At 37.2% G+C, this 144,179-nt stretch overlaps 12 protein-coding genes across 12 annotated transcripts in view; 5 read left to right on the top strand and 7 right to left on the bottom strand.

Annotated features, from left to right (window-relative positions):
- The window catches only part of psme3ip1 (proteasome activator subunit 3 interacting protein 1), an 18,374-nt gene extending 5,469 nt beyond the window's left edge, over nt 1-12,905 (bottom strand). Inside the window, exons 1-5 of the mRNA XM_059336039.1 lie at nt 12,842-12,905; nt 8,667-8,803; nt 8,466-8,564; nt 6,093-6,214; nt 119-258 (exon numbers count right to left, since the gene is read on the bottom strand). Of these exons, the coding sequence (XP_059192022.1) occupies nt 119-258; nt 6,093-6,214; nt 8,466-8,564; nt 8,667-8,793 (488 nt within the window). The 5' untranslated portion in view covers nt 8,794-8,803; nt 12,842-12,905. The remainder of the gene's footprint in view (nt 1-118; nt 259-6,092; nt 6,215-8,465; nt 8,565-8,666; nt 8,804-12,841) is intronic.
- An 8,722-nt stretch (nt 12,906-21,627) lies between these two features.
- LOC131972765 (cytochrome P450 2F2-like) lies at nt 21,628-35,006 on the bottom strand. The gene is made up of 11 exons (XM_059334477.1): nt 34,792-35,006; nt 31,995-32,157; nt 29,651-29,803; nt 29,250-29,410; nt 28,806-28,874; nt 28,452-28,556; nt 27,351-27,486; nt 27,009-27,094; nt 26,118-26,219; nt 23,290-23,431; nt 21,628-23,182 (listed from the first exon to the last, which is right to left on the bottom strand). Exons 1-11 carry the CDS (start codon nt 34,951-34,953, stop codon nt 22,995-22,997), a joined length of 1,467 nt encoding a protein of 488 aa, XP_059190460.1. The 5' UTR covers nt 34,954-35,006; the 3' UTR covers nt 21,628-22,994.
- Nucleotides 35,007-39,731: 4,725 nt separating this feature from the next.
- On the top strand, nt 39,732-57,778 carry LOC131972764 (cytochrome P450 2F2-like). The gene is made up of 11 exons (XM_059334476.1): nt 39,732-40,107; nt 43,085-43,247; nt 45,043-45,195; nt 47,177-47,337; nt 48,668-48,736; nt 49,446-49,550; nt 49,704-49,842; nt 51,392-51,477; nt 53,754-53,855; nt 57,032-57,173; nt 57,281-57,778. The coding sequence occupies exons 1-11, from the start codon at nt 39,946-39,948 to the stop codon at nt 57,466-57,468; spliced, it is 1,470 nt and encodes a 489-aa protein (XP_059190459.1). The 5' UTR covers nt 39,732-39,945; the 3' UTR covers nt 57,469-57,778.
- A 6,599-nt stretch (nt 57,779-64,377) lies between these two features.
- Nucleotides 64,378-69,643, bottom strand: LOC131972979 (uncharacterized). Its single transcript, XM_059334813.1, has 5 exons — nt 69,277-69,643; nt 67,335-67,478; nt 67,038-67,169; nt 65,674-66,054; nt 64,378-64,842 (listed from the first exon to the last, which is right to left on the bottom strand). Exons 1-5 carry the CDS (start codon nt 69,581-69,583, stop codon nt 64,418-64,420), a joined length of 1,389 nt encoding a protein of 462 aa, XP_059190796.1. The 5' UTR covers nt 69,584-69,643; the 3' UTR covers nt 64,378-64,417.
- On the top strand, nt 65,554-66,145 carry LOC131972774 (histone H2A). The gene has a single exon (XM_059334491.1). The coding sequence runs from the start codon at nt 65,654-65,656 to the stop codon at nt 66,035-66,037; it is 384 nt and encodes a 127-aa protein (XP_059190474.1). The 5' UTR covers nt 65,554-65,653; the 3' UTR covers nt 66,038-66,145.
- On the top strand, nt 67,068-67,505 carry LOC131972775 (histone H2B 1/2-like). The gene has a single exon (XM_059334492.1). It carries the CDS (start codon nt 67,082-67,084, stop codon nt 67,454-67,456), a length of 375 nt encoding a protein of 124 aa, XP_059190475.1. The 5' UTR covers nt 67,068-67,081; the 3' UTR covers nt 67,457-67,505.
- Nucleotides 69,644-71,528: 1,885 nt separating the features above from the next.
- Nucleotides 71,529-72,113, bottom strand: LOC131972770 (histone H1-like). Its single transcript, XM_059334486.1, has one exon. It carries the CDS (start codon nt 72,111-72,113, stop codon nt 71,529-71,531), a length of 585 nt encoding a protein of 194 aa, XP_059190469.1.
- A 10,352-nt stretch (nt 72,114-82,465) lies between these two features.
- Nucleotides 82,466-82,864, bottom strand: LOC131972777 (histone H2B 1/2-like). The gene has a single exon (XM_059334494.1). The coding sequence runs from the start codon at nt 82,848-82,850 to the stop codon at nt 82,476-82,478; it is 375 nt and encodes a 124-aa protein (XP_059190477.1). The 5' UTR covers nt 82,851-82,864; the 3' UTR covers nt 82,466-82,475.
- A 1,043-nt stretch (nt 82,865-83,907) lies between these two features.
- Nucleotides 83,908-84,489, bottom strand: LOC131972773 (histone H2A). The gene has a single exon (XM_059334490.1). It carries the CDS (start codon nt 84,289-84,291, stop codon nt 83,908-83,910), a length of 384 nt encoding a protein of 127 aa, XP_059190473.1. The 5' UTR covers nt 84,292-84,489.
- Nucleotides 84,490-84,597: 108 nt separating this feature from the next.
- Nucleotides 84,598-85,050, top strand: LOC131972772 (histone H3). Its single transcript, XM_059334489.1, has one exon. The coding sequence runs from the start codon at nt 84,598-84,600 to the stop codon at nt 85,006-85,008; it is 411 nt and encodes a 136-aa protein (XP_059190472.1). The 3' UTR covers nt 85,009-85,050.
- A 5,445-nt stretch (nt 85,051-90,495) lies between these two features.
- On the bottom strand, nt 90,496-100,981 carry LOC131972978 (alpha-2,8-sialyltransferase 8F-like). Its single transcript, XM_059334812.1, has 10 exons — nt 100,922-100,981; nt 98,961-98,976; nt 97,822-97,894; nt 97,627-97,701; nt 96,174-96,318; nt 94,613-94,725; nt 94,434-94,526; nt 93,134-93,591; nt 92,432-92,440; nt 90,496-90,656 (listed from the first exon to the last, which is right to left on the bottom strand). Exons 1-10 carry the CDS (start codon nt 100,979-100,981, stop codon nt 90,496-90,498), a joined length of 1,203 nt encoding a protein of 400 aa, XP_059190795.1.
- Nucleotides 100,982-113,182: 12,201 nt separating this feature from the next.
- On the top strand, nt 113,183-126,338 carry LOC131972759 (probable E3 ubiquitin-protein ligase HERC3). The gene is made up of 23 exons (XM_059334469.1): nt 113,183-113,658; nt 114,872-114,992; nt 115,095-115,171; nt 116,620-116,841; nt 117,010-117,101; nt 117,304-117,434; nt 117,590-117,714; nt 117,803-117,879; nt 117,961-118,079; nt 118,240-118,299; nt 118,903-119,008; nt 119,157-119,355; nt 121,143-121,291; nt 121,424-121,537; nt 121,871-121,969; nt 122,155-122,319; nt 122,408-122,554; nt 122,713-122,879; nt 122,986-123,040; nt 123,129-123,199; nt 124,117-124,300; nt 125,588-125,696; nt 125,899-126,338. Exons 1-23 carry the CDS (start codon nt 113,433-113,435, stop codon nt 126,129-126,131), a joined length of 3,048 nt encoding a protein of 1,015 aa, XP_059190452.1. The 5' UTR covers nt 113,183-113,432; the 3' UTR covers nt 126,132-126,338.
- Nucleotides 126,339-144,179: the final 17,841 nt, after the last annotated feature.

The raw sequence follows: 144,179 nt of genomic DNA, 5'->3' as shown, positions 1-144,179 counted from the left end.
AGCAGTTGGTAAAGTTCAAAACTAAACCAAAGGACAGTGAACATTGGTCATAAATTTGTCAGATAAACAAAAACATTTTCAAACGAATGATAATGTTGATGTACATCTGTGAACCGACCTGCGTCTCTTGACAGCTCCAGCCAATAAATGGGCCTGAGACAGGTGGCTGGTCCTTTGCTCCGGCCCTGAATGTTTAGGTGCCACCTTTTTTTCAGGCTCTTTGCGGCTTTCAGTGGACGCTTGCTTCACTAGAGCGCTGTGCCGGTGTGGGGTTAAGGTGAATGAACCATAATGGAGCATTGGAAAGGGAATACAGAGTACGACCCAGGGGCAAGTTGAAATGCACGACCCATTCGGCAGCAGTCAACAAGTTACATTTAGACATTAAGTCGTCCCTTCAGGAGGAGCCATTACGTCTCTCCATCGGTGCGCTGGAAAAAGCGACACAGTTCCGAGAGGCTAAAACAAGCACTCATGCAGAGAGAGAGATGTGACACAGATATAAAGCCTAAAAGAAGAGCAGGAGATGGAGAGAGCTCAGGAGACGTGAAATCAGGTCGAGACGCAGAGACAGAGGGAAATGGACTAAGAGACACAGAGAGACAAAGCACAGAGAGAGAGAAAGACAAACGGGACAGATGGACGAGGGACAGCAGACAGAGAGGGACATTAGATCAGTAGTTCTCAACCTTTTTGAGTCGTGACCCCCAATTTAACATGCATGTTGTCCGCGACCCCCGCTCACTGAACACAATCTCACACGCACAGTTCAGATCACCCAAAAAAGAACACAAAAAGACACAAAATGACCAAAAAAAGGAAATAAAATGACCAAAAAAGACAGAAAATGACCAAGAAAAGACACAAAATGACCAAAAAAAAGGAAACAAAATGACCACAAAAAGACAGAAAATGACTAAAAAGACACAAAATGACCAAAAAAAGGAAACAAAATGACCAAAAAAGACAGAAAATGACGCAGAAAAGAAACAAAATGACCAAAAATAAAGACACAAAATGACCAAAAGACACAAAATGACCAAAAGACACAAGATGACAAAAGAAGACACAAAATGACTAAGAAAAGACACAAAAAGACCAAAAAAGGAAACAAAATGACCAAAAAAAGACACAAATTGACCACAAAATGATCAAAAAAGACACAAAATGACCAAAAAAATACACAAAATGACACGGAAAAGAAACACAATGACTAAAAAAAGACACAAAATGACTAAGAAAAGACACAAAATGACCAAGAAAGGAAACAAAATGATCAAAAAAGACACAAAATGACCAAACCCCCCCGAAATGACCAAAAAAAGACACAAAATGACCAAAAAGACTAAAACACATTAACACATGAACACTTTAACACAGTGGAGACAGAGCTGACTTCCAAAATGATTTGGCGACCCCCAGAAATCATCTCGCGAGCCCAATTGGGGTCCCGACCCCAAGGTTGAGAATAGCTGCATTAGATAGACGTGAGGTACATACAAGCAGTTATGAGTTTTCACTGCATTACCTAAGGTCTGCACCTTTGTGTGTGCGTGTACTTTGTTTCGCAGCAACTGCTTTAAATGGTCACCGTAGTTACCAGCCTATGATACAGTTTCCACGACAACCCATTCCTCTTCTTCATCTGCAGACAAACCTGTCTGTCAGAAACCGGTCTGTCCGCAAAGACAAAGAGAGTGACAGATGAAAAGCACAGCAACAAATAAAACAAAAACTATTGGATATGTATTTAAATATGCAAAATTTCCAAATGGTTTCATATCTGCACTGTGATGTATAGTACAAATTAAGTGCTCCGTCCTTAATACATGACATGTAAACAATATTATTATGCTTCTATAATGGGCTAAAATTTGAGGTTATGTAAAGCTGCAAAATGATGCAGATGGAACTTGGCAAACAAAATCGGCTGGTTCCAGACCTCTGACCTGCTGCCCACATCTAAGATTTGTTCAGCGACTGCACCCACTCATGGCTGCTTCATCCAGTTGGAGAAACAGTAAGCCAATAAGCGCTTAGTAGGCAGGATTAAGAATGGAAATGCCATCTTCCTACATAGCTAGCGAATACAGTTGGACCTAAACAAACTAACAGAAAGAGGTGGGGGTATTAGACCAGTTACTCTTGTGTTCTGAGAGGTAAAATTGCTGTTTTTGTCAATGGAGTATGGTTCCTTTGGAGCAGGGGTGGGCAATTAATTTCCCCAAGGGGCCTCATGACCAATACCACGAAGGTTGCAGGGGCCGGACCAAAACTCTGAACTAAATTCTGCTCAATATTAATGTAATCGCTTTATAAAAATACAGTAAATTATCTGGTTTTGAGCTGCTACTGATAGGAACACATGTTATGATGAGACTGTTAATGTGGAGTAAATCAAGTATAGCAGTAAAAAGTAGTAAATACTCCAATCACTATATCACTATTCCATTTATTTTAAACACAACTGTAAATGACCTTTAGCAAGGTTCCTATTTATGTTTTTGTATTATAGCTTGTTTTTTCATGTTTGTACATTTTCAAGGTGCTTTACGATGTTGTGATGCTTTTATTTTGAAAAGGTGTCGTCCAGTGTAAAACGGGTGCTTTAATTTTGAAAGGTAGTGACAGGAAATAACAGGTAGAACGGTTAAATGAAAAAACGAACGGCAAATAATAACGAGTGCGTAGTAATTCATATAAAGTTGATATAAAGTATCAAAAGGCTTCTATAGTGGACGACTGACAGGACACAAGGTTTGTTAGAGTTTATTTTATTCTGTCATATATATTAGTGGCTATATTTGTTGTCTTAACTATAGTAAAAGTGCTTGTTAGCTCTAGTGCTAATGATAATGTTTGCTATTTTTTTCAAAATAAAAGCACTGCGGTTATATTGATTTCTTAAAATATGAATTGTTTTGCTCAAAACAATTTTGATTTGATTTTATGTTGATTTTATGATTTTTTGTTGTTATTGTATTCATGCATATTTTATTTTGTGCGGGCAGTACATTTTACATTTTATTTATTTTTATCCCATTTTTAATTTATTTTATCTTATTGCATCTTACTGTTCTATTGTTTACTACATCTCTTTGTATTGTGTTATGTATTTATTGTTTGTGCAGCACTTTGGGAACCTAGTGTTTGCTAAAATTGTGCTTTATATAAATAAAGTGGATTGGATTGGATTGAAAACATGTTTTCCATGTCAAATGTGTTAAAGCCTCACAGATTGCTTTTTATTGTGTTTAAATGCAGGGTCAAGAGAGTTTCATAGGGATTCAGAAAGAAGTGTGAATAATAACACACATAACAAGGCTGGGGAGAATAGTGACTATTGCAGATTTATGTACTAAGGTTATATTTATATTATTTCAGTAGAATAGGTCGTGAGGCATGAAACTCCCGGGCTGAAAAAGGGGCCTGGAGTGTACTGGCTGCTGTTGTTAATACACAGGTCGATCGATAAGAATATATATATATATACACTACTGGTCAAAAGTTTTAGAACACCCCAATTTTTCCAGTTTTTTATTGAAATTCAAGCAGTTCAAGTCAAATGAACAGCTTGAAAGGGTACAAAGGTAAGTGGTGAACTGCCAGAGGTAAATAAAAAAAGGTAAGCTTAACCAAAACTGAAAGATAATGTACATTTCAGAATTATACAAGTAGGCCTTTTTCAGGGAACAAGAAATGGGTTAACAACTTAACTCTATGGAGTCTTGGGCTATTTTGTCCATTTTTTAATTCTTTTCATGTCTTTGTAAGTCATTTTGTGTCTTCTGTTGTCTTTTTTTGGTCATTTTGTGTCTTTTTTTTTTTTGTCATCTTGTGTCTTTTTCATTCGATTCAAAATCACATTTTTTGTTGGACTAAAGGACTAACCTTTAGTGTGTATATATATATATATATATATATATATATATACATACACTACACTACAGAATTTTATTGAAAATGATGCAGTTTAATGTCTCAGTGTACTCTGAAATTAATGCACATTTGCAACATTTAAAATTCTTTATTGAGCATGATAGTGTTTTGAAAGTTAAAAAAAGATTCAAAATCACATTTTATGTTGGACTAAAGGACTAAAAAAAGACACAAAATGACCCAAAAAAAAGGACACAAAATGACAAAAAAAGACACAAAATGACCAAAAAATGACACAAAATGACTAAAAAAAGACATGAAAAGATGGACAAAATAGCCCAAGACTCCATAGAGTTAAGTTGTTAACCCATTTCTTGTTCCCTGAAAAAGGCCTACTTGTATAATTCTGAAATGTACATTATTTTCCAGTTTTGGTTAAGCTTACCTTTTTTTATTTACCTCTGGCAGTTCACCACTTACCTTTGTACCCTTTCAAGCTGTTCATTTGACTTGAACTGCTTGAATTTCAATAAAAAACTGGAAAAATTGGGGTGTTCTAAAACTTTTGACCAGTAGCGTATGTATATTTTATCCAGAAACCTACGGCAGATCGAAGTGTGAATGTTTGGATTTGAATATAATTTGTGTAGAGCATAGTGCTGGTATTACTCATGAGGATGGATACGTGTAGAAGGTGTTTGTATGTAGAATGAGAGCATGATGGACCCGGCAGCAGCAGCTTGACTACGTTAGAGCGGTTTCTGTCTCTGCCAACACACGTAAAGCTGCTTATCATTTATGTCCCGAGAGTCTTCTTCTATATTAGCAACATGGATGTCCTTCAACTGTTGAAAACAGCTTCAGTGCCTCGCTCAGGGAGATACAGAAGCACATTGATGAATATAATTTACCTGATTGATATTCACCATTTATGGTTTTGTTAATTAATTATGTATAATAGCTGCCTGGTTATACACCAGCCTCATAAAATCCCAAGATTTACTTTCTTTCATCCGTTTAATTTTGCATCAAATTATAAAAGTGTGCTTGCACAAGACATTAAAGAGAACAGTGGTACAGAAGTGCATCTTATCTGCCCTTTGATTCAATATTTTGTGTATAAAGGCCCATAGTCGACCTCCAATACTCCCAAGTAAAAAAAAAATCTACCAGTAAGAAGTGGTAACTGCATCAACACTAACACTAACTGACTGGCCCAATGAAGCACACAGGAAAGTCTAAAGCAGTAGTTCTCAACCTTTTTGAGTCGCGACCCCCAATTTAACATGCATGTTGTCCGCGACCCCCGCTCACTGAACACAATCTCACACGCACAGTTCAGATCACCCAAAAAAGAAACAAAATGACCAAAAAAGACAGAAAATGACCAAAAAAAGGAAACAAAATGACCAAAAAAGACAGAAAATTACCATAAAAAGACAGAAAATGACCGAAAAAAGGACACAAAATGACCAGAAAAGACACAAAATGACCACAAAATGACAAAAAAAGACACAAAATGACCAAAAAAAGACAAAAAAGATACAAAATGACCAGAAAAGACAGAAAATGACCAGAAAATGACCAAAAAAGGGCACAAACTGACCAGAAAAGACACGAAATGCCCACAAAATGACAAAAAAAGACACAAAATGACCAAAAAAGACAAAAAAGTTACAAAATGACCAAAAAAGGAAACAAAATGACCAAAAAAGACAGAAAATGACCATAAAAAGACAGAAAATTACCAAAAAAAGGACACAAAATGACCAGAAAAGACACAAAATGACCACAAAATGACAAAAAAAAGACACAAAATGATCAAAAAAAGACAGAAAATGACCAAAAAGAAAGACAGAAAATGACCAAAAAAAGACATTAAATGACCCAAAAGACTAAAACACATGAACACTTTAACACAGTGGAGACAGAGCTGACTTCCAAAATGATTTGGCGACCCCCAGAAATCATCTCGCGACCCCAATTGGGGTCCCGACCCCAAGGTTGAGAACAGCTGGTCTAGAGAAGAGGTACTATACCACAAGATAAACTCAAATAATAAGAACACAGCTTTGCGGGGCTTAACGGACAATATAAAGTAGAAGCATGAAATGCAAATGCAGTGACTTCAACGACACGTTTGTGCTTATTTTAAACCTGCAAACTCTCACTTTGTTTTTCTTTTATAGAAAGCATCATGTGATAAAGGATATTCTGTATTCCAGCAGTTCCTGTTTCTCCTCGTCTCTGCGCTGCTTCTCCACCAGGCACTGTTGCCGGGAGACCTCGTCCAGGAAGCTGGACTCTTCCTCGTCCAATCCCCTCACCATGTTCCCTGTCGCCATGGAAACAAACACGCTCTCAACACATGGTTGTAAAGTGATGCATTTTTTTTAAGAAAACAAACCATACAAGTCTGTTTTTAAATCCACACACAAACGACCTTCATGTGAAAAAAAATCTAGCAAATCTTCATGATTAAAAACAATAAAGTGTGTGTACGTTTACCACATGTAGCAGATGAACTTACACCGTGACATTTTATGTGAGAAAATGTTTGAATTGAGAGATTCTTCCCAAGTTGTCTCTTTACTAAAAGCATCATCATGACACCGATGGCTTTGCATAGCTGCAAATCTGCCATCTGATCTTAAACTTATTAAGGCATTCATTACATTTCTGGGGTCAAAAAAACAAAAATATTGTGAACCACTACTGCCCTACAAAGTCTAACTGCAGTAACTACATTTTTGGTCAAAATTGAGTTATAACTAAAAATGAACTCCTTGATGTCTGTTTTATCTTGCGACAAAGTTTTAGATTTCAATTTTGTTTTATTTCAGAGAAATAATTATATAAAAACCACAAAATCCAACTCAAAACCAAGCAGTAATTGCACTTACCACAGTCTGCTTTGGATATATAAACTAATTTAAACATAAAAATAATAGAAATTATACGTTTATTTGAAAGGGAAATTATTATATAGATAGTGGTGAAGCAAAAAAAAAGTGAGATACAATTATATTACACACTTAAATACACTGATAACAAAATCAATTTGAAAATGTTTATTCACTGAAAACAAAATATAGAAGCTGAAAGAAGACGACAACATTGTAGTTACTGCACTCTGTTTCTATATTACTATTAGAACCTTTTACAGCGATGCAGTAACTACGTTTTGGGGTCAAAGGTCAAATAAATCATCATGATTTTGAGCATAAAAATTACATCAATACATGTGGAAATAAGTGTCATATCACTTATCTACCCATTGGCTGGCCAGTTAGAACACGTTTAAAATCTTTAAAGCAGTTTTTCTCAGTTTTACCTTTTGCGTAGTTACTGCAGTTAGACTTTGTAGGGCAGTCTAGTCCAGGGGTGTCAAACTCTGGCCCGCGGGTCAAATTTGGCCCGCAGTGTAATTTTATTTGGCCCGCGAGCCAATATCAAATTATTATATAATTATTGTACTATAAAAGCTGACCCGCTGGTATTATACGGCGCATTTACAGCTAATACTAGATTTATTATTGTTATTTTATTTTTAAATGTATTAACCTGTTGAAAAAGTTTATTTTGATATTTAAATCAGAAGGATGCAAATAGAAAAGAGGCATACGATTTTTATTTAATTTTTATTTAATAAATTAATGACATTGATGTGTTTTTTATATGAAATTTGATTTTGCCCGTCTGCACTATTTAGTTATATATTGTATGTTTATAAGCGTTTATAAGCGTATAAGGTTGTGCAACAACCCGTGACATATAAATGGGCACTGGAACCACCTTCATATCCTCCATTCATAATGTTGAAAGCCTCACTACACTTTTGCAAATTTAATTAATTCATTATTTTATTCATTAACTCATTTTTATCACAGACTTATGTAAAACTGGACACACAGTGCTGAACTGCATCTCAACTTAATCTTCAGGTATATATATATATATATATATATATATACACACACACATATATATATATATATATATATATATATATATGTGTGTATATATATATATATATATATATATATATATATATATATATATATATATACAGTACAGGCCAAAAGTTTGGACACACCTTCTCATTCAATGCGTTTTTCTTTATTTTCATGACTATTTACATTGTAGATTCTCACTGAAGGCATCAAAACTATGAATGAACACATGTGGAATTATGTACTTAACAAAAAAGTGTGAAATAACTGAAAACATGTCTTGTATTTTAGATTCCTCAAAGTAACCACCCTTTGCTTACTAGAATATAAGACATGTTTTCAGTTATTTCACACTTTTTTGTTAAGTACATAATTCCACACGTGTTCATTAATAGTTTTGATGAATCTACAATGTAAATAGTCATGAAAATAAAGGAAACGCATTGAATGAGAAGGTGTGTGTCCAAACTTTTGGCCTGTACTGTATATATAACTATTTAGCATTTAATATGACTTATGGTTCCTGCTGAAAACACATCATGACTGGTGATCTTTATAGCACATAGCCACTGGCTGTTTGATTCAACCTTGAGGAAAAATAGATTTAAAGTCTAAATAACAAAGAAGACTCACTGAATTTGAACTGCTCCTCAAATTCCTCTTGTTTCTTGTCTTTCTGCTCCTGCAATCGCTCAAAGAGGGAACGTGGGTCATATTTCTCCTCTGGGGCCTCTGTGGAATTCAACAAACAAACAAATATGTGGATGTATGCACAGCTGTATGTATTTTACAAGTTTGGGATCTGTGTGTAAATCCGTGTGCTGTTCTTCTCACCCTCTGGATCGTCTGGTTTCCTCACTTTCTCCCATTCCTCCTGTCTCTTTTTCCTCTTCTCATCGAGCTCAGTTTCCGACACAAACTTCCTGCTGAGGTCGACGCCTGCTGCCCCGCCCCCTTCCATTACAACTGACCTACGCACAAACCAAGGTTATTATAGTTAACGAAAACTAACGAAATAACGAAAACTAGAATTGAAAAAACATTTTTGTTAACTGAAATAAAAATAAAAACTAGAGTTTTTAAAAAAACGATAACTAACTGAAACTGTATTTTGTGGTTACAAAACGAACTAAAACTAACTAAAATTATACTGAAAATGTCCTTAGTTTTCGTTTTTGTCAACTTTTTTCATTCATAATTCAGTGTTTCTATTTGAACATGCAACACATGGTGAATATGTTTACTGAGACTGGGATGTTTACACTAGAACCAAAATCAAAACAGTTAATAACCTTATTGGGGCTGAGATGATAAACCAATGGAAATAAAGGCAAAATTTATTATGACCTCTTTGAATCTGGCACCCAACACATAGCCCATTACAAAAAAACTAACAATAAAACTAATAAAAACTAAACAAAAACTAAGCATTTTCAAAAAATAATAACTAAACTAAAACTAGAAAACTCACTCTTAAAACTAACTAAAACTAACTGAATTTGAAAACAAAAATTCACAACGAAATTAAAACTAAAACTAATGAAAAATCCAAAACTGTTATAACCTTGCCACAAACACAAAGCCTCAATTTGTCTATCATTCAAAAAAAAGTTTTTCTTCAAGTCTGTTTCTGAAGGGGACTTATAGACTTCTAAGTGAAGAAGTCAATAGCAGCGATGCTGAATGGTTTTCCTCCGGGGAGCCATACTGAGAATCTGTGGATTCAATTGATTTATTCTCTTCTACGTAGAATAAATAAATCGAATACATGAGTTAGGGGTGGGCGATATGGCCCTAAAAGAATATCACGATATTTCAGGCTATTTTTGCGACGACGATATTCTTGACGATATTAGGAAATACTTAAAAAGATATAGAAAATATGATTTTTTTTTTAGTCTGTATAAATAATTTAAGATCTAACATGTAGTTTGAAGTGCAAATCTCAGTTGCCAAATACAAAAAAAATTACTCTTGACTATCAGCAATAATAAAAATAACCATTTCAGCTTCTTCAATGTGAATATTTCTGGTTTCTTTGTTCCTTTATTACAATAAACTGAATATCTCTTTGGTTTGTGGACAAAACAAGAGATTTGAGGACGTCATCTTGTGGTTTGGGAAACACTGATTGATATTTTTCAACATTTTATTGACCAAACAACTAATCGATTAATCGTTTAAATAATCGATAATGAAAACGATCGTTAGTTGCAGCCCTAATTGAAGCATTAAACTTCATCTTTAAGCTAGACTTACATTCCTTACAAATTATTTGTGGTTAATAAGGTGAAAGAAGTGTCATTTAAAATTATTCATCGTTGTTTCCGGTGAGATGTTTTTTTTAATCAAATTCTAATATGTTGGTCTAGATCTAAATTGTCCCTTATGTGACTCCCATACTGAGACTATTATCCATCTGTTTTGGAAATGTAAATATACCTGTAAACTGTGGCAAGATATTTGCAGATTTATTTTAGATAATATCACCTGTGACTTCAAGCTCCTCTTGGAAGATGTACTTTTTGGCTTTAAAATGAGTAACATTTCAGTTGAAAAATAATGTTATCTAGTTAATATTACCGGAAGTTAATATTTCTTTTGTGTTTTTATGGAAGAACTCGAGATGTACTTCAAGTCAATATCTAATGCTAAAAACAAGAAAGCTATCAAAACTGTGAGATTATGTTCCCACTTCACTATTTTTGATTCAATTTAATTTGTCTTTGCTTGTGACCACTGGCAATATATATATATATATATATATATATATATATATATATATATATATATATATATATATAAGATTATCCATAATTATATCGCTGTAGATATATTTTTTTGCAGTGAGGAAAAATACCAGAAATGTAAAAAATGTATTTTTTTAAATGGGTGTTTCAATATATATATATATATATATATATATATATATATATATATATATATATATATATAAAATATATATAAATATATTATATATATATAATTTTTATTATTTAAAAAAAAAAAATATATATATATATGTTACTGCTATTGTTATTATTTTCATTTTTCTATTTATCTATTTATTTAGATGTTTCTCAAATATTATTAATGTATTGTTTACCCTGCTACTTCTATTACTGCTGCATATGTTCTATAAATGAATGTGAAATAAAGGTTGTATTAAAAAAAAAAAGGAGAGCTGTAGCCACATAAATGAATTAAGATTATCCATAATTATATCGCTGCAGATATATATTTTTTTTGCAGTGAGGGAAAAATACCAGAAATGTAAAAAAAAGTGTTTTTTTTAAATGGGTGTTTCAATGCCGTAATCTTATAATGGGACCAAAGTCAACTTGTGAGGTGTTGGCGCCCCCTTGTGGCCATCTTTAATCATCACAAGTACGTGAAATTATAGCAATTTAAAGAACTTTTAGTCACAGAAAGCAGCAATAAAACCACAGAGATGGCAGAGCGGAGGGCAGTGATGTGAAATGAAAAATGAAGGTGTGTTTGATAAACAGTGATGGAACGTAACTAAGTACATTTACTCAAGTACTGTACTTAAGTACAATTTTGAGGTACTTGTACTTTACTTGAGTATTTCCATTTTATGTAACTTTTACTTCTACTCCACTACATTTTTAGGCAAATATTGTACTTTTTACTCTAGGATTTAGCTGCCAGCTTTAGTTACTTTTCAGGTCGAGATTTAACATAATATGTATGATCAATGTAAAGTGATTAGACGTTTTTTTAATTAAATCTTTTAACAGTATATTAAGTAATTAAGTGAGCCCAATCTTTACAAAATTAAAACACTGCATACATTAAATCACCAATACAAATAATGTAATAATATATTTAGAATATATAAAACTATTATAGTGGGTCCATTCTGCATAACCCAAGTACTTTTACTTTTCATACTTTAAGTATATTTTAATGCTGATACTTTTCTACTTTTACTTCAGTAGGATTTGGATGCAGAACTTTTACTTGTAGTGGAGTAATTTACCAGGGTGGTATTAGTACTTTTACTTAAGTAAAGGATCTGAATACTTTTTCCACCACTGTTGATAAAGCGCTTCGTTAGCACATAGACCTGCTCAGTGGTGGAAAAAGTATTCAGATCCTTTACTTAAGTAAAAGTACTAATACCACCCTGGTAAATTACTCCACTACAAGTAAAAGTTCTGCATCCAAATCTTACTGAAGTAAAAGTAGAAAAGTATCAGCATTAAAATATACTTAAAGTATGAAAAGTAAAAGTACTTGGGTTATGCAGAATGGACCCACTATGATTGTTTTATATATTCTAAATATATTATTACATTATTTGTATTGGTGATTTAATGTATGCAGTGTTTTAATTTTGTAAAGATTGGGCTCACTTAATTACTTAATATACTGTTAAAAGATTTAATTAAAAAAACGTCTAATCACTTTACATTGATCATATATATTATGTTAAATCTCGACCTGAAAAGTAACTAAAGCTGGCAGCTAAATCCTAGAGTAAAAAGTACAATATTTGCCTAAAAATGTAGTGGAGTAGAAGTAAAAAGTTACATAAAATGGAAATACTCAAGTAAAGTACAAGTACCTCAAAATTGTACTTAAGTACAGTACTTGAGTAAATGTACTTAGTTACGTTCCATCACTGGACCTGCTGATTCACTAATGGAAAATAACGGCGACAGCTACATGCTAGCAACTAAAGGTAAGCCTTGAAAGAAACACTCGGCTAGAGATACAGCTGTTTATAATCAATGTATCGATCAATCTGCAGCACAGCAGCCTGGCTCAATAGTCACTGGACACGCAGGTGCCTTGTGTGCTGTAACCCCGGCTAGCATTAGCTTCGTTAGCATTCAGGTTAGCTGTTGTCGCCGCTGCCTGCAGCAGAACATCGTGTCATGGTGAAAAAACGAGACTTTCAGCTTCACCACCGAGCATACTTCACTATCACCTTATAAATATTTCATATTATGTTGAATAATTCCCGTGTCACTTGAACTTACCAAGCTCGGCTAGTCGATAATGCTCCTGCTCCAATTCAATGACGTATTGTGTTACAGCAAAAACACTCCGTCAACATTTTCTACGCGCGCCTTAGTTCCGACCTGTTTTTCTGCAGCACGGCTTCAAATAATTATTAAATTAAATTAAATTAAATTTCTGGTTTCTTTGTTCCTTAATGACAATAAACTGAATATCTCTTTGGTTTGTGCACAAAACAAGAGATTTGAGGACGTCATCTTGTGGTTTGGGAAACACTGATTGATATTTTTCAACATTTTATTGACCAAACAACTAATCGATTAATCGTTTAAATAATCGATAATGAAAACAATCGTTAGTTGCAGCCCTAATTGAAGCATTAAACTTCATCTTTAAGCTAGACTTACATTCCTTACAAATTATTTGTGGTTAATAAGGTGAAAGAAGTGTCATTTTAAATTATTCATCGTTGTTACCCGGTGAGATCTTTTTGTTTTTGTTTTAATTAAATTCAAATATGTTGGTCTAGATCTAAATTGTCCCTTATGTGACTCCCATACTGAGACTATTATCCATCTGTTCTGGAAATGTAAATATACCTGTAAACTGTGGCAAGATATTTGCAGATTTATTTTAGATAATATCACCTGTGACTTCAAGCTCCTCTTGGAAAATGTACTTTTTGGCTTTAAAATGAGTAACATTTCAGTTGGAAAAATAGTCAATTAAAATAGTATAGTATTTATAGTTTAGTATAGTAAATTAAATTAAATTAAATTAAATTAAATTAAATTAAATTGGCTTTATTGGCATGACGTAACAATGTATATATTGCCAAAGCAAGCATCAGAAAAAAAGATAACAAGATAAGGAAAGCAATATTTACAATAAATTATTATAATTCTGTTATTCATTTTAAAAGAAAAGAAAAACTAATAACAATGAAAGAAAGCAATATGTACAATCATTGAATTACAATCAACATATAATTTATACAATCTAACTGTATGTAATCTAATGAGAATAATATTTATTGCTGTAATTAGGTGCAATAAGAAGGTCCAGTGCCAGAGGATCAATGTCAGAGGATAAAAACAAAAATAAACAATTAGGGGGCGGGTTGGTAGGGCTGGGTCTGTATAACCAATTATTAGTATAAATATATGCACTAAATCTATGCACGACACTTTGCTATGTTATTAATATTATTATTATTATTATTATTATTATTATTATTATTATTATTATTATTATATATACTGTTGCTGCCATTACTATTATTACTATATACTGTAATATACTACTATTATTATTATACCGGCCTTACTGGCCTTATTTATTATTATTATTATTATTATTATATATTATATTATTTTACTTGTAATTACTTTATTTATATTTTTCATTTTATTTTTTATATTGTTTATTATCTATTGTTACATATTATATTATATTATATTATATATATTATATACTGTACTATTATTATTATTATTATTATTATTATTATTATTATTATTATTATTATATACCGTCTAGTCACTACAGCATTGTTACATCATGTCACCAGTTTAATTATTACCATCATCTTGCCAACCATCCTACCAAGTGATGTTCTTTTCTTAACTTCTTAAGTGTCCTTGTTCTATTCTGTGTTTTTTCTATTGTTGTTTTTATTTATGCTACCTCAGTATTTTATTCTATTGTGTTTTATTTTATTGTACTTGAATACCGGACTGCTGTGACAACCGAATTTCCCTTCGGAGATGAATAAAGTAATCTATCTATCTATCTATCTATCTATCTATCTATCTATCTATCTATCTATCTATCTATCTATCTATCTATCTATCTATCTATCTATCTATCTATCTATCTACGTATCTATCTATCTATCTATCTATCTATCTATCTATTGAGGGAAGCATTGAATGTAATAAGACAGATGAAATTCTGAAGTAACTTTGATGAACTTCTAAAAAATTGCTATTTTTTGTTGTTTTGATGTACTGACTGGTACCTAACTATGACGACCCACAGAAATTAAAAAAATGGAATAAAATAAAATAAAAAAAGAAGAAGGTCCAGTGCCATTGAATCATATATGTATTTAAAACTACATAGCAACAGCAACAATTTTGTTCTTATTTTGAGGGAATTAAGGTGATTGTATTGGGAGGGGGAGGAGAAGACTTTGGGTAAATACATATACAAAATATTTTATAATATCTGCTTTACAGCAATCACTTCCTGGAGATTCTCTTTGAATGCGTGTAGTTTAAATAATTGCCTATTCTAATTTGATACGAGGATCACATGGGTCATTTGTAAAGAGCTTAAATGACGATGGAGATTGCTGACTGAAATTGTTGTAGAAATAACAGTAAAAGTCAGTGGAGTATATTTTTTTCTTTATTTCATTATTTCTTTATTTCTGTAGCACCTTTCAAAACCAGGGTTACAAGGTGCTTTACAAAATACAGTATCATTGAGTCAATACAACAGTTAACCCTCTATGGTACGCATTAGGATGCCAGTTAGGAGTTTGGGGTTTTTGGGGTTTGTTGCTCATTGGCAACATTCTACCATAACATGAACAAGTGAAAAAGAAAGTTTTTGTTTCAATTTTAACATAATTTATGTAATAAACATGTGTAAAAGATTCAGTAGCTTCAACAGGGTACAATACATAACATTTTTAATTTAAAAACATTATGAAAGGAAGTTTTTTAACCGGTATCTTGTCTGAACGACACATTGAAATGAATGTCTTGAACAATCTTACTCACATATTAGTAGGAATATTTTTTTTTCCAGATGGAAAAGGGCCAGAAAATGACGACGTTTTGAGTGATTTTTTTGTGACGCAAAATGGCAAAGCTGTCTCCTTTGGAAAAGTCTTCAAAAAAGGTTTTCAATATGGCCTCCTGGAGGTCATGTGACAAATTAAAGCATTGCTATTGCTTCCCTATTCTTCCCTCTTTTTTAAAGTATCGCATCACTCAAAAACATATATTGTATAAATTTGACAGGCCAAAAATGGGTATGTTGCCTGAGGGCAACACCGTACCATAGAGAGTTAAAACAAAAATAAGAGAACATCATCAAAACAGTGAACAAGCATTAGATAAAATAATAGAAACAAAAATTAAGATATGTGTAAAAACATTAGAATTATTGCACAATGCCAGTCTGTACATGTGGGTTTTTAAAAGCTTTTTAAATGATTCAAAGACTCAGCTGTTGTGATACTGAGGGGGAGCTTGTTCCACAGCGTTGGAGCTAAAACAGTAAAGGTGTGATCTCCCTTTTATTTGTCTTGAGCCTCGACCGTGGGACGCTGAACAGCATGTGGTTTTCAGATCTGAGGGATCTCGGTGCAGAGTAGGGGGTTAAGAGTTCTGAAGTATAGAGTTAGAGCTGGACCATGGAGGGATTTATAGGTGAGTAAGAGGATTTTAAACTGAATATTGCTAATATCTCTGGGTCATTATGCTGCTTGTTTCTTTTCTGCTCATCTTTTTCTATAAGATCTGATTATAAAATATTTTTAGGCTTTAAATTTGCAGATTTCTTCCAGCTGAAGTTGAAGATCAGCTAGAATAACTTTGTCAGCTTTATAAAGACTATTTAGGCTTACAGGATAAACAAGTCACAACTGTATTTTCCTAAATAATTGGCAGTTTTAAACATCATAAATCTCCAGTGAGTAAGAGTTTTGTTCCAGTCACATTTGAATAATATGCACTACTGGTCAAAAGTTTTAGAACACACCAACTTTTCCAGAATTTAATCGAAAATGATGCAGTTTAATGTCTCAGTGTACTGAAAATATTCTTTATTGAGCATGATAGTGTTTTGAAAGTTAAAAAAAAGATTCAAAATCACATTTTATGTTGGACTAAAGGACTAAAAAAACAACACAAAATGACCAAAAAAAGACACTAAAAGACACAAAATGACTAAAAAAAGACACAAAATGACCAAAAAAAGACACAAAATGACTTACAAAGACATGAAAAGAATTCAAAAATGGACAAAATAGCCCAAGACTCCATAGAGTTAAGTTGTTAACCCATTTCTTGTTCCCTGAAAAAGGCCTACTTGTATAATTCTGAAATGTACATTATTTTTCAGTTTTGGTTAAGCTTACCTTTTTTTATTTACCTCTGGCAGTTCACCACTTACCTTTGTACCCTTTCAAGCTGTTCATTTGACTTGAACTGCTTGAATTTCAATAAAAAACTGGAAAAATTGGGGTGTTCTAAAACTTTTGACCGGTAGTGTATCTCTATTACCAATGGTGTCTGTGTGCTAAAGAATTGAACTATTGAGGTCTAGTATAGTACAGTAGGTATGTCTGGAAGAATTAACGGAAGATAATTGTGGTATACAAAATTACATTTACATTTACATTACAGCTGGGTCTTCAGGAGATTTTTAAAGGTAGAGAGGGACGCCCCTGCTCTGGTAGGAACTGGTAGTGTGTTCCACCAATGAGGAACAAGAAATTAATTTATAAGCAGTACACAGTGAAGGAATAGTTTGTTCTTTAAATCACTGGACATTAACCTGACTGACGGAGAGATTTCTCTTCGTTGGCACATATACCGAACAAGCCTTAATCCTCAGTTCTGTCTGATGTGGTCAGTCTTCTATGATAGATTTACCTTCTGAATTCATTGAACATGTTATGGCTGTGGGCTGTCTCTAAGCCTTTTTCTGGAGGACAGGTGTGTTCTCCTCTCTCTGTGTGTTTCAGGTCCTGCCACGCCCCTCTCTGCATACCTGTTCATTTACACCTGAGTGTGATCTGCTCGTCAGGAGAGCTGTTATCTACCTCCAGATCCACTGATCTTCTCTCTCTTGCCACTGATCTGCTCTGGTTGACTGCATATAGTTTGTGTTGTAGCTGCTCTGTGTTTTTGTCTCACAGCTACATATAGAGTCAACTTGTTAGTGTCTGGAAGCCTGGTAGGGGTTCTCTGCCATTTCTGTTAACCTGTTTTCTCCTGTTTTTGCTTATTTAGGGAGCTTAGCATTGTCTGTTTTGTTTGGTAGGTTTAGCTGAATCTTATTTTCCAGATAGTGATTGACTTTTGTTTCTTATTTTGGCCTTGGAGACCCTGAAGATTTAGCTGCTTCCTTTTTCTGTGCTATTTAGTTGGTTTATCTCTGTTTATTACATTTGCCTGTTAATAAATATTATAATTGTTCAACTTTGAGTCCATGCAGCTATTTTTCTGCATAGTTTTATGTTTACCAAATATGTTACTTCCTGTGACCCCTAGACCTCAAACTAAGGTCGTAACAGAACACAATGGAGGGATCTCATGACACAAATGTAACAACCACAGAGACACAAAAATACTAAAAGACACACAATGAGGCTATAAGGAGACACGAAACAACCACAATGAGACAAATGACGACCACAAGAGACACAAAAAGTCTACAAAGAGACAAAAAAATGACCACAAACAGCTATGTTCTACATGAAGATATACACATAAAGCAGTTTTCATGTTCAAAATCACATTAAAGGTTAAATCCATTACCCAATGATGTCCACTAGAGGGAGCCGTTAACTATTGTCTTGTTTTAGACCTCAGATTAAAGACACTGCTGAATTATAACTCAAAATATTTCCTTTAAAAAAGCAAGGACTTTCTGTCAACAATTAAAACTACTTCAGTCCACATGTATGTACCTTCCTTCATCCCAGACACAGAGAAATGCACATAGAAATATGACCATATTAGTTGGCTTGACACATGGTTGTTACTGCTGCTTTCTAGTAACACTTTGTCACTTTAACATCAACTCGATTACTTCTATCTTCAATACATACTGCTTACTTTGTGCAATTTGTGGTGAATCCAGAGTCATTTGAGTCTGTTTGACTGACTTATCAAGAAAAAAAGAAGAAAATATTTCACTTATTGGTGACCTTCTTGGTTGACATAAAAAGACAATACATACTGATGTTTTTACACATATTACACCAATACTTGTTTAAACTGTGCTGAATTACCCTTTAGAGATACACCAGAGCAGCATTATGAGGTTGATTAGCACAGCCTGATAGTTAAAATGCAGTGAAGTTTGTATTTTTTTCCTTTTTGTTCTTCATTCATTTGTAGAAATTAGCAAGTTTGTATAATATCTACACTACTGGTCAAAAGTTTTAGAACACACCAACTTTTCCAGAATTTAATTGAAAATGATACAGTTTAATGTCTCAGTGTACTCTGAAATTAATGCACATTTGCAACATTTAAAATTCTTTATTGAGCATGATAGTGTTTTGAAAGTAAAAAAAAGATTCAAAATCACATTTTATGTTGGACTAAAGGACTTAAAAAAAGACACAAAATGACCAAAAAAAAGACACAAAAAGAATTAAAAAATGGACAAAATAGCCCAAGACTCAACAAGTTAAGTTGTTAACCCATTTCTTGTTCCCTGAAAAAGGCCTACTTGTATAATTCTGAAATGTACATTATTTTCCAGTTTTGGTTAAGCTTACCTTTTTTTATTTACCTCTGGCAGTTCACCACTTACCTTTGTACCCTTTCAAGCTGTTCATTTGACTTGAACTGCTTGAATTTCAATAAAAAACTGGAAAAATTGGGGTGTTCTAAAACTTTTGACCGGTAGTGTATCTGTAAAAGCAAGAAACATGTGTGTGTGTGTGTGTGTGTGTGTGTGTCTAGGGCATATCTCTCTGTCCGTTAGTCAGACTGACCTCAGATTTCGTATGTGGCTTGCGCATGGCACGAAGGCGTGCATCCTTGATTTTGAAGATTTTTGAATCATTTTTGAAAATATAATTATTTACGTAGGACGTGTTGCAGCATTGCTCTGTTTCTGATCGGACACCTTTTAGTGTAGCTCCGCCCCATTGTGTGATAGGCCTACACCTGGTCAGTAACACAATTCACTCTGGATTTACACCCTGACTCATCTCATCTGGAAGTCTATTTAGCCTACCTATCTTTAGGAGTTTTAAAGTGCGCTACAAGGTTCGATTTTCCAATAATATTCTAATAGTTTCCAGCGAATATCAATGTTCAGTGTGTATGTGCTGGATGGTGTGCTACCTTATGAAAAGTAAGTGTTTTATGGAGTTGCAGACGTTGTAGTGGTCTGCATAGCCACAATACATGAAACACAATAGTTATCAATGAATCTACACATTCCACAACACACCGAATAACCCTTACTCACATTATTCACATCCATGTGTTTGTGCTGCATGTAAACTTCTTCCCTCCTATATCTGTGTCTGTATATATGTCTAACCAGGTTGAATGATTAAGTTTCTTTTTCTTAAAATAACTATTTCTGTGTCTCTTTCTATCTCAATGTACATCCATGTATTACCCAAAATACACTTTGTATATTAACACTAAGCATTAAGAGTATTACACCTCATTGTACATCCCACTTTCACATACAACCTCATTTGGCCAGAATAGAAAAATCTACTTAATCTCCCACTATATGGATATATACTTCCTACGGGCACTGCACTAGTATAATTAAATAAAAGACACTGTGACAAAGAAGTGTGATTCCACTTTATGGTCATTTTTAATGCATCGGTACTGCACTTATTATTTTTTATTTTAACTTTTTGCCATTTGCTGTTTAACCCTTTGATCCACAACATGGGTCTAAAGTGACCCGACAGAGTTTTTATGTTGTATATCTTTGCAATAAATTACTTTCATCATTCAGTATTCCAGGTTTTCCTCAATTAGTTTGTTATAATCATCATACATCCTAATTTTCACGTTTTCCTTTATTAATTTTTTAATAAAATCCCTTTTTGTGTCACTACCCTTCTAATGCACAAAATGGGTTAAAAATCCATTTTTTTTAGCTAAGTAGCTTGTTAAGCTAACTACTTAGCTAACTTCTTGGCTAAGTATTTAGCTAAGTAGATTGCTAAGCTAAATACTTAGCTAACTTCTTGGCTAAATAGCTAGCTACTTAGTCAAGTAGTTAGCTATGTAATAATACAAAAACTTTTTTTTCATAAAGTATGAGAAGCAAAATGGAAATAATGATCTGTTGTTATCAAAAACAAGATATTTAAAGAATGCTTGGAATATTCAATCATAAAATACGTTGATAACAAAAGATAGAGCACAGAAACACACAGCAGCATTAAATAACATGGGAAATGAATGAGGGTCATTTTTGACCCATGTTGTGCATTAGAAGGGGGTCAATATGTTGTGCATCAAAGGGTTAACGTACAGTCTAGCAGCAAAAACAGAGATACAAGACAAGACAGATACGATCTTTTTAAAAACTCATACACATCATTTTCATGCTGTTACAAGACACCTGACTAAAAGGATAGATTTGGCCATAATGGCCTCCATCATATCAGTCCGATATAAATCAATTACATGCTAAAGCATGTCATTTGAATAAATAGTTAAGTGCTAAGCACACATATCAAGTCCTCCAAATTAGACAACAACACACACTGTTTTTCCAAGCCGCCTTAAATGTCCCATAGAAGTGTTTATATTTGTTTATTTCTTCCAGAACTGTACCTGTCACAATGCTATGGTTGGATTTAGGTACAAAACAACTTAGTTCGGTTTTAGGGAAACTTAATGATTTGGGTTGAGATTAGGGATGGGTACCTTTCACATTTGAACCGATACCCGGTACCTGGGAATCGGTACCGGTACTCAACGGTACCAATTTTCGGTACTTTTGCGTTTGTTTATGTGGTAATAAATGTTAATTTGTTTAATAATAAAATCTATTTTTTTCAATTTATTTCTCAAAATATAAACTTTAAAAAATATATCAAAACAATATAAAATCCAGGATGAGCAGTGCTTTATTGTTGAGTGAACGTGCATTTTGTAACATGAAGGTTGCAGTGTTATCAAAGAATGCAGAGGAGCGCTCTGGTTGCAAGTGCACGGAGGAGAAAAAAAAAAAAAAGTTGCAAGTGCACGTGTGATTTGTTGTGATGACGTCGTAGCTGTGCTGCGCAGCACCGGTCAGACAGTATTGTGGCCATGGCGTGGTTGGAATAAACAAAGTTGAGTCGGGCTGCTCTGTGCACATATCGAGGATGACGCAGGAGTCCGAGGGATTTAATTTCAGCGAGGCAGTTTGGAGTAAAGTGGCAGGTAATATTCCTGAGTTGAAGAGCGGAGTATTAGTGGAGGACCGGAGATGCAGCAGCTAGCTGCTAGCTGTTAATGACTGGTCTACAGCAGAATGGAGAGAGCAAACGGAGTAAGGAAGGTCCAATCTGGAGGCAGACGAAGGCCAAGCCCGGGTAGAGACATTGGAGAGATAGCAGCTGGCGGCTAGCAGGCCTAGAGCCGGCTGTTGGTCTCTACGCCGGGGTGGAAGAGGGCAGCAGCTAGTGGCCGCGGTGAGCAGACAGGACCAGACGAGGAGGTAAATAAAAAAATAAAAAAATAGTGCGATCATCAGCGCGCTTGTTAATCAAAGACGTTAAATGAAAACAGGTTGAAATCAATGATCAGTTTAAAGGTAACGCCGTTTAGGTACCGAAACATGGTACCGTTTGATTTTACATGAATCGGTACTCGGTAGTACCGACGGAATTCGGTCGGTACCTATAAAAGTACCGAATTCGGTACCCATCCCTAGGTTTTAGGGAAACTTAATGATTTGGGTTGAGATGAGGAATAACACAAGGTTAGGGATTGGGATAAAGTGGTGCATCTTTAGAATAAAAAACACTTTGATTTGTTGGTTGGTATTGGAAAACAAACTGTGTTCTCTTGTGTGAAAGTCCAATGTTTTGTTGACCATCCATCCACTCCCACCGCCGCTCCATTCAGACCACATCACAACAAAATCCCATGGCTTCCTCCTTCAATCATTCATACTAGAGGGCGTTGTCATAGTGAACATTTGTTGATTTGGGGCTCTTGCTGAATGAGATCAATCCTCCTGAGAGGAGAGTAACGGGTCAGTCTACATCTACTTAATTAAATTCATAGTAAATTAATAGCCCATTACAGCCTGTAACCTAAGCAGACATAATAATTCACTATGTGTATTGTTAGCTGTCCTTGTAAGCATTCAGCTGGTGACTGCTGTGAACAGGAAGCTGACCAGGCAAAGACATAGTGACAGCTTGTGTGTCTGCAGACGGCCTTACTGCGTCTCCCTGAGTTGGATTTTCATGTGATAAGGTTTAGGAGTCAGAGTGACTCCGTAGACCGGAGTGTAGTCTGGTTCTCCTGCATCCTCAGGCCAGGTGAACTTAAACTTCCTCAGCATAGTCACAATGATGAGGAAGAGCTCCATGCGAGCCAGACCCTCTCCAAGACACATTCGAGGACCTGAGACATAAAAAGACCTCAAAGTTATCTGTAAAACTTTGATTAAACCCACCCTGCAGGTGTGATAGAATGAGACACATGCTGTTTGTTTTTTAATGCTCTCATACCTGCAGAGAAAGGCATGAAGGCCTCTGGCTTCACAAACTCTCCCTGGTCATTGAGGAAGTTCTCAGGGTTGAATTCATTGGGATATTTCCACTGTCCCTCCTCGCTCAGCACTGAGGTCAGGTTAGGGATGATCAGAGTACCCTGAGGAGAAAAAGAGGAAAGGGCATGAGGCACTTAACCATTTTTGAAAGTACAATAAAACCCAACTAGAAAATTTCCTCTGGGGAAATTCTGAAAGGGCCACGGGGGCTACTGCCGGTGTGTGTACACTATGATGAGATTCTACAGAGATTTCAAACTATGCCCTTGAACCTCAAATGTGTGTGTGTGTGTGTGTGTGTGTGTGTGTTCGTGTGTGTGTGTGTTTGAAGCATGTGTATGCATGTGTGAGGAGTGTGCGCGCTTACGCACATGTGTGTGTGTGTGTATCTGTAACTGTAATCACATCAAAGATCAAAGGCAATCAGATCAAAGCAATCAACAGAATTAACTGACATCTGTTAATGTTCCGAAAGAGTGACAGCAGCCAGAGGTGGACTGGAATTTCTGGCCTCGAACAGAAAGCATTTTTGGCAAAACCATAATACCTATTATTGATCCGACTTCACTTTGAGCGCCCTGAGTTCTCCCTGAACGTCTACATATGTTTTTTTCCCAGAAAAATGAAAAAATAGCTTTGTTAGAGCGATCTAAAAAAAACTGTTCCATCTCACTTTTTCAGAAATCTTCCTGCGTTTTTAATATGGGAGCCAATGAGGCTGTTGGTGGTGTTGGTGGAGCATCTCTGCGTCGTACGCCCAAACTATAACTCTGACAGCTTTACCAGAGGATTGTGAGGGAGAAGACTAATTTTCCTACGTTTCTATGTATAAATTATTTCTGTAGAGTGGAATTTGCAGCCTGGAGCACAGTTTTCAAATTTATTTTTTGACAGTTTTTTCTCTCCCTCTACACTCTGGTGATGATGTCACACACTGTGACACGAACATTCCGTGCAATACACACCCATTATAATCTCAGAATTTCTCCAAAAATGATCATGGTCATTGAACAGGGATTGATAAAAAACTATATGACCTATTGAAATGTGGATTAATACACCGATACACAAGACTTGTGTCTACTGTTTAAAGTTTAAATGGAGTCTCTAGGTGAAATTATGGCGGAGAAGTAGACGTTTAAAAATCTCCAATTATTGTTCTTTTTCGCTCATTTTTTGTCAGCTGTCCCATTCATTTCAATGCAAAATTTTGGGCAGTTTTTCACGACTTATGTCGCGAAAAATTCATATTCTGTGGAGCACTGGTCCCTACAGCTATTGGGACCAGTGCTCGGTGCGATTGCCCCTAATAATGTAATAATTCGACAATTAATGAATGTAATAAAATGTCCTGACTAATAGAGTACTAACAAATAATGTAATGCTTTCCAGGTGAGTAATTTTAAAAAATAATAAAAATGAAATATAAACTCACAAATGATACATTGTTGGCAGCAGGCTCAGCAAAGTTTTCCAGACATCCCTCTCCCTAATAAGGTTTACCAGCCCCCTCTGGGGGAGCCGGAGGCATTCCCAGGCCAGATGAGATTTATAATCTCTTTTGCTGTGTTTCAAGCCAACTCCCCAGCCTATTACCAGTTGAATGTGCCCAGAGCACTTCTAATGGGGGCATCCAGGAGGCCTACTTACCAGATGCCACCTCAAGTGGCTCCTTTCAATGCAAGAGCTGATGTCTAAGCTCCTCATCCTATCTCTAAGGCTGAGCCCAGCCACCCAACGAAGGAACATCTTATCAGCTCTTTGATATGCGGTCTCATTGTTCTGAACACTCCCCAAAGCTAATGACCATAAATGAGATTTGAAACTAGAAAAATGATGTGCTTTGCCTTCTGGCTCAGCTCCCTTTTCACCACAATGGCAAAGGTGCATTAGACTAAAAAGCTGTTGTGTGCAAGGCATGTCCATTAAACCAGAGTAGATATAAAAGTAAAAACGTTTTGACTTTTTCTTGATTGCACCCCCATAGATGATGATGGAGACATCCAATCACAGATTTTCTTGTTTTAACCCTTTGATGCACAACATATTGACCCCCCTTCATGCACAACATGGGTCAAAAATGACCCGCATTCATTCCCATGTTATTGAATACTGCTGTGTGTTTCTGTGCTCTATCTTTTGATATGAACTTATTTTATGATTGAATATTCCAAATAGTCTTTAAATATCTTGTATTTGATAACAACAGAGCATTATTTCCATTTTGTCTCTCATACTATGAAGAAAAAACCTTTTTGTATTATTACATAGCTAACTACTTGACTAAGTAGTTTGCTAAGCTAACTACATAGCCAAGAAGTTAGCTCAGTAGTTAGCTTAGCAAGCTACTTAGCCAAGAAGTTAGCTAAGTAGTTAGCTTAGCAAGCTACTTAGCTAAATACTTAGCCAAGAAGGTAGCTAAGTAGTTAGCCTATCAAGCTACTTAGCCAAGAAGTTAGCTAAGTTGTTAGTTTAGCAAGCTACTTAGCCAAGAAGTTAGCTAAGTAATTAGCTTAGCAAGCTACTGACCTAAAAATGGATATGGGTCATTTTTGACCCATGTTGTGCATTCAAAGAGTAGTGACACAAAAAGGAATTTTATTTAAAAAATAATAAAGGAAAACATGAAATTAGCATGAATGATGATCAAAAACAAACTAATTGAGGGAAACCTGGAATACTGAATGATGAAAATAATTTATTGCAAAGATATAGAACATAAAAACTCTGTCGGGTCACTTTAGACCCATGTTGTGCATCAAAGGGTTAAAACCAGTTTGTTTTTACCTTGGGAATGGAATATCCCATGAGCTCCGTGTCCTTGGTGGTACAGTGGGGGACGCTGAGGGGAACAGTGTTGGCGACTCTCTGCACTTCATGGGTCACAGCCTGGATGAGGAGACATTTAGACAACATGTCTTTTGGCTTTATTTGAGTTGAAGCCGATGCAGGCTGTAAAATGCTCAGCCACAAATGCACAGATCAATAAACTTGCAATATGCTGGTAACCTGGCAAAAGCATAAAACTGTGGTTGACATGCAGTGATTTCAGTTTATCTAAGGCAGCGGTTCTCAACCTTGGGGTCGGGGCCCCAATTGGGGTCGCGAGATGATTTCTGGGGGTCGCCAAATCATTTTGGAAGTCAGCTCTGTCTCCACTGTGTTAAAGTGTTCATGTGTTAATGTGTTTTAGTCTTTTTGGTCCCTTTTTTTTGGTCATTTTGTGTTTTTGTTTTTAGTAATTTTGTGTCTTTTTTGGTCATTTTGTGTCCTTTTTTTGGTCATTTTGTGTCTTTTTTTGATCATTTTGTGTCTTTTTTTTGGTCATTTTGTATATTTTTTGGTCATTTTGTATATTTTTTTGATCATTTTGTCTTTTTTTGATCATTTTGTGTCTTTTTTTGGTCATTTTGTATATTTTTTAGTCATTTTGTATCTTTTTTAGTCATTTTGTGTCTTTTTATGGTAATTTTGTTTCTTTTTGGGGTCAATTTGTGTCTCTTTTGGTCATTTTGTGTCTTTTCTGGGTGATCTGAACTGTGCGTGTGAGATTCTGTTCAGTGAGCGGGGGTCGCGGACAACATGCATGTTAAATTGGGGGTCGCGACTCGAAAAGGTTGAGAACTACTGATCTAAGGCACCCAATGTTATTCGTTTGAACACATTTGCATATCATACCTGCACATAAGGCATGTTGTGTCTGTCGTCAAAGCTGGCCTTATCCTTCCCTCCCAACACACTGTCTATCTCCTGCTGACAGCGCTCTGTGAGATACAGCAGAGAGAAAATAATCATTGTCTGTACAATTGAAATGTAAAGACAGTGACATGACTAAGAGTGGGTGAACGGGTGAACCTTTATTCAGGGATACAAGCAATAAATGACAGTTACTTTAATTACTGTACTGCAATCCCAATCACTGACAGGCCTTCGTCACAGCAGCATTTTGACATGCCTTCCACAAAATCAGTCCTTTTCAGTTTATGACTCGATGGAAGTGATTTACATGTGCAGACATACCTTGTATGTGTGGGTATGTGCTTAGGTAAAGGAAACCAGTAAGCAGGGTGTTGGAGGTAGTGTCAGTCCCAGCAAAGTGCAGATCCAGAACATAGATACTCAGTTGATCTTCTGAAAAGGAAGTACCATCGCCTCGCTGCAATGATGAGAATGATTGTTTTGTTTTAAAACACACGGACATTATAATTGCAAAAGATAAGATTGATATGCTCTATTCCGCTTATGGCAATTCTATATAAATGTAAAAATATCTTAACAACAAACTCATTAAAAATTTTGTATCAATCCCTAATAAAACCATATATAACCTATTGCATAGAAGTGTGGGGACACACATTTAAGTCAATCACCAAACCAATTTTACTACTTCAAAAAAAAGCAATGAGACTTATAAACAAAGTCAATTATAAGCATCCAACCAATCAATTATTTATTAATTTAAATTAACTCAAATTCAATGAACTGGTGGATTTCAAAACAGCACAGTTTATGTTCAAAATTAACAACAACTGTATTCAGAAAATGTTCAATCTAAGACAAAGCCATTATAATTTCAGAGGGGAGTGTATATTTACAAAGTTAAAAACCAGAACCAACACCAAATCACCATGCACCACGGTAACAGCTGTTAATTTATGGAACAAATTGGAGAAAGACTTGAAAACTTGCAATACCATTAACTTTTTCAAAAAATTACTTAAAAATAGGATGATTAATTTATACATGTTAAAGTAATGAGTAATAAGCTTCTTTCTTTTCTCTCTTTTGTGACTGCTTATTTCTTTTGTTGATAAATAACAGATTGTACATTTCTAATCTTTAAATTTACTTTAAACAGGGTAATAAGGCGTAATAAGCTGCTTCAGCCTTTTCGGTCCAAATGTCTATTATCAATTTTCTCTCTCTGTTTACATGTTGTTTACTTTGATCAATGTTTTTTTTTTCTGGTTTGTTTTGATGACATGTACTGACCGAAATAAACAGATACGAAACGAAACAAACTTCATTTGTATACACATATGTTACTAAAGATCGACGAACTCTTTTGACCCCCCCCCCCCTCCACACATACCCACACCCACACTCTCCACAAACATGCACCTTATCCAGTTCATCCAGATAGCAGTCAATAAAGTCTCGTGGCTCTCCAGGAACTCTAGTCTTTTTGTGTTCTTTCAACAAATCAGCTGAAAGATTACGACAAATCTGAAAAACAAACAACAGCAATTACAATTTATGTACATTTTTCACGGGAAAATGCATTCTTTGGCTTTCACCATATATGCTTGTAAGGCTATAGAAAAACAAATCTATTTTACCATTAATCTTCATATCATATATGATGAGTGGATAGAACTATAGTTGGGTGGGTGCTCAATTCCATCTTTTTTTTAAATCAGACTTTTTATGATTTATTATAAATATTCACGCTAAATATCTAAGTATCTACCATACCTCAGAATTCGAAAAGCCCTTTTGGAAAGGCAGCGGCAGCCAACGAATCATGGGGAAAGAGTCATACAGCTGTGGGGAAAAAAATAAATCATTGTTTTTTTTGCAACGTAGATTAGCAAACAATTTATCCTCATATATCTCACTTGAATGGAAAATAGGAGTGAAATAGGCAGCTAGGCTGTGTTTGGTCATTTGCGTTAACATGATGTTTTGCATTAGGTTTAAGAAAGACTCCATGACATTTTCAAATCTCATGCAGAGATGTCTCAGTTTTAGTTTGATGCCAGTTACCAAATGCTAGCATGCTATGTGCTAAACTAAGATGGTGCACATGGTAGATATATTACCTGCTAAACCTCATTATGTTAGCATGCTAAAGTTAGCATTTTGTTACAGTCTCAGAGGACAGTTTAGCTTTGAAAGCAGAAACAGGCTTTGACTCACCATAGCCCATGGTCCATTGGCCAGCTTGGCGTTCTCAGTAAAACATTGAACGATCACTTTGATGAACTCATCATCATACTCATAGCGTTTTCCAAACAGAACCTGGCAGATGATGTTGGAGGATGCATTGTGAAACATAAGCTCAGGACTGAAGGATTTACCTGTGAAAGACAAAATGTTCACCATAAAGGAATATCTTACCTTTGTGATTTTATGTTATCTTATGTTATATTATCTTATAGTACGACAAAGCATTGTACAACAAAGAACAGGAAAATAACAATATCACAATGCAAAAGTCAACCTGGCACTAATGTATGATCAAAATCCAACTGTAACATTTTAAATAATGTCATTCTTATTGTGCTGATTAAAGTTAACCAGACCCACAGAGGACATACCAACGCTCTTATCCAGTTTGTCAATGACATACTCCAACTCTCCATGAATCCTATCTTCCATTGAGTTCTTCCCCAGACCAAAGTTCCTCAAAGTCATCAGAGCAAAGCGGCGATGGTCCCTCCAACTAGAGCCGTAATCTGCCAGAATTAATCCTACAAAAGGTGTAGTGAGACAAAGAGCAGACAGTTTGAGCTTACAGTTACCTTACACGGCAGCAGGATTCTCTCTGTGTCACAAGATCTTGTGAGATTCGTGGGATCACAAGAATGCAAATCCATCTTTCGAGGGTTCAAGTAATATGTTTGAGTTGAACAACTGGAAGTTCTGACCAATCAGAATCCTGTGAGGAGCGACTAAATGTGTGGTTTCGGTATGTGTGGCGACACAGAGAGGCGACGTTCTAAACAACAATGGTGGCAGCTCCTGAAGAAGGTTAGCGTAGATCAGGGGTGGGCAATTAATTTCCCCAAGGGGCCACATGACCAATACCACGAAGGTTGCAGGGGCCGGACCAAAACTCTGAACTAAATTCTGCTTAATATTAATTTAATCGCTTTATAAAATACAGTAAATTATCTGGTTTTGAGCTGCTACTGATAGGAACACATGTTATGATGAGACTGTTAATGTGGAGTAAATCAAGTATAGCAGTAAAAAGTAGTAAATACTCCAATCACTATATCACTATTCCATTTATTTTAAACACAACTGTAAATGACCTTTAGCAAGGTTCCTATTTATGTTTTTGTATTATAGCTTGTTTTTTCATGTTTGTACATTTTCAAGGTGTTTTACAATGTTGTGATGCTTTTATTTTGAAAAGGTGTTTTCCAGTGTAAAACGGGTGCTTTCATTTTGAAAGGTAGTGACAGGAAATAACCTGTAGAACCCTTAAATGAAAAAACGAACGGTAAATAAAAACAAGTGCGTCGTAATTCATATAAAGTTGATATAAAGTATGAAAAAGGCTTCTATAGTGGCTGACTGACAGGACACAAGGTTTGTTAGAGTTTATTTTATTCTGTCATATATATTAGTGGCTATATTTGTTGTCTTAACTATAGTAAAAGTGCTTGTTAGCTCTAGTGCTAATGATAATGTTTGCTATTTTTTTCAAAATAAAAATACTGCGGTTATATTGATTTCTAATTTCTTGGTAACCTCATGCGGGTCGGACAAGGACAGCCAACGGGCCGGATGTGGCCCGCGGGCCGCCCAATGCCCAGGTCTAGCGTAGATGCTACAAATTCATCAGTTATATCAGAACTGGAGAGCAGAGAACAGAAGTGAAGGCTTGTGCTCCTCTCCCGAGTCATTTCAGCACAGGCGGTGTGTGAAGGAAGTATGTACCCTTTCCCAAACAGTTCCCAATGACTGCTTCTCAGATGGTTCTGTGTAACAAACGGTCTGGAAGCCTCAGGTTAAGCTTACAGGTAATCTACCGTCAAAATTAAAGACATTGCTGTCAAATGTGATTATTTCTGTTCTGTTCCAAAGCTCATCTGCATTCTTTCATTTTATTATTTACTCTTCACAGTACTTAAATATATTTTCAGGCATGGAAAACCAGTAACCTAATTTCTTACCTACCATGGCTGCTTGCTCAAAAGAGAAGACAGAAACCTTCTTCCTCTTCCGGACGCAATTTCGTCCCACTACTAGTCCTACAACTTGAAGAGTTGCAGGACAAATTATATATCAAAATGTGTGGTTTGATCGGGATCGGTGTGCTATTACTTTTCTCTACAGAATACAACATTTTCGTGACGTAAGTCACTTTTTCTGTAGAGAAAAGTAATAGCACACCGATCCCGATCAAACCGCATGTTTTGATATATAATTTGTCCTGCAACTCTTCAAGTTGTAGGACTAGTAGCGGGACGAAATTGTGTCCGGAAGAGGAAGAAGAAAAAATCCACACTGCTATTGCTGTATGGGACCAGTGCTCGGTGCGATTGCCCCGTGGCCCTAATTATATTTCCTCATTTGCAGACGACATCCTACTTTATATAAATAATATTACTTTATCTTTTTTCCGAAATTTCGAATGTCTTTTAACAATTTAGCTGCTTTTATGGCTTCAAAATCAAGTGGACAAAATCCCACCTGATGCTAAATTCCTCTTTTGAACCTTCCACAATATCATCTCATATCCAATAAATAAGATCTCGAGAAATCTTGGCATTTATAGTTACTCTTCATTACAGTCGGTGGTCTAAAATAATTTTGATAATATAAATAAACATTGCCAACTTGGCTTGAATGGTAGAATCTTCCGATACATAAGATTGGTCACTTTCATATACTGTATAACTACTGGAAGTGTTCTCCGATTGCATTTACCTTTCCGTCGGGTGGTGTCATTGACATACATGTCCTGGGGTCTTCCAGCAAAATCCACACCCTTGGTCAAAATAGCCTCCTTCATGGCCTTCATCCCATTGATGACTACAGCTGGTTTGGGGCCCAGGAACAGACTGTAGACATCTCCATAAGTCTTACTCAACTGGGAGAGAACAAAAACACATTATTTTCCCACTTAGCTCTGTCTTGATCGTCTCACATGGGAAATTTGGCGTGCAGCAGGATAAAAGTGACAACCTAAAATATAAACAAGCTCGGTGGCTCAGTCGGTAGAGTTGGTTGGCCCCTAACCGAAGGGTTGGTGGTTCAATCCCTGACCGTCGCAGCCTACATGTCGAGCTGAACCCCAAATTGCTCCCAATGTGTGAATGAATTCCCAATGGTGGCAGGTGGCACCATTTAGGGTAGCCTCTGGCACCAGTGTGAATGTCTGTAGTGTAAAGTGCTTTGAGTGGTCGCAAAAGCACTATATAAGTGCAGGTTCATTTACATTGGTGTGTCTGATAAGTGAGGAACATAAAAGGGACAGTGATAGAGCATGGATGAGAACACAAATCAATCCTTTTTGATCTTTCAGCAGATGTGGAGAATGGTGGGATTCAAAAAGATTCACAACCAGTTGTGAGTTGGCCTTCTTGCTGCTATTTAGGTATGTAATATGTCTGTTGTATTTAGGAAATAATTTACGAGGCATGGTGTTACATCAGAACATGAATTTACATTGGTGGCTAAAACCAGCTATTCTCAACCTTGGGGTCGCGAGATGATTTCTGGGGGTCGCCAAATCATTTTGGAAGTCAGCTCTGTCTCCACTGTGTTAAAGTGTTGATGTGTTAATGTGTATTAGTCTTTTTGATCATTTTGTGGTCAATTTGTGTGTTTTCTGGTCATTTTGTTTCCTTTTTTTGGTCATTTTGTTGTTTTTTTGTCATTTTGTGTCTTTTTTGGTCATTTTGTGTCTTTATTTTGTCATTTTGTGTCTTTTTTGGTCATTTTGTGTCTTTTTTGTGGTCATTTTGTGTCTTTTTTTGATCATTTTGTGTCTTTTTTGATCATTTTGTGGTCAATTTGTGTCTTTTTTGGTAATTTTGTTTCCTTTTCTGGTCATTTTGTGTCTTTTTTTGATCATTTTGTGTCTTTTTTTGATCATTTTGTTTCCTTTTTTGGTCATTTTGTTTCTTTTTTGGGTGATCTGAACTGTGCGTGTGAGATTCTGTTCAGAGACCGGGGGTCGCGGACAACATGCATGTTAAATTGGGGGTCGGGTCTCAAAAAGGTTGAGAACTACTGGCTAAAACAACATTAAATTTGTTTCACCATCATCATACTACAGTTATTAATCTTAAATAGATACATTACCTGTACATCTGGCAAAGAGCTGTGTGTAAATGAGTGTTGAGATAGTAACTACTTTTAAAAGACATTTCTGGACTTCTGGGATGAAATGTTTGGTAGTGCTTGAAGGATAGCAGGAAAACAGTGTCTCTTTTCAGTAACATTGCCATGATAGGCTGACTCATTGGATGTAGACTGTTAGGATAAGCTTGCCATTTCATATGGAATTTGTTAAAATAATTGATTATTTTCTATATTGGTAAAGGATTTTATGCTTGATTTCTGCTTCCCTGTTGTCTGTCTCTATGCATTTATATAAAATCAGGCAATATCATTTTGATACAATGATTATGTTTGTGTGTTAATGTTATAACATATATTTCATTGTCTGTTTCATATTTTTTAGACTTTTAGAATCTATGTTAGACAGTGAAAATCCTTTGGCTCTGTATGACATAATATCTTTGTTAGACATAACAAGGCAGGAGGTTTTTGTTGAATGTTCTGGAGAAGAAGCCAGGTCAGGATGGCCTTGTCCGGGGCAGCAAGATCGTATGCCCAGCTGGCATGAGATTGCCGTTTTGTATTGATTAAAACTGGCGAATCAAGCGGATCAAGAAGGCGGGACTTCCTGGAGGAAATCGACCAGCATGTTTTGTAAACAAATGTTAGTATTTTAATGGGTTCAGGGAGAGAGACGTGGTTCAGACTTCACCAACTGAAACACGTCTGTTTGTATTCAGGGACATGAGTTTTTGAACCCGGAGAATCTCTGTAAAATGCACATTTTTTGACGTATTGTAATAAAACTATGTTAAACTGAGAACTTGGACGTCTCCAGCTCTTCATTCCCATCAACGATCTGCGCAGAAAAATGGCGAGGTTTTTTCTGTTGGTGACAGATTATCAATTTTCAAGGTTTCCTCATGCAATTTTTCTAACAAATTCCCCTGCCTTATTTGCTGTCTCCTCCTCCTCCCACCCAAGATCATTGTGAGTGGTTTAAAGAAATACAAACAAGCTAATAATGACATGACATGACATGACAGTGAGGTTTGTAGATTAGGGAGGATCAAGAGATTTGTTTGATGGATTGAATGCCACAAAATGAACCCTTTCACCTCCATTTGATTTAATCTCTTAACATCTCTTCACAAATATTACCTCATCAAGTATTATGTGTATGCTAGACAACTCCCATTGTGGCCTATACCACTGGTTGATTACAGATCAAGTGCAAAGGTAGTCACCTCTGCACAGACAATACTGTTGTGTAATCACATGAAGGCAGTATTAGCCTGTAGTAACCTTTACACAGTGTGCACAAGTCCATGTGTTGGACTTTTAGGCACATTTTATGTACTAATATCAGTAATTACATCAATGTCAACACAATTTAAGGAATAGTAAGAGAAACACTGTCAGGAAGCAATTTCCTCACCCTCTCAAAGTCCTTCAGGGGGTTCTCTAGGCTCAGGTTCAGAATGCTCCCCACTATCGGCAGCACAGGGGGTCCTGGTGGAAAGTTCTTGGGTTTCCGAGTTTTGAATTGAAGGAAGATGAAGACAAGAAAGAGCCACAGCAGGATTATTGAAGCAAACATGTTGGAATTGACTGAACTGAACAGAAAAGCCACACTGGCTGAATTGCATTCAAAGTGCAGCTCCACTCTTTGCCCCGCCTCTTCTGGTTGTGTACTTTGCTCCTCTGTGATAAAGGTGATTGTGAACTGTAGGATAAATTCATAGGTGAATCCACATTGAAATGTTACCTAAGCACACAGGTGGAATATTAAAAGTCATGGGAAAGGAAAACTTCTTGGACGAAAGTCAGCATAGCGCATCCTGAGCGGATGCTCTGGTTGATACGATAACATTAGAATAAGAACAGAATCTCCCAAGTGTACTCACATATCAAATGATTGTCATAACAGGAAAGTACGGGACATTAAAACCTTAGTTACAAAGAAACAATGACGCACGAATTGAAGTGAAATGAGTTTGTGAGAGGCGTTGTCTCTCAGTGTTGTTCTGATCATTGGATGCAATGTTTCATATGTTTTTACTATCTGCCAATTAAATCCCGCACAAGGCTGTGATTCGATACTATCTGTTCGTAAAGATTTTCTACAACAGAACAAGCACAAACTTTTTTTTTTTTGCCAGAACATTTCATGTCCCTTGCTTTTCAGTTGTGTGGATTTTCTGCTTTTACTTATTTGAATCATTTTAATTTGCTCCATATAATTTTGAGGTTTGGACTATTGGTTGAACAAAAACAATAGATGCTCTTATATTTAATTAATGCATGCATAATAGTAATACAATTATAAACCCCCCTTATAAATACTTTTGGATTATCTTGTTTATACTTACTGTAGTGGCAAAGTCCTTTAGCCTGTTAGCTGCTAATGATGCTAATAGGTGCATTTTGTTTCATATGTGCACTCAACAATAATAATCAAACCAGTCTTTTCTAATTGATATTAACGGGTGTTTATTCTCACAATGTCCATATTCATTTATTTCACCCACCACTTCCCTATGAAAAGGCAAATAAAACAGCCACAGCAAGTAAGTAGTCAAGCACACTCAAAAACTACAACTAGCCTTGGCCTAGACCCCCCGGTGGCATGGATGACAAAATACATAAACTCAAATTAAATAAATGGCTCCTACACTTACACAGGCTACTTTTACTTGAGTAACAGTTGCAACAAATATCTTTATAGCTTTCTTAATGTTGTTTTTTGCAGCACATACATTTGCAGAGTGGATCAGAAGCCACAATGATGCTACAATAGCCGCTAATGCTAATGCTGTCCAGATAGTTTGGTAATTAAACAGTCGACTCCTTAGACCAGGGGTGTCAAACTCAAATACACAATGGGCCAAAATGTAAAACTTGAATAAAATCGCGGGCCAACATTGAACAAATAAACCTTTTAATATATACCAAACATGTTTTGCTTTAACATTAAATATGGAACCAGCAACGCTTATAAACATACAATATATAACTAAATAGTGCAGACATGCAAAATCAAATTTCAAATAAAAAACACATCAATGTCACTAATGTATTAAATAAAAATTAAATAAAAACTGTATGCCTCTTTTCTATTTGCATCCTTCTGATTTAAATATCAAAATAAACTTTTTCAACAGGTTAATAAATTCTGCCTTTCTTTTCTCCATTTTTGGGAAGGGGTAGCTGGGAGACAGCTCTAGCTTGAGGTTGCTATGACGACTGTCACAGAGGAGCGTTTCTGGGTCCTGTCCTGATTGACGCGCCAAAACAACAGCAGGGCATTGTGGGATTTGTAGTATTAGCGGTAAATGCGCCGTATAATACCGGCGGGTCAGCTTTTATAGTACAATAATAAGATAATAATTTGGTATTGCCTCGCAGGCATATAAAATTACACCAGAGTTTGACACCCCTGTGTATTGCAGTCAAAACCGATACACACTGAACAAGATATTTTTTAAGTGTCCAAAATGCTGCAGTTCCTAGTACAGCACAATGTGAAAAGGGTCAAGCTATAATAAGACAAAAACACACAATGCATCATGGTACTGAATGGACTTCTTTTTGCAGCCAGTGGATTCAACTTCTGGACTCTTCTGCATTGGCTTTCATACCACTTGGAAATGCAGAGTGGTCTTATTCTTATTAAGAAAAGAAATATCCTAATTTTAGCCATCTCCTTGGTAACCAAAAAAGCAACTGATGATTTATTACATTACATGTATGATTAAAGTTTATTTTGTGATTACCTATTCAGTTGCCTTGCATAAAATGTAATTATAAGATGTATTTCAGCTTTGGCAGATCTCTCCTTTTCTCTTGCTGTTCCTCTCCTCTCCTCTCCTCTCCTCTCCTCTCCTCTCCTCTCCTCTTTCTTTATAAATCATGACTAAATGTGCAGCTATTTACGCTGCAGTTTATGTGTGTATATTTTGAAATAAGGGGCTAATTCCCATCTTTCAAGTATAATATCCCTGATTTACAAAAAGCTTTTTTGCAGATAGCCTATTTGTGCAATGAGCTTTATGTATCTATTTTATTCTTAAAACTAAATTAAATATTAATTTAATAAAACATTGCAAGCAAAAACATTCTCTCCTGTTCCTCTGCTCTTCCTCTCCTCTCCTTAAATCTCTCTTTGACAAGAGACAATAATGGTTAATAGTCTAGACGGAATTGTCCAAAAAGTGAAAGTGAGGAGCATTTATGGGTACAAGTCGGTAACTGGCCTACTTTTCTTATTTCAAGGGTGCTGAATCAAAAAAAAAAAATGGTTCCAAGCGAAATTTTGAGTTTTTGACCTTCTCATTTGCATATCAAAATGGCCGCCGTTGGTCATTGGACCATTTTCCCCAAGTTTTTTTGTAAGTAGGCAATCAAAGATGAGGAAATTAAGTTTCTAGATCTATAGTCTAGAGTCAGAGCAAGAATATAGTGGAGGCTCAGTGTCTTTTTTATGTATATATATATATATATGCAAAATACCAACTTTAAGGTGAAATTAAGCATTATTTGTGTCATTTTTTTAAGGCCGACATAAATATTCAATCAATATCACTTTTTAATGTTCCAGTTGGTAATTTGCATATATATATATATATATATATATATATATATATATATGCATAAAAAAGACACTGAGCCTCTACTATATCCTTGCTCTGACTCTAGACTATAGATCTAGAAATTTAATTTCCTCCAATGACTGTGCAAAATGGGCAATTTGGCGGCCATTTGATACAAATGAGAAGGTCAAAAACTCAAAATTTCGCTTGGGAACCATTTTTTTGGACTCAGCGCCCTTGAGATATGTAAGGTAGGCCGGTTCCCGACTTGTACCCATAAATGCTCCTCACTTCTTATAGAAGGCCTTTATTCTGAAATCCGTCTAGACTATAAGATTAACAAACTACACATGCGCTGTTGCTAAATACTCTCTTCATATGTATTGGAATTCTGACACTAGCAGGAAAATAACTGACTAAATAAATAAACTATAAATGACTCACTCTCTCTCACTCTCTCTCTCTCTCTCTCTCCCTCTTTCTCTCTCTCTCTCTCTCTCTCTCACCGGTAGCCAGCCCCTCCTCTCCGGGGCAGCGGGCCCCTCCCTCCCGCATCACTCTCTCTGTCACCGGACAGCTGCTGGATCTCTCCTCTCTGTCTCATCCTCTCTGACGGAGCTACCAAACTTTGTTTCTGTCAAAGATAACGTGTTGTGTCAGGCTTTCATACAAGCTAATGGACGTTAACATTAGAGCGAGCTTGTTAGGTTACGTTACAAGGCTGTAAACATTGGCTGCGCTGTTTCTTACCTTGCTCTACGTTCACTTTACTAGTCCCAGCTTCACCGTCACCACCTTTTTAAAAAAATATTTGTTCATAAAATCTTTAAGGCCTCCATTTTCTTCTTCTCTTCTTCTCTTTTCTTTCCGTTTCTGAGCACCGGACTTGTGTTTACCGAAGATTTGGAATTTGCCAGCAAAATATATAGTCAACAATAAGATCAAAGAAATTTCTTTTAAAATAATTCACAGAATCTAACCCACTAAAATTTTTCTTCAACGTTTTAAAAAAGATTTAGATTTGAATTGCTTTTTTTGTGAAGGGCACCCTGAAAGTATTTTTCATTTATTTTGGTCTTGCCCTTTTTCGTCTAAGTTCTGGAAAGATATTTGTAACTTCCATTTTTTTTTCAATTGAACCTAATTTGTCCCTTTGTTTTGAAAATATACTGTTTGGTTTCACTGACTTCCCATACACAAAAAAAAAATCAATATTACATTATAAATCTAATTATACTATTGGCAAAATATCACATACATAAATCTCGATACACAAAAAAAAATCCCCTCTTTTCTATATTTATAAGAGAAACCAGGCAGTATATTAATTCTATTAAAGACTCTACTAATTTGAAAGCTGCTAAAACTCTGAATATTTGTAATTTTTATAATATTTTTGTATGACAACCTCTTTATGATTTATTGAAACCCCCTGGCGACGTTCTGATGTATTTTTTTGTATTACACCCCACCCAACTGCCTTAATAAAGTTTATTTAAAAAAAAAAAAAAAAAAACTTCAAATCAAACGGCAACATCAAAGTTTGATCAGTGGCCAAACCATTTTTGTGTTGGGGGTGGGGGGGTTCTTGACCACTAGTTCAAGGACAGTAAGGAAGAAAACAAATAAAAAGCTTTTAATTTATACAGTCTATGCTTTTAACTCAAATAAATATTACACATTTTTTTCCACAAATAGGCCTATTTCATTTTATTTTCCCAGTTCTGGCCCCCCCTACCCTGTGCCCGGGACAGCAGACCCGTTTGTCCCCCCCTATCGGCGGGCGTGGGTGAGGGGCTCCTCCTGGAGCTCAGCGCCTCCCAGAGCAGCGACCCCTCTATGACCCCCACCCGGAGCTCCGCTGCCTATTGTCCAAAAAGTCCGCCAAAAACCAGCGTGGGCCGCTTCAGGACCGCCCCATGCGCTCTGTGGTTATATAATGAAGGGGCCTGAGAAAAACAAGCCACTCATCCTGCCTTTTCAGTTCAGCCCATGACACCATGTTTGCTTCAGTAGTCCTGCTAGGGCTCCTTCTGGTCTTCATCTTCCTTAAACTCACATCCTGGAGACCCAAGAACTTCCCCCCAGGACCCCCTGCCCTGCCGATAGTGGGGAGCATTCTGCACCTGAACCTAGAGAACCCCCTGAAGGACTTCCAGAGGGTAAGAAAAATGACAAATTAATGATGTTGCTCTTCCTACACCTTAGATCAGGGGTGTCAAACTCTGGCCCGCGGGCCAAATTTGGCCCCCAGTGTAATTTTATTTGGCCCGCGAGGCAATATCAAAATATTATATTATTATTGTAAATGAATGACATTGATGTCATTGATGTGTTTTTTATTTGAAATTTGATTTTGCATGTCTGCACTATTTAGTTATATATTGTATGTTTATAAGCGTTGCTGGTTCCATATTTAATGTTAAAGCAAAACATGTTATACCAAATTATTTTATTATTATTGTACTATAAAAGCTGACCCGCCGGTATTATACGGCACATTTACCGCTAATACTAGATTTATTATTGTTATTTTATTTTTAAATGTATTAACCTGTTGAAAAACTTTATTTTGATATTGAAATCAGAAGGATGCAAATAGAAAAGATTTTTATTTAATAAATTAATGCCATTGATGTGTTGTTTTTATTTGAAATTTGATTTTGCATGTCTGCACTATTTAGTTATATATTGTATGTTTATAAGCGTTGCTGGTTCCATATTTAATGTTAAAGCAAAACATGTTTGGTAAATATTAAAAGGTTTATTTGTTCAATGTTGGCCCGCGATTTTATTCAAGTTTTAAATTTTGGCCCATTGTGTATTTGAGTTTGACACCCCTGCCTTAGATCATGGGTCTCAAACTCGCGGCCCGCGGGCCAGTTGCGGCCCTCGTGACGATATTTTGTGGCCCCCACCTTGATATGAAAGTTTAATGTGAGTTTTATATGAATGGCACTTTACCGTGCTGTGTATGGAAGGTCCCTTTAATTCCTTTTTTTTTTTTTTTGGTAATTTTGTGTCTTTTTAAAATAATTTTGTCTTTTTTAAATAATTGTGTGTCTTTTGGTAATTCTGTCTTTTTTTTTGGTGTAATTTTGTGTCTTTTTCGGTAATTATGTGTCTTTTTTAATACTTTTGTGTCTTTTTTTGGTAGTTCTGTGTATTTTTTGGTCATTTTGTGTCTTTTTTGTAATTTTGTGTCTCTTTTAAGTAATTTAGTGTTTTTTCTGTCATTTTGTGTCTTTTTTTAGTAATTTTGTGTCTTTTTTTTTATTATCATTTTGATCCTGCCTCCAGTGGCCCTCAGGTAATTTGAGTTTGAGACCCCTGCCTTAGATGTTTCTTATGTCTTGCCTTAAATTGTAATGACATTGATGTAATTACTAATAGTAGATAAAATGTGTCTAAAAATGGCAAGACTTGTGCACACTTTGCTCCTTTTTCTTACTTATTGGCTCTATGAGTAAAATAAAAACATGTTGAAAAGCCATTTGAATAAATTTGCACTTATATTTAATTTAATATTTACTATATTGAGCTTCTAAGGGTAAATGTTACAACAGGCTACTACTGCTTAAATGTGATTACACAACATTGTTGTTTGTACAGAGTTGACTGATTGTGCAGTTGTCGAGGCCACAATGGGCGTTGGCTAAGTTTGTGAGGAGATTTTGAGATATCAGACATGAGAAAAAATGTAGGTGAAAAGGGCTAGTTGGTGCTGCTATTTCAAACTAATCTGCATCCTCTGCACCAATAGTATTAATATTTTTTATTTTATTAAAAACATTGAGTTTGTTCGTTTCTCATTAAACAATTCTATTAACAATATTTTGTTTTCAGACACTCCTCTGTTAATTGCATAGGTTAATTGTGGTTTCATTTTCATTGTGATATGTTTGTAAGACATTGATTACCAAAGTTTTGAGAAGATATACACTTTATCTGTCAAAAATATACAACATCGTCACAATCATTTCATGGAAATATTTTATTCCAACTTTATGCGCGACTGTGTATAAAACCATTTTAAACCAGAATAAAACCATTTCATATATATTAAATATATATGTACATATACACACACACACACATATATATATATATATATATATAGTATGTGTATATGTACATATATATTTTATATACAGTACAGGCCAAAAGTTTGGACACACCTTCTCATTCAATGCGTTTTTCTTTATTTTCATGACTATTTACATTGTAGATTCTCACTGAAGGCATCAAAACTATGAATGAACACATATGGAATTATGTACTTAACAAAAAAGTGTGAAATAACTGAAAACATGTCTGTATTTTAGATTCCTCAAAGTAACCACCCTTTGCTTACTAGAATATAAGACATGTTTTCAGTTATTTCACACTTTTTTATTAAGTACATAATTCCACATGTGTTCATTAATAGTTTTGAGTCAATAGTCATGAAAATAAAGGAAACGCATTGAATGAGAAGGTGTGTCCAAACTTTTGGCCTGTACTGTATATATAATATATATACATATATACACTACCGGTCAAAAGTTTTAGAACACCCCAATTTTTCCAGCTTTTTATTGAAATTCAAGCAGTTCAAGTCAAATGAACAGCTTGAAAGGGTCCAAAGGTAAGTGGTGAACTGCCAGAGGTAAATAAAAAAAGGTAAGCTTAACCAAAACTGAAAAATAATGTACATTTCAGAATTATACAAGTAGGCCTTTTTCAGGGAACAAGAAATGGGTTAACAACTTAACTCTATGGAGTCTTGGGCTATTTTGTCCATTTTTGAATTATTTTCATGTCTTTGTAAGTCATTTTGTGTCTTTTTTTGGTCATTTTATGTCTTTTTTTAGTCATTTTGTGTCTTTTTTTGTCATTTTGTGTCTTTTTTTAGTCCTTTAGTCCAACATAAAATGTGATTTTGAATCTTTTTTTTACTTTCAAAACACTATCATGCTCAATAAAGAATTTTAAATGTTGCAAATGTGCATTAATTTCAGAGTACACTGAGACATTAAACTGCATCATTTTCAATTAAATTCTGGAAAAGTTGGTGTGTTCTAAAACTTTTGACCAGTAGTGTATATTAGTATGTGTTTTTGTGTGTTCATCTTTGTAAGTTTTCCTGTTTTCTACCAGCTGAGGAAGACTTATGGAGATGTCTACAGTCTGTTCTTCGGTCTCAGACCAGCTGTAGTCATCAATGGGATGAAGGCCATAAAGGAGGCTATGTTGACCAAGGGTGTGGATTTTGCTGGAAGACCCCAGGGCATGTATGTCAATGATGTCACTCAACAGAAAGGTAGAACAGACATGACATATGATTGGGCACTGAATGATTTATTAGTCTCATTTGATATTGTGTGAAGATTATCAAGAGTATGGCGTATTATAAAGTACATCTGGCTCAAAGAAAGTGTATCATAATACATTTTTCTTAACTTTATTTTAGGTTATCACAGAAAAATTACAGATTAGCAACAACACATAATTTTAAAGGAGGGACACAAGCTTGTGTTATGTAACATTATGTAACAGGTCATTACTGACTATTCTATTTATTAGTCTCATTTGATATTGTGTGAAGATTATCAAGAGTATGGTGTATTATAAAGTACATCTGGCTCAAAGAAAGTGTATCATAATACATTTTTCTTAACTTTATTTTAGTTTATCACAGAAAAATTACAGATTAGCAACAACGCACAATTTTAACCCATTGCCTAATCGCCTAAAACGCCTGTAAAACCTCTGGGTGATTTTAAAATAAGCCCCTAAAACCTGAAGTTTGTGTCAACACTTCCTACTAAATAATAGATTTTTCAGCCTCTGTAGCAGATAGAAATGAAATTAAAAACGTATTTGAGAGCTTATACAAATACTACAAAACGACGTATCCGCTTTCCAGGCTTCAGTGGGTTAAAGGGGGGACACAAGCATATGTTATGTAACATTATGTAACAGGTCATTACTGACTATTCATCACCTTCATTGAGCCATTACATCCATCCAGGCAGTTATTCAGTCTTCAAACTTGCCTGCACTCAGGAACCTCAGGAATTCTTTTGAAAAAGCAGCTGCCCATTCACAGGACATAGTTGTTATTCTAACCACAAGTCTTTTCAAAAACAGGCTGCTCCTATTTCCTGGTTACTGTGTCCTCATCCCTGTTGCCTAGTCCCAGGCTGCCTTCTTATTGATATTTTACACCAGACCTGGGCATTGGGCGGCCCGCGTGAGGTTACCAAGAAATTAGAAATCAATATAACCGCAGTGCTTTTATTTTGAAAAAAAAAAATAGCAAACATTATCAATAGCACTAGAGCTAACAAGCACTTTTACTATAGTTAAGACAACAAATATAGCCACTAATATATATGACAGAATAAAATAAACTCTAACAAACCTTGTGTCCTGTCAGTCAGCCACTATAGAAGCCTTTTGATACTTTATATCAACTTTATATGAATTACCGGTTATTTCCTGACACTACCTTTTAAAATTAAAGCACCCGTTTTACACTGGACGACACCTTTTCAAAATAAAAGCATCACAACATTGTAAAACACCTTGAAAATGTACAAACATGAAAAAACAAGCTATAATACAAAAACACAAATAGGAACCTTGCTAAAGGTCATTTACAGTTGTGTTTAAAATAAGTGTGTCTTTTTTTAGTCCTTTAGTCCAACATAAAATGTGATTTTGAATCTTTTTTTTTACTTTCAAAACACTATCATGCTCAATAAAGAATTTTAAATGTTGCAAATGTGCATTAATTTCAGAGTACACTGGGACATTAAACTGCATAATTTTCAATTAAATTCTGGAAAAGTTGGTGTGTTCTAAAACTTTTGACCAGTAGTGTATATACCACATACATACATACATAAAAAAATAAACAACATTTAATATAATAACACAGGGGGATGGGAGACATTACCACATAATATAGTTTGATGCGATTTAGAACAACATCTTACACAATGACAAGATGTGCGAGATCAGACACATAATTGTAATTGACCCAATATAAACCAACGCATCATGACAATGATATGACATGAAAACTGTTTGTCTCACTACACCTGTTGCAGGAATACTTCTGGCAGATTACGGCTCTGGTTGGAGGGAACAGCGTCGCTTTACTCTGATGACCTTGAGGAACTTTGGTCTGGGGAAGAACTCAATGGAGGAGAGGATTCATGCAGAGTTAGAGTACATCATGGACCAACTGGATGAGAGCGTTGGTATGTAGGCCTGGTCAACTTTAATCTGTGACTCTGAGCAGCACAAGTACAATGATATTATTTACCGTATTTTCCGCACTATAAGGCGCACCGGAGTATAAGCCGCAGCAGCTAAATTGAATGATGTGTACATATATAAGCCGCACTGGACTATAAGCCGCAGGTGTTTTAATGTTTAATCACCATATGTAAGGGTTGGTGCACAGAGGGGATTGTGGGGAAAGAGACGGCTGCTTGAGGAAGCTTCTTTTACAGCCAGATTGACTGTCTTTAACTTAAAAGCTGCATCATATGCATTTCTACCTTTGTTTTCCATAATGACGGTTTGTGCATGAAAACTTCCTTTGCACAAACTATCTCGCTCTCGTAATGTCGGTCTGTCTCTCGTTCTGTCTCTCGGTCTGTCTCTCGTTCTGTCTCTCGTTCTGTCTCTCGTTCTGTCTCTCGTACAGGCGGCAATCTCCGTGTCTGAGCATGGAGGCCACCAGGAAGTGCATAAAGCCTGCAATTCACAGAAAATTCCAGTAGAGGGTGCTAAGTTTGGCTGCAAAAGAAATCTGCCCATTCATTTCAGTGCTAAATTTGAAAACTTCTCACTTGATTTATTACCTCAGAAAAAATTTTCATTGACAACATTATGGTCTCAATCGCTAGTAAAAAATCTTCTTCAAGACAATTTGATGTCAATAGTTCTAATAATGGCCCCATTTAGAAGAAAATAGAAGATAAAGAATCGTATGATTTGGGGCGTTTCTAGCTTTGATTGACAGGTCACTGACAAGGCGAGCCGTCACCAGGAGAGAAGCAGAGCAATGCGTATCCATGGAAACGTGTCAGTAAAGTTACATATAACGTTATATAGATAGAAAAGAGGACGTTTAGCGGTTTGGTCTCATAACTTTGACCCTTTCACACTATATTTTCACTTAATGTTTATTTGAACGTTTTGTTCATTAAATGTCTTGTTCAGTGTTTGGTTGGACTAACAGACACTCCAAGGAGTCGCTGCTCAGTTTTCTGAGGTCAGAAAGATACATTTTGTTTTTGTTTTTTTGCTAGCTAAAACTAACATCCCAGTTAATGCTCCAGCTAATGCTAACATGAATTAGCAGCGACTTCTCTCAGTCAGGTTGAGGTGTAGAGAGGCTGTAGTCAGTGATCAGATCCCTCGCGCTCCGCCACAGTCCAATTATGGTCTGCTCCGCGTATCGGAAACAAGATGGCGACGCAAGATGGCGACTAGTATAACGCTGAACTCGAGGCTTCCAACGGGCAGTCCACAAACCAACGGGTGACGTCACGGTGACTACGTCCATTATTTATATACAGTCTATGCTCTCGTACCACTCTCGGTTTCACTTTTACTTTCGCGCGCTACCTGTTTCACTCTTTTCCGGCGCCCTGCCAGATTGGCTCGGGGTCCTTCGTCTGAGGCATAGAGCCCATAGAGTTAAAGTTGGTGGACTGTAACCTGTAAAATCCATAGATTTAGGAGGTAACCTAGTGGCCGTTAGCTGTAAAAATCCATAGATTAGCCGCACCGTTATATAAGCCGCAGAATCGAAAAATGGGGGAAAAGGCGCGGCTTATAGTCCGAAAATTACGGTAGATTGTTACAGTTGGATTTTGTCCATACATTAGTGTCAGGTTGACTTTTGCATTGTGCTATTGTTAGTTTCATTCATTCATTCATTATCCTTAACCGATTATCAGCACTCTGTCGCTAGGGGCTGGAGCTGATCCCAGCTGACATCCCAGGTGTCCAGACTATCACAGGGCTGACACATAGAGACAGACAATCACACTCTCATTCACTCCTACGGGCAATTTAGAGTCACCAATTAAACCTAAGTGCATGTTTTCGGACTGTGGGAGGAAGCCGGAGTACCCGGAGAGAACCCACGCTGTTAGTTTCATGTTCTTTTAAATTTTTGTTTGTAAAACGCTGTGTTACACTTTGTCAACATTTTGTCTTTCACAGGTAAATCCTTCAGTCCTCAGGTTATGTTCCACAATGCATCCTCCAACATCATCTGCCAGGTTCTGTTTGGAAAACGCTACGAGTATGATGATGATTTCATCAAAGTGATCGTTCAATGTTTTACTGAGAACGGCAAGCTGGCCAATGGACCATGGGCTATGGTGAGTCAAAGCCTGTTTCTGCTTTCAAAGCTGCTTCACTAATATGAATATGAAGGAATCCACAGCTAAGAGTGTAACTGAACTAGCAGGTATAGTGTTGACCATGTTCACAATCTTAGTTTACTAATGTACAATGTGTACTATTGAAGCTTGTGTAAAAATACATGTACTTTGTCATGCTAATGCAGAGCTGGGCATTGGGTTGTGGCATTTGGCAGTGCTTTTATTTTGAAAAAAATAGCAAATATTATCATTAGCACTAGAGCTAACAACACTTTTACTATAGTTAAGACAACAAATATAGCCACTAATATGTATGACAGAATAAAATAAACTCTAACAAACCTTGTGTCCTGTCAGCCACTATAGAAGCCTTTTCATACTTTATATCAACTTTATATGAATTACGACGCACTCGTTATTTTTTACCGTTCGTTTTTTCATTTATCCGTTCTACCGGTTATTTCCTGTCACTACCTTTCAAAATTAAAGCACCCGTTTTACACTGGACGACACCTTTTCAAAATAAAAGCATCACAACATTGTAAAACACCTTGAAAATGTACAAACATGAAAAAACAAGCTATAATACAAAAACATAAATAGGAACCTTGCTAAAGGTCATTTACAGTTGTGTTTAAAATAAATGGAATAGTGATATAGTGATTGGAGTATTTACTACTTTTTACTGCTATACTTGATTTACTCCACATTAACAGTCTCATCATAACATGTGTTCCTATCAGTAGCAGCTCAAAACCAGATAATTTACTGTATTTTATAAAGCGATTACATTAATATTGAGCAGAATTTAGTTCAGAGTTTTGGTCCGGCCCCTGCAACCTTCGTGGTATTGGTCATGTGGCCCCTTGGGAAAATTAATTGCCCACCCCTGTGCTAATGTCAAGGTATAGTGAAGATCAGGGTTTGGATGAGAGACTGTGGCCACACCATTCTTCAGAGCCTCTTAAAGTACAGCATTTTCACACCATCCATAGTCATTCAACACTTCTGAGGCAGTTGTTGGTGTATTGTTATCTCTTTCTTCAGCTTGAAGAACTTCTCCACCTTTCCTAAACACCATTTAGGTGTTGTTGTTAAACTAAATATAGAATTTTAGCTTGCAAATTAATTTGTTGAAGAAGTATTTCCAGCAGTTCATTTTTCTACTACTACTTTCCTACTTTCCATTCAAGTGAAAATCCCAAATTATCCCAAATAAAATTCCTCGATGTCACCATCGGACTCATGTTTGCTGGGATATGTTAAGATAAAATCATTTTGTCAGGAAGCAGATTCAAATTCCAATTGACTTTTCTTTTTCCTACAGCTGTACGACACTTTTCCCCTGATTCGTGGCCTGCCACTGCCCTTCAAAAAGGGATTTAAGAATCTTTACGTAGGTTGATTTTATATTTTTATCTACATGCTCAAACATTCACACACACACACACACACACACACACACACACACACACACAGGTTTTTGTGTTTCACGGGGACCAACATTTTATTCATCATGTGTGGGGACCACCCTTTCTGAATGTTGTACAGCTATGAAAAAAATCAAGTATAACCACCATGGCTTTGTTAGCTTATACACAACTTCAAATATCAGAAATAAAGAAGTAATTGCTACACCATGTCAGCTGGGGACTTGGGAAAAATCGATTTTACATAGTTTATGGGGACCACATTTGAATATTATGCTAATTTATTTGCATGATTCACACAAGGTCCCCACGAATGAAATGTGTTTAATGGCGTCCTTGCACCATGTGTATTATTAATGATAAATGGCAAGTATCTGTATTATCAAATGAGGGTCAATGAATTTGAATATTGATAGAACCCATCTAATTTTAGTTTTGTCTACTAAATGTAGTCTCAGCACATTGATATTGCACACTCACATAAATGGTATGAAAACACTTTTATTGAGTCCAGTTAAACAAATTGCCTCAGGTGAGGTTAAATGGCGCACACACACACACACACACACACACACACACACACACATGTATTTATAGTGACAACCACAACATATTCATTTTAGCAGTGAGAAAATGAATGATTGTGAATGTTTACTTGTGATGTATGTTATTCAGACTTGCCTGAATCTCGCAGCTGGTTTGGTGAAAGAACACAAGAAGACCAGAGATCCTGGAGAGCCTCGAGACCTTGTTGACTGCTATCTGGATGAACTGGATAAGGTGTGTGTGTTTGTTAAGAGTTAAGATTACTGATTGTTTGTGCGTATGTGGACCCTTTCATGCCCCATGGGTTAAATTTGTGGGTTTCGGTAAGGAGTTGTTGTATGTTATTAATATTGGTTTAGCTTAAAACAACCCCTCTCATCTTTTTAGACACGCAAGGATGGTTCTTTCCTTTCGGAAGACCGACTGTTGATGCATACTCTGGATCTGCACTTTGCTGGGACTGACACTACCTCCAACACCCTGCTGACTGGTTTCCTCTATCTATCCACCTTCTCACACATACAGGGTATGTCTGCACAAGTAAATTACTTTTCTGCCATTGGCTCCAGTACGGAAGCGCATTGCATTCACTGGATAAAAAAAAAATAGACACCTTATCTCGTAATTACGAGATCCTGATCTCATAATTACGAGATCTTTTCTTATAATTACGAGATCTTTTCTCGTAATTAAAAAAACGATTTATTGCCTTAATCTGACTATAACTGGACAACGGAAGTGCATGTAAACATGTTAGTCCGACTGATGTTGGAGTTCTCCAACTCCGACCCAGATAATGCGGTTGGAATAGGATTTTTGCCGGCATGTATGACAAGACAATGCTCCGCATGCTCCACCACCGCGCTGGCGTTTGACCCCGGAACAAAAACATCCAAGAAAGCCGGTCGCACATTAGCAGGTTGCATTAACTGGTCGCATTAACCGGTCGCATTAGCTAGTCACATTAGCCGGTTACATTAGCCGGTCACATTAGCCGGTCGCACATTAGCGGGTTGCATTAGCCGGTCGCACATTAGCGGGTTGCATTAACTGGTCGCATTAACTGGTCGCATTAGCTAGTCACATTAGCTGGTCACATTAACCGGTCGCATTAGCTAGTCACATTAGCCGGTCACATTAGCCGGTTACATTATCCGGTCATATTAGCCAGTCGCACATTAGCGGGTTGCATTAACTGGTCGCATTAACCGGTCGCATTAGCTAGTCACATTAGCCGGTTACATTATCCGGTCACATTAGCGGGTTGCATTAACTGGTCACATTAACAGGTCGCATTAGCTAGTCACATTAGCCGGTTACATTAGCCGGTCGCACATTAGCGGGTTGCATTAACTGGTTGCATTAACCAGTCGCATTAGCCAGTCACATTAGCTGGTCGCACATTAGCGGGTTGCATTAACTGGTCACATTAACCAGTCGCATTAGCTAGTCACATTAGCCGGTTACATGGTTAACTGGGTTAACTGGGCCGGTTAGCCGGTTAACTGGGACAAGGACAGAAGTCCGATTAGACGCCAATATGGATTTTTAAGCATAGCTCGATTAAACTGTGCGGTAACACTTTACAGTAACCCTCATTTATAAATGTTAAACAGATAGTTTATTAATGTTAAATCATCATTTATAAACCGTATATAGGCCATTTAGAATGGTAAATACATAATTTATTAATGTTTAACTTACTAAATCATATATAAATGACAAATAGATGGTTAATTAATGTAAGTTTATAGTTACTTTACCATTAACAAACAATTAAATTATAATTAATAGTTTATTAATAGTTTTAGTTGCACTCATTATAACATTTTTAACACCATATTAAGTATGTTAATGATTTTGAAACGATTCAAATTCCTTCAAGAAATTGGTTGAAAATATTTAATGATTAAATGTGTTTAGCATTTTGTAAATGGTTAATAATTGGTTTATAAACCATCTATAAACATCACTTAGATGGTTATTGTAAAGTGTTACCAACTGTGCATGTAAACAAACATTCTACATTTTATTTGTATTGACAATGATTATTTTCTCTCTGCTGTATCTCACAGAGCGCTGTCAGCAGGAGATAGACAGTGTGTTGGGAGGGAAGGATAAGGCCAGCTTTGACGACAGACACAACATGCCTTATGTGCAGGTATAGAGAGATTCCTCATAATATTTTCACTTTAAACTCACATTTATTTGTACACAAAAGTCTGAGAATATTTGTTAAAACAGGACAACAAGTTTTCTAAAGGTAGGGACCATTTACAAAAGTGTCTTCATGGTAGATGTAACAAACCACTTTTTGGTTTTGTGAAATGCTGTTTCTCGTTTTGTCCACCAGAGGGCAGCTTGTGTTTGTTTTGTGGATTAAATCTTAAAAAATCATTAAAAGGTGTGTTTAAAATACATTCTAACATGATTTGGGTATAAAAATATTATTCATGATTTAAGTTTATGGTAAAAATGTAATTCTTCTGTTTTTTTTTATGTGCCCATTTTTGAGCTAATGTTAGAAATGAGCTTTTGTTTTGAAGGATCGCTAAATCTCTTCCTACTTCCTGGCGGTATTGTGTCTTGCGGTAAAACGGTAAAACCAAGCAATTGCAACGGTACGAGCTGACGGTAAAGGCAGTAGAAGCTAAAGTAAATAAAGGTAACAAAAGGAAAATAAATCCGTGACGGTAACACAAGAACAAAACGGCGAAGGCTGACTATAATAGCAACCCCCCGAGGAGGCACAAGGTAGAGTGTTTAGTGTTTTAGTCTAGACGGATTTCAGAAAAAGGGCCTTCTATAAGAAGTGAGGAGCATTTATGGGTACAAGTCAAGACATATTTCAAGGCTGCTGAGTCCAAAAAAAAGGTTCCCAAGCGAAATTTTGAGTTTTTGACCTTCTCATTTGTATCAAATGGCCAATTGCCCATCTTGCACAGTCATTGGACCATTTCCCCTTAGTTTTTTTGTAAGTAGGCAATCAAGATGAGGAAATTAAGTTTCTGGATCTATAGTCTAGGGTCAGAGCAAGGATATAGTGGAGGCTCAGTGTCTTTTTTATGTATATATATATATATATATATGCAAAATACCAACTGGAACATTTAAAAGTGATATTGATTGAACATTTATGTCGGCTTTAAAAAAACCACACACATAATGCTTAATTTCAACTTAAAAGTTGGTATTTTGCATATATATATAAATATACATAAAAAAGACACTGAGCCTCCACTATATCCTTGCTCTGACCCTAGACTATAGATCTAGAAACTTAATTTCCTCATCTTGATTGCCTACTTACAAAAAAACTAAGGGGAAAATGGTCCAACAACTGAGCAAGATGGGCAATTTGGCCGCCATATTGATATGCAAATGAGAAGGTCAAAAACTCAAAATTTCGCTTGGGAACCAATTTTTTTGGATTCAGCACTGTAACTGTATTTTCTTTATTTTATGTACTACAGTTCTCACGTTGGTTTCACGTTGATTTATGGACTTAATAAGGAGCTTGTATGGAAATAAACATTGTGAAAACCATCAGTCGGGTCCACCATCTTTCGGAGGGTATGCTACAGTAGATTAAATGCAGTGTTTCCCACACATAGACCATTCTGTGGCGCACCCCCACATAATGGAGACCGACCGCCACAAAATGATTCTGTTATTTTTTTCTCCTCTCTAGGGGATGAAAAAAACTGTAACGTCCGTAACGTTAGCCTACGCACAGAAAACACCGCATTCACATCAATAAATAAATGTTTTACAATGAACCAGGCCGATCTCAGAGCTGTCAAGACTCTCCGGTCACGTTAAGGCATATTGAATGGTTGCCGTAAATGCCGTTAACGGGACGAGAGCAGTCCAAACGGCTGCTTCAAGCTAGCTACATCGAGGGTAGGTTCGCTTCCTGTTTTCAAAGTAAAAGCACAAATTCTATCGTTGTAAAGGGCAACGGGTGTTTTATTTTTGTAAATGTAACCGGAAGTGCGTTGCTCACGATGGCTAGCTTGAGTAGCGTAACAAAAGTAAGTAATATACATTGGTACGTCATGCCAATAAAGCCAATTGAATTGAATCAAAAGTGTAAACAGCTGGTATTTAGACAAATTACGACCCACTGGGGATCTAAGTGGCTACTTTCTCGTCTAAAAATGTTTGAAATGTCAATAAAGTGATATATTTAAAGAATTTAGGACTTTACCGGTGTCAGTGGAGCACCACAAATTGCTATCTGGTCTGTGGGAAACACTGAATTGTAACCACTGCTTATGAACAGCACTTTTCACAATCTTTTTTGCCTGCTTGTGAGCTTATTGATGACGGGGTCCCATATTCCAAGTTTATTTGTCTGTGTTTCTGTGTGAGCCTGCATCGGCTTCGAGTCAAATAAAGCCAAAGAACATGTTGTCTAAATCTCTCCTCCTCCAGGCTGTGATCCATGAAGTGCAGAGAGTAGCCAACACTGTTCCCCTCAGCATCCCCCACTGTACCACCAAGGACACGGAGCTCATGGGATATTCCATTCCCAAGGTAGGAAGCACCTGTATCAGCACACCACCTTGTGTAGTTTATTGTTTATTGTTTACTGTTAAAAAGATCCCCATTAGCTGTCACCAAAAGTGGGAGGAGCTAGTCTTCCTGGGGTCCACAAGACAAAACAAAAATCACTTAACAATTAAACATTGTAGACATTATTATATACGTCATCAGAAATCATTCCGAATAAGTTATTCCTTTCATATCTATTACATTAATTCTCACTTTCATACAGTAAATATGTTAATTCACTACTCACAAATTTAAATAGTGCATTCTCAAGTAATAATTAAAAGATACTTTACTATTCTGTTCACGTACGCTACTGGTCAAAAGTTTTAGAGCACACCAACTTTTCCAGAATTTAATTGAAAATGATGCAGTTTAATGTCTCAGTGTACTCTGAAATTAATGCACATTTGCAACATTTAAAATTCTTTATTGAGCATGATAGTGTTTTGAAAGTAAAAAAAAGATTCAAAATCACATTTTATGTTGGACTAAAGGACTAAAAAAGACAAAATGACAAAAAAGACACAAAATGACTAAAAAAAGACACAAAATGACCAAAAAAAGACACAAAATGACTTCAAAAATGGACAAAATAGCCCAAGACTCCATAGAGTTAAGTTGTTCACCCATTTCTTGTTCCCTGAAAAAAGGCCTACTTGTATAATTCTGAAATGTACATTATATTTTACCTTTTTTTATTTACCTCTGGCAGTTCACCACTTACCTTTGTAGCCTTTCAAGGTGTTGATTTGACTTGAACTGCTTGATTTTCAATAAAAAACTGGAAAAATTGCGGTGTTCTAAAACTTTTGACCGGTAGTGTATATTCAGTGGGCAATTATTCCAATAACTGATAGCATGATAAATAACTGTTCTCTTTAATAATTTGATTTTGGACATGGTAACATCATCTGACCACCATTAGCTGACCTTGTCACATAAGTAGTAAGGTGATGTTTACTATGGAACAAAAATGAATTTTCTGCTTATTCTAATTCACATTTGATTTGACTGATCAGCAGTTCAGTGTCTTTCAATGTGGGTTTTTCAAACAGATTACCAGACTGTTTGTACAATACTTAAATAATGCTAGGAATTTTTAACCTTTTACAAATATCTTTCCTCGATCCTCTGTATCAGAATCAGAATCAGAAATACTTTATTGATACCCGGGGGGGAAGTTGCTTTGTTACAGTTGCTGCTGTAGAAGATGATAATATCAGAAATTTTATTGAGTAGGATAAACCCCTTGAGAGGAATCCTCTCGTTTTCGAGGGGGTCCTAAAGTACATTACAAAACAAAACACTCAACAATTTACAGACATACAACAACAAAGACAACAGGCATCAACACAAACATAACAAACAAAAAATGAACACAAGAATAATCACAACCTCTCAATGGCCACAAGTTGGCCATAACATTAGCATAGTAAAACTGAAAGAAGTAACATAATATTATTGGAAATTGAAATTGCATTTTTAAAAATTAAAAAAATAAAATAAATATGACATAATATTATCTGAAACATGTGCAGTTTAACTCAAAATAAGAAGACAGGGCATATTTAAAACTATGAAAAGACGTCAATGATCGTTTGTTTAAAGGAAGATTATTCCTCCGATGGCGCTTTGAACTTAAATGCTTTTTTACCAATTGTTTTGTTCACTGTAAGAATGAAAAAGAAGTACTGAGATGAGTGAATATAAAGTAATTCTGTAAATTAAATTAAATTAAAAAAGCATTCTACACTTAAAGACAATGTAATTGAATTATTGCACATGATTTCTATAGAAGGTCCTTATTGTACAGATAATTATTATAAATAAAGTTATGTAGCTACCTGTCCAGTAGTACCTGACCAATAATGTTATGAACTTTATTGGTCAGGACCCCCTTTAAAACTACGGGATCTGTATTAGGATTTCCTCATCTGAATCCTTTAGTGTTCAACTGATTGAAAGTCAAAAATCAGCATGTGTTTCCAGTTGATTGGGATTTTACTGTAATACGTTATTGCCCGATAAAAATGTACCATTTGCAATCAGTTTTAACTACCTAAACTACCTCTACCTAAAACCTAGAGTTTACATTTCCAAACAAGAAATATGTGTCAAATTGTACTGTTTTTAATAGGATAAAATGGCACCAAGAGTATTATACAATTTGTGTACTTTTACAAAAAAACACTTTTTATTATTATTTTCTTTTTACATGATTTGCTAGTTAGTGGTATTTACACTATGAGAGAGGACATTGTATTCCTTTATAGGGGCTGTATTACATTTTGATCAGGTTAAATGCAAATTTTTATCACATTTTCAGGCATTACATTTTAAGAAAATTGTTACATTATCATAGCCTGGCTAACACCAGACCAAATCTCATTTGAGATTAGGTCTGGAAACCAGCCGTTCATTTCTCCGTAGAGGAGGTGTGGTTTACGATCCTCCGGAGCCGTTTATTGGACGCTTAGAATGTCTATCAAAGCGTCTGTAGGTAGCTCTTAGCCAATCAGATCAGTTATACCAGATGACGTAGTAGAGCAAACAGAGATGGATGTTTGTTGTGTGTGTGTCTGTGAGAGAGTGTTGCTTGCTGCTTTGCTTCTCCAGTTCTCGCTTTCTGCAAGATTATTTATTTTCACGCTTTATTCCCCCTCATGTCATTCTGCCACACACATCCACTGATTTTATGGGCAATAAACAAGCTGCTGCGGGCCTCTCGGCGGCTCCGCTGTCCGCGGTAGCGGGGCTATTAGCCGCTAGTGGCTATTAGCTATTAGCCGCTAGCGGCACTAATAGCCGCTAGCGACGCTAATAGCCCCGCTACCATAACGCCGGTGATCTCAGCGGAGCCGCCGAGAGACCTTTCGCCTTTCAACTTTCACTCTAAACTATTTAAAACACCATCTACAGCTAAAGAGAGTTTCGCGTCTGCAGCAGCCATGTTGGATCCGTAAAGCTTCCAAGTGCCGAGTAGTACGCGTCATCGTCTCACCGTCCCTCCCCGCTCTGTGATTGGATCCCTAAAACAGGGCTAACAAACTGGCTAGGTTGCCAGACCGTCTGGAGGTTCGAAATTAAATTTGAGCGCGCAAGGCAGTATGGGTATACCCAGGCTAACATTATCAGGTACTTCCTCTTTTTCTCCTCAGGGTACTCTGATCCTCTCTAACCTGACCTCAGTGCTGAGCGAGGAGGGACAGTGGAAATATCCCAATGAATTCAACCCTGAGAACTTCCTCAATGACCAGGGAGAGTTTGTGAAGCCAGAGGCCTTCATGCCTTTCTCTGCAGGTATGAGAGCATTAAAAAACAAACAGCATGTGTCTCATTCTGTCACACCTGCAGGGTGGGTTTAATCAAAGTTTTACAGATAACTTTGAGGTCTTTTTATGTCTCAGGTCCTCGAGTGTGTCTTGGAGAGGGTCTGGCTCGCATGGAGCTCTTCCTCATCATTGTGACTATGCTGAGGAAGTTTAAGTTCACCTGGCCTGAGGATGCAGGAGAACCAGACTACACTCCGGTCTACGGAGTCACTCTGACTCCTAAACCTTATCACATGAAAATCCAACTCAGGGAGACGCAGTAAGGCCACTTCTAATGGTAAATAATGTAGTGAACTTTAGGGCATCAGACAACAACCAACCAATATATTCCAACCAACCAGTGCCTTTTTTTGTCACTATACGCATGTACAATGGGGTTAAAAGATGACTCCAAAAGCAGTGCGACAATAAATAAAATGTATATAAAATATAAAAATATAGAATATAAACCAACATGGTCTCACAGGAATCCGTGAAATAGCCACAGATTTCGTTTAACTCAAAATCCGTGGAATAGCCACGGAATCGCTCAAATTTCCGTGAAACTGACACGGATTTCGCTACAATGCAAGTTAATGACAGTCATATCCCGTGGCTATTCCAACACACAAAGTGATTATGTACATTCACTGAGTGAATATTTAGAAAATAAAACATATATTTCTCGCTAGAAATGTGATCAAAATCCATTTTTATGCAGAAACTAAGTCAAAATATTGATTTTTTTCACTAAAAATTAGAGAACTGTCCGCCATGTTTTTTGTTCTGACCGCCGGGACCTTGAAAGTCACGTGACTTGGAACAAACCAATAGGAACAAATATCCATGGAATAGCCACAGGATATGACTGTCATTAACTTGCATTGTAGCGAAATCCGTGTCAGTTTCACAGAAATTTGAGTTAAGCGAAATCCGTGGCTATTTCACGGATTCCTGTGAGACCAGGTTCATATAAACATATGCAAGTAAATGTAAAGGAAAATATATAAAGTATTATGTAAACATAGGTAAGAAAGGGAAGATGCACAGTCAACTTGCCCAAAGCAGATATGGGCACAACCTCCTTGACCCTCACCAGTCTGGTTTCAAGAAGGGCCACTCAACAGAGACTGCCCTTCTCGCTGTGACTGAACAGCTTCACAAGCCGAAGGCAGCCTCTCTCTCATCTGTTGTGGTTCTACTGGACCTTTCTGCAGCTTTCGACACTGTGGATCACCAGATCCTCATCTCCACCCTTCACCACCTGGGAGTATCTGGCTCTGCCCTCTCTCTGCTCAAATCCTACCTCAAGGACCGCACCTTCCGTGTAACTTGGAGGGGTTCTGTTTCAGAACCCTGTCTACTCACCACCGGGGTCCCTCAAGGCTCGGTCCTTGGTCCGCTCCTCTTCTCGATTTACACCAACTCCCTTGGCTCCCTCATCCACTCGCATGGCTTCTCCTATCATCGCTATGCCGACGACACCCAGCTAATCTTCTCATTTCCCCAGTCTGAAACACGTGCAGCAGCACGTACAGTACAGGCCAAAAGTTTGGACACACCTTCTCATTCAATGCGTTTTTCTTTATTTTCATGACTATTAACATTGTAGATTCTCACTGAAGGCATCAAAACTATGAATGAACACATATGGAATTATGTACTTAACAAAAAAGTGTGAAATAACTGAAAACATGTCTTGTATTTTAGATTCCTCAAAGTAACCACCCTTTGCTTACTAGAATATAAGACATGTTTTCAGTTATTTCACACTTTTTTGTTAAGTACATAATTCCACATGTGTACATTAATAGTTTTGATGAATTTACAATGTCAGTAGTCATGAAAATAAAGGAAACGCATTGAATGAGAAGGTGTGTCCAAACTTTTGGCCTGTACTGTATCTCTGCATGTCTGGCCGACATCTCCCAGTGGATGTCCTCGCACCACCTCAAACTCAACCTGGGCAAGACCGAGCTACTCTACCTCCCAGGGAAGGGCTCTCCCACCACTGACCTCCACATCACTGTCCAGAACACAGTGGTTGTCTCCACAGAAACCGCCAAAAACCGTGGCGTGACTCTTGACACCCAACTGTCCCTCTCCACAAACATCACCGCCACCACCAGATCTTGCAGATTCTTGCTGCATAATATCAGGAGAATCCGCCAGTTTCTCACTCAGAAGGCAGCTCAGGTCCTGGTCCAGGCGCTGGTCATCTCACGCCTGGACTACTGCAACTCCCTCATGGCAGGTCTGCCTGCCAAAGCCATCCGACCTTTACAACTCATCCAGAATGCAGCTGCTCGATTGGTCTTCAATCTTCCCAAATTTTCACACACAACACCTCTCCTCCGCTCCCTCCACTGGCTACCAGTGGCTGCTCGGATACGCTTCAAGACTCTAGCTCTGGCGTACTCTGCTGCTAACGGTTCAGGTCCTACTTACATCCAGGACCTTGTCAAACTCTACACCCCTGCCCGTCCTCTCCGCTCTGCATCAGCCAAACAGCTGGCGACTCCCACCCTGCGTGGGTCAACTCGCCTCAAAACCTCCTCCAGACTTTTCTCTGTCTTGGCTCCCAAATGGTGGAACGAGCTCCCCACCGACATCAGGACCTCAGACAGCCTGTACATCTTCCGCCGCAGGCTGAAGACCTACCTCTTACAACAATACCTCGGTTAAGTCATGGTCACCTAACATATATATTTAAAAAAAAAAAAGCTCTTATTCTTTAACATATAGCACTCCTTTAGTGATGACAGTTAGCTCTTAAAGTTATGTACTTACTTGATTCCTGTGGTCTATGTCTAGTACCTTCAGGTTGAATGCACTCATTATAAGTCGCTTTGGACAAAAGCGTCTGCTAAATGACATGTAATGTAATATGATGCTATACAGTGTTCATAAATATATTGCATGTTGAAAGACAAATGTTGCACATTGCCAGGTATCGTATATTAAAAAAGAAATATTGCACAGTAAGACAGTCCGTATGAAAATCAGTGCATATGAGAGTTCAGGGTGGTTATTACTTTTGGGAAGAAACTGTTTTTGAATCTGTTTGTTTTTGACCTGATGCACCTGTAGCGCCTCCCTGAGGGCAACAGGTCAAACAGGTCAGAGCCGGGGCTTTCACTGGTACCAGGCTGCCCGACTCACCAAATGATTACGTCAAATACCATAGATCAATTTAGCAATCAGTAAAACATACTCTATCTATAATATCATCGGCCTACCCTATCAGCTTTTACCAACAACTTGAGTGAGTAAATAAAAGTCTGTACCTAAATATTCTTTATCCAGGATGTATAATGACCATGCAGGTAATCTATCTATTAATCTATCAATGTAGTTTCTTCCTTTTTTTTGTAAAAAGTGTTAACCAAAACATCTAATTTTACTCCTGGTAAACTGGTAGATTTTATACAATATACCAGTAGTTAATGCTTTTTTTAATGATATAATGATTTCTAGTTTTTTTTATACTGAGCCCTGATGCTTGTATTAGCTGTACAGAGCACACTTCAAGTACATTCCTGTAATTCAAACCAATCAAATATATATACTAGACAACTAATAGCTCTGATTTGAATTAGGAAAAATATCCAAGTGTTGTTTTTTTTTTTTTTTTTAACAAAATAAAGTACAAAATAACAAACCCTGTCTTTGACTTTTTCACTGTGTCTCTTCCCTCCTCTCTCCAGCCCTCCAGGGCTCACACACATGAAAAAGTGCATCCCATTGAGGTTTTTTGTTATCTGTACAAGTTACTCCTATTGGCTTTTTATCAGCTCCAGATATTTATTAACTGCATTACAATTATTTGGATTTAACCCATAAGAACCCACGGTGACACCCATGTAACAAACACTTTAAATATTCTAGAACAGGGGTCTCAAACTCAAATTACCTGGGGGCCACTGGAGGTGGTATCAAAATGACCAAAAAATCTAAATTACTTTAAAAAGACACAAAAAAGACAGACAAAATGACCATAAAAGACACAAAATTACTAAAAAAAAACAGGACACAAAATGACAGAAAAAAACTAAATTACTTAAAAAATACACAAAATTACTAAAAAAGAGACACAAAATGACCAAAAAAGACACAAAATGACTGAAAAAACACTAAATTACTTAAAAAAGACACAAAATGACCAAAAAAAGACACAAAATGACCAAAAAAATCTAAATTACTTAAAAAAGACAGAAAAGACAGACAAAATGACTTAAAAAGACACAAAATGACCAAAGAAAGACACAAAATGACAGAAAAAACACTAAATTACTAAAAAAGAGACACAAAATGACCAAAAAAGACACAAAATTACAGAAAAAACACTAAATTACTTAAAAAAGACACAAAATGACAGAAAAAAACAAAATTACTGAAAAAAAGACACAAAATGACCAAAAAAAGACACAAAATGACCAAAAAAAAGACACAAAATGACCAAAAAAATCTAAATTACTTAAAAAAGACAGAAAAGACAGACAAAATGACTTAAAAAGACACAAAATGACCAAAGAAAGACACAAAATGACAGAAAAAACACTAAATTACTAAAAAAGAGACACAAAATGACCAAAAAAGATACAAAATTACAGAAAAAACACTAAATTACTTAAAAAAGACACAAAATGACCAAAAAAAGACACAAAATGACAGAAAAAACTAAATTACTTAAAAAAGACACAAAATGACCCAAAAAAAAGCAAAATTACTGAAAAAAAGACACAAAATGACCAAAAAAGACACAAAATGACCAAAAAAAGACACAAAATGACCAAAAAAAGACACAAAATGACCAAAAAATCTAAATTACTTAAAAAAGACACAAAATGACCAAAAAAAGACACAAAATGACAGAAAAAACTAAATTACTTAAAAAAGACACAAAAAACCCCACAAAATTACTAAAAAAAGACACAAAAAAACCCACAAAATTACTAAAAAAAGACACAAAATGACAGAAAAAAGCAAAATTACTGAAAAAAAGACACAAAATGACCAAAAAAAAGACACAAAATGACTTAAAAAGACACAAAATGACCAAAGAAAGACACAAAATGACAGAAAAAGCACTAAATTGCTAAAAAAGAGACACAAAATGACCAAAAAAGACACAAAATTACAGAAAAAACACTAAATTACTTAAAAAAGACACAAAATTACTAAAAAAAAGACACAAAATGACAGAAAAAACTAAATTACTTAAAAAAGACACAAAAACACCCACAAAATTCCTAAAAAAAGACACAAAATGACAGAAAAAAACAAAATTACTGAAAAAAGACACAAAATGACAGAAAAAACTAAATTACTTAAAAAAAGACACAAAATGACAGAAAAAAACTAAATTACTGAAAAAAGACACAAAGAAACCCACAAAAATTAAAAAAAAAAGACACAGAATGACCAAAAAAAACCCCACATCATAAATATGTTCTGCGTGGTTCACTTGGTCTGTGATATATCCCCCATAACTTTCCTTTATGGATAACTGGGTCTGAGTTCTTATGGGTTAATAGGTTTGTTACTCCTTAGTCTATGTGAAAAGAGCAGACAGCTTAGTCGGCCTGGTGCGAGTAACCAACTATATTCTAACGTTAGTCTGCACGATGGCCGACAGAGGTATGAGAGCTGCTTTTAGAGATGGAAATACTGACATTATATGATTATATGTAGAGGTGTAAAAACTTTATATCAATTCTAATCTTCAGAAGCACCTTCACTGTAAAAAAATCTCTAGATTTTACAGTGAACAACTGCTAAACCATGACAGTAAAAGACCGTAAAATGATAAATGGGTATATAAATGTATATATCAACCAAAACAGTTTAAAAAAAAAACCTAAAAAAACATTACTCCACTGTAAAATAAACTGAAATATGTATTTAATGTGATATATATATACAAACATCACTGTTATTTTTGCATTTATCTTTTGTAAAAAATACTTTTTCTCACTGTTAAATGTATTAAACACCATATCTCTAACAAAAATATACTGTAATATTTAATTTATGCGTTTACATTTATAAAGTATTTTCTTGTCAATTATATGGCAAAACAGTGTTTCTTTTGATGAATTTTTTTTTATTTATACAGTAAAAAGTGGAATAAAATGGCAATCTTAAACGTGAAATCAACAGTGCCAATATCTTTTTACCGTAATATTTTTAAAAGTTCTACCTTATTTGTTTTTACATAAAAACAGGTTGTATTTTTACAGTGTTGCTAAACAAAACAAAGCTAGTTGCTAAAAATGCTAACGCTGACCATGAACTATATTGTATTGTTCCCAATTTTATATTATTGCTTAGAGATTCAATACTTTTTTCCTATTTCTTGTCTAAATTGTCAAGATATTTGTATATATCTTGTGAATATTGCTTGATTTCTATTTATTTTAGCTATAAACTTTTTGCTGATGTTACACTGAAAGTGTCCCCAGTATGTGACTAATAAAGAGTTATCTAATGTAATGGAGGGCTGTGTGTCAACAAGCAGAGAACAAAGGAACAAAGAAGCGATTATACATTGATGCTTTATGCTGAGCAAGCATACAAAATGTAGAACACTTGGTTTTGATATTTGAAATTATTTGCACTGTGAAAAATATACACTACTGGTCAAAAGTTTTAGAACACACCAACTTTTCCAGAATTTAATTGAAAATGGTGCAGTTTAATGTCTCAGTGTACTCTGAAATTAATGCACATTTGCAACATTTAAAATTCTTTATTGAGCATGATAGTGTTTTGAAAGTAAAAGATTCAAAATCACATTTTATGTTGGATTAAAGGACTAAAGAAAGACACAAAATGACCAAAAAAAGACACAAAATGACTTACAAAGACATGAAAAGAATTCAAAAATGGACAAAATAGCCCAAGACTCCATAGAGTTAAGTTGTTAACCCATTTCTTATTCCCTGAAAAAGGCCTACTTGTATAATTCTGAAATGTACATTATATTTTACCTTTTTTTATTTACCTCTGGCAGTTCACCACTTACCTTTGGACCCTTTCAAGCTGTTCATTTGACTTGAACTGCTTGATTTTCAATAAAAAACTGGGAAAAGTTGAGTGTTCTAAAACTTTTGACCGGTAGTGTATATTAATATTATTGATGGTGAAACTGGCAGCAGAGGACCGAGCCCTTGAGTAGAGTGAGGTGGCTCTTAAAAGAGCCTTTGTGGTAGTTTTGGAGCAGCAGACAGTCTAAGCTCTCTCTCCACGGATCCTGCGGGCCAGCTGGATGTCTTTGGGCATGATGGTGACCCTCTTGGCGTGGATGGCGCACAGGTTGGTGTCCTCAAAGAGGCCGACCAGGTAAGCCTCGCTGGACTCCTGCAGAGCCATGACAGCGGAGCTCTGGAAGCGCAGGTCGGTCTTGAAGTCCTGAGCGATCTCTCGGACCAGGCGCTGGAAGGGCAGCTTGCGGATCAGCAGCTCGGTGGATTTCTGGTAGCGACGGATCTCTCTCAGAGCCACGGTACCGGGCCGGTAACGGTGAGGCTTCTTCACGCCGCCGGTGGCCGGGGCGCTCTTCCGGGCAGCCTTGGTGGCCAGCTGCTTCCTGGGGGCTTTGCCTCCGGTGGATTTACGGGCGGTCTGCTTGGTTCTGGCCATGACTTCTTCTCTCTCTGATCAGGAGAAATGTGGAGCTCACCGCAGAGACTCGCTGCTCTTAACCCTATAAAGCCTGAACCATTAAATAATTGCCAGAAAATTCTTCTTTTTTTAAACTGTAGTGTTTATTGAACCTGCTGACAGATAATTTTTTAAAAATCCAAAAACAATAGGGATATATGATTCTAATTTGTATCATATTTGATACATCAGCTCTTTTTGTGCAATTTGTTTGTTTTTCTTGAACTAACAAAAACATATAAAACCCAACATTTTTAACCTTTTAAGGCTTTAATTTCTTTTAACATTTTCCTCAAACATGCAAAATATTTTTTTCCATATAACACAACATCATACATCTGCTGATATGAAGTTTTCACGCAGCAATGACTGATCCACCAGTGGAACCTGCATATAAATTTTGCCATATCTTGAATTTTTGTGAAATTTGTTGCTCAGTTTTTTTTCTTCAACACATGTATACATCAGGTTTTTCAGGAAAAAAATATGACACTGATGATGTATAGGTCTCAAAAACTTGTGTATCAAATATGATACACTTGGCTTCATAGGGTTAAACTGTGGGACCGGCTGTCAGATGTGACGCTGCTTCAGACCTCCGGCTCCTGATTGGTGAGGGGCTCCTCCTGGAGCTCAGCGCCGCCCAGAGCAGCGACCCCCACCCGGAGCTCCGCTGCCTATTGGGGGGGGAAATCATTCAAAAAGTCCGCCATGAACCAGAGCTGGCTCTGTGGGTATATAAAGGAGGGCTCTGTCCACAGGGGCCACAGTCCCACACAGTCACAACTCTAGAAAGCATCCAAAATGAGCGGAAGAGGCAAAACCGGAGGCAAAGCCAGAGCTAAGGCCAAGACCCGCTCCTCTCGGGCCGGGCTCCAGTTCCCGGTCGGTCGTGTCCACAGGCTGCTGAGAAAGGGAAACTACGCTCAGCGTGTCGGTGCCGGAGCTCCGGTCTACCTGGCGGCTGTGCTGGAGTACCTGACCGCTGAGATCCTGGAGCTGGCTGGAAACGCTGCCCGCGACAACAAGAAGACCCGGATCATCCCCCGTCACCTGCAGCTGGCTGTCCGCAACGACGAGGAGCTCAACAAGCTGCTGGGTGGAGTCACCATCGCTCAGGGCGGCGTGCTGCCCAACATCCAGGCTGTTCTGCTGCCCAAGAAGACCGAGAAGGCCGCCAAGAAGTAAAGCTGGAGACCGGCTCCCTGCTGGGAACCAGACCCCCAAAAAGGCTCTTTTAAGAGCCAAACACCAGCTGATAAAGAGACGTTTCTCCTCTCACTGATGCACCGAAGCAACAAGTCTTATCTGGTTAACGACTGCAGTAACAGGCTGAACAAAGAAACTAACAATTATTATTCTCTTCTTCCCCAAAAGACTAACACTACAAGATATTTTCTTTATTATATCCAAGTGACACCAAAATAGAGAGAGCTTCCTACAGTATACACAATGATGATATATATGATATAAGTAAGCCTTCTGGACCAAGAGAAGTCCATCTATTGACTGCATCCATCTTTGTTTGCCTTCTCTAATCGATTTAAACTTGTAAATACAACAACAAAAAAAGACTAATTAAGTGACATATTATTGTAGACAATGGTCCTGCTTTTTTTTTTTTTTTTTTTTTTTTTTAAATCTCGGTTCTTCTGGTAGCCTGTTTTCTAAGTTTAAAAGTGAAAAAAAAAAACCCACTAAAGATGATCATTTGCAGAAGTTAAATTTGAATTAATATAACAGCTATTAGTAGGAAGTTGTTGGTGTAGATACTGGAGTTATTTGATGTATTGTGACAAATCAAATTAATTGAGTGATTGCTTGATTTTACATTTTGAACATAATATGATCACTGATAGTAAGATTCAGTGTGTGGTTGTAGAGAAAGAGAGTTGACTGCTGAGCCTCATTCAGTTCATCAAGTAGTGATGCATGGTGAACCTAAATCATCAGTATTTCACCTTTAAGTGAAGATAAGTTCATACTTTTTCCGTTTTGCTACTTTTCCTTCCCACTTCTGTTCTCTTCTTGATTCTTTACTCTGCATGTTTTCTAACATTGTATCAACGAGTCATGAGCTGCTCAGACTCTATCTTCGCGCATGCTCAGTCCTGCTCAGAAAGCAGCCAATCCTCTGTCAGCAACAGCACATTGAGATTAGCATGGGGTGGGTATAAATAGACCTGACTGCATTCTGAGATCTTTTCTGATCCAGACTGATCCAGTTGAATCATGCCTGAGACCACCGTGAAAGCGCCCAAGAAGGGCTCCAAGAAAGCCGTTTCTAAGGCCGTCACCAAGGGGGGCAAGAAGAGGAGGTCTAAGAGGAAGGAGAGCTACGCCATCTACGTGTACAAGGTGCTGAAGCAGGTCCACCCCGACACCGGCATCTCCTCCAAGGCCATGGGCATCATGAACTCGTTTGTCAGCGACATCTTTGAGCGCATCGCCGGTGAGGCCTCCCGTCTGGCTCACTACAACAAACGCTCCACCATCACGTCCAGGGAGATCCAGACCGCCGTCCGCCTGCTGCTGCCCGGGGAGCTGGCCAAGCACGCCGTGTCTGAGGGCACCAAGGCCGTCACCAAGTACACCAGCTCCAAGTAGACTGCTGCTGCTGCACAACCAGCTACAACACAAAGGCTCTTTTAAGAGCCACGCACTTCTTCTGAAGGAGCTTATCCTCTCCACAAAGTTGTCCCTATGTAGAAGTTTGCTTAAGATGATGCATATAAGACCAAAATAAGGTTAATGTATCCATATATTATGAGGTGCCGATATATTTCAATTTCTAATGGTTATACGAGACCCCCCCTCCCCTCATCCATGCCAAGTAAAACACTAGATATCCATCTTCTGTCCTCAGGTTTCTCCAACAGTCATACTTCATGTTTAAGGTTTTTATCTTTACATCAGTATTTTTAGTTCCAGTAAGATCTTTTAGACATACCAGAGGTGTACTGTGCAGCACTGCTGTAGCCACTACCATCTCCTCCCACTTAAATTCTGTGAAGCTGGATTGCAATTTGAATGGATGGCAATATTGCTCTGCAGCAAAATATTCAATCAGTTTGAATGTCTTCAGGTGAAGATCTTTACGTCAATGACTTCTGGAAAGACGGCCTGAAAGGTGTTTGGGAAACCAGAGAGTCTACATTAAAACAATCTGTAATATTACAATTAAATATATCTCGGCCACTTTGAGTACAGTGAAACATTAAACGTATTACGAGCCACAGTTCCACCATTTAGATAATGAAGCATGGATGCTTTAATTATTTTACTGAGTTAAGTGTCCATATTTTAAATTCCTTTTAGTTCAACAGTTCCCATTTCTGAAAGTGATTGGAGTTACAAAGTACTTTTTTTTTTTTGTGAGAAAATGATGGTCCATGTGCAATCCAAGTTGGTCTCAGTGGGATTTGAGCAATATGATAAGACAGTAAATTCTGCTTTACTTCAGGATTTTGAACATAAATTCACATTTCCGACTCTCTCTCGTGAGTGGCCTCTCGTTCCAGACTTAATTTTCCTTTTTTTTAAAAAAAACAAAAAACTAGTTTATCATAGATGCACTTCTGCCCAGGTTTGGAAAGTGAAAATAATGTTGCCCACCACATGACAGTACATTTACCTCACATTAAGTCTCAGGTTCTAACAATATTTTATTAAGTTACATTTGTGGCTTGACTCAAGAGTCCCTTTATCACCAGAAAACCAGTAGGGAACTACATGGAAGGAAATCATCTCTTTATGGAGTATTTGTGCGGCCCTGAAAAGCGCCTTTGGTGTTGAGTAACAGATATTGTAATTTGTACAAAATCTATAGATATAGCCGCTGCCACCAGTGTGAATGGGTGGATGAGCGCAGTCTGTAGTGTAGTGTAAAGCGTGGTCCAAGCGACTAGAAAAGTGCTAGGCCTGTATAAGTGCAGGTCCATTTACCATTACAGAAAAAATTGCAAAACTTTGCTGCAGCGTTTTATGAGCGAACCAAGTTTAATTTAATTCAAGATAATAAGGTGGGTATTGAGAAAAGAGCGCCTGCGACATGGGAGACAAGAGGCGAGTTGGTTTTTATCCTCAAGCTTATTTGCATCAAATGTGGGTGGAAAGTACAGCACGAGGAGTAGTGAGAGCTTTGTGATTGGTTTAGAAATATTCGGACTCTAGGCATATATGTGGAAATGCATAGTAATTAAAATTTCAATTAAAGTTCAATTAAGTGAGAAAACATAAAAAGTGCTAAGATAGAAACCATTATCAGGTACAAACTGCATAAAACAGAGTGCAACATAACCTCAACCATACCATTTTGTAACATTAAAACAATGATAAACATAGTAACGGAAATGATCTCCTTCCAGAGTATTTGTGGGCCCTGAAAAGGGCCTTTGGGGTCCAGCACCAGACGGGATGTGTCTAACCTCCGAAGCCGTACAGAGTGCGTCCCTGCCTCTTGAGAGCATAAACCACATCCATGGCGGTCACCGTCTTTCTCTTGGCGTGCTCGGTGTAGGTGACGGCATCACGGATCACGTTCTCCAGGAAGACCTTCAACACTCCACGGGTCTCCTCGTAGATCAGGCCGGAGATCCGCTTCACTCCACCACGGCGAGCCAGACGGCGGATAGCGGGCTTGGTGATCCCCTGGATGTTATCACGGAGAACTTTCCGGTGCCGCTTTGCGCCTCCTTTACCGAGTCCTTTCCCTCCTTTTCCTCTGCCGCTCATTCTCACTGATCAATGGTTCTCAGATCAATAACAGACGCTGCTGGTGAACAGCGAGTTAGATCCTCACTGAGGACGTGATAGAAAACAGAGGCGGGGCCTGTTATTCCTACTTGACTATTCATGAAGTTGATAATTACACTTTTGGTACATTCGCGCCATCTACTGATAAACAACAACAACAACAACAACAACAACAACAACAACAACAACAACAACAACACCACTCAAACCACAGATGTTAAACTCATGGTGGAGTTAAACGAAACTCATTCGTCATCACTAGTCATGACTCTAGAATTGCAATCCAGATGTTACATATGTGACAAGTGAAAAGTCTCTCTGGTCAGGAGATTATATATATATATGTGTGTGTGTGTGTGTGTGTGTGTGTGTGTGTGTGTGTGTGTGTGTGTATAATAAAGAGTATTTTACTGCAGGTCCACCCACTTCATCTGCAGGTGCTTTACTTTTCTTAAAGTTGTTAATAAGTAGACGTCTGCTTTATTGTATAATTTACAACCAAAAGCAATAAGTAGACAATACAATATAAATATATTATGAGGACCTGTATTGTTGCAGTTAAATGATAATCATACTAGAAAATTATAATAAAGCACCATCAGTCCAGTCTCGTATCCCTTCTGGTGTATTAATATTTACCCATTACTGTTTATATTATGTTTTATATTTAGATGAATTACTCTGAACACTGTTGGTGTTCATTTACTGTTTGAAATAAAAGAGTAGCTCTGCAATTACACATCCTGCTATGACCAATGCCCATTTTTAGTTTTCTGTCTAAATTAAATATTTTTCTCATCGACACTAAGAACCTTAGATAACTTAGTTAATGTTTATTACAACATTAACTAATGGGATGGATAATATAAACTAATTTAGACTGTGGGGGCATGTTTACAGTGGAATGTGTGAAACCATTCAATATTTTTCAAGTCACCACAACTATTTCTAATAAATTCAGGTCACCCACTAATTTCTCTCTTTTAAATGATCATCATTTTTTTTTTTTTTCAAAGATTGAAATATTGACTTGACGGTTACATCTACATCTCTTTCTCCTCTTATTTGTTTGCAAGTTCTCATGTGTGTTTCATGGGAATCAACAGAGAAGCCACTCTTTCCTGACGGTGTGTGTGGCTCTTAAAAGAGCTTTTTGTCAGCTAAATGAGATGAAAAATAAAGTGGAGAAATAGATAAAAGCAAGAAAAAGGACTTCATGTGGCAACAAAATAAATACTGTTTGTCTCTTGACCGGCTTTACTGTGATGCTTCTTTAATGGTTCGTCCTTTATCATTAGTGTCACCTGGAATTCAACTAGTAACTTAAATTAAGTGCTAACAAAATATTGATTTCTTCACTGTATATTACCTCATCTTTAACCCTCCTGTTATGTTGCGGGTCAAATTGACCCATTTCCAAGTTAAAAAATCGAAAAGAAAGAAAAAAATTAAATAGTTAAAAGTATTTATTTAATTTTTTTAATCAATCTAATGTAAATACCATTGTATTTGATATGTAGGTCTTTCCAATGCACATACAAAAAAGTTTTAACATGCATTTTATTTTATGAAAAACGAGTGAATTATCCTCACTGAACCTGATCTGTGAGAGGTAAAGAACACCATTGCACTAAATATTGATTTAAATGGTTAGAAATTGAGTTAATCATGAAATATAAACAATGTTTATCTGGATTTTTTAGTTTCTGACACTTTTGGATAATGAAATATGCCCCTGGTCAAACTGACCCACAAACTTTATTGATATTCCTGAGAAACGAACATAACAGGAGGGTTAAATATTAAAGTTCCAAATCCTAATTGTTGCTGTGATGTGTGGTGTGACTGATAATAAGAAGCAGCTCTTTAATGAGGAAGTGGTGGCTCTTAGAAGAGCCTTTAGGTGATGAGAGTGATGAAGAGCTCACTTCTTCTTGGCTTTGGCTTTGGCAGCAGCTTTCTTTGCGGGGGATTTCTTGGCTGCAGGCTTTTTAGCTGCCACCTTCTTGGGGCTCTTGGCTTTGGGCTTGGTGGCCTTCTTGGGGCTCTTTGCGGGTTTCTTGGCCTTCTTGGGAGATTTCTTAGCGGCTGCGGGTTTCTTAGCTGGCGCTTTCTTGGGCTTTTTGGCCACTGCGGGTTTCTTGGCTGCGGGTTTCTTGGCTTTAGCTGCAGCTTTCTTAGCTGCGGGCTTCTTGGCTTTGGGCTCGGCGGCCTTCTTGGCGAGCTTGAAGGATCCGGAGGCCCCGGTGCCTTTAGTCTGGCTCAGAGTCCCGTTGGCGACCAGGCCCTTGACGGCGGTCTTGACGCGGACCTTGTTCTTGTCCACATCGTACCCGCCGGCAGCCAGAGCCTTCTTGATGGCGGCCAGAGACGTGCCGCCCCGCTCCTTGGATGCGGACACAGCTTTTAAGACGAGCTCTCTGACGCTGGGACCAGAAGCTTTGGGTCCGGAGACCTTCTTCTTCGCTGCTTTGGCCGGGGCCGGGGCGGCGGGGGCTGTTTCTGCCATGGTTCCTCTGAGCTTTGTTCCTCCACAGACTGATCAGAGACACTGAGGGACTGTTGGAGAGTCCGGAGCAGGAGGCTGCACTTAAACACACCATGAGAACCGTGGAGACTCAACCAGCCCGGCTCCTGTGGACTCTTTGTAAACTGTGCTACTTGTGTTTTCTCCTCACTGATTAAAGGCTCCAGACTAAATGTAGTAGAAGGTCTGAAGGCTGAGAGTGAAGGAGCTGCTAGCGGACTTGTGTCTCTTCATATTCTAGTCATGTGGAGCTCTGATGCTCTCTGCTTTTTCTTTGTGGAGCCTCCAAACCTCACAGATTCACCGCCAAGAACACCACTTCTTGGCCACTTTTCACACTCATTTCTCTCCTAAAATGATTAAAAATGCACCAGAGCTCCAACAGAATCTGTTTCCCAGCTGCTCCACATGTTTGTTCAGAGACTCGGTGTGAAAACAAACATCTGCTGCTGATGAGTTTATGATAAAATGAAGTTATTGTGGTAGCAGCAAACACACTGATGATGGCCGAGGCTCATGGTGCAGTTAGCTGCTCTGTGTATGGGTCAGTGACAAATAAGGGTTGGCAAGATGTCAAATGTTGTAACCACAAAAGAATGATAAATATAAAATACTTTATCCACCTACAGTGTATTTAAGCGGACTTATACATATAATTACTTAATTTAAAAAAATATATTTTTGCATTTACACATTTCATCAATATTGACCAGAACATATTCTTAAAACAACCATTTTTTTCTAAAGTTTTGACAAATGATGTAAAATGTTTTATATACCATAATGTTGCAATGTAAACATGGATTGTATTTTTTTCCTCATTTAAGTTCACATTTATTTCCCTGTATATAATCAAGTTTTTATGAAAAAAATGTAATGGTTACACCAACTGACACTGCGTTAGATCACGTCATCGACCCGTATTCAGTTAGAAAAAAAAACCTTCATGAAGTTACCCAAACATGTTTCTGCTGAGTTTGGAACCAACTGACTGAGGACGTGATAGAAAACAGAGGCGGGGCCTGTTCATCTGCTTTGGTGCGCCACCTACTGAACAACAAGAGAGTTGGGCTGTTTCATTCAAAACCACAAATGTGTTTGGAGGCAAAGTCTCTAAACTGATCAGAGTCACTCAGCATCTACAATATGAATGTCTGTACCAAACTGTGTGGCAGTTATTGCACATGATCAGTGAAAGCTCCGACCTGCTGATGGGACCATGAATGCACCATGTCTCATTCGTTGGAAATTGACCCCAAAATGCTCAGAACTCAGGAAATAAACACTCAATGTATTCATTTTAAGAAAAGTATGATATTACTTTTCTTCACCCTTTGCCGCATTTTTACATGGAATAAACTAGAATCAGTGCAGGTCATTTTTCAAAAACATTAACTGTACAAGCATTCTAATCCTAATATTGGCCTGTTTTCCTTATCCTGACACTGACGAAGTGGACAAACGTATTTGGAAGACAAATGTGAGAGTAAACTATACGAAATATTGAAATCATGAAAAAAAGGTCAAAATGAAAAAAGTCGAAGTCAAGAAAAAAAAGTCAAAATAAGTAGAAAATAGTCAAAATAATGAGGAAAAAAAAGTTGAAGTCAGAAGAAATTGTCAAAATGAATACTGAGGCTTCTAATGGGTTGAACTTTATATCCCAGATGGATTTATTTAATCTAAGTATTGAAAGAATGTAATGCATATTGCTAGAGATTATTTTCCACAATGAAAATCCACCTTGACATATAAAATGAATCTTTCAAAACATATCTCTCGATAATGTTATGATTTGAAATGATGATGTGTGTGTTTTTGTGTCTCAGGGTTCCGTGTGTTCTGTGTTCTGATGTCTGCACATAAATTAGAACACAGAACACACAGACAGTCTGTTTAAACACACTTGAAGTCTATTAGAGTGTATTTAGAGTGTGACTCTCCACAGACTGGACAGACCACTGGGCAGACACACTGTGGAGCTGCTTGGATTGGAAATACTACTCAGAGTTTTTACATGTTATGTAGTTTTTTTTAACTTTGTGAAACCTGTGGATCAAGGAGACACAAGGAGAAAGTGGAAGCCTTTTTCCTGCATGTTGCCAGAGCCCTGTGCAGAGTCCTGAAGATAACGCTGAAAGAGGTAGGGATCCACGTGCTCACACTAAGTTATGTCATGTTCTGGTTACTGTGTTGCAGTGCAAGGTTTCTGTCTCTGAATTAGTTTGGTGATGGTGTATGTCCTCTCCTGAAGCCCACTAAGAGTTTAACATAGTGAGGCATCTTTATTTATCTGTCACCATGAACTGTAGAGACCACCTTGTGCTGTTTAGATTCCTCATTAGAGGATTTTGTTTCTTGTTAAAGTGACAGTCACTTTTAGGAAGTTTGTTTTTGTGATATTGTTAACAAGGTAAGTTTTAGGCAGGTGTGGGAAAAATGCTATAAAATAAAAATGCATTCAAAAACAGAATTGATAATGTTTTTATCCAAAAAAAAAAAGAAAAGTGAATGGATGGAAGAATAATCAATATATATAAATAAGACACTTGTTAGCCTTGGAAGAAGGTCTCTCTTGTGTTTATCTTCCCAAGGAAAACTTCAAATGTACTAAACTGTTTTGGAGCTTTTCCTTGTCCATTGGAGAGAGGTGTCATCATATGCTTCTTGTTATACATATACATACATACATACATACATACATACATACATACATATATATATACATATATATATATAGTCAAAATGACAAAAAAATGTTGAAATCATGATAAAAAGTCAGAATGAAAAGAAAAAGTCGAAGTCACGAGAAAAAAAAGTCAAAATAAGTAGAAAATAGTCAAAATAATGAGGGAAAAAAGTTGAAATCAGAATAAATTGTCAAAATGAATACTGAGGCTTCTAATGGGTTGAACTTTATATCCCAGATGGATTTATTTAATCTAAGTATTGAAGAATACAATGCAGATTGCTAGAGATTATTTTCCACAATGAAAATCCACCTTGACATATAAAATGAATCTTTCAAAACATATCTCTCGATGATGTTATGATTTGAAATGATGATGTGTGTGTTTTTGTGTCTCAGGGTTCCGTGTGTTCTGTGTTCTAATGTCTGCACATAAATTAGAACACAGAACACACAGACAGTCTGTTTAAACACACTTTAAGTCTATTAGAGTGTATTTAGAGTGTGACTCTCCACAGACTGGACAGACCACTGGGCAGACACACTGTGGAGCTGCTTGGATTGGAAATACTACTCAGAGTTTTTACATGTAATGTAGTTTTTTTTTAACTTTGTGGAACCTGTGGATCAAGGAGACACAAGGAGAAAGTGGAAGCCTTTTTCCTGCATGTTGCCAGAGCCCTGTGCAGAGTCCTGAAGATAACGCTGAAAGAGGTAGGGATCCACGTGCTCACACTAAGTTATGTCATGTTCTGGTTACTGTGTTGCAGTGCAAGGTTTCTGTCTCTGAATTAGTTTGGTGATGGTGTATGTCCTCTCCTGAAGCCCACTGAGAGTTTAACATAGTGAGGCATCTTTATTTATCTGTCACCATGAACTGTAGAGACCACCTTGTGCTGTTTAGATTCCTCATTAGAGGATTTTGTTTCTTGCTAATGTTACGACCACTGACTAAACCCAGCCAGCAGACAATAACATAACAATCAGAAAATTAAACAAAGTCAAAAGTGATGTGAACAAATGATGATTTATTTTACAACAGCAAAAGAACGACACACTAAGGTGGGGGAGGATGGGACAAGTGATTGTGCCAAAAGAAAGTTGAAACAAATATAACAAAACAAACACAAACAGTCCTCTGGCACGTAACACCTCCACCCATAAAAGTCCAAACAAACAATGTTTGGAACAATACTCCTCAATACACTACAAAGTATGTGCCAGAAATCACAACTTACACTGTTCTGGTTTTCCTGTTTCTTTTCTTTCTCCTTTTCTTTCTATTGGCAGTGTTTCTCACAAGAGGAACAGCATCATCAGGTGTGGGAAACACCTTCCCACCAGCGATGTCGTTACCCATCACAAAATCAACACCATCAATAGGAAGATGAGAAAACGGCAATAGGAAAACACCCATTAACTAGCTCAGACTTTATATGGACTTGGTGAAGGGACGCGGGCACAACACCCCTCCCAATACCTCTAACAGAGCTTCTCCCACAGGCAGACTTAGGACTCCACAGCAACACTTTAGACAGGATGAAAGACTGAGAACAGCCAGAATCACGTAGCACCGTGACGGGGCGCTGGTCCTCAGCTCTTTTCCAGTCAAAGACACAAATGCAGTAGAAATAAAAGGTTCAAAACAGGTGTTAGGCTGTCCTGGGGCAGCCAACTGACCACCAGGAACCACTGTACTGACCAAACCAACACTCTTCATCACACCCACTTCCTCTGGAGTTGACGAGCTCGGAGGAAACTGTTGCTTACGCTTCAGAGAAAGACAGTCAGCAATAATATGACCCTTTCTATGACAATAGAAGCATTCACGTTCCTCCCGTGAAGTTAACAGTGGACCTTCAGGCTTCTCAGAAACAGGGTAGCTAGTGTTGGGACTCACAGGACGCTGTACTGATTCTCTGTCTGGGTGGTAGGAAGATTCAAACACATTTTTATGAGTCAGAACAAACTCATCAGCTAAGACAGCTGCTTTAGACAGTGAAGACACTTTCTGTTCATTTAAGAAAACCACCATATTTTCTGGTAGACTGTTCTTGAAGTCTTCAACAAGCATTAACTGCTGAAGTAATTCAAAATCACTGACCCCAGTGGCAGCACACCACTTATCAAAGAGGACACTTTTATCACGTGCAAACGTCCTCTGGCACGTAACACCCACACTCCCACAGAGGACACCTGGACAGCTCTGAAGCTGGAGACGGGCCGCGGCAAACCACTTGACTGTGGTCAGGTTTCTTTGGGGGCCCCCGTGATGTGGAGGTGCATCATCTGGCTGACTGGCTGATGAACTTCAAGCTCTTCTGACGTCGTCATGTGTTACATATTTAACTTATAAATATGTAACACACCCAGTAAGTACTGGTGATTTAAGTCCAGATGTCTAGGTTCAGTGGTGGAAGATGTGAATGCTTCCTCCACCACTGGTAGCTTAGAGCCAGGCTAAATCTGTCTTTAAAGGAACATGGTCTCACAGAAATCCGTGAAATAGCCACGGAATCGCTCAAATTTCCGTGAAACTGACACGGATTTATTATTAGTCATATCCCGTGGCTATTGGTTTGTTCCAAGTCACGTGACTTTTAAGGTCCCGGCGGTCAGAATAAAAAACATGGCGGACAGTTCTCTCATTTTTAGTGAAATCAAAATCAATATTTTGACTTAGTTTCTGCATAAAAATGGATTTTGATCACATTTTTAGCGAGAAATATATGTTTTATTTTCTAAATCTTCACTCAGTGAATGTACATAATCACTTTGTGTGTTGGAATAGCCACGGGATATGACTGTCATTAACTTGCATTGTAGCGAAATCTGTGTCAGTTTCAAGGAAATTTGGGCGAAATCCGTGGCTATTTCACGGATTTCGGTGAGACCATGTTGCTTTAAAGCTTCCTGCTAGCTTTAACTTCTGGCTACTAAGTTAGCTTTAACCTGCCTAGACACCTGCAGGTCACCAAGTTGACTGGGAGACGTCTGAAACAGTGAGATTCTTCAGCCTTTTCCAGCCGGTGTTGACCTTCCATGTCAGTTGCTCTGTGGTCAGTGAGCTTCTAGGGGGCGGCCTGCAGCACTGAGATCTGCACTTCTGGGAGAGCTAGAAAATTCTCCCCGGTAGTAACCCTGGCCTATCGGAGCCTCTGCTGGCGGGCGTTTTGGACTGAGGGGAAGACTCAGTCCCGCATTGAAGTTCTGCACAGTGACAGGTGTCACTGTGTGGGCGCTGTCAGCAGAACTCTATGATGGTCGGTCAGTCTTCAATACTCCAGGAGGCAGGAAACCTGCTGCCAGTCCGTCTCAGAGCTCACTCAGACTTCCAGTGTATCTGACGTAGGAGGCTGTGAGGTCACATAATCACACCAAACTCCACCAGTCTGACCTGGGACTCTGGACTCTAGTGGGACCTTTACTGACAGGTTGTGTCAGTGTTCTGCCCCAGTCTAGGGGCCTAGAGCACAACATGAAAAGGCCCCATCTTCCCCATCTCCCAAGTAGCCACAAACAAAGATTGGTTTGAAGAATGGGTAAATATTTATTTACAAAGAGAACTTAAGTAAATACAAATATTCTTCAACTTAGGGGTGGACTAAAGCCAAAATAACAAACAAAACAATTCTATCTTAAAAATAAGAAATTTACCTGAAAAACCAAAAGATACAAAATCTTCCCTCCCTACCTACTTAAACAAGAGAAAACGAGAAACAAAACCTGGCAACCCACCCTTACTGCTCAAAACAAGGGAATTAAGTCCAAAACCACAAGTTAACTCAAAAAGTGTGAACCGGTTGGGAGAAGAGGAGGAAGAGGAATAAGCCTGGTGCAACCGACGGCCGCCATCTTGGCTCCATTTAAACCATGTGGTTCCGGCTGCAGCCAATCCCAGACGAGATGTGGAACCTCTCCACCAATCGCACCGTGGCTATGGCACACTCCAATCTGCATACAAAAAAAGGAAAACAAAAACACAGGGCACACATACAAATGCAGTTGGCTAAACATGAAGTATAATATGACCACAGTCATAACAGTCAGTTTTTGCATGATTGTTCGGTAACACTTTACAATAACCATCATTTATAAATGGTTAACAGATAGTTTATTAATGTTTAATCATCATTTATAAACCATATATAGGCCATTTAGAATGGTAAATAGAAAATGTAATAATGTTGAAATATCATTTATAAATGCCAAATAGATGGTATTTTAATGTAAGTTGATAGTTTCTTTACCATAAACAAACAATTACATTATAATTCTTAGTTTATTAATAGTTTTGCACTCATTAAAACATTTTTAACACCATATTAAGTATGTAAATCATTTCAAAATTATTCTTATACCTTTAAGAAATTGTTTGAAAACATTTAAAGATTAAATATGTATAGAATTTTGTAAATGGTTAATAATAATTGGTTTATAAACCATCTATAAACATCACTTAGATGGTTATTGTAAAGTGTTACCGATTGTTCTTAGGATTGAACATCTCACTTTTTTAGCAATATAACACTGGCATGTTATTATTTATTTATTAAGTTGGGAAAATATGTTTATACATTCATTCTCCTTTCTGCCTTCTTGGTTTTACGGAGGGCTGCAGCCAATCCCAGCTGACATTGGGCGAGAGGCGGGTACGCCATGGACAGCTCGCCAGAAACATAGAGACAGACAACCACGCTCTCAGTTCAGGGACCCGATCTAAGCTGCATGTCTTTGGACTGTTGGAGGAACCCGGAGGACCTGGAGAGAACCCACGCTGACACGGGGAGAACATGAAGCTCCACACAGAAAAGCTGCAGAGCCAGAACCAAACCTGTGACCCTCTTGCTGTGAGCTGAAAGTGCTCACCACTACTCCACCGTAGAGTCCAGCTTTGTTCATTGTAGAAAAATAAATATTTGGATAAATCTTAAAATTACAATTGTGTTTTATTATTTATTATCTTATAGTGGTTATGCTGTAAATTCAATTACTGTGAATGTTTGTATTTTAACAATAAATGTAGAATTTTTGATTTTCTTTTGAAATGATTTACTATAATTTAGTACATTTAACTGTTCATGAGGAATTGTCATGACTTAAGTCCAGGATCAAAGCCTTTTTCTTTGTCTCTGTTCTCATATTGACTCATTATTTTAGATGATTTAATATGCATTGTTAAGTAGATTGGTCTGTGTTAGTGAAATGTATCTTATGAACAAACAAAATGTACAGAATTATGTTATAAATTGAAGAGAAAAAAAACTAAAGAGAGGCAGCTGTGTGCACTCATGTTTGTGTTTGGGTGTGCCTCCGCCTAAAAATCACACGTCAACATAATGTGGCTGGAGATAGAGAGGAAATAGAGAGATGGAGTCATAGAAAATGGATTAAGATATCTGCAATACATATGTCAGGGTGTTGTGTCAGGGAGCTGCAGATTTGGGCTATTTGTTATGTTTGATTGTGATTTTCAAAGCAAAAAATCTTTCTTATTTGAAGATGGAGATTTCTGACACATAAGCTCCCATCAAGGCTCCGGCCCCTCTTTGACCTGAGCAGAGGTCTAGTCAGTCAGAATAACACCTGTGTGGTGTGTTCAGGGCCTTTAAAATATGATTTCATGTCATCATTATGGTGTCATGTTGTTTGCTCTCAGAGAAGCAAATGTTCAGCACTTTCAGCACCGTGGACAGCTCCACACAGTTTGTTTACCATCAGTAAAGATGTGGTAACTTATCGATTATTTTATACAATAGAAAGTCCAGAAAGCTGCGGTGAACGGATCCACCTCTACCTGAGCTGCCTTCAAAGATGGAAATACCGACATTATTCCTCAGATACAAGAACCATGAAACTGTATTGTACATATTGTTCCAAATTTTATATCAGTGTTAATACTTAATATTTGTTCTTGTCTAAATTGACATTATATTTTTCAAGCATTTTACTGGTGCTTGTTTTAATTTAGTTTTTTATATCCAGTTATTGTATTGATACTATTTTTGATTCTGTTACACTGAATTTCCCCACTGTGGGACTAATAGAGGAATATTTAATCCTCCAGGAACAAGCGCAGAAAAAAGGAACAGGAGGTGCAATTATACACTATTGATGAGTTATGTTGAGCAAGCAGGAAGAAAATATGATTTTGATGCTTTTAAGTTGGTATTGTGAATGTGAAAAAATAAGTATCACTGGCACTGCATCTGAAGGAGCTTATCCTCTACACAAAGTTGTTCCTATGTAGATGTTTACTTAAGATGATGCATATAAAACCAAAATAAGGTAAAAGTGTCGATACATTTCAATCTTTTCTATAATGCACCTCAATCTGTGTAGTGAGTATTGATCTTAATTTATGTCCTCCGGGCTTCTCCAGTCATGTTTGAGGTTTTTACAAAATGTATTCATGTAGAAAGTTTGCATAAGATGATGCATTTAAAACCAAAGTAACAAAAGTACTAATGAGGTGCAGATAGTGCAAATCAAAAGGTTTCTTCATTAATCTTATATACTAATTCACATGAGAATTTCTCATCTGTAATATTACAATTTAAAAAAAATACATCTCGGTCACTTTGAGTACAGTGAAACATTAAACGTATTTATTACAAGCCACAGTTCCACCATTTAGATAATTAAGCATGGATGCTTTAATTATTTTACTGAGTTAAATGTCCATATTTTAAATTCCTTTTAGTTCAACAGTTCCCATTTCTGAAAGTGATTGGAATTACAAAGTGCTGTAATTTATTTTTTGTGAGAAAATTATGGCCCATGTACAATCCAAGTTGGTCTCAGTGGGATTTGAGCAATATGATAAGAATTTATGTTCAAAATCCTGAAGTAAAGCAGAATTTACTGTCTTATCATATTGCTCAAATCCCACTGAGACCAACTTGGATTGCATAGGGGACATAATTTTCTCACAAAAAGTAAATTACAGTACTTTGTAATTCCAATCACTTTCAGAAATGGGAACTGTTGAACTAAAAGGAATTTAAAATATGGACACTTACCTCAGTAAAATAATTAAAGCATCCATGCTTAATTATCTAAATGGTGGAACTGTGGCTCGTATTACGTTTAATGTTTCACTGTACCTACTCAAAGTGACGAGATATGTTTTAATGTAGACTCTGGTTTCCCAAACACCTTTCAGGCCGTCTTTCCAGAAGTCATATTGCCTTAAAGATCTTCACCTTAAGACATTCATACTGATTGAATATTTTGCTGCAGAGCAATATTGCCATCCAGCTTCGCAGAATTTAAGTGGGAGGAGATGGTAGTGGCTACAGCAGTGCTGCACAGTACACCTCTGGTAGTCTTAAAGATCTTACTGGAACTGAAAATTCCGATGTAAAGATAAAAACCTCAAACATGACTGACTGTTGGATAAACCTGGGGGACATAAATGATGATTAATATTCAGTACATAGATTGACGTGCATTATAGAAAACATTGAAATATATCGGTGCCCCATAATATATCGGCACATTTACCTTATCTTGGTTTTATATGCATCATCTTAAGCAAACTTCTACATAGGGACAATTTTGTGAAGAGGATAAGCCCCTTCAGAAGAAGTGTGTGGCTCTTAAAAGAGCCTTTGTGTTGTAGCTGGTGCAGCAGCAGCAGCAGCAGCAGCAGTCTACTTGGAGCTGGTGTACTTGGTGACGGCCTTGGTGCCCTCAGACACGGCGTGCTTGGCCAGCTCCCCGGGCAGCAGCAGGCGGACGGCGGTCTGGATCTCCCTGGACGTGATGGTGGAGCGTTTGTTGTAGTGAGCCAGACGGGAGGCCTCACCGGCGATGCGCTCAAAGATGTCGCTGACAAACGAGTTCATGATGCCCATGGCCTTGGAGGAGATGCCGGTGTCGGGGTGGACCTGCTTCAGCACCTTGTACACGTAGATGGCGTAGCTCTCCTTCCTCTTAGACCTCCTCTTCTTGCCCCCCTTGGTGACGGCCTTAGAAACGGCTTTCTTGGAGCCCTTCTTGGGCGCTTTCACGGTGGTCTCAGGCATGATTCAACTGGATCAGTCTGGATCAGAAGAGCTCTCTGGCTGCAGTCCGCTCACTTTATACCCACTCCATGCTAATCTCAATGTGCTGTTGCTGACAGAGGATTGGCTGCTTTCTGAGCAGGACTGAGCATGCGCGAAGATAGAGTCTGAGCAGCTCATGACTCGTTGATACAATGTTAGAAAACATGCAGAGTCAAGAATCAAGAAGAGAACAGAAGTGGGAAGGAAAAGTAGCAAAACGGAAAAAAGTATGAACTTCTCTTCACTTAAAGGTGAAATACTGATGATTTAGGTTCACCATGCATCACTACTTGATGAACTGAATGAGGCTCAGCAGTCAACTCTCTTTCTCTACAACCACACACTGCAAAAGTAAAAATCTATCAGTGATCATATTATGTAGCAAAAGTAAAATCAAGCAACCACTCAGTTAATTTGATTTGTCACAATACATCAAATAACTCCAGTATCTACACCAACAACTTACTACTAATAGCTGTTATATTAATTCAAATTTAACTTCTGCAAATGATCATCTTTAGTGGAGGTTTTTTTTTTCCCCACTTTTAAACTTAGAAAACAGGCTACCAGAAGAACCGAGATTTAAAAAAAAAAAAAAAAGCAGGACCATTGTCTACAATAATGTCACTTAATGAGTCTTTTTTTGTTGTATTTACAAGTTTAAATCGATTAGAGAAGGCAAGCAAAGATGGATGCAGTCAATAGATGGACTTCTCTTGGTCCAGAAGGTTTACTTATATCATATATATCATCATTGTGTATACTGTAGGGAGCTCTCTCTATTTTGGTGTCACTTGGATATAATAAAGAAAATATCTTGTAGTGTTAGTCTTTTGGGGAAGAAGAGAATAATAATTGTTAGTTTCTTTGTTCAGCCTGTTACTGCAGTCGTTAACCAGATAAGTGTTGTGTTATGATACTTGTTGCTTCGGTGCATCAGTGAGAGGAGAAACGTCTCTTTATCAGCTGGTGTTTGGCTCTTAAAAGAGCCTTTTGGGGGTTTTTCTGGTTCCCAGCAGGGAGCCGGTCTCCAGCTTTACTTCTTGGCGGCCTTCTCGGTCTTCTTGGGCAGCAGAACAGCCTGGATGTTGGGCAGCACGCCGCCCTGAGCGATGGTGACTCCACCCAGCAGCTTGTTGAGCTCCTCGTCGTTGCGGACAGCCAGCTGCAGGTGACGGGGGATGATCCGGGTCTTCTTGTTGTCGCGGGCAGCGTTTCCAGCCAGCTCCAGGATCTCAGCGGTCAGGTACTCCAGCACAGCCGCCAGGTAGACCGGAGCTCCGGCACCGACACGCTGAGCGTAGTTTCCCTTTCTCAGCAGCCTGTGGACACGACCGACCGGGAACTGGAGCCCGGCCCGAGAGGAGCGGGTCTTGGCCTTAGCTCTGGCTTTGCCTCCGGTTTTGCCTCTTCCGCTCATTGTTGATGCTTTCTAGAGTTGTGACTGTGTGAAACTGTGGCCCCTGTGGACAGAGCCCTCCTTTATATATCCACAGAGCCAGCTCTGGTTCTTGGCGGACTTTTTGAATGATTTCCCCCCAATAGGCAGCGGAGCTCCGGGTGGGGGTCGCTGCTCTGGGCGGCGCTGAGCTCCAGGAGGAGCCCCTCACCAATCAGGAGCCGGAGGTCTGAAGCAGCGTCACATCTGACAGCCGGTCCCACAGTTTAAGAGCAGCGAGTCTCTGCGGTGAGCTCCACATTTCTCTGATCAGAGAGAGAAGAAGTCATGGCCAGAACCAAGCAGACGGCCCGTAAATCCACCGGAGGCAAAGCCCCCAGGAAGCAGCTGGCCACCAAGGCTGCCCGGAAGAGCGCCCCGGCCACCGGCGGCGTGAAGAAGCCTCACCGTTACCGGCCCGGTACCGTGGCTCTGAGAGAGATCCGTCGCTACCAGAAATCCACCGAGCTGCTGATCCGCAAGCTGCCCTTCCAGCGCCTGGTCCGAGAGATCGCTCAGGACTTCAAGACCGACCTGCGCTTCCAGAGCTCCGCTGTCATGGCTCTGCAGGAGTCCAGCGAGGCTTACCTGGTCGGCCTCTTTGAGGACACCAACCTGTGCGCCATCCACGCCAAGAGGGTCACCATCATGCCCAAAGACATCCAGCTGGCCCGCAGGATCCGTGGAGAGAGAGCTTAGACTGTCTGCTGCTCCAAAACAACCACAAAGGCTCTTTTAAGAGCCACCTCACTCTACTCAAGGGCTCCATCCTCTGCTGCCAGCTTCATGAACTTTAACAAGCCAGTGATACTTATTTTTTCACATTCACAATACCAACTTAAAAGCATCAAAATCATATTTTCTTCGTGCTTGCTCAACATAACTCATCAATAGTGTATAATTGCACCTCCTGTTCCTTTTTTCTGCGCTTGTTCCTGGAGGATTTAATATTCCTCTATTAGTCCCACAGTGGGGAAATTCAGTGTAACAGCATCAAAAATAGTATCAATACAATAAATGGATATAAAAAACTAAATTAAAATAAGCACTGGTATAATGCTTGAAAAATATGTCAATTTAGACAAGAACAAATATTAAGTATTAACACTGTGATATAAAATTTGGAACAATATGTACAATACAGTTTCATGGTTCTTATATCTGAGGAATAATGTCAGTATTTCCATATTTGAAGGCAGCTCAGGTAGAGGTGGATCCGTTCACCGCAGCTTTCTGGACTTTCTATTGTATAAAATAATAGATAAGTTACCACATCTTTACTGACTGTAAACAAACTGTGTGGAGCTGTCCACGGTGCTGAAAGTGCTGAACATTTGCTTCTCTGAGAGCAAACAACATGACACCTTAATGATGACATGAAATCATATTTTAAAGGCCCTGAACACACCACACAGCTGTTATTCTGACTGACTAGACCTCTGCTCAGGTCAAAGAGGGGCCGGAGCCTTGATGGGAGCTTATGTGTCAGAAATCTCCATCTTCAAATAAGAAAGATTTTTTGCTTTGAAAATCACAATCAAACATAACAAATAGCCCAAATTTGCAGCTCCCTGACACAATATCCTGACATATGTATTGCAGATTTATTAATCCATTTTCTATGACTCCATCTCTCTATTTCCTCTCTAACTCGAGCCACATTATGTTGACTTGTGGTCTGATTTTTAGGCGGAGGCACACCCAAACACAAACATTAGTGCACACAGCTGCCTCTCTTTAGTTTTTTTTCTCTTCAATTTATAACATAATTCTGTACATTTTGTTTGTTCATAAGATGCATTTCACTAACACAGACCAATCTACTTAACAATGCATATTAAATCATCTAAAATAATGAGTCAATATGAGAACAGAGACAAAGAAAAAGGCTTTGATCCTGGACTTAAGTCATGACAATTCCTCATGAACAGTTAAATGTACTAAATTATAGTAAATCATTTCAAAAGAAAATCAAAAATTCAACATTTATTGTTAAAATACAAACATTTACAGCAGTGGCGGTTCTAGACCAGTTTTACTGTGGGGGCCAAGCAGGGGCCAGTGTTTAATCAGAGGGGCACATTAAAAAATGGCAAAGATGATATTTAAGCATTCAAACCCTTTATTTAGCTTATTTAAATATCTAATAACATATTTGGAAAATACAAATACACTGATTGAAACAATGAGACTTACCAACAATAATAACTATTTTTGTTCGACAATGATATTTCTAATTTTTGTGCACAATTACTTTCTTTTATTTTGAAAGCTCTTATTGCACAATTAAACTATTATACAATGTTCACATTCTGGGATCATTTTGTGTACAATGAGATATTGTTTGAACAGAAAATAGGTAAGAATTGTTCCGTCATTCATCATTATAAATTGATCATTTTATTATTAATTTGACACAGGGGCCACAGCAGGGGCCAAGGGCTTCTACACAGGGGCAGTGGCCCCTGGAGGCCCCTGTGTAGAACCGCCACTGATTTACAGTAATCCTATTTACAGCATAACCACTATGAGATAATAAATAATAAAATACAATTGTAATTTTAAGATTTATCCAAATATTTATTTTTTACAATGAACAAAGCTGGACTCTACTGTGGAGTAGTGGTGAGCACTTTCAGCTCACAGCAAGAGGGTCACAGGTTTGGTTCTGGCTCTGCAGCTTTTCTGTGTGGAGCTTCATGTTCTCCCCGTGTCAGCGTGGGTTCTCTCCAGGTCCTCCGGGTTCCTCCAACAGTCCAAAGACATGCAGCTTAGATCGGGTCCCTGAACTGAGAGCGTGGTTGTCTGTCTCTGTGTTTCTGGCGAGCTGTCCATGGCGTACCCGCCTCTCGCCCAATGTCAGCTGGGATTGGCTGCAGCCCTCCGTAAAACCAAGAAGGCAGAAAGGAGAATGAATGTATAAACACATTTTCCCAACTTAATAAATAAATAATAACATGCCAGTATTATATTGCTAAAAAAGTGAGATATTCAATCCTAAGAACAATCGGTAACACTTTACAATAACCATCTAAGTGATGTTTATAGATGGTTTATAGACCAATTATTAATCATTTACAAAATTCTATACATATTTAATCTTTAAATGTTTTTAAACAATTTCTTAAAGGTATAAGAATAATTTAGAAATGATTTACATACTTAATATGGTGTTAAACATTTTATAATGAGTGTAAAGCTATTAATAAACTAATAATTATGCTTGTTTGTGGTAAAGTAATCTATTTGGCATTTATAAATTATAGTTCAACATTATTACATTTTCTATTCACCATTCTAAATGGCCTATATACAGTTTATAAATAATGATTAAACATTAACAAACTATCTGTTTACCATTTATAAATGGTCTATTTACCATCTATAAATGATGGTTATTGTAAAGTGTTACCTAATATGCCAGTATTATATTGCTAAAAAAGTGAGATATTCAATCCTAAGAACAATCTGTAACACTTTACAATAACCATCTAAGTGATGTTTATAGATGGTTTATAGACCAATTATTAATCATTTACAAACTTCTATACATATTTAATCTTTAAATGTTTTCAAACAATTTCTTAAAGGTATAAGAATAATTTTGAAGTTATTTACATACTTAATATGGTGCTAAAAATGTTATAATGAGTGCAAAACTATTAATAAACTAAGAATTATAATGTAATTGTTTGTTTATGGTAAAGAAACTATCAACTTACATTAATATACCATCTATTTGGCATTTATAAATTATAGTTCAACATTATTACATTTTCTATTTACCATTCTAAATGGCCTATATACGGTTTATAAATGATGATTAAACATTAACCCCATAAAGCCTGAACCATGAAACAATTGCCAGAAAATTCTATTTATGTTTATTGAACCTGCTATCAAACAACAACAACAACAACAACAAAAATCAATATCAATTTGCATGTATGAATTCTAATTTGCATCATATTTGATACACCGGGTCTTTTCGTGCAACGTTAAAATATTTTTAACCAATTAAACTTTGACTTTGCTTTTAAAATTTTTCTCAAACATACAAAATATTTTTTTTCCAAATAAGACAACATCATACATCTGCTGATATGAAGTTTTCATGCCGCAATGATGGATCCACCAGTGGAACCTGCAAATTATTTGGGCTACATCTGGTGTTTATATATTTTTTTTCTTCAACACATGTATACATCAGGTTTTTCAAGAAAAAAAAAAGTCACACTGATGATTAAGAGGTCTCAAAAACTTGTGTATCAAATATGATACACTTGGCTTTATAGTTAATAAACTATCTGTTATTGTAAAGTGTTACCGAACAATCAAGCAAAAAGTGACACAACCTGTCAGTAAAGGTCCCACTAGAGTCCAGAGTCCCAGGTCAGACTGGTGGAGTTTGGTGTGATTATCTGAGCTCACAGCCTCCTACGTCAGATACACTGGAAGTCTGAGTGAGCTCTGAGACGGACTGGCAGCAGGTTTCCTGCCTCCTGGAGTATTGAAGACTGACCGACCATCATAGAGTTCTGCTGACAGCGCCCACACAGTGACACCTGTCACCAGGGCCGGTTATTCCTACAGGCCACCAAGGCGGCTGCCTAGGGCGCCAAATTGGCAGGGGGCGCCCCCTTGTGGCGCCCTTAAGCATACATCGTTGTTTTAACAACATTGATTAACGAAACATTTTTTAAAAAGCATGGGCAATAAAACCCTCATTGAATTAAATGAACATGCCCCAACCCATATTTCGAATGAAAATGTAATATTATATTATATAAAATATGATACGTTTATTTATTCTTATTTTCAATTCAGTTGTTGTTGGTAAAGTTCCAAAGTTTCTAAAAATTAAAATGTTGAGACCATTATATTGCCTGTATGTAGTTCATGTATCAAATATAAATGTACATTTAAATTTCATTTTTATGTTTATTTTTATTGCATTTGTATGTCTACATTTTATTTATTTTCAGTCTTTGCCATTCTTAATTTGATGAAGATCTGTGTTTTCTTATTTATTTATTTGTATTTTCAATTCAGTTGTTGTTGGTGAAGTTCCAAAGTTTCTAAAAATAAAAATGTTCTGAGACCATTACCTTGCTTGTAGTTCATGTATCAAATATAGTGTACCTATATCAGAATGAATACATGGAATGGATGTGGTTTGGGGGGCGCAAAATCTCAATATCGCCTAGGGCAGCAAATGGGCTAGAACCGGCCCTGCCTGTCACTGTGCAGAACTTCAATGCGGGACTGAGTCTTCCCCTCAGTCCAAAACGCCCGCCAGCAGAGGCTCCGATAGGCCAGGGTTACTACCGGGGAGAATTTTCTAGCTCTCCCAGAAGTGCAGATCTCACTGCTGCAGGCCGCCCCCTAGAAGCTCACTGACCACAGAGCAACTGACATGGAAGGTCAACACCGGCTGGAAAAGGCTGAAGAATCTCACTGTTTCAGACGTCTCCCAGTCAACTTGGTGACCTGCAGGTGTCTAGGCAGGTTAAAGCTAACTTAGTAGCCAGAAGTTAAAGCTAGCAGGACGCTTTAAAGCAACCTGGTCTCACAGAAATCTGTGAAATAGCCACAGATTTCGCTTAACTCAAAATCCGTGGAATAGCCACGGAATCACTCAAATTTCTGTGAAACTGACACTGATTTCACTACAATGCAAGTTAATGACAGTCATATCCCGTGGCTATTCCAACATACAAAGTGATTATGTACATTCACTGAGTGAAGATTTAGAAAATAAAACATATATTTCTCGCTAAAAATGTGATCAAAATCCATTTTTATGCAGAAACTAAGTCAAAATATTGATTTTTCACTAAAAATGAGAGAACTGTCCGCCATGTTTTTTATTCTGACCGCTGGGACCTTGAAAGTCACGTGACTTGGAACAAACCAATAGCCACGGGATATGACTAATAATAAATCCGTGTCAGTTTCACGGAAATTTGAGCGATTCCGTGGCTATTTCACGGATTTCTGTGAGACCATGTTCCTTTAAAGATAGATTTAGCCTGGCTCTAAGCTACCAGTGGTGGAGGAAGCATTCACATCTTCCACCACTGAACCTAGACATCTGGACTTAAGTCACCAGTACTTACTGGGTGTGTTACATATTTATAAGTTAAATATGTAACACATGACGACGTCAGAAGAGCTTGAAGTTCATCAGCCAGTCAGCCAGATGATGCACCTCCACATCACGGGGGCCCCCAAAGAAACCTGACCACAGTCAAGTGGTTTGCCGCGGCCCGTCTCCAGCTTCAGAGCTGTCCAGGTGTCCTCTGTGGGAGTGTGGGCCATACTGAGGAGAATCTGTACAGGGAGCTCTATTTATGGAGGAAGTGACACCTCAACAGTCTAATGTGTTCCATTCCATTCACTACGGTCACATTCCATTCCATTCTGTGTGTGTGTGTGTGTGTGTGATTGTATAAATGATATGTTGATTGTAATTCAATGATTGTAAATATTGCTTTCTTTTAGTTATTAGTTTTTCTTTTCTTTTAAAATGAATAACAGAATTATAATAATTTATTGAAAATATTGCTTTCCTTATCTTGTTATCTTTTTTTCGGATGCTTGCTTTGGCAATATATACATTGTTACGTCATGCCAATAAAGCCAATTGAATTGAATTGAAGTGTGCGTGTGTGTGTGTGTGTGTGTGTGTGTGTGTGTGTGTGTGTGCCTAAATTAGCGTTTGTCAACGCACTGTAATAAATTATCCTGTAGTCATTTCATTTTACTTAATATATTTGATAAACTGTATTAAATATAAATGCGTCCTTGATTTTGAGGCAGTTGTTAAAGTAACTTTAATATAAACATGTTTGAGATAGAATCTACTTATTTTGATCACATTAAATATAATCTTTATGTGTATGTAATTCTAAATCAGGAGAATTTTGAATGAATCCAACACAATAGAATTAGTCTGTTTTTAATTGACAGGCACTTCCTGTTAAGTTATTAACTCAACTTGTAACGTAGTTAGATTTAATTAATAATATTGCGTGCAATATGTTGCCTCAATTTTATTGAGTAGCTATTGTTTATCTTTTTTTTACAGTGCACGGCTCAAATGAGCGTTTCTCTGGTACAGAGATCTGATAATAGCACACACACACACACACACACACACACACACATACACACACGTAATGTCAGCTGAAAAAGTGAAAAGGCTGCAGTTTTGTTGAATTTCGGCTACACAACCACTTTTTTAGATTAAGAGCAAGAAAGGCGTTATGAAAGACAATTTAAAAAGTATTGGCATTCAAATGGTGAGTTGAGGTGTATTTGTTTAACAGTTATGGTGTCTTAGATTGCACAGAAAAATTAATATTAGATACGCAAAGTACACCATTTTAAAAAAAAAGAATGGGATCCCTTTGCTTCCCTTTTAATAGCATATTATTTCATCTTTATTTTACCAGAATATTTGGTAATTGTGCTAATAACACAAATTGCCCGACATGCAACTCTTGGCAATCAGAATCAGAATCAGAATCAGAAGTACTTTATTTATCCCTTCATGTAAATTTGTGTCATTGGAGTTGCTCACCCAAGAGAGAAAAATACAAATTTAACAGGATAGTGATTCCGAACTAGTAAATAGATCAAATCAAATGTAACATAAACTAAAATATACAAGAATAATAAATGGAACAAGCTGCCAACTAAGTAATACTACCATACACTACTGATCAAAAGTTTTAGAACACACCAACTTTTCCAGAATTTAATCGAAAATGATGCAGTTTAATGTCTCAGTGTACTCTGAAATTAATGCACATTTGCAACTTTTAAAATTATTTATTGAGCATGATAGTGTTTTGAAAGTAAAAAAAAAGATTCAAAATCACATTTTATGTTGGACTAAAGGACTAAAAAAAGACACAAAATGACAAAAAAAGACACCAAAAAAACACAAAATTACTAAAAAAAAAATGGAATATATGTAATTAAAGTAATCACAGTTTCTAAATCAACATTAACACACAAATATAATCATTGTATCAAAATCATATTGCCTGATAAATATATAAATGCATAGAGATAGATATTACCAAGGTTTAGTGAATTACACATGCATAGTGACCTTTGATGACTGTGGAGACAGACAACAAATACAAAAAGAGAGATACAGTAATCATTTCATTTTAAACAACGTAGAATAATCAAATTATTCTAACAGAACATTAGTATTCCTATATTCCTTTTCTAAGTTAAAAGTATCAGTATTGGTGTATGATCAATACTAGATTTTGCGATGTCATTTTTCAACTGACATGGGACCTCGAAAATATAGTCATATATTGACTATATACAGTACAGGCCAAAAGTTTTGACACACACCTTCTCATTCAATGTGTTTTTCTTTATTTTCATGACTATTTACATTGTAGATTCTCACTGAAGGCATCAAAACTATGAATGAACACATATGGAATTATGTACTTAACAAAAAAAGTGTGAAATAACTGAAAACATGTCTTGTATTTTAGATTCCTCAAAGTAACCACCCTTTGCTTACTAGAATATAAGACATGTTTTCAGTTATTTCACACTTTTTTGTTAAGTACATAATTCCACATGTGTTCATTCATAGTTTTGATGAATTTGCAATGTAAATAGTCATGAAAATAAAGGAAACGCATTGGATGAGAAGGTGTGTCCAAACTTTTGGCCTGTACTGTATAATCATTAATTATGTTTCTTTGCATCACGTTGCTTGGACACATTTAATCAGTGTCATCAACCAAGATAAATCTGTCCATTCAAAAGTATATGAAAGACTGACAATCTTCCAGGTGAAGCCTGAGCACCCCCTGACTGTGCAGCTGCAACAAGAGGTTAAACTCTTCTGACATGGTATGGACTCCTGCCTTAAATGTGACATCATCGTAGTAGTGGTTAGTCAGGGCATAGAGTCCTTGTGGGTGATTACTGAAGGGCCAGAACCCGTACAGATGCACGTTAGCACAGAGTTCCAGTGCCAGGCTAGTCATCATGATGCCGGTGCTGAGCCTCAATGCTTTTACTCCTTTGGAGCGCCAGAAGACGGACAGTTTCTGGAGGTAGTCAGGGTTTAAGAAAACAGGTCGGATGGGGCTTTCAAAGTCCTCAATACTGTAGACAGCCCGCTGGCACACTGAGGTGACATGGCCATATGAGAAGGCGGGAAGGAGAAGCAGGGAGTCGCCATAGATTCTCAGCTTCTCCACAAATGGACGCCGATGCCCCTGTAGAGCCCCGTACCTGAAAATAAACAGCAGATGTGAAGTGACAAAACTAAAGAAAATTTTAAGATTTAGGCTGATCTGACCACAAAGTAAGTTTCAAAGCACAAAGTGGTTGCATTAAGGCTCCGTTTACACGAGGACGGTCTGAACAGAAGACGCAAAAGTGGCGTCGCGTCTTCACTTTTTATTCCTCGTTTAGACGAGCGTTTTCAGGAGGAAATCTGCTGCATACGGTGACGCAAAAGTCTGTGAAATTGGATTGTATGCAGCCAGGCGGCATCACTTAAAGCCATAAGAGCATCTTTGGGCATGCAGAAGTTTTCACGCCTCACATTTTCATCAGCTACTCCTTCCACAAAGTTCTCCTCCATCACTAGATCTCCCAGGTCTCGTTCACAGCCGTCTGGCTCCTCCCACCAATCGCTGCATCCAGAATGTGATGGAGGTAATTCCAGATCCTTCTCTGTTCACTAATACTATCTGTACATATCCTGGACATTTGGTGGAAAGACTCCTGTAAGTTTATTAGAGCTGCCAGAGTAGCTTGAAGGTCCCACCATGGAAATAATCCCACGTTTGTTTATTTCCTGTACTGGAGCATGTATGTGACGTAAACACATACGTGACGTGAGCAGATCAGATCAGAGTTTTGTGTCTTGTCAGTGTAGACGACACGCTACGGAGGAGCGGATTACACTTTTACACTTTGGAGGGTGGTTTCAGATTTTTGCATTTTTAAGCCCCAAAAACGCCGTCACCGTCTAAACGAAAGGCACTTCAGATAAAATATTTTGTCGTTTTTACCCGCGAGCGTCCTCGTGTAAACGGGGCCTCAGTGAGATTTGTGATCCCGCTCACTTATTTGTGAGGATGCTTGGGTTTGCTGTCACCAGGTCAGTCCTGGTGCCCACATCTTTCCCATAATCGTCTTCCAGAGGAGGAAGGTTGCACCTGAACAAAGAGAAGAGAAAAGAAGAGAGAAGAGGATGTTATATGGAATTGCGACAGCCTGTCACTACATTGGACAACTTTCTCACCTGATAACAAACTGAGCTGAATCGATCATCTTTCCACAGCCGCTGTCAGTCAGGATCCCTCCGTTCCCAACAACAGCACACATGTCCCATGTTTTATTTGGGAGTGGATGCTCCTTGAACCAACAGCAACAGAAACATTTATGATAATATGCTTTCTTAAAGAGCCTTATTAGGAAAGAGAAATGTATAATATCTTTATATAATCTCATATCCAAATCCGGTGCATGTGGTTACGTGATTATTCTTTCGCCAAATTGGTAGTTGTAACCCACATTAAATCATTAGTCATTTATTCATTTATCAGTTATTCATTGACTTTAAAAGGGAGCCTCTTCATAATCTCCCTGCTGTTATTATTTAACAAGCTTAATAAAGTTAACCTTATACTGATGCTGATTTGGCAAAGGATCATCAGCACATGTGCTTTTATCAAAAGCTCAGAAGTTTCAAATTGACATCATCTTTATGAGATTTTTTTAAAATTTCTTTATTTCATCTGTTTTCATAATCTCTTTTATTGGTATGGGTCAAAAACAGTAACAGGTGAGGAGGGATTGTTAGAATATGAATAAAGTAATTTTGATTTGATTTGATTTCCTGACCAATGCATTTAAGAAGTCAATGCTTCCTGCTCATTTTGGTCTGTTGAATACCAGTAACTAATGTGCTCTGTTTGTGTACCGGTTGGTGCACCGCCATAGTGTACCTTACCTCACCTTTATGAGTTGTCAGAGTCTTACCATTCTGCTTTTACAAATGTAAATAATTATGTCATTAAAAGTACACTGCAAAAAAAGAAAAGTTGGGTGAACTTAAAATTTCAAGGCAAAAAACTTCTATAAAATTTTAAGTTGGACAATTAAACTAAATATTTTAAGTTTTGTTTTTGAGTTTGCTCAACTCTGAATTCAGATTTTTGTCAACTCAACTGTAAGTTGTACTAACTTATAATTTTACATTGTAATAACTTTTAATCCTTACTTCTGCTAACTTCTGCAATGTGCTGAATTGGCACGATTGTAACGCCGCTATGAAATGTCAGCTAATGTTGTAACCACAATTTTGAGTTACATTGATACGCTAATGGCTACTCTTGTAGCTGTAACAAGCAGCCCCGCTAGCATCAGTTAGCCGCTAGCATCAGTTAGCCGCTAGCTTTCGCTAATGACCGAACTTTCCCGCAATAAGAGTTATCAGAACTATTGTCCCTTGTTGTGAACCCCAACTTAAAGATATAAGTAACAACAACTCACCAACTTGTTTTTGAGCAGACAACTGGCTTCCTTTGTTGTGCTAACTTACATTATTGCCCTAAATGTCAATAATTTATATTTCCAAGTTTTACCAAGTTAAATCACTGTTTTAGGCTGAAAAATACAAGTTGGCTTTTTTGCAGTGTAGATCTCTCTATTGAAGTCACATTATATTGGATTGAAGAAACACAACCTGTATGACTTGTGGCAAAATAGTGTCTGTGGTCAAACATCTGAGGAACAATCATGATACCAAAGAAGTGACAGATGTTAATGATGGAAATATCAATGAATGAGACACAACAGACCTTCGGAAAATTGCTGAAAATCCCCGGGGTCACCTTGAGGCTCCTCGTCTTTTCTCCGTCGTACACAATCTTGGATCCCACTGGAGTGTTGGCCTGGGTAATGATGGCCTTCTCTAAACCATTACACTTGCTGCTCAGCTCAGATCTGAGGAACCACAAGGACAACAACATACTGTCAGAAGTGTTTACGCTAACTTCAAGTGTCTTGTTTTAATTAAGTATTTCAAATCCATAACTACCCCCAGGTAAGTGAAGACAGACCCTCTGTTTTCCCATAACTAACATGACCTTTAGATGTGTTATATTTAGACCATGTGGTGTTAGAATAATCTGTGATTATGTCTCTGTTGTTTGGGGTCACTATCTGATTGACGAGGTCACTATCTATGCATGCATAATTCACTAACTGTGTATGTAACCTCTCTGTGTGCATTTATAGATTAATCATGCAAGATGCTATGATACAATGATCATGTGCTAATATTGTTTTAAAACTGTGATTACTCTAAATACATCCAAACTAAATACATTTATTACATCTGCTTAAACTTTCTCTGCCCTACTTAGAGAAATATTCTATAATCACAAAAATATACACTACTGGTCAAAAGTTTTAGAACACACCAACTTTTCCAGAATTTAATTGAAAATGATGCAGTTTAATGTCTCAGTGTACTCTGAAATTAATGCACATTTGCAACATTTAAAATTCTTTATTGAGCATGATAGTGTTTTGAAAGTAAAAAAAAGATTCAAAATCACATTTTATGTTGAACTAAAGGACTAAAAAAAGACACAAAATGACCAAAAAAAGACACCAAATGACAAAAAAGACACCTAAAGACACAAAATGACAAAAAAAGACACAAAAAGACACAAAATGACTTACAAAGACATGAAAAGAATTCAAAAATGGACAAAATAGCCCAAGACTCCATAGAGTTAAGTTGTTAACCCATTTCTTGTTCCCTGAAAAAGGCCTACTTGTATAATTCTGAAATGTACATTATTTTCCAGTTTTGGTTAAGCTTACCTTTTTTTATTTACCTCTGGCAGTTCACCACTTACCTTTGGACCCTTTCAAGCTGTTCATTTGACTTGAACTGCTTGAATTTCAATAAAAAATTTGGAAAAATTGGGGTGTTCTAAAACTTTTGACCGGTAGTGTATATTTTATGTTTTATATTTTATGTAGACATTGCAAAATCTGTGTCTCCAATAATATCTCTGCAAATCACACCAAGGCAGGAGTTTGTGATTTCTTTTTGAATACTCTTCTTATGTGCGGCTTCATATGCAGTATATTTGAACTTTCTTTTAAATCACATTGACAGAACAGATTCCTGCCTGCATGGAGATCCAACATTTCTGTGCATACAGGGACAATTATTTGCCCATGTGGCTAATTTTTTGTTTTCTTGTCTGTTCACAAAATTCCAAATAAAATAACCACCTGAACTTGGTGTAATTGTCCTCCTGCTTCTTCCAGTTTTGAGAGTAACGCTCTTTTACTTCGTCAATGACCTCCCTGTGACACACATACATTCAAATACACAGTCAGGTGTATAACCTCTGTCATTCTGCTTGATTTGATCCGATGAAGGCAAAAAAAATCCAGGCAGTTGAGTAAAAGAGTGTTTGCTCTTACTTGCAGCCTTTGCAGAGCTCAGAAGGGCTTTTCTTGTGACGAGGCATTCTGTAAGGTTTGTTAACGCTGTGTAGGGAACCAGAGACAAACAGGACAGGTTAGTAACCTTCCCATGCCAGAGATAATTGAACCTACCTCAAAATGTTGAAGCGTTTAGAAAGGAGGAAGTACTTCCTTCTCTATAGTGTAATTAAACCGGTATGAATGTATTTTTTATGGTAACAGACCAGTTAATCAACTCCTCCCCTGTAACACCTGCACCTACATGAATTGCATCAGAGGTCACGTTAGGTTTTATTGTATACATTAATTTAGAATAAATTCCTGTTCTTAACATGCTGTATTGTTTGTTTCTATGCAGATGATTTACACAAAGCTATTGTTAATTATATCAGCATCTAACCGCTATATCTTTTTATGCAATCAACTATGTGCACTGCAAAAAAAGAAAAGTTGGGTGAACTCAAAATTTCAAGGCAACAAACTTCGATAGAATTTTAAGTTGGACAATTAAACTAAATATTTTAAGTTTGGTTTTTGAGCTTACTCAACTCTGAATTCAGATTTTTGTCAACTCAACTGTAAGTTGAACTAACTTATAATTTTACATTGTAATAACTTTTAATCCTTACTTCTGCTAACTTCTGCAATGTGCTGAATTGGCACGATTGTAACGCCGCTATGAAGTGTCAGCTAATGTTGCGACCACAATTTTGAGTTAGCTTTGATACGCTAACGGCTACTCTTGTAGCTATAACAAGCAGCGCTGCTAGCATCAGTTAGCCGCTAGCATCAGTTAGCCGCTAGCTTTCGCTAATGACCAAATTTCTCTGCTTTCCCGCATTTCACAACAAAGGAATAAGAGTTAGCAGAACTTTTAGCATACAACTGGCTTCCTTTGTTGTGCTAACTTACATTTTTGCCCTGAATGTCAATAATTTATATTTCCAAGTTTTACCAACTTAAATCACTGTTTTAGGCCAAAAAATACAAGATGGCTTTTTTGCAGTGTGGTTCAAGACAAAAACATGTTGGTTGTTTCCTATTGAAGTGATGTTTTTCAAATGAAAGTTTTGGGTTAGTTTTTTAGTTTTGGGTTTTGGGTAACCCTAACCCTGTTCAGACTGCCTGACAGCTCTCCATACTCCATACAAGCTAATTCACCTATGGCTAAGCCACACCCCCAAATGCGATGAGCCAATCACAGTGCGCATAGCTAACTCAATACACTCGGACATTCTCTGCTTCCACATCCATTGAAATGCATTGGAGTTAGTCCGTTTTCAATCGTTTTTATGTGTTTTTTGTTGAGATTTTAAGTTTAAAATGGTCAAACGGTGTGCATGGGGTACATGCAACTATGACACAAGGTATAGCCCAATAATATGGGAGCAGTAACCCAGTTCCCTATGGCAGTGATGCCCAACCGCTGTTCCGCGGCACACAAGTGTGCCGTAAGAAATCAATATCTATCAATATCAAATCCAGCGACTCCGTCTCAACAAGCGCTAACGAGGTCGGCCGGCTCATTAACAAGAGCCTCTTGTTAACGAGCCGGCCGACCTTGTTAGCGGCAGTTAGCTACAGTTAGCTCTGTAGCAGTACAGTGTGTATGTGCTAACAGGCTAACAGTTTGCTCTGTAGCAGTACAGTGTGTATGTGCTAACAGGCTAACAGTTTGCTCTGCAGCAGTACAGTGTGTATGTGCTGCTGCTGCAGGAGGTGTTCACTTAGCGATCTCTGTTTGTTTACAACAAGCAGCAGAATGAGCGGTGTCAGTGGGGTGAAAAGACGAGTGAAAACCTCTAACCTGTTAATGAAGGCCCTTTTGGTGACTTCCAGATGATATTTAATTTTTCTGTCTCCAAAAGTGATTAATTGCCTCCTGTGAAATTTCTCTGACTGTCACAGCTGCCATAGCGCCCGTCACCGAATGTTGACAGTTTGTCCAAGTGAGTGGAGGGGGCGGGGCTTAGCCATAGGTGAATTCAGAACCCGGAGCCTCTGTTGCACATTTCTGACTCATTGTAATCAGTAAAGTAGAGATCAACTGTGAACTGAGCTGCACCCTCGTCATCCTTTCTCTCATCAAAAGACGTGCGGAGTGTGTTTGGACTGAGGTAATTCTCTCTTAAAACTTCTAGTTATGTGGGGCATGCAACTGTGTACTACCTATAACTGAGTTAAGTACCTATTTTGGGAAGTTGTGGAAAACATAGTGGATCGTTGGGTACCCGTAATTGTAGTTATTATTAGTCTCCCACACCCTCCTCCAGCAGCGCACAGTAAAAAGTGACAAAAATCTTCCAAACATCAACTGTTAAATCATCTTCTACCGCCCTTGTCTTAATGTCTTTTCAAACTTTAAGACAACGTCTCTTTATCTTTTACCCCTACTAAAACATTTCCAACACACAAAATACAAAAACCTTCCTGACTGCTCTATACACCGTAAAAAATGTCTGTAGATATTACAGTGAAAAACTGCTAAACCATGACAGTAAAAGACCGTAAAATGATAAATGAGTTAATTCAGTTTAAGTAACAATGAAACATCGTCAATGTATATTATAAGCCAAAACAGTATTTTTTTTACAGTTTTTTAAAATACATTACTTCACTGTAAAATACACTGGCACCGTGATTGTAGCAAAAATATACTGTAATATATATACAAGCCATAATTTTTGCATTTATTATTTGTATAAATACTTTTTGTCACTGTTAAATTAACTAAACACCATATCTCTAACAGAAATATACTGTAATATTTAATGATAATATCTTTAATTTATGAAGCATTTATAAAGATTTTCTTGTCAATCATATTGCAAAACAGCATTTCTTTTGATGGAAAAACTCTTTATTTTTTATGGTAAAATGTGCAATAAAATGGCAATCTTTAATGTGAAATCAACAGTGCTAATATCCTTTTACCGTAATATTGGAAAAAGTTGCACCGTATTTATTACGGTAAAGTTCTGGCAACCACAGCTGCCAGTTTTTTACCGTAAAAACAACAGTTGTTTTTTTTTTACGGTGTAGGTGTTTGGGAATAATAGTTCGACACTTACATGTAGCCGAACATGTGCAAGGTGACAGTGATCAGCAGGCTCCCCACACACAAGAAAGTGAACGCCAAATAGTGGAGTGGCCTCATATCTCTCTCCACCTGCTAGCTTCTGTTGAGAAATGCATTGAGGAAACTTTTCAAATTAAATGATCTGACTCCAACACAAAATCCTCACCTATTTCTCCGAGCCGATCGTTTGATGGGGAATGATGAGCAGGAGACGTCCGAGTTCTCACTTTAACTTTAACTCACTTTATTACAATATGTCAAGACATGTGCAGTTACAGAGTCTCTAGGTTCAATCTACACGTCCCTGACATCACATTAGGCTGGTTAGTTCATGGAGGCTGGACCAGTCTAATGTCCCTGAACCCATTTTATAGCCTGATACAAGTTCTCTAAGAATGTAGGTTGATCTCTCCAGAAGTCGCCTCCTTTCAATCTGCTGATTTGTCAGTTTATTGCATATGTGGACACATCATGTCACCAAGCAGAGAAGACAGTTCTCTTTCTGCTCAGCACATCATGTCTGTGACCTGACCTGATAACAAAACTTTCAAAACACAAACTCCTGCCTTGATAGGACCTGCAGAGATATTATTAGAGACACAGATTTTGCAACAAACAATAAAATATAAAACATAAAATATATCTTTTTGTGATAATAGAATCTTACTCTAAGTAGGACAGAGGACGTTTAAGTACACTCAAAAAAAGCAAACTGGGTGTCTGTAACCTTCTCCTCAGTCTAACATGTAGCTTCTACTAAATAAAATGATGTTTTGTGGTTGAACAGTTTTAAAACATGTAGTTTTAGCATAAAATGCAACACTTTAAAATTTACTAGAATACTTTTTGTTAAAACAACCTAATTAAATTGCTGAATATAATACTCTGTTTTAAAATGATTTATTTCCTGTATAATTACTATTATGTTCATTTTCATATGATAAAGGTAATCTTTTAGGCTAAACCACTTCAACCTAACTGTGTTTTGTTGGTTCAGCACAATTAATTCATGTACTTCACTATTTTAAAAAGTAGTTGTAACTACCCTATTAAATAAAGTAACTCTTAATAATGTCATACATGTTTAAATGGCCCAAGAAAATTATGGTAATTAATTAACAGTAACGCAAATACATCATGTTGACCCGATATTTTTACATTTTGTTCACTCAACAAAACTGTTTCTGGCTAAATTTAAGCATTTTATTTAGGTGGAAATTATTTCCATAATTTTATTTCGTTCTAGGAACAAGTTATTTTTTTTGAGTGTAGATGGAGTAATGTATTTACTTTAAATGTATTTAGAGTGATCACAGTTTTAAAACAATATTGGCACATGATCCTTGTATCATAGCATCTTGCATGATTAATCTATAAATGCACAGAGAGAGGTTACATAGTGAATTACCTAAAAGTCACACTCACACTCTCACTGAGAGAGACAGAGAGAGCGTTTTTTTTTTTTTTTTTTTTTAACTTTCAGACAATATGACTCAACCCCTTACTGGAAAACTCATTTAAGAATAAGTCTGGTGATATTCTTTATTTTTCTTATTGTCAACAAACTTGTGAAAAACAAAACCAGTGATATCTGGTCTGTCTGTGGCACTCTGCTCCATTTTTCCTTCTGAAAAATAAACAGATATATAGTTTCAGTTTTTAGAAAGGATAAAGAATTGCAGTGCATTTGTTCAATATTCATGTCATTATTCATAATTGAGGATGAGTTAAAGGCAACCGGCACTTTGATAAACTGTCCACAATGCAGTGAGCATTACGGCTGATGTGAATTAAGACATGTGTATATTTGCACCAGAAAAGATGCTATAAAAGAGGTGTTGGATACTAATCACCAAACTTTAAACCAGGGGTCTCAAACTCGCGGCCCGCGGGCCAATTGCGGCCCTAGTGACGATATTTTGTGGCCCTCACCTTGATATGAAATGTTATGTAATGTAATTTTATGTCTCCCTTTGGTAATTTTGTGTCTTTTTTGGTCATTTGTGTCTTCTTTTTTTGTAATTTTATGTCTTTTCATGTTATTTTCTAATAACTTTGTGTCATTTTTTAGTAATTCTGTGTATTTTTTGGGTCATTTTTTAAGTAATTTAGTGTTTTTTCAGTCATTTTGTGTCTTTTTTTGCCATTTTGTGTCTTTTTTTGTAATTTTGTCTTTTTTTTTGGTCATTTTGTGTCTTTTTTGCCATTTTGTGTCTTTTTTTGTAATTTTGTGTCTTTTTTTGGTCATTTTGTGTCTTTTTTTAAGTAATTTAGTTTTTTATTGACATTTTGTGTCTTTTTTTTAGTAATTTTGTGTCTTTTTTTTTAGTAATTTTGTGTCTTTTTTGGTCATTTTTTTGTCTTTTTTGGTCATTTTGTGTCTTTTTTAGTAATTTTGTGTCTTTTTGGTCATTTTGATACTGCCTCCAGCGGCCCCCAGGTAATTTGAGTTTGAGACACCTGCTTTAAACCCTTGTCAATTGAAATGATGAATATTAATGATTACTAGTGGCTGTACACCTCCACAGTTTGTCCTGTTAGAAGAGATGTATGAGGCTGGTAATCTGGCCGCTCCAATAACACTCTCACACTCGTTTAATCACTCTTTTCTGATCCATTTATTTTAGAATGAGATATGTGCATCAACAGATATTGATATGTGTGGTAACTGAAAAGAGAAAATAAATATGTAAACAAATATAAAAGTTTAAACATCTGAAACAGTAATGAATAAACAATATGATATGATATAAATGAGTTTGAAATTACATATGATGACAGAACTAAACTACAATGAATGGTTATAAGGAGGAGCATGAAATTAATAAGGGACCGTCAATATTTTACGTATTTGAACTGAAAAGCGGCACTGCATAGGCCTATTATACACACACTGAACAAGTAATTACGCGACGGTCCCTAACTGACGCCTGAGCGCTCGCGGTCCAATTTAACGAGGAGGAAAAGTCCGACATAAACTATGGAACCTGGTCTCACAGAAATCCGTGAAATAGCCACGGATTTCGCTTAACTCAAAATCCGTGGAATAGCCACGGAATCACTCAAATTTCCGTGAAACTGACACGGATTTCGCTACAATGCAAGTTAATGACAGTCATATCCCGTGGCTATTGGTTTGTTCCAAGTCACGTGACTTTCAAGGTCCCGGCGGTCAGAAGAAAAAACATGGCGGACAGTTCTCTCATTTTTAGTGAAAAATCAATATTTTGACTTAGTTTCTGCATAAAAATGGATTTTGATCACATTTCTAGCGAGAAATATATGTTTTATTTTCTAAATATTCGCTCAGTGAATGTACATAATCACTTTGTATGTTGGAATAGCCACGGGATATGACTGTCATTAACTTGCATTGTAGCGAAATCCGTGTCAGTTTCACGGAAATTTGAGCGATTCCGTGGCTATTCCACGGATTTCTGTGAGACCATGTTGAAACTATGAATATATTGACTATGAACATGAAAATAAACTGAACAATATACATACACATGACATGGGAATAAGTATATGAATTAAAACAGGGTGACAAAACACACAGAAACAAACTGCAGAAACACTGCACTCACCTCTTAAGGACGCACACAGATATGAAAGAAAATAAAGAAAATATAGTCCAAGTATGAAATGGGGTGGAATCCAGATGATGAGCTATGAACTGTAATGAAAGTGTAGATCTAATAGTCGTGTCCCTGGAACGACAGATACCAAAGGAATTTGAATATAGAATCACTATCTATCAACAAACAGCACGAGTGTCAGTGGTGAAAGCACCTGCTGTTTTGCATGGCAGCCTCATGTCTGGTCAAGGTTGATAAGGATTTGTGTTTGTACATTTCTCTAGTGCAGCTATTCTCAATCTTGGGGTCGGGACCCCATTTGGGGTCGCGAGATGATTTCTGGGGGTCGCCAAATCATTTTGGAAGTCAGCTCTGTCTCCACTGTGTTAAAGTGTTCATGTGTTAATGTGTTTTAGTCTTTTTTGTCATTTTGTGTGTGTTTTTTTTTGTCATTTTGTGTGTTTTTTTTTTATCATTTTGTGTATTTTTTTGGTCATTTTGTTTCCTTTTTTTTTGGTCATTTTGTTTCCTTTTTTTTTGGTCATTTTGTTTCCTTTTTTTTTGGTCATTTAGATAGATAGATAGATAGATAGATAGATAGATAGATAGATAGATAGATAGATAGATAGATAGATAGATAGATAGATAGATAGATAGATAGATAGATAGATAGATAGATAGATAGATAGATAGATAGATAGATAGATAGATAGATAGATAGATAGATAGATAGATAGATAGATAGATAGATAGATAGATAGATAGATAGATAGATAGATAGATAGATAGATAGATAGATAGCTTTATTCATCCCCGAAGGGAAATTCGGTTGTCACAGCAGTCCGGTATTCAAGTACAATAAAATACAATAGAATAAAATACTGAGGTAGCATAAATAAAAACAACAATAGAAAAAAACACAGAATAGAACAAGGACACTTACGAGTTAAAAAAAAGCAGATCAGTTGGTAGGATGGTTAGCAAGATGAAGGTAATTATACTGGTGATATGATGCAACAATGCTATAGTGACTAGACGGTATATAATAATAATAATAATAGTACAGTATATATTATATATAATATAATATGTAATAATAGATAATAAACAATATAGAAATAAAATGAAAAATATAAATAAAGTAATTATAAGTAAAATAATATGATATATAATATATAATAATAATCGTAATAATAATAATAATAATAATAATAAATAAGGCTGGTAAGGCCGGTATAATAATAATAGTAGTATATTACAGTATATAGTAATAATAGTAATAATAATAATAATAATAATAATAATAATGGCAGCTACAGTATATATAATAATAATAATAGTAATAATATTAATAACATAGCAAAGTGTCGCATCTCAGTAATGTTGGTTCTGGCAGAGGTAGATGAGTTATAGAGTCTTTTATTGCAGAAGGAAGGAAGGACTTCCTGTATCGTTCCTTGGAGCAGCAGGTTGAATGAGTCTGTGGCTGAAGCTGCTCTTTAGCTTGTCCAGTGTTTTGTGGAGGGGTGAGAGGGATTGTCCATGACTGCCACCACCTCCTCCAGCATCCTGTCCTCCACCACCTCCTCCACCACCTCCTCCTCCAGCATCCTGTCCTCCACCACCTCCTCCACCACCTCCTCCAGCATCCTGTCCTCCATCACCTCCTCCACCACCTCCTCCAGCATCCTGTCCTCCACCACCTCCTCCACCACCTCCTCCAGCATCCTGTCCTCCACCACCTCCTCCTCCACCACCTCCTCCAGCATCCTGTCCTCCAGCACCTCCTCCAGCACCTCCTCCACCACCTCCTCCAGCATCCTGTCCTCCACCACCTCCTCCACCACCTCCTCCAGCATCCTGTCCTCCACCACCTCCTCCTCCAACACCTCCTCCACCACCTCCTCCAGCATCCTGTCCTCCACCACCTCCTCCTCCAACACCTCCTCCACCACCTCCTCCAGCATCCTGTCCTCCACCACCTCCTCCTCCACCACCTCCTCCACCACCTCCTCCAGCATCCTGTCCTCCACCACCACCTCCACCACCTCCTCCAGGGTGACAAGCTTGGAGCCAACAACAGACTCCGCCTTCCTGACCAGTTTGTTCAGTCTGTTGGCGTCCTTTGCTTTGATGCCAGGTACTTGTATGAGGGTACCATCTCCACATCCGTCCCACCGATGCTGACAGGAGAGGGCGGGGCTTATTCCTCCTGAAGTCCAACAAAGTGAAGTCGGATCAATGATAGGTATTATGGTTTTGCCAAAAGTGCTTTCTGTTCGAGGCCAGAAATTCCAGTCTGTCCATATATATATATATATATATATATATGTATATATATATATATATATATATATATATATATATACATATATGAATATATATGAAAACCTGATGGTTGCTTTTAACAAGCAGGAAATAAAGTCATTTCCATGTTCACACTGCTCTCACACACAAACATTCAAATCATCTGTGTTTGCATAAACATGAAGCCAAAACTTGCCAAAACTTGCCACCACACACATACACACACACACACACACACACCACACACACACACACACACACACACACACACACACCACACACACACACACACACACACACACACACACACACACACACACACACACACACACACACCACACACCACACACACACATACACACACACACCACACACACACACACACACACACACACACACGCACACACAGCCTAACAGAGATATCTGATATCTATATATATATATTGTTAGAAAAATTGCATGAGGAAACCTTGAAAATTGATAATCTGTCACCAACAGAAAAAACCTCACCATTTTTCTGCGCAGATCGTTGATGGGGAATGATGAGCTGGAGACGTCCAAGTTCTCAGTTTAACATAGTTTTATTACAATACGTCAAAAAATGTGCATTATACAGAGATTCTCTGGGTTCAAAAACTCATGTCCCTGATAGAAACAGACGGGTTTCAGTTTGTGAAGTCTGAACCACGTCTCTCTCCCTGAACCCATTAAAATACTAACATTTGTTTACAAAACATGCTGGTCGATTTCCTCCAGGAAGTCCCGCCTTCTTGATCGCTGATTCGCCAGTTTTAATCAATGCAAAGCGGCACGTCATGCCAGCTGGGCATACGATCTTGCTGCCCTGGACAAGGCCATCCTGACCTGGCTTCTTCTCCAGAACATTCAACAAAAACCTCCTGCCTTGTTATGTCAAAGATATCATGTCTTACAGAGCCAAAGGATTTTCACTGTCTCACATGGATTCTAAAAGTCTAAAAATATGAAACAGACAATGAAATATATGTTATAACATTAACACACAAACATAATCATTGTATCAAAATCATATTGCCTGGTTTAATATAAATGCATAGAGAGAGATGTTACACCCAAGGTTTGACCTTTGATAGTGACCTGGGTCACTCACAGAGACAGAGAACAGAGAAGCAGAAATAAAGCATCAAATCATTTACCAATATAGAAAATAATCAATTATTTTAACAATTTATATAGTTATCTATAGTTATATAGCAGTAGCCCCTGTGGCCCTTTCAGAATTTCCCCAGAGGAAATTTTCTAGTTGTTGTTGTTGTTGTTTTTGTTGTTATTATTATTATTATTATTATCATTATTATTATTATTATTATTATTATTATTATTATTATTATTATTATTTATTTTATTTGTTTTCCCCCCTTTTTATGTGAAGCACTTTCTCTTGTATGAAAAGTGCTATACAAATAAAGTGTGATTGATTGATTGATTGATTGATTGATTGATTGATTGATTGATTGATTGATTGATTGATTGATTGATTGATTGATTGATAGTTGTCTCTTTTTGTTTCTTTGTTGTTACTGTAAGTTGTGAGAGAGTGGTCCCAGCCATGTGAGCGGGGAGGTGCAGCTTTCTGTCCTGTGAAGACGGGAGCTCCGTCCTGAAGTCCTCTTCAGGTTTTTAAACTTCCTCACCGTCAATGCGACATTACTCCACCGTTAACTTCCAGAGAATGAAAGCGTCAACATTTGGGCTGACCTTTGTCCGACAGTAAGTGTATTTGACATTCATATTCAGTGTTTATGAGAAATGTTAGCTGTCAGAGTCGTGCTGCCTGTCTGTCGCTGCTATTTATAGAAGTCTGTAGTTTCTCTGTGGACCTTTGACATATAGAAAGTGTATTTGTGGATAATAATTGAGCTGCTGAACCTGAAGAAAATAATCTGACAGAAATCTGTGCAATCCTCATTTTCTACTCTACCAAAGTTTCACCAGTAGTCAGTGGCGGGCGGTGCATTTCACACTTAGGCCTTCAGTGATGTCCAACTTAGTCAATAAATACCTTTCATTATGTCAGCATTTATAACACCAGGACTGGAGAGTAGTTAGAAACACACTGAAGCACTACTAGGCATTGCATCACCTCAGTTGTGTACAAAATGGGCTATTATCCGGCGCATTTTAAAAATCAACAATACCGCATCAGCAATTAAAACATGTCTGATTTGCTACTGTCAAAATTTAAAAATAAAAGGGTCTTTAAAATGATCTTTCCAAAAAGTTTTATTAAATGAGTCCACAAAGAATATGCAAGCTTTAACAAGATTGTACAATACATTGCGAAATCGCAGTTTAATATCAGAAAGACACTAACAAGACAGCCATACTTTGGCGACAGCGACACAATAAACAAGTCTCTTTGTGAAAAAACTTTTTCATGTCAAAACGTGACGTATCACGACTTTCTGTGACCTGTTGCTTTGAGTACAACCACACAGCTGCGCCAATGCGCCAGATTATTTACATACCCGGGTGTGACTCTGTTGATCTGCATAGCGCTGTCGTGGCTCAAACTAGTAAGTATCCAATCACAGGACGTGTAAATGTCACGTTCAACGCAGATTTCATACAGCCTGGCAACATAAGATAGCTGAATTCTGATTGGATAAAAACTCTAACTTAAAACAACAGCACTGGAAGGAGCATAATATGACATGAAGGGAATATGAATACTTTTAGATATTTGGGGAAAGAAAATTTAAAATTTAATTAACCTTTATCATAATCATGATCATGATTTCTGGTTATGTTAGGCCAGCAGAGAAGGCCTTGCTGGCCCTGACGGCCCACCACTGCCAGTAGTTGTATAGTGTTTTTGCAACACAAAAACAGTGAAAGTGTGACTATGAAGTGGAATTGTGAAGTTAATAGCCTGATTCTTCTGCTGCGGCCTACAACCTGAGCTTCATCTGCAGCCTATCCACCAGGCCTAGGCCAGGCGCAGGCCCTGGCTCAGACTACCACCACTGAGCTGGTGTCCTAACCTGTGGATACTGAAGGATGCCTCGGGGTGGGGGAGGCAGGAAGGATAAAGGTTACTGTGAGGCGACTGGAAGAGATAGTTCATTCTGCCATCCAACTACCCAGAGTGAGTCTGAAATGATCAATATGGATGCTGTCAAAAAGCTAATTTCCCAGTCACTAGAACAACAGAAATCCCATTTTGTGGAGATTCTTGATAGACAAGCTGACACTTTTAACAAGTTTGTTAAAGTGATTATGGACTCCACTAATGAGAGACTGGATGCTATGAATAGGAATATCCAGGAGCTTAAGGACAGCATCCACTACACTCAGAAGGACGTTGATGAAATTAAAATCAAAGTGCCCAAGCTCTCAATGGATCACGACACTCTGGAGAATGGCTTTTGCAAGATTTGTGACTGTCTTGTCACACTTGAGTCTAATGCTGGGCTTACACCAAACGATTTCCCCAGTCCCAGACTAAAAACTGAAAGTCTTTAGTAAATCTAGGAGTCTTACTGGAGTCACAGCGCTCCCGTCATCTCCATGGATAATTGTAAGGTAGTAATCTGCTCTGTTTCATATCAGTCTGTTCCTTGTCTTTGGTTTGGATAATATCAAACGTGTTTGATATTATCGCAAGTCGCAGTGACGGAACACAATCACCAACCAATAGATGAGCGGTTCCAGACCGGCAGTAAAACCACTTCGACAGGAAAAAGTAACATCACAATAATGTTAGTAAGCTCAAGCCTAAATACAAATATAGAGATGTAATATATTTACGGCCACAAGCGGGATTTTGGGGGCGCTGTTTCATAGTAAAAAGAATAGTAAGCAGACCCGGTTAAAATGTATAAATAAATACATAAATAAGTAATAAATAATTGATGATTAATGTGTGATTAATTAAATGAAAGTTGATAGAGCTGATAAGTATAATTATTCTTATTAAACAAATAAATTAAATATAATTAAATAGGACATAAATGTATATCATGAATTCTTTTCTAAATTCTCCTTTCCTTTATTCTTTCTTATCTATTCTTCTTGTCTATTTTTACTGTAAAATAGTCAACTTTTCATGTCAGAAAAACAGAAACCCCTTTTCAGCTTTGTGAGGGGCATTTTGTGGCGTCTTCTTTTCTTTTCTTTTTTTCCAACACAAACTACTGCACACACAAACATTGCATGGTAGGTAAAAAATGCTAAAAGAATCTAGTTGTAGTCTTGTAAATAGTGATCCTGCAAGATTCACAGTCTTTGTAGGATCTCAGTCTGAGACTAGACTGGGACTAAAAAGTCTTCTGGTGTATAGGTAGCATAACAATAACAGGTAGAGAAAGATTAAGTCTCTAGCTCCACCTTGTGGCTGATGTCGACCTTGTGCTTATATTCTGACGTGTTTAAAATATTTATTATCTGTCTTTATCGTCATGTTTCATTAAATCAAACTAATTTGTTCTTACATTAAATATCCAGTCTTTACTTATTTAAATATTTATTTCAATGTGACAAACACCAATTTTTTTTTGTTGCCAAATTTCCCAAAAATGTCAGGTCTGTTAATATTATTAGAAATTTGTATGCATAATAATTTTTTTTAGTCATTAGATCTGTTGTCTGTCACAACAACAACAACAACAACAACAACAACAATAATAACAACAACATCATATTTTTTTCTTTTTGAGAACAGAGCAATGGATGTTCTTGAGTTTCTCATATGAACAGCCTCTATGGACCAAATTGCTAAAAATTAAATAAACCTATAATGGGAAAATCCAGTAAAGCATATGCAAAACATTTCTTGGCATCTATTTTGGTGTAGAAACAGTAGAAAAAGATGGGGAATATCTATCAAAATGGACCAGCAAATGGGTTGTGTTGAAAGAATAAGGCAGTTCATTATCAAACACTTATCAAAATGATTTACTTAAACCTTGTGCATTACAGGGACATTTTTTTTCAAAGTTTAAACTCAGCTCCTAGAATAAGTCTATAATAAACTATGTAGCAAAAATACAGACATACATATTTTTTTATAGCATTATATATTGTGCTCTCAGTCTAACACATAGCTCATAAAAGTTTAATTTAAGAGCGGATACTAGCCATCTCCCATGGTTTTCTTGATAATAACCAAAATCATTATCAAGAAAACCATGGAAAATGGCTAGATATCAGCTCCTAAATTAAACTCAATTATGAGCTATTTTTGTTGTTATCATTATATTTCTTGTACCAGGCATTAAAATGAACACTAAATTAAAGAAAACAAGGATGGTGTAATATTTTTTTCCATGACTGTAGTTTAGAGGTTGTGCTTTCTGAGAAATAGAAACCATGGTGTCCATGGAGAGATCTTATTGGCCACCCCAGGTGCCACCACATTATCCTGAACTATGATTGGCTGTCAAGACCCATCGGAGGCGGGACCTTCGTCGGAACCAACTGTTTGAAGAGATAATGACATTTGAAACACAAGACTGTATGAAACTGAAAGATACTGCAAGTCTGCTGAACCTCCTCAGTACCAAATACGACCTAATAATACGTACATTCAGCCGTTTGCAATAATAATGTTGTAACGCTATTATAAATATCTGCAGTCTGACACCAAAGGCTCATTAAAAGTCATTATTAACCGTCTAGATCATGGGTCTCAAACTCGCGGCCCGCGGGCCAATTGCGGCCCTCGTGACGATATTTTGTGGCCCCCACCTTGATATGAAAGTTTAATGTGAGTTTTATATGAATGGCACTTTACCGTGTTGTGTTTGGAAGGTCCCATTCTGTGTCTTTTTGGTAATTTTGTGTCTTCTTTAAAATAATTTAGTGTCTTTTTTTTAATAATTGTGTCTTTTTTTTGTAATTTTGTGTCTTTTTTTTTGTAATTTTGTGTCTCTTTTTTTTGTGATTTTGTGTCTTTTTAAAAATAATTTTGTGTCTTTTTTGGTCAATTTGTGTCTTTTTTTAAAGTAATTTAGAGTTTTTTCAGTAATTCTGTGTCTTTTTCTGTAATTTTGTGTCTTTTTTGGTCATTTTTTGTCTTTTTTTTGGTCATTTTGTGCCTTTTTTGTCATTTTGTGTCTTTTTGAGTAATTTTGTGTTTTTCGGTCATTTTGTGTCTTTTTCTGTACTTTTGTGTCTTTTTTGGTCGTGTTTTGTCATTTTTTGGTAATTTTGTGTCTTTATCAGTCATTTTGTGTCTTTCTGTAATTTTGTGTCTCTTTGTGGTCATTTTATGTCTTTTTTTTTTTTAAAGTCATTTTGTGTTTTTTCAGTCATTTTGTGTCTTTTTTGTAATTTTGTGTCTTTTTTTGGTCATTTTGATACTGCCTCCAGCGGCCCCCAGGTAATTTGAGTTTGAGACCCCTGGTCTAGATATTGCGATATTGAAGGGAATATTACTCTTTCAATAAGCCATTCATAGTTTCACTTTCCTTCCTCCTCCTATAAAGTAACAAGCAGCTGACTCACTGTGTTGTGTGCCAGCGGGCCTGTTGGAGTTTCGTTTATTCTGAACTTTAGGTTTTGTTTTCCGTGGCTCGCAGCAGTGTTTGTGTCCGCTTTAAGTTTCGTTTCTGCGTCCCTTTAAATCATGTGTCGGTCCTCATAGAGACACTGAGGCCGGCGTCATGTTTACATGGGGAGAGGACAGTCAGCGGGGCTTCAGGATCAAAAATGGCTCAAACATCAGCGAGAGTCCAGCAGAGGACGGGGTCCATCACCTCCAGCTGGGATATCACATCACGGCTCTGTCTGCAGCTCACAGCCTGCTGGCTTTTATCAAAAGGAATGGAAACTCCTTCATCATCCGCACTAATGAGAGTAAAGACGGCGGCAGAGTCCGAGGGAAACAAAGTAAGCACCTGGCTTTAGTTTCTGCCTCCATTTAGTTATGAATTACTAATGATGACAACCACTGATCTAGTCACCCACTCACCATCTCAATACTGTTCCATGTTTTATTTTGTTGCCACTGTTTTTAAATTATTTTATGCTTTTTTGTAAAGTGACCTCGGGTGTTTTGAAAGGCGCTTATAAATAAAATGGATTATTATTATTATTATTACTGAAACTGAACTGGATACAGCTATATTACACACAGTTAAACACTTTGGCATGCTGATCTATGAGCAACCTGCACTAACTCTATTCTACAGGATCATCTCAATACATTAGAATATGATGGGAAAGTCCATTTCCAGTAGTTCCAGTCTAATAGCCCCAACAAGTATTGAGTCATATAGATGGACATACTTTTCAGAAGCCAACATTTTCATATTAAACATAGCCTACTTTAAAAAATTGGTCTTTTGTAATATTCTTTTTTTTTTGAGACACAAAATTTTAGGTCTTCATTAAATGCAAGAAATTAAATACATTAAGTGATTAATTGTTTGGGCCTCTGTGTTATTTCCACTTTTTGAATTGAATTACTGACATAAATAAACGTGCTATGATATTCTAATTTATTGAGATGCACCTGTATATCTAACCCACTGTGACTGTCTATTTCTGTTTTCAAGTGCAGCTCTCTTTTTTAATGTATACACATCTGTATGACATCTACACTGCACTAATGGCTCCGCTTGCAGTATTCTGTGTATGTTCAGGGCCGAATTCACAAAAGTATTGCACGCATCATTAGATTGATCCTGTCCAAGTGTCTGACTCAGGTTATTGAAATCAGCAATGAAGATCAGCTGATCTTATCTCTGATGACACACTTGTTGCAGGTAAATGAGTCGAGTCCAGTCTATGAAGGAAAAAACTGCACAAGCCAAACTGCACTTCACCCCTCACAACCCACACTTTAACCTCTAGCGCATTTATATTCTCCCACTGGGATGATTGCAATCATATGCAAAAAAAGGGGCAAATTGCACTCAGTTGCAATTTCTTTTTTTGTTTGTTTTACTTTTTTATAGCACTTATATAGTTCCTATCATTGATTAGGTGTCTACAGACTTGGTCCACATCTCATCCCATTGTGCTGGGGACAGTAAAGCTGTGCTGTATCTTAATAACCAGCTGCATCACTTCCACCTGCTGTGCTCCTGCTCTCTTTCAGAGTTTGTGAAGGAGTGTAAAGAGAAGATCCAGGCTGTTAGCTGTGGTGATGATGTGGTCACACTGCTGTCTGAGAGAGGGAAAGTTCTCTGTGTGGACCCAACTCGTTCCTACATTGCAAGGTAAGGACAAACTAAGGTCGATTTTTGAATTTGCAACAACAATAGCATGTTGGACTCTGATAAGTAAGTATTAGAGCTGTGTTGTGTTTCCTGATCTCTCAGGCCGCTGGAAGCTTTGTCTCAGATAGCAGTTTGTCAGGTTGCTTGTGGGAGCCAGCATTCAGTCGCCCTGACCAAAGGTACAGTAATTATAATATAACTAACATCAAGCTGAAAGGGTGAATGGACCTGGTGCTGCTGGTTAGAGCTGTGCAGAGAAAACAGTTTTACAAATGAATTCTACAACAAAAAACTGAACAATTACTTATTACAAGCTTCATGTATGGTTTTTGTTATTTAGCATTCAAATAACATGTTTTATTCTATTAGTTCTTGTAATTTTTTTTCCTTAATGGGTACAATACGTTTTTCTTCAAGGGATATTGTTTTGGTGGAAAAATATATAGACATTTTTAATGTTGTTGTTGTTTTTTTTTTATTAATCCCAATACAGAAATGAATCTGTTTGTTTGATTTTGTTAAACACTTTTATTGTTAGAATAAAGACAAAATATGTTTTATTAATTTATGTCTTTTGCAGTCTCTAAATCAGGTGTAATGTGAACAAATATAGATTTTAAATATTTAATTACAAGCATTCATCGCATAGAATTGAATGATTCAGTGTAATGGCATAATGGAAAGAAAATAATTTTCTGAAAAAAATATTCTGTATACCAATAGGGACTGAGATCAAATATCAGGAAAGTGTTTGAGTCACCAGATTACAGTATTATCCACTGCTAGCGTGGCTAACACCAGACTAATCTCAAATGAGATCTAGTCTGGAAACCAGCCGTTCATTTCTCCGTAGAGGAGGCGTGGTTTACGATCCTCCAGAGCCGTTTATTGGACGCTTAGAATGTCTATCAAAGCGTCTGTAGGTAGCTCTTAGCCAATCAGATCAGTTATACCAGATGACGTAGTAGAGCAACAGAGATGGATGTTTGTTGTGTGTGTGTCTGTGAGAGAGTGTTGTTTGCTGCTTTGCTTCTCCAGTTCTCGCTTTCTGCAAGATTATTTATTTTCACGCTTTATTCCCCCTCATGTCATTCAGCCACACACATCCACTGATTTTATGGGCAATAAACAAGCTGCTGCGGGTCTCTGGGGGCTCCGCTGTCCCCCGGCTCAGAGCCAGATCACCGGCGTTACAATAGCGGGGCTAATAGCTACCGCTAACGCCGTAACGGTAGCGTAGCGCTACCGCTATTAGCCCCGGTACCGTAACGCCGGTGATCTGGCTACGAGCCGGGGGACAGCGGAGCCCCCAGAGACCTTTCGCCTTTCAACTTTCGCTCTAAACTATTTAAAACACCATCTACAGCTAAAGAGAGTTTCGCGTCTGCAGGAGCCATGTTGGATCCGTAAGAAAACTACAAGCTTCCAAGTGCCGAGTAGTACGCGTCATCGTCTTGCCGTCCCTCCCCGCTCTGTGATTGGATCCCTAAAACAGGGCTAAGAAACCTCCCTGGTTGCCAGACCCCTTGGCAGTTCAAAATGAAATCGAGCGCGCAAGGCAGTCTGGGTATACCAGGCTAATCCACTACACTATTGAGACCACAAAGTCATGGTGATGTCTCCACAGATGGTCAGGTGTATACGTGGGGCCAGGACTCCAGGGGCCAGCTGGGTCTGGGGAAGAGGAAGCCTGGTACCAATTCACCCCAACACCTCCGATGTCTGTCAGCGATCCCCCTGGTCCAGATCGCTGCAGGAGGAGAGCAGAGCTTGGCCCTCTCTGTCTCTGGAGGTGTGTTCAGCTGGGGCAGGAACCACTGTGGACAGCTGGGCCTGGGACACATGACAGGTACTGGAGCTACAAGCAGGATTTATATTCACCTTGTCTCTTTCTGCAGACTTTTACAGATTCATTTTACAAGCAAAACAAATACAGGAGTAGACTTTAAAATGTAGTTATACCATTTCCATGACATGCAAACCTAAATGTTTCTTTTCCTTTAATGTCTTTCTGCAGACAGACATACACCAACTCCTGTTCATAACCTGAACATGAAGAAAACCATTCACATTTCCTGTGGAAAGGACCACACTGCTGTTTTAACAAAGGTACCATTCTTAATTGTACTCTTTCTCATATACAAATGGAATTATGGAAAATCAGTCAAAATGCAACATGGAGATTATTAATTAAATTAAAGCCACCAATTAATGACATTAATTGGTGACTTTAATTGCCTGTAGTTAGGATAAGCGGTTAAGGATAATGAATGAATGAACTTAAATGAGGCTGGTCTGGTTTCTCCCTCAGGATGGAGCAGTGTTTACATTTGGCTCTGGTCAGTATGGACAGCTTGGCCACAACTCATTCAGCAACCAGCCACGACCTCGGCTTGTTGCAGAGCTCTGGGGGGCAAAGGTCACCAAGATTGCATGTGGACGGTACAGTATATCACCTTTTATAATCATTCTGAGGACAGAATATCACTAAATCAAATATTGCAAGAGGCTAGGAAGCCACTCCAATAAAAACTTTAAACAAAGTAGCTAATAAAAGTGTGTTCACATCTCTGATGACAGTAAAATGTTGTTTTTAGACATCACACGCTGGTGATGACAGACTCAAAGAGGCTCTACTCCTTTGGATGTGGAGAGCAGGGCCAGCTGGGACATGGAGAGGAGACTCATCCCTCTGTGCCGCTACCTGTTCACCTGCCACAAGGTAACTACGATTCTGTTATAAGTCAATTAAATCATGTGAATGCAGTGAATGGTTTCACCAGGAGGTTAACCTTTTATTCTTATTCCAGACACCACTGATGATCTGAACATTAGAAACATCTTCGCAGGAGGAAACTGTTCATATGCAACATGCACGGCTAATGAGGTACCAACTAAAAACATCCAGTTCAGACAGCGATGGCCGGGTCAATGATGTCATCATCAGCTTTACTTGTTTATTTGTCAGGACATTCATGAGGAGGCTCACACCGACAGCGTCAACAATGTCACACAGCATTGTCTTGATGATGTGATTGACAGATGGACCTCAGAATGTGATCCAAAGTCATGGAAAAAGATTAAACAGTGAGTAGATATGGTGTGGCGGTTTTCAGTAGATTATTACTTTGTTGAATAGTCTGAGGTTTTATTAATGTCATGACATAAGTTATGATTTGTATTTAAAGTTACTAACGCTGCTTACTCTGCTGCCTTGCAATGGACTAAAACTATGAAATCTCCACAGGGAAATTCACAGGATGTTTTCTTCTGCATCCTGTTTGAATGGCAGCTTCCTAAAGAAAAGGTAAACACAATATCATCACTTCTTCTAATCTGGTGAACATTTCCTCACTACATCATGGATTGTGTTGTAATTTTGCGTAGACGTCGATGGTTCCAGGATGATTAATTCCATTTACCTTGGTGACCCAATAACTTCTTATTAGCACTATTAGCAGGTCAAATTTCATATCAAGTTGTCCAATTTATGACCAAATACTTACTTGGTGCTAATCAGCAGGGACGGAGCATGGGGGGGGGGCTTCTGGGGCTCCAGCCCCGAATGTTTACTAAAAAGCTCCAAAACCTGCTAACACCAAAATGTAATTGCCAAAAAATACACAGTTTATCATGGACAGAAACCATAAAAACAGGCATTATGGCCAAATTTCCAACTTTGTTGAGACAAGACAGTTTGATAACAATACAAAACCAATGAAAGAGGCTCTACAGGACAGTTTTTTCTAGTGTTCCAGATTTTTAGGCATTTATTATCTCAATTGTCTTACAAAATAGAGCATATAGCTCGTTATTAGCGGCACACTATACGCACATGTACAACTGTGCCTCAGTACAGCGTCACAGCTGGTATGAATGTGAGCTTCATCTTTCTTCTTTGTCTTCATAGCAAAGATCAACATTTCCAAACTTCACCAAAGTACTCTGGCTTGGACTTGTCACTAGCACGACACGCTTTCAAGAAACTGGTAAAGAAGGACCGTGTTTTTGCAGAGGTATGTAACTGGATATTGTCCTCTCAAACTTATCTGCATAAAATATACAATGTGTTCAGGTTGAAAATGTTAACAGTAACTCAGATGTGTTTGAAAATGATCAAATCATCCTGATATTCTTCCCTTGCTGTGCTTTCCTAACCAACAGGTTGAGGCCGCTGTGCTGCACCTGCTCCCCTCTCTTGAGGAGCAGCCAGTGGGAGTGGAGGGCTTGAGGGTCTACCTGCTCCTCACTGAGCTCCTGCATGTCATCCAGAGACTCAAACGGCAGCAAAACAGCACAAAGCTTGCTGAGGCGGTTGCAGCTGCTGTACTAAACTTGTCAGCTGACAACCTGCAGATCGTAGGTACTGTCATGTCACATACATGCAACATCAGCAATATACTTTCATCTTATTGTTTTTGATATTACAGTATACATTCCAGTTGTAAGCCTCAAGATTTTCATGAAACCAAACTACATTTTTTATGCTATTTAAATGTGGTACCCTCTCTACAGACATGCCCACTATAAGCTAATTCCATGCAGTTTGGGGCAAAAAACCCAACACACAGCATTTTTGCTTTTGTATGTTCTTCGTCAAGGTCTTGTTGTATTTATGGAATATGTTGAAGGGATTTTTGTCCATTTCTATTCATTTTCAACAACAAAAAAGGCACTTATTAGCAACAAATATGTGTAACAGATGGTATCATGAATCAAAAATAGCAAAAAACAGAAATGGGAATGGACTTCATATACTCACATCATAATATTCTGAAGCCTTACACACTTTAATCATTTGGATTGATTGATTCATTAATTGATTGAGTGAGACTATAGACTATGCCCCAGGCTTCTTCTTCGGTCGTCTACTGCTCCTCTCTGCGTTTTGGTCACACGTACACTAAAAAGGAATCCAGTCAACCGGCTCGGCCATGACAAGTGTACTATGACTTTTCTAAGTGTTTTGGCTAAAGGTTTTCAGATTATTCTGCAAAAACACGCCAAAAAATCTGCCCAGTGTTACCTTATGGAGAAGCTAGGGTGGATGACATTATAGCTAGAGTGTAGAGGGAGAAAAAAAATTGTCAAAAAATATATTTGGAAACTGCGCTCGATGCCGCACATGCCAATCTACAGATATAATTTATACATAGAAACGTAGGAAAATTAGTCTTGTCCCTCACAATCCTCTGGTAAAGCTGTCAGAGTTATAGTTTGGGCGTAGGACGCACAGATGATCCACCAACACCACCAACAGCCTCATAGACCGCCATGTTTAAAAGGCAGGAACATTTCTGGAGGAAAGCAGAGCTACCAGTTTCTTCTGATCGCTCTCAAAAAAACAATTTCTTAATTTTCCTTCACAAAACACATATGTAGACGTTCAGGAAGAACACAAGATGCTCAAAGTGAAGTTGGTTCAATTATAGGAACTACGGTTTGGCCAAAAATGTTTTCTGTTTAAGGGGAACTTTCAGCTGTTTTTCTCTCTCAGTGGCATCAAATGTCACAGGAGCAGCTGTGGTTGATTTCTCTGCTCTGATTGGTGGCCGCCACCTGGCCACACACACCCCGAACAGACACACACACACACACACACACACACACACACACGTGCACACACACACACACACACACACACAGACAGGACAGACATGTTGGAAACTTGATCTGTCACATTCCTAAGCAATCGTAGAGATAATACTGTAAACTACTCAGCAGTGTCAGAGTCACGGGCCAAGTGGAGTCAAGCACACTCAAAATTTCTTTAGAAATGTTCTTGTTCATTAATTAATATTACATATTTATTACTAGAACGACTTGCTGCATCTCTAATTCGTCTTTATGTTCCCAGTTTTCAAATGATGTACACCACTTCTATGTGATACCTACTGTTGACCTCCACTCACATTTAAAGAATCCAACAGAAAAAAACATAGGGATGCTTTTATTTTGAAGCTCAGGAACTGCAATATATTGCTTTTAGCTTAAGACCTAAATTAGTTTTCAATGTTTTGTTTTTTTTGGCCGTGGATCAGTTATATTATCAGTTATATATATTTATATATATATATATATTGCATATCTGGCTGCATTCTGCATGAAATCAAATGCTCACTGGCATTAATGTCCATGATTCTTTTTCAGGAGACTGGTGGTCCTTATTGTCACCTTCCACCAAGCTAAAACACATCAAGGTGTGGAAGAAGGCCTTCTCAGTGATCCTGTCCTCAGACCCTGTTCCTCGCAACTCTGGAGTCAGAAACCTGCTTCTAATCCTCCAGTCCATGTACAACGTTAGTATCAGTTATTGGTGGTATTTTCCACAAACGTCTCCTAAACCAGTATTCATGTTCACTCTTACTACATAATAAAGTATTTTACATTGTTCAACTGTTCACCTAACTAATGTAACACCTGTCTTAAAGGTCAACAGCAGGAGTGCAGAGCCTCAAAAGTTGCCAGATAGTGATTTTTGTTTGTTGATTGACTCCTTTTTCATTGAAGACGACCTGGAGCATTGGCGGCAGTCACAGCGCAGGGTAAAAAACAGTTTTTACAACTCTGATTCCCAAAAAGTTGAGACACTGACTAAAATAATTAAGTGTGATTATTTGACATTTTAGCACATTCTATTGAAAACTGTACAAAGACAATATATTTAATGTTTAAATTGATCAACTTCATCGTTTGTTGTAACTATACATTCATTCTTAATTTGATGAATGCAACACATACCAAAAAAGTTGGGAAAGGGGCATTTTTGTTTAATATATATCAAATAAAGTAGTCTTTTGGTATAGGTATTACTGTAAGAGTACTGGTACTGTGGTTTTCTATACAATACCAACTCGTATCTGTCTTTTCCCTTTCAGAATGCACATGCTCAGCCTCTTATCCTCTGTAGCTTTCCCGCTCTGATGGATCTGGAATCAAAGAAATTTGCGTTTGACCTGGATGCTACATACTCCAAGGTACAGAAGCTTTGAACTGTGCCTCATGAGAACCAGCCTTTACAGTCAGGGTCAAGCAATGGAAATGTTTTTTTTCATTGCAGTATGATAGAATACATGCTCTCTGTGTGAGCAACACCCTGAAACTTAGCTTTCACTTACACATCACAAAATGGTTTAATAAGATGAGATTGTGTTTTCTCCAGGAGGAAGCAAGTTGTCCCAACCACCTGTTCTGGGATTTTTGGAGTTTTTTTCTCCCTACCCCGTCACTTCTCTTCAAACTGGCCCTGAGACGAGCATCAGTGTTGGAAGACACCTTTAAAATACTGGCTGCTGCTCCACAGAAGCTTTTCAAGCTTCCACTTTTGGTAAACATGTAGATTTGATCTGATAGTTACAGTCACACAAAAAAACTTGCATTAGGAAATCTTAGTTTGTGCTTTTTTTGTGTTCTAGGTCGTTTTTGATCGCAGCTATAAAGAGGATGATAGACCACTCTACATAAAGGACTTTTTTTATGATGTGTTCCACGAGTTGGTGTCAGCTGAATCAGGGATGTTCATGTTCAACGACTCCAAAAGGCTGGCATGGTTCCCCTCTAACGTAAGTCTTTAGATCCTTTTACAAGAGCATTTCTATTTATTGATTGATTTGTATACGTATAATGAAATAAGATTCAATTCTGATTTTAAAGTCCTACCTCATAATCATGATTTTATCATTATTTTTCTGATATAAATTGTCTCTTCCATCAACACCAGGCAAAACAGGAGGAGCAGAAATACTTCCTGTGTGGAGTTCTGTGTGGATTGGCTTTGTACCACCAGCACATCATCCACTTCCCCTTCCCCTTGGCTCTGTTCAAGAAGCTGCTCGGTGTAAAGCCTTCACTACAGGACATGATAGAACTCAGCCCAAGTGTGGGGAGGTAAGAGGAAATTAATGTATATTTAAATCTGCCAAATGTTTGGTTTTAGGTGCTCATTTCTGGTCATATATCTTAGATATTTACATATATATTATTGTGTTTCAAGGAGTCTGCTGAACATCCTAAAAGACGAAGATGAAGACACGGGTTTGGACTTTACAGTATGTCTGTTTTACATAAAACTTCTCTCCAACTGACAGTTTGTTGTCATTTCCCAAAGCAGTGATATTACTTTCTTCTTCTCACCAGATCTTCTGGGATGGGGCAGAGGTTGAACTTGATCCTAAAAATCCTGGAAAGCCAGTGACAGGTCAAAACAAGTAAGGCGTTACTCCTTCGTTCAAATATTTGTCACTTTTTTGTGTATTTTGTTATTTCAGAATCAGAATCAAAATTACTTTAATAATTCCAAGGGGGAAATTGCTTTTGTTACAGAGATTCCAGTGCGAAAATATTACTAATTATGAGATAATAAATCAAATAAAATAAGAATAAATAACTAAAACAAATATACAATTTGTATACAACGTATATGCAATATACACGCACAATATAATATATACATATATAAAGTTATCATTTGACATTAATGATGTAAAAAGAAAACATTGAATAAATAAGCACACATTACACTATTTACATCATGCACTTTAAACACATTATGTAACACATTCTCTGTGTCAGTGACCTCTTTCACAATACGACTAATCATTGTAATGCATTGTTACTATACTAATAAATATAACCAATAGAGAGATAGATGTATAAAAAAATCATTCCTATATTCCAGGCAGAGGAATTTAAACCTGTTAATAAGTATCTCTTAAATTATATAATTTCTTCCTGCCACTGACCGGGAGAAAGTAATTTGTGATTTAATTTCAGTCATTTTTTCCTTATTACTATGATTCTATAATTATTAAAGGGGAAAAATACAACAGCACATTGTCTGCTAACATTTAAATACAGTGCTATAACATCCTCAAAGCAATTTTTAGGGCAAATAAACTGATATTATAAGTAATGTTGATAGGAACATATAATTGTGTATCATCAGCATAGCATAAAAATGAAAAGACGAGGAGGAAGAGGAAATGAAGTTGCTACAGTTCCACAGAAATGCCAGTCAGAGAGATAAAAATGTCATCACTCATGGTTGAAATAAAGTGCTTTTGACAGAGTAGTTAATAATTTGAAAAACATTTTGGATGACTTGGAACTTTCCTCTGCTGAACAGGAAGGAGTTTGTGGACGCCTATGTGCATCATGTCTTCAACGCGTCAGTGGAGGGTGTGTTTCACGAGTTCAGGCGAGGCTTCTTCCAGGTGTGTGAGCGGGATTTGGTGAAGCTGTTCAAGCCAGAGGAGCTGCAGCAGGTGCTGGTGGGCCAAGACTTCACTGACTGGGCAAAGCTGAAACAGGTACAGTCAGACCGTTAAATGTTACTTTAGTCCCTCACAGACGTTTAGGAGCTTCTTCTCAGTTTGCCACAGCAGCATCAATTCAGAAGCCCCTGCCAATGGACAGCAACAGACAGTAAATGGAGGATATAAAAAGTCATCAATATAAGAGATGAAGTCAACAATAAGTTGAGACGAAGCCAGGTTATCAGCCAAATAGGCCTGTGTGGGGATTAGTCTTTCAGCCTGCAAACATCGCAAAAAATAAACTGTTTTCAAACTGGTATAAAATTGGCTATTGTCTTACCTTCAGAAGGGATTTCTCTTGATTGTCTTTGACACAAACTCCATAAATGTCCATGGTGCCGATCATGTAACTGTCATAATGAGAAACCCAATGTCAATTACTTTACACTGGCCATTATATATATATATATATATATATATATATATATATATATATATATATACATTTTTTAAGCTTATGTTTGTTATGAGCCACTGGTACTCGGCCCGGATATAAGCCCCAGTAAGCCTGTGCATTAAACACACATTAAACAACAGATAGTATATAAATAATGGACGTAGTCACTGTGACGTCACCCACTGGTTTGCGTACTGCACAATTGAAGCATCGAGTTCGGTCTTATGGCTGTCGCCATCTTGCATTACATCAGTTTCCATCTTGGTTTTTTGAAACCGGTAGAGACCATACTTGGACTGGGGAGGCGTGAAGGGTGTATCCAAAACTATATTCTTAATGCTAAAACAAAATGTACGTTCTTTCATGAATTGAAAACACACAAAGGGTTAAAGCTCTATGAAAACACGACAAACATGTTCAAGGCTGTTAAGATGTATGCAGTGACGTGGATACGCGACCTGTTAGTGACCTGTCAATCAAAGGTAGCCACGCCCCAAATCATTCTCTGCTTTATCATCTGTTTTCTTCTAAATGGGGCCATTATTTACACAGTAACATCATATTGTCTTGAAGAAGACTTGAAACTAGCGATTGAGACCATAATGTTACCACAAGAATCTTTTTCTGAGGTAATAAATCAAGTCAGAAGCAGTCTCATTTGTATGAGATAGATAGGACCGGAGTTATTTTGCAACCGCCGTTGACTCTCCTGTTGGATTTATGACAGAATGCTGAAGACTGCTCATATTATTGGGTACAGTCCAGAAGAAAGGCTTCTTGTGGTCTTTTTCTGAAACTCCAACTGATTTATTGCATATTGTGCTTCATTTTAATATGACAAATGATAATAAAACTCTAGTAATTGTAACTGTGTGTTTCACTAGAACACAGATTATGAGGGGGAGTACCAAACCAGCCCACCACACCCCACCATACAGATGTTCTGGGAGGTTTTTGATGAACTAACGGAGGATCAGAAGAAAGCTTTCCTTTGTAAGTATTGTATCTAACTTTGACATATGAAACAATTACAATGTATCATATTGCAACTCTGCTAGACTGAACTTTCTATATATGTATTCAAGGGAAGGTAACTAATCATTGCATTCTAAATAATTAATAGATCAGTATTGTTTCGTCACCAAAATCTATTTCATAGCAAGAAACTTAGTGAAAACCACTTTTCCCTCCGTAGGGTTCGTGACTGGTTTTGATAGGGTGCCTATAGTTGGCATGGGAGACATCAAGATGAAAGTCAAAGTGAAAAAAGCCCAGGACCTCTCCTACGACCAGGACAATCCTGAGACACACACGTGTTTCTCAACGCTGGAGCTGCCCTTGTACTCAACCAAGGAGATCCTGAGAACCAAGCTGACTGAGGCCCTGAGCAGGAACAGGAAACTCAGGTGCATCGGGACTGGACTGTGAACTAAAGACTAACTTTATAATGGAGCACTTTATAAATGTCAGAGCAAGGAGCAGCCTCTGTAGCTCCTGATAGTGAACCTGTGTGTTAGACATGAAGGGTTTGAAATGCTTTCATGAAGATGACGTGTGAGGTGGGATGATGCAAACATTTTGGCAATGGTTTCAACCTCAGCTCCTATAACAAGTCTATAATATATATATATATATATATATTTATATATATATACACCATATATATATATATATATATATATATATATATATATATATATATATATATATATATATATAATAAGTATCAGACCCTTAAGGGCAAAAATTTCCCTATAGAAACATAATATTTAATTCCAATGCAATTACAGCATCAAAAGCTTTGACTTTAATATTGTAGTTGTTCCTATTTTCCACCAAACTGAGTCTTATGGGGGCAAAAATAAAACAGAACATTTCCCCCCCAAAATGTAGCATCATAAACACACTGGCATTTAAACTGTTAAAATTCTGAAAATGAATGAATATTTAGTAATATTGAACAGGGTTGATAATTCAGTAAAAAAGATGTGGAAAATAATTATAGTACATAGTATTTTGCATGCAGTCCTTTTTTCAGGAAAGGGGCATTTTGTCCTAAAATGTACAGGAAATGTTGAATTTATTGCCTCAACAGTGGTACTGTGTAAATACACTGGCATATAAAGGATTAAAATTCTGAAAATTGGTAAATATTTGGTAGTGGTGATAAGGACTGGTGATTCAGTGAACATGGAAAATAATAATTTTCAACTTCATGGCAGTTTTTTTATGCAGACGTATTAGTTCTCTGCTTTTTTTTTTTTTTAACCAGAGATGCACAGTGGTTACATTCTATTTCTTTTATCTCCATCTCCTCAGGTAATAAAGAGTGTTACTGTGGGGCCAAATACATGTAACATGTTTCATGTTGGAGTAATAAAAAATATGTTCTTCTACTTCTATGCTGTGGAATAATTAATAAAACTCCAGATAGACCTTTAGATAGAGCTTAATGCTGCAATGTTTAATTCAAATGCAGCATCTCTTGAATATATTCAGTCAACACGCTGAGCACAACAATCCACCACTTAGTGACAGTGCAGATATTTATTGTGACTTAAAGAGATGATTTCATTCTTATTGCTGCAGATAGTCAGGTGTGTTAACATAAATTGATGTTCAAGAAATGATGTAACATACGCACAGATTAGATATATTTATATTTATAGATTTATACATAATGTAATGTATAATTATGTTTAGTTTTCTTTTGCACAATTTAAAATGACAAATATAACAAACATGAAAGCATGTACATTGCAGGGAGGGGCAGAAAATCTTATTAGAAAACCTCCACCCCCCAAAAAAAGTTAAAAATGTCACAATATTTTAAAGAACACACAATTAACATACATATACATCCATACATATATGTTATAAATAAATACATAATATATGATTATTTGAGAGTCTTCTATCTTTGATTACCCTCATACTGTTGGTTATTGTGTTAAATGGTAGAAATAGCATTTATTTAAGGACAACACAGATATAGTGTCTCGAAATAATTATAGTATCATGAAAAGTGACTCAGTATCTCAAAGTAAACCTAGAAACCATTATTTTTCACATACTAAGTCATTTATTTGAGAAGTTTCTCATTATTTTTAATCATTATATTTTCATCATATTTTTTTTTTAGATATTATTGTTTTAATAAAGTTTGTCATTATTTTGTAAAACTATGTTATTATTTTGAGATATAAGTCATTATTTTGTTTCTCACTTTCTCAATATAATGACACAGGATTTTTTTTCCCATCAAACAATATTTTTAACCGGCAGAAATTCATTTTTTTCTTTTCTTTTAATCACTGAACTACGGAAACGAATTGCTGCCACACTAAAAAAAAGGCTCAGTATCACGTTATTATATGCAAAGTATGTTATTATAACAATATATTTATAACGTTTTTCGTGATAGTTTCACGTTATTTCATGATAATTATATGCATACGTTATAAAGTGATATCACGCTAAAACGTGATAAATATATTGTTAGAATACACTTTTCACGTAATGACGTGATACTGAGCCTTTTCTAACGTGTGGCAGCAAAATGTGAACGCACTCTCATACACTTTGAAAACGTATTTTCAGAAGCCCCAGAATAATATAAAGAGAAACACCTTATACCCTCCGTGCCTTATTATGTTATTTTACTAGGGCCTCGGGGCAATCGCACCGAGCACTGGTCCCATACAGCAATATCTGCAGGGACCAGTGCTGCACTACTGTTATACTGTGGATTTCTTCTTCTTCCTCTTCCGGACGCAATTTCGTCCCGCTACTAGTCTACAAAGTAGCGGTAGTAGTACTACAAATTATATATCAAAATGTGCGGTTTGATCGGGATCGGTGTGCTATTACTTTTCTCTACGGAATATGAATTTTTCGCGACGTAAGTCGCGAAAAACTGCCCAAAATTTTGCATTGAAATGAATGGGACGGCCGAAAGAAAATGAGCAAAAAAGAACATTAATTGAAGATTTTCAGACGTCTACTTCTCCGGCATAATTTCACCTAGAGACTCCATTTAAACTTTAAACAGTAGACACAAGTCTTGTGTATCGGTGTATTAATCCACGTTTCGATAGGTCATATAGTTTTTTATCAATCCCTGTTCAATGACCATGATCATTTTTGGAGAAATTCTGAGATTATTATGGGTGTGTATTGCACGGAATGTTCGTGTCAGAGTGTGTGATGTCATCGCTCAGAGTGTAGAGTCACGTTAACTCACGTAACTCACGTTACAGATTACATTTTCTTTATAAAAAAGTATTCAGGATAGTCACTTTGCTTTGTGCCACTTCTTATAATCCTGTTTAATGTATCCCACATTCCTTTGATATTGTTTGTGTTATCATCTAATTTTCTCCTGAAGTAATCCTTCTGGCTCATTCTTATAACATGTGTTAACTTATTTTTATATCTTTGTATCTATTTTCAGCCTCATTGGTTCTCAGTCTCATGAATTCTCTATACAGAGCATTCTTCTTTCTGCAGGCGTGTTTTAACCCTTATGTTATCCATGGACAGTTGCTCTATTTTGGGTTTCTTGTATTTTCTTTTTTTGGACAGTTTTTATTGTACAATTCCGTAAATACACTCAAAAATATATCATATGCCTTGTCCACATTATTTTCCCGATAGACTACCTCCTAATTGTGCACCAGTATTAATGATTGTCCTCTGTGACTTCAACAAAGAAAACTGTTACATTTTATTTGAATAATTATAAGAAGGCAGATAGACAATGTGTTTTTTTTTCCTTTTGATTCCTGGACCATCAGCACTGGATCCCCTCAAGGCTTCCTTCTTTCTCCTCTGCTCTTCTCCCTGTACACCAACAGCTGCACCTCCTCTTCTCCCTGTACACCAACAGCTGCACCTCCTCTTCTCCCTGTACACCAACAGCTGCACCTCCTCTTCTCCCTGTACACCAACAGCTGCACCTCCACTCACCAGCCCATCAAGCTCCTTGTTGGTGGACGACACCACCCTCATTGGACTCATCTGTGGTGGGGATGAGTGGGCCTACAGGTGGGAGAACAACAAAGCAGTATGATTTTATTTACTGCAGTCAGTTATTTAAAAAATAAGACAAAAAACATCACACAAACATGGTCAGCAATTAGGTCTGTAATCACCTTTATTTGACAACGGCGGTCTCATGACTTTTTTGAAAACTCCATAAAACTGGGCCCTCTCACAAAAGGTCCCCCAGCGGTTCTTCAGCTCAGGTATGAAGTGAGAGTTACCTTGATTGAGGATCCTCTGCAGTTCATCCATTATCTGCCACAGAACAACAGGTAGAAAAATATCTTTGAAAAATAAAATATCAATGTGTAAACTAATGTCTTACTACTACGATCTTATCAAACATAAACTTAAATTGATTTGATTTAATTACATGATCCACTCCTCTGAAGCAGGGATGTGCTTGAAGAACTTTGGTAGGTCTGTCCTGCTCTTTCATAACATCAGAGTCAATGTAAGCCCGTCTTGCTCGGTATTCAAGGTCCAAGAGCTGGGCAGCATCCTTCTTGTTGGGTCTGGGCCTGGATTTGTATAGCTCCTGCAGAACCCTGTAGTGTCTCGCCTGCTTCTGTGGGCTGTCAGTAGTTTCAGGCCCTCCTGTTGAAATGAATTTACTATCAATATTTCTACCATTACAGTTTTAAGAAATATAACAAAACAAATACCCAACGCATAATGAATTAATAGTTAATGATAACTCACAATCATTTAAAAAAAAATGTAAATATAAAATTAAACTAAAGCATTCCCCCTTGTCAATACTAGTAGTAGTTTTAACACCAAAACACAATCTCAATTTGTGCTCTTACCATCCACCTTTCACCCTCTGGGAAACTCGACTGTGGTGATTTGTCCAAGATTATAGTTGAAGCATTGGACTCATCAGCGGATGACTCCAGGCTGCTGCTACTCTCAAAGCTAATGTCCCGTCGCTTCTTTCTCGAAGGAGTTGTTGCCTGCTTCTTTTTGGCAGGTGTCACATTCTGCACCCTTTTCAAAAGCTGCTTCTTCACAGATTCCTGACAAAACACAAAACATCGTGTGTAAAAACCACATTACTCAAAATGAAATTAAACACACAAGTTCTTGTCCTAAATAAAGCATATCCTCCTACCCATTCAGCTCCACCGACTCCAGACCTGTCCCGCAGCATTGGGTAGTACTCAATGAGACACTTAGCCATAACAGTTAGCTCACGGCTGTCTGGATGCTGGAAATCATCCCCTGCAGCTCTCTTGATGGCAGTCATGCTTGTTATTGTATTTGTTTTTAAGCGACAGCAAAGCTCTTTGGAAAGTGAACAGACCTCTTCTTGTCCAACACGTTGTTTTTCAAAATAGGTGGTTCTGGACTGCTGCAGCTCTGTGTCTGTGTATACAACATATTGCAGGCTTAAACCATGTAGGGGCGGCTGTGGCTCAGTTGGGAGAGTTGGTTGGCCCCCCAACCGAAGGGTTGGTGGTTCGATCCCTGACCATAGCAGCCTACATGTATCCTTGAGCAAGATACTGAACCCCAAATTGCTCCCGATGTGCTGTGTTCATCGGTGTGTGAATGAATTCCCAATGGTGGCAGGTGGGACCGTTTAGGGTAACCTCTGCCACCAGTATGAATGTGTGTGTGGAAGGGTGAATGAGTCAGTCTGTAGTGTAAAGAGCTTTGAGTGGTTGCAAAGTGACTAGAAAAGCGCTATATAAGTGTCCATTTACCATTACCATGGGTGCTATAAAAATTTATAAAACACGTAAAGTGAAGAAAGTCTGAAGAAAGTTGAAATTTATATTATCTATAAAGGCTGCAGAGGGGCACATATGCTGAAAAGCAATTCTATGAAAGTTAACCTATTAATCGTAAGTTGAAAATGATTTGGGGTCAAAAAGGAGCCCAGGACCACAGGAGGGTTAAAATGAGTGACTGGCCTCCAAAAACACCTTCTCACATATAGAAACTAATATATATAAAGTATTTAAAGCTGCACTAAGCCACTTCTACAGAAATGTAAGGGTTTTGTTTGGAGAATCTGTTTAGTGAACTAACGTCAACTCCTGCTGAACCCTGTGTCTCCATCCATGGTATCCATGGTAACAGCCGAACGCCATGACGTCACATCAACGTGGCTGTTCACGTCTTCCCAGAGATTATTTTCATTTATTTTATTATTAACACACATTTACAGCAGGCAAACTCTCGCAGACAACACACACATAAAACATTAAATTTAGATAAAAATTGTTTCGTGAAAAGACAATATTAAAAAATAATGAGATTCAGGGGTTATTAAATATAAATATACATAGTAATGTGTAGTATAAGATCATATTCAAATCATAAAGTATCTATAATATCACACATTACACACACTGTGAAACAGCTGATGGGACTTAAAACTAAATTATCTGACACCAACAGTAAATCCTCACCTATTTCTCTCTCAGATCGTTTGATGGGGAATGAAGAGCAGGAGACGTCCAAGTTCTCAGTTTAACATCATTTTATTACATTACGTCAAGAAATGTGCATTTTACAGAGATCCTGGGTTTACAGCTCACTTCCCTGATTTACATGATTAAGGCGGATCAGTTCATGAGGTCTGACCCCCTTCTGTCCCTCGAACCCTTTTTTAGATATTCTAACAGGTTTACTAATCATGAAGGTAGATTTCTTCCAGGAAGTGCCGCCTTCTCGATCCGTTCATTCGTCAGTTTTAATCAATAAAGGGACGCGTCATGTCACCGGGCAGAGAAGATAGTTACCTCCTCTCCCCAGCACACTGTGTCCTTGACCTGGCCTGTTCCTCAAAACATTCAACAAAACCTCAGGCTGCCTTGTTATGTCTTACAGAGGTAGAATTTGGAGACACAGCTGTTGCAATGTGCACACAAACTATAAAACATAAAATATGAAACATACAATATATTTTTGTATGTCTTATTAAGTTTAAGCAGTTGGGATACATGTATTTAAAGTAATCATAGTTTTAAAACAATATTAGCACATGATCATTGTATCAAAAGCATCTTACATGATTAATATATAAATGCATAGAGAGAGGACACACAGTGAACTACACATGCATTTGATAGTGACCTCTGATAGTGACCTGCGTCACGCACAGAGACAGACAAAGAGACAGAATAACAAATTATTTTAACAAAGGAAAAGATGTGAAGACAGCAGCAACAGAAATCACTCTCAGCGTTTCATGTAAGACATGAATATTATATGAAATGTGTCACAATAGTAACATGTCATAAGAAACTATGAGCTAATTCAACCAACATGCATCTAAGAAGTACAAACTCATTCTACAATTTGGCAATATTCGCATGGCTTAAAAAAAAATCAGAAAAGTTTCTGTTTTTTCATGTGTATGTTTTTCTCCTGATTGCAGTGCAGTCAGTAGAAGCTGAGCCCTGGACTACGAAGCCACTTCAACATAGCCAGGATATGTTGTGGTGATCTGGCTTCACTAAGCCTAACAACCGCAGTCAGGGATAAGTGGTATCACTAAGGTGGTTCTCAAGTATCTGAGTGAAGCCAGGCTTTCCTCTTCAGGCTCTGTGTGTGTTCACATAAAGTGCCGTTGGAGCATCATTTGACTCAACTAGCGGACAAAAACCATCGTGTTGTAGAGATGTTAACCCCTCAGCGTCCAGTCTGCTAATCACACATGCATAAAGTCGCTGCTGGCTGGTTTACAGTCAGAGTGTCTCTTTTTGGTCAGGCCGGATAAAAGACGAGGGTTGGAATTGTGACAGAAGACAGTGCATTTGCAGTTTGAAACATATTAAGGGTGTTTTTTACTCACTTTTTGTCTTTCCCACATCGTTATTCCTCTCTCCTACAGCGTCCATTACAATTACATGCACTACCTCAGAGAGCAGTGTTTATGTGCAGTACAGGGTTTTGAAAAAACTTTTTCATTTGAAACATTTTAATTTAATGGCTCACATTTGTGTTGTTTTTTTTCTTTTAGAGACTCTCTTTTGGCCAAGTGTTTTATTTTTTATCTTACAGCACTACTTCCGAGAGCACTGAGTAGTCAAAGCACTTTACTTATTATTTAAAAACAAATTGGTTAATCTATTGAACAAGTCATTACATTAGGTTAATTACATTGAAACTAGAACAGAAACTAGGACATTTGAATTAATTTTGTAGCTGTAAACTTTAAAACATGCTGTACATGTTATGTAGCTCGTTTTGTCTCAGTAGAAATAAATGTCAGCTGCTGGACGGACTGACACAGATTAATGTGCATTGTTTATGGGAACGCCATTCATGGTTCATCATCTCTAGAAGTGTATGATTCAACTTGTTTGTTTTTTAAGAAGGAAAAGAAAATTGCAATAATTGATTATATCGAATCGCAATACTTGTAGAATCACAATTATCAAGAATCGTGATACAATCCAATGGTGACCAAAGCATATTGTCCCACCCCTAATTTCTACCTTATTCTCCCCGCTGAGGATCTGTATTTCTCATATAAATATTCTTCTGGGTCTCTAACCCTAACCCTCGAAAAACTCTCGCCCTCCTCAGAGACCTGCGGCTCAAGATCCACAGGATCTTCCAAAAAGGTGACGCCATTTTCAAGGAGAATTGATTGGTCAGTAGGCGGGGCTTTTATAGACGCTGATCTCTTGTCTAGAACATAACCTGGTCGCAACCAGGTTAGCTTCTCAGCATGAGTTGCCATGGTGATCTGGCCAGATTAAAAGAGAACCACCTTCATGATACCAAACACCCAGGGTTAGAGCTGAAGTTACCTCAATAACCATCAAATCCAGCTTGGTAGTACAGGGCTCAGGACTCTGGAGGCTTATGGGGGTGTATGGTAGATATGGTCCGTGTCCCTGCCCACTGGATCGATACTCTCGTAGGTGGGGTCTTCATCTGCATCGACTGGAGGATAGTTGGTATAGATCTGAGGAAACAAACCAACAAACAATCAGATATTTGACAGAGACGACCTGAGACAGCAGGAGAAAGGAAATAAAAACCTCTGGGTGCTTTGTGCATGAAGGTGGAGACTAAAGCTGTCTGCTGAGATATATTTAGTACAAACTTTGAGGAAAGAAAGTGGATTATACCTCAGAAGTGGTTTGGGCTCTGTTGACAATTCCTTGTGAGAATAGTCACTACTTGAGTTCATCGTTACTGCTTCCATTTTCTGTGAACTCCAAAATCACTATATTAATTTGTATTTTCCTGTTTAATTTACCTGTTTATACCTCTTCTAGACTTCAATCTGACTCAATCAGTCAAACAGTATCAAGATATGTTTGCCATCATCAGAGGGACAACAGTAACAGTAGAGCTCAGTATAGAGAGTGTTTCACTAAAAACAATCTCTTAACAATCCTTCTGATTATCGTGCACAGGTTCATCTCAGGCAGCAGTGAGAATAAGAAAGGGTTAAAGAAAGTCACCTCCATGTTTGGGCTGCCTGTTTTCCTCATACAGTCTACGGTTTTGCTGCTGGAGGTCTTCCGAAAACAGATTATCATCAGTGCCAGCTGTGAGATGTTGAAGATGATGGTGATGATGATGGCAACACTCACGACCACAATCATCCACAGATCTGTGTGAGGTTAAGAAGAGAAAAGTTCATTCTCCAGACTGTTTGACTGCTCAAACCCAGGCCTCCCACGTGTTGCCACTGTTCACAGCTTAGATGAAGACCTTTGGCTCTTTCAAACACTGCAGGGTTAAAACTATGTGTATGTTTATGTTTAGAAATGGTGAAGAGTAAAATTGGACGAGACATGAACATCACAACGTCTGATCCCAACCAGCTCACATCCAAATAAATGGTCAACAAATGTTGTATTAAAAAAAAGACAAAGACACTGGCATTTGGTCTTTTCTTAGCATTATTATTATTATTATTATTATTATTATTATTATTATTATTATCATTATCATTATTATCATTATTATCATTATTATCATTATTATTATTATCATTTTTATTATCATTATCATTATTATCATTATTATTATTATCATTTTTATTATTATTATTATTATTATCATTATCATTATTATCATTATTATTATTATTATCATTATTATTATTATTATTATTATTATTATTATTATCATTATTATTATTATTATTATTATTATTATTATATTATTATGTTTGAAAGAGACAATTGGCTATTGTCAGGAATTAACAGGCACCCTGCAGCCAATCAGAGTCAGTTGTTCACCAAGACCATGGTACAAACATATATTATTATAGTATATATATATATATTACCTCCTGTTGTCTCCTGTGTTGTTGTCTCAGGGGGTGGAGGTGTGGAGCTTCCTGAACTGGACTCTTAACTCTGTGTTGTTGTCTCAGTGGGTGGAGGTGTGGAGCTTCCTGAACTGGACTCTAAACTCTGTGTTGTTGTCTCAGTGGATGGAGGTGTGGAGCTTCCTGAACTGGACTCTAAACTCTGTGTTGTTGTCTCAGTGGTCGGAGCTGTGAACAACAGAAACAAATCAAGTCCTGATGAGAGGAAGGAGATACTCTGTGTGCTATGCTTCTCTATACTATCACCATGAATCAGTATTAAAACATCAGCAACTGTCAGTGAAAAGACAAACTTTCTTCAAATCAACATTTTTATTCTCATTAGTTTTCATTACACTTTGAGAACAAACTCAGCATCTGTGACAATGATCTCAAAATGCTTGTATGGATGGAGAGACAAAGCTCTTTTCAGACCACATCTGTACCGTCCAGAGTCAGACTTGGTCAGCTGTGTTCACAAACAGATACGCTCCTGACTCAACTCTTTCTAGATACCTGATGCTGATGATGTCTGATCACTTGCTTTCAACTTGTTTTTGGGACTTCTAAACAGACGATCAAACATGATGAGTTGAGCGATTTCTGCTCTGATAATAATCAGCATCCTGTTGATATAAAGTGTCCTCAGTTAGTTTAGTCCTGCCTGTGGTCAGTTTAGAGCTATACTGCAGGCCGCCACCAGGGGGCGTTCAGGGCTTTATCAGTCAGTTATCAGCAGTTACTTCCTCCATCTGTTCATATTCTCACATTGAAGTCAACACAAACTGATGATCTGCAGTTGGTCACTGCACATTAACACCAACATCCTGAGAGTTCACATGTATTGTCTAGAAATGTGTTTTATTTTCTCTTTGACGCTAAAGTAAACCTAAATCTAATATAAATACTGTTTGAATCAGGGGTTGCCACTCACCTCGACCGAAGCAGATGAATGGAAACTTCTCGCCACATTTCCTGTCCCTCCATTCTCCAGATTTCTCCAGATTTATTTATTTATTCCATATCCTCTCTGCTGGTAACAGTTTTATACTGAAAAAAGGTGATAAAGAATGACAATAAAATGTTTATCCTTCATGTCAGCCCGCTTGGAGCGGTTTCAGTGAATTTACCGTAAATATCACAATATGGGAGAACTACATTATATAGAGACGGCTGGCTTTTTTGAACAAGAGTCTCTAGAGGGGTCTGAATAGTCTAATATAGCTAAAGTCAAAGTGAAAAAAGTCAAAGTCTATTTATTTATAGAGCACATTTAAAAACAACCTCAGTGGACCAAAGTGCTGTACAGTTATTAAAATAGAATAAAATCATACACAAATAGAGTAATAAATAAAAACAATGAAAACAATAAAATACTAAAAACAGTAAAACAATAAAATAGTAATAAAAACTCAATCCAAAAACAGAGTTAGAGATAGAAAAGAAAAAGAAAAGGGTAAAAAAGTTTTAAAAAGCCAAGGATTCTTGCCTCGCTGGGACTGAACGCCACTTTGCATAACAAAGTGTTTTGCCTGAGGGCTCCGCACGGCAACAAAAAATGACTGAGTTTAACCCTCTGGAGTCCATCTATTTATTGAAAATACACATATTTTATGTACAGTATAACTATTTATACATGATATGTAGACAAGCTGAGAAAGCCAGTTAAGTGAAATCATAGGAGTTTTCACAGTGTCACATTTATGTTTCTAGACCATTTTTAAGATGTGAATTTTCTTTCTACAATGAAAACTATTACTATTTTTTAATTTACATGCAAATAGACTGTTTTATAATTTTATTATTTATATTTTTTCTGCTGTTTTTGTGTGTATAAATGGTTTTAAAAAATGGTACATTTCCATAGAAACCTGTGTCTTTTGTTTGTATTTTGGGTTCTGGCAGCTTTATACTTTGTTAATTAAAATAAAATGTAAAATCTGACTGATAGCTAGTTTGTGTGGAGAAAAAGGAGCCATGCAAGTGATGTAAGGACAGACTGAAAGATGCTGAACAGAGACAGACATTAATGCAGGAAGTTGAAAAATATGAACCTAAATCTCCTAACTTCAGAGGGTTAATCAGTGCGGGTATCAAGTGAAGCCCATCAGTGAAACACTGAGCACATTTGAACTGATTTCTCTCTAAAAGATTTCTCAGAACAATTAGAGATGTGACTGATTCCTGCTTTTTAAAAAGGAGATAAGCTCAGTTTTAGTCTCTCCATCAGTTATAATGTAACTGAAGGGCACCATAAAAGAGTTGTGATGCATCAATGTAGTGTGAATCTAAAAGAAGAGAAAGACTTACCTGGTGCAGCTATGAGGAGCAAATCAGCATCTTGTTGTCTCTCTGGCTTCATGAGAGGAAGACCCTTCAGACTGGCTGCTGCTGCTGGAATTAACGGACAATGAACAATAGCTCAGTGTTATACCAACATCGTGTCACAGTCACACACACGCAGCAATCGTTTGCATATTCGGGAAACATCAGGTATAATTACATAAACAAATATGATCCCTTTGTTTCCACATCAGATCAAAACAAGACTACAGATGACAAGCTGTGGGCCAAAGGCGGTACCTGGACGGGAGAGAGAGAGAGGATTAAAATGAAATACTTTTAGGTTTTGGGGATCAACTTTAACGTAGATCCAGCTCTTTTTATTTTGGGTATACTTGCTGATAATATGATACATAAAGATTAATGTTCTTTCCTGAGAATTTAGCTTTTAATAAGAATAACAATGATAAGAGTTTCATTATGAATTACTTTATTAATCCCACAATGGGGAAATTCAGTGTGTGTGTATGTGTGTGTCTGTTCGGGGTGTGTGTGTGTGTGTGTGTGTGTGTGTGTGTGGGGCCAGGTGGCGTCCACCAATCAGAGCAGAGAAATCAACCACAGCTGCTCCTGTGACTTTTGATGCCACTGAGAGAGAAAGTAGTTCCTTTAATTGAACCAACTTCACTTTGAGCATCTTGTGTTCTTCTTCTGAACGTCTATTTTTGTGTTTTGTGAAGGAAAATGAAGAAATTGTTTTTTCTAGAGCGATCAGAAGAAGCTGGTAGCTCTGCTTTCCTCCAGAAATGTTCCTGCCTTTTAAACATGGCGGTCTATGAGGCTGTTGGTGCTAAAACATGCACTTAGGTTGAATTGGTGACTCTAAGTTGCCCGTAGGAGTGAATGAGAGTGTGATTGTCTGTCTCTATGTGTCAGCCCTGCGATAGTCTGGCGTCCTGTCCAGGGTGGACCCCGCCTCTCGCCCAATGGCAGCTGGGATCGGCTCCAGCCCCCCGCCACCCGATTGCGGATAAGCGGTTAATGGTAATGAATGAAGAATAATAATAATAATAATAATAATAATAAGTGGTTAGTGGTTCAGTTCGCCAGCATGGTGTGTGTTTTAGATACATAGATAGTGCACAGAGGCATCAAAACAGCAATTATGAACACTTCATGCTGTTTAGTTCATTTTTTTTATTTCTTTTGGAATTTTGTGAGTATTATGGAGCCGTTTTGGTCCATGTTTGTACGTCTTTTTCCCCACATGATTATATTTTCTAAAGTTGCAACAAGCAGGGATGGCAAGACTTTGTGTTTATTAGTTTTAAAACATGAAAAATGCAAAAACAGGAGCCGGTGGGACTCCTGAAGGCCCAGCTGTAGTGCTCACGGTTCGCCACTGCTGTACTGACCCGTATTGTGATATTTATGGTAAATTCATGTAAACTGCTCCAAGCTGCTGACATGAAGGATAAACACTTTACTGTCATTCTTTCTCGCTTTTTCAGTATCAAACTCTAACCCGCAGAGAGGAGTTGAAGTAGGCCTATTCACATTAACATAACTTTATATAGATATATATATTTTTAAATTAAAATGTCTGTTTCCAGTCACTAATTCCACTTCAGGTACATTCTAGAGGACCTCTGTTATCTTCTCACAAACTTACAGAACTTTTTACCGTAGAAATTCATAATAAAGTGCACTTGAATATTTACTTTACAGTCAAAAGGTAACATTATATGAAACATTTTATTATGAATTTCCACAGTGAAAAGTCCTGTAAGTTTTGAAATAAGATTTTCAATATACTGAGAAAGTGAGAAACAAAATAATGACTTATATCTCAATATAATGACCTTATATCTCAAAATAATAACATCGTTTCACAAAATAAATAATAAAACAATGAAACAATATCTAAAAAATATGATGAAAAATATTATTAAAAATACAATAATTAAAAATAATGAGAAACTTAAAAAAAAAGATTCTAGGTTTACTTTGAGATACTGAGTCACTTTTCATATTATAATTATTTCGCGACACTATATCTGTGTTGTACTTAAATAAATGCTATTTCTACCATTTAACATAATAACCATTTTTTTTCGTCATTAGAGGTTACTAACCTTTGCAGATTTTATGATGAAACTCAGTTTAATGACTTATTTCTTTCTGTGCCTTCTAATATATTTTCCACTCTTCACTTGAATATAAGAAGTCTTCCTTGCAACTATGACAAATTTATTCATTATTTATCCTTACTTAAACATAATTTCTCTGTTATTGCTTTATCTGAAACATGGCTTACAGAAGATTCTAAAGAAATATTTAAATTACCAAATTACAATTCAGTTCACTACGTCAGAGAGAATAGATGAGGAGGTGGGCTATCTCTGTTTCTTCTTGCTGACTATGAATTTAAAGTGAGGGATGATCTTTCCCTGAAGTCACCGAGGGCTGAGGGGGAATCTGTTTCTGTAGAGCTCTCTGGTGTCTTTGGTGGAAAAAATGTTTTAGTTGGTGTTATTTATGGCCAACCTGACTCTATTGTCAAAGATTTTAATGAAATTTTGTCCTGTTCTCTTGATTTGATAAACAAGGAGGAAAAACTTTGTTATATTTTAGGAGATTTCAATATAAACCTCTTTAAAAATAATTTAGATACATTGACCACAGATTTTCTCAATATTCTTTATTCTAGTCACTTTTTCCCTCTTATTCATAAATCTACAAGAATAAAGGAAAATTCAGCAACTTTGATTGAAAACATCCTAACAAACAACTTAAGTGAAGGAATGAAATCTGGGGTTTTGTATTTAGATTTGTCAGATAATTTCCCTATATTCCAGTACTCTTTAATCAAGTCTAATAAAACTAAACAAAATAAGAAAAAGTTGTACAAAAGAAATATGAGCAAGTCAAATATTTCTAAATTTAAAGATATGCTTGCCAGTATTTCATGGAATGATGTATATAAAGAAAAAAATGCTCATTTTGCGTATCAACATTTTATGAAAGTTATTAGCTTTAATTTCAATGAATGTTTTCCAGTAGGCAGCTCTACTGGGAATCACAGTCAGGAATTTAGTAAGCCGGTTTACAGGTGATTTGCTGAAACTGCTGAAGAAAAAGAATAAACTGTACAGAAAATATGTCTCAAATCCTACACCCCTTACTCACGGTGTTTATAAATCTTACAGAAATAAATATACTCACTCCATTAGATCTGCAAAAAATAAATATTTTTGTGAAAAATTTAAGAGGTGTTCAAATGATACTAAAACCACATGGAAAGTTATAAATCAGTTGCTGCATAGAGAAAAAAAGACCCACCCAGAGTTACCTTCAATCGTTTTAGATGGTGACAATTCTTTTAATAATTCATTTGATATAGCTCAAAAATTCAATGAGTTTTTTGTTAACATTGGATATGAATTAGCTAGTAAAGTTCCTGCTAGCAGTGGTAATCCACTGGATTTCATTACAGGAAACTATCCTTCTATTTCTTCCTTTAAGCCTCCTGATGTTCAAGAAATAAGTGACATTATTGATAACTAAAAACATCATCAGCTGGCCATGATGATATTTCTGCATCGCTTGTTAAACAGGTCAAGCCGTCAGTTTTGCAGGTTCCCAAACTTTTTTAGCCGTGCACCCCCTTCTATGTCCCAACCGGGTTGACCCCCCCCCAATCCCCCACACCTTCAAAAAACAAAATGCAATAAGAGTTTTTATAGCCATATTAAAGGTGGAGGATGATGACAGGCTCAGGATCAGAGGCAGAAAGCAGATCAGTTGGGAAAATGTTATAATATTTTGAGCTGCGTTGAACAAAAATTGCAGCAAATTTAAACGAGCGTGGAGTGAACACAACCCCGTCATCATAACACAGGCTGGAAAAATGATACAAGAACAAGAAGATAACTTCTTCTACGCTTCACTATAAGATCAAAAACAACCAAAAATAGATGCAAAAATGACCAAAGATGACACAAAGTTATCCAAATAGACACAAATTGACCAAAAATACATGTAAAAATTACCAAACAACCAAAAAATAGATGCAAAAATGACCAAAGATGACACAAAATTATCAAAATAGACACAAATTTACCAAAAATACATGTAAAAATTACCAAACAACCAAAAAATAGATGCAAAAATGAACAAAAAATTACACAAAATTGAATAGCCTGTATTTATTAATTAATTGATTAATACACGTCTTTATTGTGTGGGGGGGGGAAAAATGAATTGTGTCATTATTAGACCGCCATTACATTTTTCATCTCGCGCATCCCCCAGCAGCAGCTCACGCACCCCCAGGGGTCCACGCACCACACTTTGGGAACCCCTGCTCTGGAGACTCTTGTAAAGTCATAATTCAGTCTGTTGAGATGAATCAAGTGTCAACAGCAAGATTCCTGGGAATCTTTGTTGATGAGAGCTTGAGTTGGAAAGCACAAATACACTGGGTCAGCAAAAAAATAAGCAAATATATTGGTATAATTAAGAGGATTAGTAATCTGGTAACTACAAACTGTCTTCATACACTTTATTATAGTTTAATTTATCCATATCTTTCATATTGTAATATAGTTTGGGCACCTTTCCTACTACACTCCATAGAGTTTTGGTTGTTCAGAAACGTTTTGTTAGGATGAACCAGATCTGAGTCACATGATCATCTGTTCCTCTTTCAGAAACTCCACATACTTTCTGTTCATCACATCAATATTTCTCAAATATGTGTTTTTATTTTTAAGGTATATTCAGATCATGAAAACTTTCCAAAGCACTTTAAGACTTATTTTAAATTTAATTCTCAGATTCACTCTTATTCAACGTGTCAATCTTTAGATCTTCATCCTCCAAGATTTCTGACATGCAGAGGTCAATTTATATATATTTAGGGAATAAATTATGGATAAAAACCTTTTCCCATCTGGCAAAGGACTCCATCTCTGTAAAATGCTTCAAAAGATGTCTGAAAGCTCATTTAACTGCTGTTTTGAAATTCTAGTTCACACACAAATATACTTTTTTTAACATGCTCATTTTTGTTTTTAATTGTTTTTGTTATTGTCATTATAACTTGTTGATGTTATACATTTGTTTTTTCTATTATCAGTTTATTACTTTCTCATGAAATTTTAGGTGGAGGCTTTAAATAAATAAGCCCATCTGGGTTTTCTGCCTCTACTGCACTTTACATTATATGTTATCTTTGTCATTTTATGTCATTCTAACTGTGCAAATAAAATAAAATAAAATAAGGGCTGCTGCTGCTGGAATTAACGGACAATGAACAGTTGCTCAGTGTTTTACCAACATCGTGTCACAGTCACACACACGCAGCAATCCTTTGCATATTCGTTGAAACATCAGGTATAATTACATAAACAAATATGATCCCTTTGTTTCCACATAAGATCAAAACAAGATAAGAGATGACAAGCTGTGGGCCAAAGGCTTCAGCAGCTCGAGGGAGGGAGGGAGGAAAGGTTTCCTCATTTAAATGAAATACTTTTAGGTTTTGGGGATCAACTTTAACGTAGATCCAGCTCTTTTTATTTTGGGTATACTTGCTGATAATATGACACATAAAGATTAATGTTCTTTCCTGAGAATTTAGCTTTTAATAAGAATAACAATGATAAGAGTTTCATTATGAATTACTTTATTAATCCCACAATGGGGAAATTCAAACTCTGCATTTAACCATCCTTTTGACACACAAGTGAACACACCATGCACCATCCAGAGCACCCGGGGAGCTGCGTGGGGGGGTAGGAGCCTTGCTCAAAAAAATGACCTGCTTGATCTGCTCCCTCTCTATGCAGCATCCA

This window comes from Centropristis striata, chromosome 6, assembly GCF_030273125.1.
Source record: "Centropristis striata isolate RG_2023a ecotype Rhode Island chromosome 6, C.striata_1.0, whole genome shotgun sequence".
NCBI classification, from domain to species: Eukaryota; Metazoa; Chordata; class Actinopteri; order Perciformes; family Serranidae; genus Centropristis; species Centropristis striata.
The sequence above is the reverse complement of the archived record's forward strand: the minus strand, read 5'-3'. Positions and strand labels throughout refer to the sequence as shown.

Bases quoted from the DNA above. Each gene is read 5' to 3' on its own strand.
- LOC131972765 (XM_059334477.1), bottom strand. From the start codon at position 34,953: ATGTTTGCTTCAATAATCCTGCTGTGGCTCTTTCTTGTCTTCATCTTC. The intron at 26,220-27,008 runs GTATGATATGCA...CTCCTCATCCAG, and splicing joins ACAACATGCCTTATGTGCAG to GCTGTGACCCATGAAGTGCA. The intron at 23,183-23,289 runs GTATGAGAGCAT...TTTATGTCTCAG, and splicing joins CTTCATGCCTTTCTCTGCAG to GTCCTCGAATGTGTCTTGGA.
- LOC131972764 (XM_059334476.1), top strand. From the start codon at position 39,946: ATGTTTGCTTCAGTAGTCCTGCTAGGGCTCCTTCTGGTCTTCATCTTC. The intron at 40,108-43,084 runs GTAAGAAAAATG...GTTTTCTACCAG, and splicing joins CCCTGAAGGACTTCCAGAGG to CTGAGGAAGACTTATGGAGA. The intron at 49,551-49,703 runs GTGTGTGTGTTT...TCATCTTTTTAG, and splicing joins ATCTGGATGAACTGGATAAG to ACACGCAAGGATGGTTCTTT.
- LOC131972774 (XM_059334491.1), top strand. From the start codon at position 65,654: ATGAGCGGAAGAGGCAAAACCGGAGGCAAAGCCAGAGCTAAGGCCAAG.
- LOC131972775 (XM_059334492.1), top strand. From the start codon at position 67,082: ATGCCTGAGACCACCGTGAAAGCGCCCAAGAAGGGCTCCAAGAAAGCC.
- LOC131972979 (XM_059334813.1), bottom strand. From the start codon at position 69,583: ATGAGCGGCAGAGGAAAAGGAGGGAAAGGACTCGGTAAAGGAGGCGCA. The intron at 67,479-69,276 runs GTTAGACACATC...TTTGTGTTGTAG, and splicing joins CACTCTGTACGGCTTCGGAG to CTGGTTGTGCAGCAGCAGCA. The intron at 67,170-67,334 runs GTTTGTTGTAGT...CCTTCCTCTTAG, and splicing joins CCTGGACGTGATGGTGGAGC to ACCTCCTCTTCTTGCCCCCC.
- LOC131972770 (XM_059334486.1), bottom strand. From the start codon at position 72,113: ATGGCAGAAACAGCCCCCGCCGCCCCGGCCCCGGCCAAAGCAGCGAAG.
- LOC131972777 (XM_059334494.1), bottom strand. From the start codon at position 82,850: ATGCCTGAGACCACCGTGAAAGCGCCCAAGAAGGGCTCCAAGAAAGCC.
- LOC131972773 (XM_059334490.1), bottom strand. From the start codon at position 84,291: ATGAGCGGAAGAGGCAAAACCGGAGGCAAAGCCAGAGCTAAGGCCAAG.
- LOC131972772 (XM_059334489.1), top strand. From the start codon at position 84,598: ATGGCCAGAACCAAGCAGACGGCCCGTAAATCCACCGGAGGCAAAGCC.
- LOC131972978 (XM_059334812.1), bottom strand. From the start codon at position 100,981: ATGAGGCCACTCCACTATTTGGCGTTCACTTTCTTGTGTGTGGGGAGC. The intron at 96,319-97,626 runs GTGGTTATTTTA...GTGGTTCCTCAG, and splicing joins GACAATTACACCAAGTTCAG to ATCTGAGCTGAGCAGCAAGT. The intron at 94,726-96,173 runs GTCTGTTGTGTC...TGTTGGTTCAAG, and splicing joins TTTTCAGCAATTTTCCGAAG to GAGCATCCACTCCCAAATAA.
- LOC131972759 (XM_059334469.1), top strand. From the start codon at position 113,433: ATGTTTACATGGGGAGAGGACAGTCAGCGGGGCTTCAGGATCAAAAAT. The intron at 121,538-121,870 runs GTAAAAAACAGT...TTTCCCTTTCAG, and splicing joins GGCGGCAGTCACAGCGCAGG to AATGCACATGCTCAGCCTCT. The intron at 122,320-122,407 runs GTAAACATGTAG...TTTGTGTTCTAG, and splicing joins TTTTCAAGCTTCCACTTTTG to GTCGTTTTTGATCGCAGCTA.